Raw genomic sequence first — 113377 nt, 5'->3', positions numbered from 1 at the left:
CATATACACATATGTCATGGGCTTTGCTGCCAATAACATGATGCTGGCACTTAGTTGGGTGCCTCATTTTTCACAGCTGCAACCAGGGGCACTAAGCTGTCCATGTTTAGAGAAAGCAGCTCTTGCCTGAAGAGCAGCAGCTCTAACTCTGCACAAGCAAGGATGAAGCTGTACAAGCTGGGTGGAAGGGGGAAACGTGTGGACAACCTAGCAGTGGTAACCCTTCCCTGAGTGGTACAAAGAATTAGGCCCTTTGTCTCCTCCATTTAGTTTCAATAAGCTGCTAGAGTATAACTAAAGTCTTCCCCCTCGAGCTTGCTTGGAAACTTTCCTTCCTCCTAGCTGACCAATGCGCACACTGGAGTCTCTGCAGGTGCACTATCCCCCCCCCCCCCCCCGTCCCTCCACCATGCCTTAGGCTGCTGTGAGATCATCACCGCTGTGTCGTAGTGTGGTGCTTTTTTTGGGCACCCAGGGCTGAGAGTCACCTTGTCGCCGGCTGCCTTCAGCGGGAGGGAGTCGTGCCTGTGCCAGCTGGGTGTTAGCTTCTAGCACAAACCAGCCTGTCAGCCACTCAAGCACTCTTCTCCGGGCTCTGCCATCTGACAGTAGATGCACCCCTGCCAAGCATCTGCCTATGGTATCCATCCCCTGATCATCAGCTACTCCAGAAACGCCAGCTCCTCTGTTCCCAAAGGAACAGTGTACCCCAGTTGATAAGTTTCATCTTAGCCAACCACTCCTGTGTCTCACACAGCACATGAGCTTGATTGTAGTAAAACAAAAGGAAATGTATTTTTCAGATTCAAATAGAAACAAAGGCACATGATGGAAACAAATGGTCACGTACAAACCCAAATCCTAAACCACAAACTAGGGCCCACCCTTATAAATTATTATCTTTTGTAGCTAATAGATTCTAACGCAAAAGTTCAGTCTTTTGCAGCCTTGGCTGGTCCCAAGGAACTAGGCCATAGTCTTTTACATAACACCCCTGCCCATCCCTTGACAGCTGGCACTACTGGGCCTCCATGTCACAAGGAGTCCCTGCACTAGCTCCCAGGCAAAAGTTTTGACTCTCTGTATAAGGCACAATGCAAGACCCTCCTCTTCGATGCTTTTTCCAGTGTAACCAGAATGTTACCCTCCCCCATCTCTAGCAAGAAACCCTAGCCCAGCCAAGAACTGTCTGTTGACAGTATCCCACTCTAACCACTAGGTGGCGCTGCCTCCTAGAAAACCTGCTGGAGTGCAAGCTGGGATGAGCTCAGAACTGTCCTTGTTTCTCCCACCAGGAGACACTGGGGACAGTGGTTGGAGGAATGGAGTGTTCCAATCTAAGCCATCCTTTGGCAATAGGGATAATGTTCTGTTTCTCTAGCCTGGTGTCTCCTGTTCAGGGGAGTGCGGAAATGCTAAGCTTCTTCAGGGGTAGTCCCACCAGTAGGGGTCATGGCAGGACAGTGACTCAATTTTGTTTTGTCCATGAGCTATGCAATGGCCAAAAACTTTGTCCCAGGACCCACCAGATCCTCCAATCCTTTCTGCTCTGTGAGCCTGGTTTGCCAGCCATTTTGTGGAGGGGAGTAATTGGTAGGGGGTGGCTGCAGTGTCTAGCTTCTGCTCTCGACGCTCAGGCCTTGGAGCTCAAAGTCAGCTCTTGTTTCCTGCTGTCCCAGTCTCTCCAAGGCACCGCAAACAGCTGACATGGATGAGCGGGGGTTGTGCTGGGAGATTGGTGTTGATTTGTGCGGGCGATGAAGGAGGGGTGTGTGCTGCGGTGAGGGGCTGCATGTGTGTTGGGGTTTGTGGTGTGGGTGGCAGTGTTAATGTGTGGGGTCGGTTTGTGTTGAGTTGTAGGTGTCGAAGCAACCTTTGAGAAGCTGTGGCCAAGTAACCCACCAACAGTGCAATCTCCCTCATTTCACTGACTCAATGCAACCTGTGAAACTGTTATTTGCAAATTAGCTGCAGAAGAAGGGTGGTGATTGGTTGAGTGACCTATGAAGTCACAATTGTCTAGGACCATTGCTGCAGATAGATACATGGCCTATTGTTTTATTATATGGACATTCTCTCTCCCTCTCTCTCTTCCTGACATAAATGAGCATGAGCTGTAGTTCTGAGTCAATGCCAAAGTTTACATGAGCCTTATCCAGTATCTCACTCCCTATTTGCATTTCATGCCATCACATCTGTTAGAAGAGGTCAAGATTCTACTGTCCGTTCTCCTTTCCCTCAGCTGGTGAATGCAGAGAATCACCACAAAGAGATCCACCCATTCGTAAGCCAGGGAGAGTGATCCTTCTGTCAGATGCGAGCTGAAGAATGAGGAGGGCTCATTTAGGTCCCAGCCCAATCCAGGCGATGGGTAATAGAAAGTGAGCATAGCACACAGTAGCTGGAATACCTGTGAGAGAGCTGAGCACTTCCTTCCATGCCTGAGAGACTTGTTCTGAGGGTGACAGTAAACCTGTCTGATGGGGGTTGGATAAATTGGGATCAATATGATCAGCCCAATCCCAGAGAGAAAATCACCTGTCCTAGGCAAAGTAGAGTTTCCTATCTCTAGGTGCACTGCCCATCAAGGGGAAGGTTAGCACCCAGGCTCCCATGGCAGAATTTGGACTAAGCAGAGTGGAACCTGTACCCAGAAATAGCCTCATTCATTGTAAGTCAATTTGATTGGCTGATGAGTGACCTCTTTGTATCAAGAAGCAGGAACACAGTGCCCTGATGCCTCTCAATGTGTGTGTGTCGGGACCAAAGATACAAAGTGCTGTATGATCTCTCGCAAAGCTGGGCGAGGTTTCTGCAGCATGTCCTCCTGTCTTTGCTGCTGCTCTTGCTCCCCGAACTATACAAGAGATCAGGAGAGTGCCAGTGATAGTTTGTCCTGATTGAGGAAGCTGAGTTTCTCAACTTGATTGACCTAGCATTAGACCGGCTGCTGTGTAAGGAGGCAAAAAACAATCCTGTAGACATGATCAAAATTGGCACTTGGATGAGATGATTATGCCAATCACAGATCTTAGAAAAAGGTCAAATAGAACTTATCCTACTGGCAGAAGCAAAATCCATAGTTTAATTGCCACATTGAAGTGAAACAGCTTTGAATCCCTCTAGCAGGCCTCTAATGTTGGTGTATGAGTGTCCATCTGAAATGGTCCAGTCTGTCCATTCTCAGCATGTTCAAGAAAAGGAAGTTTGGTGCAGGCCCCTGGCATTAGAACCTTAGAACCTCACTCTGGTCCTTACCTGCCACACAGGTTCAACTGTGTCATACTTCCTATCTATTAAAACAGGCCTCCTGGGAGCTACTACCAGATGAGTTCATGAAGCTGCACACTCTCTCAGCTTTTAATTCAGACAAGTTGTCCTTAAGTGTCAGAGCCTTCATTCCCAAAATAAATGGAAGAAATATTTTTCTGTCAGGCATCAGAATCTAGTTTGTAGGAGCACTGACTATGTCAAGGCAGAGAAGGCACATCTCCTGTATTAAGATCTACCAAGTGGCCATCGATAGCTATTCACCAAATTCTACATACTGCTCATCAGTTGTTGTCCAATACCATTTTTTTTTTGGCAGAAGTCTTTTCTGTGCCTCAGTGGCCATGCCTCCATGGTGGGTAGATAAATAACTTACCCCACTGTGGCTGTCCCCTGCAATAAAGCTACCAGCACCCAGCCTGCAAACAGAAAGTGATCATTTCTAGGCCCAGTACATCCCTGCTTGCCTTCAGCCAGGAAAAAACAAAGGCCCAAACTGACAGATGGTGGCACGGCGCTTCCCAGTACTTCAGTGACCAGCACTAACTCAGACTAAAGCAGAGGAGATGTTTGTTTGTCCCTTCAAGGCATTATTTTTCCATAGCATTTGCCAAATCTGAGCAATTTTATGTGCAATGTGAGAGGAAAATTCAGTATGAAGAACTGTCTCTAAAAGAGGGGAGGCATCCTCCCCTCCCCCCACAATGCAGCTTGTTAGTGCACTGACTTCTTCACTCTCCGAAGGTTCAGCATTAAGACTGGTCCTTTGCCCTGTTGGGACTGGTGCACCCCAAGCTAAAGTTTGCTTCCCATTGCAGGGGGGTAGTATCCATCCCTCCAACTTCCACTCCCAGCCTGGACACCAGAGCCAAAGTGCGCTCTGCCTAAGGAGTGGAGTTTACAAGTACCCAACACAGTCCTATGGTTGTCATGGCAACCATTAAATAGACCAATCCAGAAGATTACTGTACATGGGCCCTGAAGGCTCCATGCATGAGCAGCATTGGCAACTCACATGCCACTCTAGTGAGAGAGCTGATCAGCCCCGGTAGGGTCGTGGTGTTGGGTCTGGGCAACCCTCTTTTTACTGGTGAGATTCCAGGTGGGAGACATCTGGACACTCAGAGGGGGTAGCTTTGCAGCGGTAGCCCATACATTCAAGGATAAATGAAAAAAACATAACTGCCAGCCAATTATTTTAAACCTACTTATTGACTTGCAGAGTCCCATGGAACAGCATTTTCTGCGCTCCCCACTCAATGATTTCCTCAGACCCAATTACTGAGAAAGAGGTACAGTGATGGAGGTGGGGGGCTAGAGATACTCTGCTCTGGGAACTCTGGTTGTTAGCAATACAAAGGTCCAGTGCAACTGAATGCAATTCCCTAGATTACACCTGGGGAGTGGTGGCAATTAAAGTAGCTTTTGGTTCAAACTCCCAGCCATAAACTTAATGACTCCTAGATTCTGTAGAATGATGTAAAACCCTGCTCATCTTTAATGGTATTCCTTTCTCCACATGGCGGCTGTCTGTAATATAGTGTGCTTTGCCCTTAGGCTAGAGCCGCCCATGTCTGTATAGCCAAAGATGACATTAAAAGAGCATTAAGGCTGCAGCATCAAGCATTCAAAAGTTAGAAAATGCCAGACCAGGACTGGCCTTAGGGGTGGGTGATGTGGGCAACCGCCCAGGGTGTCATGGTCAGGGGGGCACCGTAGCCCATGCAATGTCCTGCCTCGATAGAAGGGGTGGGTGGATGCCATTTTCCCTATGGCCGGCTCTGTGCCAGAATTAAAGTTGGCTGAGCAACCTATTGCAGCCCCATTCTGTGTATGCATGATGATACAATCTCTAATGACAGGATCATATACTCTGTTCCGACCACAGGACCCCTGCCTCGTTCAGTGCATAGGATGGGCTGTGCACCGGGAGCAGCTATTAAATATTTTGACTTATCCCCATTGCTCAGTGTGTGACCCTAGACTTATTTATTGCATGCTGATTAAACCCTGCTCTGAAGACATAACTGTTAATTTCCTCACAGGCTTTTCTGTGGTGCTCAGCCCTGTGGTATCTGAGTGCTTTGCAACCCTACAGAATTTATCTTCAAAATGCCCCTGTAAAGTGAGAGTTGGTATTATCCCCTAGGTAGAGGTGGGCAGTTGAGGCACAAGGGCCCAGATCTTCAAAGGTAGTTAGGCACCGAACGCCCATTGATTTCAACAGGCACCTAAATACCTTTGAGGATCTGGGCCAAAGAGATTAAGATCAAAAGTATCCATCAACTTTGGGTGCCCAAGTTGAGACCCTTGGGACCTGATTTTTTCAAAGCACTTATGACGTGATAGATCATTATTATTATTATTTTATTAGTCAGGGCAGTGCCTAATGACCAGCCAAAAAGGGGGCCTGTTGTGTTAGGCACTGTACAAACACACAGTAGTAGACAGCCTCTGCCCCAAAGAAATTAGAAATGAAATACACCAGACAGACACCAGGTAGGGGAAGAGGTAGAACACAAGCAAATGGACCAACGTGATGGCAGCAAATGCCATGTTAGTGCCACGATTTGGGGGTGGGGTGGACTTAGGAGGGGATCAGCTAAGTGGAAAGAAAAGAGAAGAGGGTGAGAGAGACACAGAACTTCCTACAGTTTTGATTGGAATGTCCAAACGTGAGAGAGGTCCCTGCTTTGGCTGCTTCTGTTCCTACTATGAGCTACGTTCAAAGCCCAGCGCACATTGACTTCAGTTGCACTTGCAAGTGCTCAACACTTGTGCAAATCAGACCCCAGAGTCTCAAGGTAGGCGCCCAGAAAATGAGGCGCACAGTTAGTGAGCACCTGTGAAAAGTTTGGTTTGCGATTTGCCCAGCATCACAGAGGCAGGGATAGAATCCAGTTCCCCAGCACAGCATTCAACTGCCTTAACCATGTGACCATCCTCTCTTGCTGAAGTCCCCTGCCTCATTCACTACCGTCCTTCCAATTGCTGTAACAAATAGGGTAAGGGTCCTACAGACAACAGTCTCCTTGACTATACATCCCTGATTCACCCTCAGAGCAGGTCCAACCTGTGCTCTGAGTGAGGCAGGGGTCCTGTGGAAAATACAGCATGTGCCTGTGGTTAGATGTTCTGCTGTGTGTGTGTGTGTTCTTCCTGTGTGCTGTCCCAGCTCTGCGCAGACAGCTGACACAGCAGACCTCAAGTGAATCGCCCAATGACCACAAGATCCGTTAAGGTACAAAGACACCCAGCCAGGTTTATTGTCGACGAAGCACGGTACTAGTATCCCACAGACTGTAGCGGATCACTAATACATGTATGTCTGTAACAATGGATGCAGCTCAGTCAGTGGCGGGACTTTCCACTGTCCCCTAAGCTGGCCAAAGACACGCCCTCTGAGACTCCATTTTATACAGCAGTACAAACAAGTTATGTACTGCTCCTCTGACATAGTTAGCTGATACCCTCTGACATAGTCGGTTACCACCCATCACCTTGTACATCTCTATCCATCACACTGTCATCCTGACCTTATCTTTAGGAGGGGGTCAGTGTATTCCTGTTATCTTTGGGGAATGTGTTTGTACCATTCTTGGTATGGGGTGTTCTGGTACCACTCTTCTGGAATGTGTTTGCATGTGTGTTTTGTGCCTTGCACATCTTAGGAATGTGTGTTTCTGCAATATCAGCCCTGTTCTTGCCAGATTCTGTGAGCAAGGCCTGCTTCTTGCTCACAACTTAATTTTGCTTTATAGCAACAAAGTTTTGATGGCTACTTTAGCCCATGCCTCAAGCCTCATACCAGGCCTGTGATACAAGGACTTATGTTCTTTGAGTGGTTTCCTGTGGGTGCTCCACTTCAGGTGGTGGTGCATCCCGGTGCCATTGGAGATTTTTGCTAGCAGTGTCTGGTCAGAAGGCCCGTGCACAGGAGCTGTCTCACTGCGCTGCCAGCACCTCTTCTGGCAGGTGCACACCCCAACCCGCTCAGTTCCTTCTCAATCCTCCTTGACAACCAGCATATTTACCTCAGCGAAAGCACTGAAAAAAGTAAAACACAGATTTTTTCAGTGGAATCCCCTTATATATGGCATGTATTTCTCAAATATTTATAGGCGACCGCTTATCTGGATTGGTATGAATTGATGTAATTGTTGATATAAATCAACATTTTATTTTCTTATTCATATCCAGTGTTTAGTTTGAATTATGTATTGCTGCTGGCACTTGAGAGCTTATTTCCTGAGTAGAATACATTTTTATTTCCCAGGCTGACAATCACAGCATTCTACTCGTCAAAGTCACTCTTGTCGGCCATGTTATCATTGTGAGTGATGGGTCCCGCAGGTTTTTTTGCACCTATCTTGCAGTTCTGACACTTACACAAGTCTGGGCAGGAAAGCCCAGCAGCAAGACAGGAACCTCTCCCTGTTTGACATTTCACATTCTTGCAGACACAATGAACTGCCTGCAGCTAGGGTGACCAGATAGCAAGTGTGGAAAAATTGGGACAGGGGGTTGGGGGTAATAGGAGCCCATATTAAAAAAAAGCCCCAAATATTGGCATTGTCCCTATAAAATCAGGACATCGGGTCACCCTACCTGCAACATACTGTCTGGAGCTGGACTTCTCATCACCCAGCTGATGGCAAGCTCCTTGTTTTCTAAATGCCATCCATGCTCAACAAAGGAAGGAGCATTTGTCCTGTTAACAAGAGAGTGTCTCATTGTAGCAGCCTAATAATTTGCCCACTTGCTGTGTTGGTGTAGAGCAGCACATAGTGGTGGCATGCTCCGTTCATTCAGCAAAGATGATACTGGGCAGAACACCTTGTATGCATCAGGCATCACTGATATCCTGTGATGGAGCTTGGCCATACAGATGGACACACATTTCTCAAGGACAAGGAATGATGAGTGTTGAAGTGTGAAGTTTTTCCCAGGGTCTGTGAGAGCATCAAGGAGCTCTTCACCCTCAGAAGCCACAGCAAATGCCCCTCTCTTTCCCTACCCATAGAAGGCACTTGCAGAATCGCAGCCTGTGAATGTGTGGAGTTCAGTCAAGGAGATACAGACTCACGGGCCTTGAGCAGTAGTGACTTTCTCCAAATCAATAATGCAGCTTTGGTTCCCAATGTCAGTGAAGAAATTCGAATTGACTGGCAATGAATGCTGATGCCTATGACTGCAGCATCTGTAGCTGGACTCAAAATGATTAGTCATGCCTGCCATCACTTCAGTCTCCTTATAACAGCGCTCTCATGTTGTGACAAGATCCAGCGATAAACTGCTGAATGGTTTTGTGTCCATCCAATCAAGCCACCTTTTTGTGTTTGAATCTTTATTACAGGTTTGTTCGATTGCCTGGTCACATGCGATTCAAGAGAATCCATGTCCACTTTGATGTAGGACTGTCCACTGTCCTCGAGCACTGTGTTCTGTGTAACATTCTAGATGTATGATGGGCAGTTTTTCCAGTTCCAGTCAATAAAACATAAGAACATAAGGATTGGCCATACTGGGTCAGACCAAAGGTCCATCGAGCCCAGCCCAGTGTCCTGTCTTCCAACAGTGACCAATGCCAGGTGCTTCAGAGGGAATAAACAGAACAGGTAATCATCAAGTGATCCATCCTCTGTCACCCATTTCCCAGCTTCTGGCAAACAGAGGCTAGGGATACCATCCCTGCCCATTCTGGCTAATAGCCATTTATGGACCTATCCTCCATGAATTTATCTAGTTCTTTTTTGAACCCTGTTATAATCTTGGCCTTCACAACATCCTCTGGCAAAGAGTTCCACAGGTTGACTGTGCGTTGTGTGAAGAAATATTTCCTTTTGTTTGTTTTAAACCTGCTGCCTATTAATTTCATTTGGTGACCCCTTGTTCTTGTGTTATGAGAAGGAGTAAATAACATTTCCTTATTTACTTTCTCCACACAAGTCACGATTTTATAGACCTCTATCATATCCCCTAGTCATCTCTTTTCCAAGCTGAAAAGTCCCAGTCTTATTAATCTCTCCTCATACGGAAGCTGTTCCATACCCCTAATAATTTTTGTTGCCCTTTTCGGAACCTTTTTCAATTCCAATATACCTTTTCTGAGATGGGATGACCACATCTGCACACAGTATTCAAGATGTGGGCATACCATGGATTTATATAGAGGCAATATGATATTTTCTGTCTTATTAGCTAACCCTTTCTTAATGATTCCCAACATTCTGTTCGCTTTTTTGACTGCCACTGCACATTGAGTGGATGTTTTCAGAGAACTATCCACAATGACTCCAGGATCATCTTCTTGAGTGGTAACAGCTAATTTAGATACCTGGCATAGTTCGCCTGATCATAAGAGACAAACCAGGGCATCATGAAGAAGATAGCTGAAAGGTGCAATTCCCAGTCAGACTCATGGGTTGCTCTCACAAAAAGGAGCAAGATTTGCACTATGTTGATGTAAGAACTCCAGATGTCAAATGTTGGGTTCTCTTTGCACTTCCTCTGGACAAAGTCTTCCTATTTCATGACCACGTTGAGGAATTCATCAGCTCTACGCAGAACATCAAACAAGTCAACAAGGAATGCTCACTTTATTTTTTTGATAACCTTTACTCATCTGCTTTGCCCAGTGATAATGATTTAAAGAAAGTCTGTAATTCCCGATGCTGCATGCTTTCATACAGAAGTTTGTGTGCTTTTGTAAAGTGATTATAATGGTGATCATTCAGAACACCATTGACTGATCCTTGGGTGACAATGTCTGACTCTATCAAGATGTCAGAAAGTCCTGCATCCGCAAATCTTTTGCCAAGGTCATCTAAAAATGACATGAAGTAATGGAATTTGCCAAGCTGTATTATCAAACATCTTGTGTACTCATTGTCTTTCCATTGGATTTGTTGTGCTTTAGCATATATTGCTTGGTCAAAGATCAAGACTACATGTTTAATTTCAAGCTGATCAGCTATATCAATACTTTGTTTTAGAATAGTGTAGAAAGGCATTGCCTACAGAGATGTCTACTCAGTGACGGGAAGGTAATGGATAGCTGACATCTCGAGCATACAATCACAATGAAGAGCAATATGAAAACCTGTCCAGCCAGGAAGTGTACGAGCCAGCATTCATAAAAATGTATGCCAGTCTAGTTCTCAGTCCTGGTTCCAAATTTGATATGCACCTGTCACCTCTAATGGAACACGTGCAGCACAACTCAGGTTTTTTGTACCTTGCCTCGTGTTCTGATGGTGCTGCTCTGTCGCACAACTAGGGAGACCTTTAAGAGAACACACTCCTTTTGGCAATGGGGCTCTGCCTGATGTTGGTGTTGATTCAGAGATGTGGCTCTGCAGCATTATCCCATTTGTATGGTGGGTGGTCCCATGCCTGGATAGGGTTTCTTCTCCAAAATCAATATTATCCCAGTATAGAACTGTTGGAGCCTTCTTTGCAAAGCCTGCTGGAACCTCATCAGAACTTTTTAACAAGCTGTAGCTGAGTCAGGCTTGTGTCATGGCTAATCACTGTATTCCAACATGCACAATGTCCCAGTTGGTTTAGTATGGAGACCACCTGAGATGAGCCTGTCAAGTGTCTAATTGTCAATCCAAGGCAAAGGGATTTTGGGGTCTGTTTTTGACCTTGGATGCAAGGTAAACAATGTCTTGGAAAAATGATAGGTGTTTAAGGTCCACATCATCTGAAAGATCACATAGTCAGCCAGACTTGGTGCCTCTGATGCTCCAGTAATCCAGACCATCAAAATGTAAAGTTCAGCAAGCACGGCAGACTTTGCAGCATCAACAGTTAAATCAATTTGATGTTGGTGACCAGAGACAGCTCATTCCAGGACTGTCCTTCAATGTGCTCTTATGATCAGTGCGGCATTATACAGAGTTCTCAGTGTCTTCACACCAGGAACTGATGTGCGTACTGTTGATCTATAAGATGGTAGGTCAGCTTGTGAATTCATTCTCTTCACTCAGAGTTGACTCTGTATCTCTTCCTAACTCTGATGGCTGCTTATTATAGGGTCCCTGGGCTGGAAGCCAGTATTGAGGGTGGCCCTGGGTTCCCCTACCAGCCACTGGGAAGTGGCAAAGGCTTTGGAGATGCCAGCCAACCAGCTGGTCTGGAAGGACTTTGAATTTGCCAGAAGGGGAGGACATTAGTGACCTGGTTGGAGGGCCAAACCATGAAGAGGAGACTCCAGATCCGAGAGTGAGCAGGACCGCAGAGCAAGACAGGACAGGGGAAGACACCACTGGAGTCCAAGCCTGGCGGAGCCAATTCCCAAGATGGCCAGCAGGAGGTGCTGGTAGCAGTGAGTGTACCCTGTGACTTTGTCATAATTGGTTGATAGCCAGGTAACTTTGGATACTGTGACAGAAAACTTCAGGGTTTCTTGGAGAGAGCTTTTAACACAATATCTCTCAGGTTATTGCCTACATCAAATAGCATAGACTACGTAGTGTCCCACTTTGCAGGAACAGAATGACTCAATAATAGACCTCACCATACAGCTTAGGAAATACCAGAAGAAGGTTACTAAATTTTGAGTACTTGACTTTGCAACCTTAATGTTCTTTTAACATCGCTTATATGCCACTCCCTAGGTTTTTAGAAAAGTAACCTGAAAAAAATGTCAAGTGGCATCATATTGACACCCACACGATTCATCAGCTTGGCTGGAACCTTTAGATCCACAGCACAGAGATCTACCTCTTGAGGTGATGGAGTAGTTTATAGTATTAGTAGGTTGCCATGCTCCATGGACCAGCCACTGGAGGGGGATCAGACACTTTGCTGGTGGGTGTCACATATTTGTTGGCAGCAGAGGAATGGTGAGATTCAGGGATTGCATTCCAGGTTCCAGAGGAGAGTATGCTCTGGTGATCAGACCCTTCTGCCTCTGTTCCTTCTAGCTTGACCTTGTCCCAGTCCCATCTCTTCCCCCAACCTCACTGGCTCCTCATTCCTCTACCACAGCCTGTAGTGACCTTCTCCCGGTCTTCTACTCCGCTAAACTGACCTGCTGCAAGGCCTCGATTACTGCTCCATCAAAACATTCCTGTTATTTATTCCCTTATGTGATCTGTGTTCTCAGCTCAGCCCCTGGGTTGCTCATCTGTGAAGGCAATTATGGCTCTAGTCTGGTAAGTCCTGGGCTCCCACAAATAGAGATTCCATCTTGGAGGTCTAAACTCTCCTAACTGTGTAAGCTGAGTTTCTTTGTCCCTAACAGAGGAGGCTATGAAGGACTCCTAGCTAGAGACAAGTAGGGCTAGCTGCTGGTCCTATTAATCCCAAGAGGAAGGCACCACAGGCAGTGACTCCACTCTTATAGAAATTGCAGAATTAGCTCTTTTCAGCCACTGATATTGACTAACTGAAGCCTCTTGAGTCCGCTCTTACTGCACCTTAATTGGTTTTAAGAGCTCCTCTGGAGCAAACTCCCAGACTAAACATGACCTGAGGCAAAGCTAAGCAATCTCCATATAAGATTACAGGGCAGAATTTCTCATAACCACAGGTGGTGCAAGAAGCTCAAAGTGACTCAGAATATTTGACAGAACAGTCAAGAGTATCTAAGAAACTATGCAAGTCAGCTGGCTCAGGTGATACAAGTATTAATGAAGTTAGCTAAGTTTTCTAACCCTGCCTTTTTGGCTTTAAACTCACGCACAACAAAGATCAGCGCAATCCTGACAGTCGTCATCCCATGTGTGTCATTTCAATCCTTAAAAAAAAATAGAACTTGAAGTGATAGCTGAGCCTCTATTGTAAGGAGCATAGATCTACTTCCAAATCATGCCAGAAAATTTTGAGAACAAAACTGATGCCCTGTGCATGGTAGATGTGACACACTCAGTGCAAGGTAACTGGATGAAATTCTAGGGCCTGTGTTATGCAGGATGTCAGATTATATGATCTAATTGTCTCTTATGGCCTTGAAATCTAGGAAAGTGGATTTAAAATTTACAGTTGTTACTCTGTAATATGCCTTACTAAAATCTAAGTGTTGCATGTGTTGAAGACTGGCTGAAGAACCCAAGGCCAGGTAACTATCAATCATCATGCATCGTGGTGAGGCGAGGACTGTTGCAATGTTGTTAAGGCCTGTATTGTTTAACATCTAAATTACCTGGGAGAGGGATTAAATTTGTTAATGAAATTTGCAGGTGAAAACAAGTTGGTAAGAAGTTGCATGTACCAATGAGAACAGAACCACAAATGGATGGATTGGCATAGTGTATTTTTAAAGGTGAGTTTCATTTTGTTTCCCTGACCCATCTTCAGGGGCTGCATGGGGAAGAGGGAGAATTCTAAAGAGATATTCAATAGGAGGGAGAAACTTGGAAAGCAGTAAAGTTCAAAGGGACCTGGGGGTGAGAGTGTAGAGCAAGTTAGACATGACTCTGATGTGACAGACAGCAGAAAAAACAATGCAGGCACAGTCCCTGTGGGCAGCGCCTGGCACAATGTCTTCTGTTCCATGAACCATGTAACCAGAAAGATGGTGACAAACTGCAGGGATGAAACTGAAGTGATCAGGAGTTGGAGGATTTTAGAGGATGGATTAAAAAGGGCTATAAGTGTGACCAGCTTGGCTAAGGGGCCAGTCTGGAAGTATCTAAGGCATCTAAGGCCTGGTCTACACTACCGGGGGGGGGGGTCGAACTAAGGTACGCGACTTCAGCTACGCCAATAGCGTAGCTGAAGTTGAACTACCTTAGTTCGAATTTCCTACCTGTCCAGACGCCGCGGGATCGAACTCCGCAGCTCCCCCGTCGACTCCGCCACCGCCGTTCGCGGTGGTGGAGTTCCGGAGTCAACGGGAGCATGTTCGGACTCTGAGAAGTCGAACTCTCCGCATCGACCCGGCGGGTAAGTATGGACCTACCCCAAGTATCAAGGAACAGAGCTGGTTCAAACAATGCTGTCAGACCTGCAGCTGCTGGCTTCCTGGGGCCCCACCAATGCTAGTGGCATGTATTGTTCTATTGCCATGGGGTGAGTACCAGCTGCTTCAAGTTATCTCAGAGGTCTATAGGGAAAGTCACTTTAGTAATCAGGACATCTCTCCCTTTGTCACAACCCTGGCTGCGGCACATTGTTTTCCCCACACACACAACCCCTGTTTTACAGGATACCTGCTTTTAGCATTCCCTCTCTCTAGTGCGCCCTGCTTCCCCGGTTCTGGACACATCTTTAATCTCTCCACACTGTGATTCTTCAGAATCAAACACCCTGGGTCCCCCTCCCTGCAGTCTGCCTGTGATAGGAGTTTGAAGCAGGTGGAGGGAGAAGGACACGCTGAATCTTGGGCCCTTCAGATGTGGACTCTGATCACATGACTGCCAAGGCCTAGACGTTTGAACCAAGCATGGCCAGGAGAGGGACAAATTTAGGGAAGAACAGGGGAGAATAATTCAGATTAATGGGGTGAAACAAGAGAGAAACAATTTACAGATTTTGAGGAAAAATTTCTTAGCACCGAGTTCTGAGGCTGCAGAACAGTCTCCCAAAAGAAGGGGTAAAAGCCACAAGCAATGGAGCTTCCAAAACCAGAGAGGACAAGACACTGAAAAAGTGCCTTGTAGGGAACAATCCTAGAGTGGGTGACCTTGGTTTTTGCATCTCCGCCTTCTTTTGGAAATGGGAGGACATGACCCTGACCAGCAGTCAGGTAGAACAGGAAGAGTTGCATTCCCTCCCATGCTTTCTAAGCATGTTTCAGACTGAATATAACACATTTCAGAAAAACAAACACAAACAAACTCAGAACTCGTAGGTAAGGCCCCAGGGGAAGAAAATCTAAGGGAAAAAAGGAGTTCCGGAGAGCAGACAGTGTCTCAGAGACAATATTAAAGGCACAACTGCAAACTATCCTGATGTGAAGGAAACATAGGAAGAAAAGTCATAGGCCAATATGGCTCCATCAGGAGCCCTTTAATGACCTGAAAATCATAAAGGAGTCCTACAAAAAGTGGAGACATGGACAAATTGCAAAGGAGGAGAACAAAAGAATAGCACAAGCATGTAGGGACAAAATCAGAAAGGCTAAGGCACAAAGGAGTTACACCTAGCAAAGGACATAAAAGGCAATAAGAAGAGGGTCTTTAAATACATTAAGAGAAAGACAAAAGAAAGTGTAGGTCCACTACTTAATGGGGAAGGAGAGTTAATAATGGATGACTCCAAGAAGGCTGAGGTGTTTCATGCCTATTTTACTTCAGTCTTCACTAAAAAGGTGGCCACGTAACAGTTAATATTAACAACAAGGGGAAAGGAAAACAGGCAAAAACAGGACAAGAACAGGTTAAAGAATATTTAGATGTATTCAAGTTGGCAGGGCCTGGTGAAATTCATCCTAAAGTACTTAAGGAACTAGCTGAAGCAATCTTGGAACAGTAAGCAATTATCTTCAAGGACTTGCAAAGGGTGGGTGAGGTCACAGAGAACTGGAAAATGGCAAACATAGTACCTGTCTTTAAAAGTGGGAATAAAGAGGACCCGCAGAATTATAGACTAGTCAGCCTAACTTTGATACCAGGAAAGATACTAAAACAAATTATGAAACAATCAATGTGTTAAGTGCCTGGAGGGTGATAAGGTTTTAAGGAATAGCCAGCATGGATTTGTCAATAACGAATCGTGCTAAATCAATCTAATTTCCTTCTTTGACAAGGATACTGGTTTGGTAAAAAGGAGGGAAGAGGTAGATGTGATATGTCTTGATTTTAGTAAGGCTTTGACATGGTTGCACATGACATTCTCATAAGCAAACTAGGAAAATGTTGTGTATTTGGTTGTCATGGTTTTTGATTCCTATGGTAACTGAGTTAGATTATTAGGGGATAGCTCAGCCAGCTTCAGCCGGCTGGGTGAGTTCTCTGAGTCTGTAAATAAAATGGTGGTTTTGTTAGCTGTCTGCTGTCTGGCCTCAAGTGATTTCTTCCTAAACCGGCTGCCCCCAAGGATATAACAAGTGGCAACGATGGATGGGATCCTGGTGCTGCTCCAGTAACAGAAGGAAGTAGAAGTCAAGGTACAAAACAAACAAATAAAAATACTGCTTGTTTGCACTGACTGTGAAAGTGAAACTAAAATCATGGCTACTCTGACCAGGCCACTGGAACCTTTTGATGAGAATATAGAGCAGTGGCATGTGTATACTGAGCGTTTTGAGCTTTTTGGTACTGCAAATGACATTACAGAAACAAAGAAGGTGCCAGTATTCTTAAGTGTTGTAGGGGCTAAAACCTACTCCCTGCTACGCAGCTTATTACACCCTGTTAAGCCTGAGACTAAATCTTACAGTGACATTGTGGAAATCCTGGGGTCCCATTTCTCCCCTAAACCACTGGTAATTGCTGAAAGATATAGGTTCCACAAAAGAGACCAAAAGGAAGATGAAACAGTTGTACAATTTGTAGCCATTTAAAAAAAGCTAGCAGAACACTGTGAATTTAAAGAGATGTTAAATGATGCCCTGCGTGACAGGTTAGTGTGTGGCCTGTACAGTGAAGCTATATGGAAGCGCCTACTGACAGAGGCTCAGTTTACCTTACAGAAGGCTGTTGATATTGCTGTCTCCATGGAACTGGCTACAAGGGAGGTGCAATACATCAGTGCATCCCCTAGGGTGAAAAAAGTGTCACAAGAACTGACCCATAAAACGGTGCAGAGTCAAGAATGTTACCGCTGTGGTAAGCCAGGTCACCAGGCATCGGAATGCTGGTGTAAGGACCTGGTGTGTCGACACTGTGGCAAAAAGGGACACATTGAGTGTGCCTGTAAACAAAAGAAAAGGAGGCCTGTGGTCTTGCCGACAAAAAGAGGAACCTTGCATACCCTAGAGCAGACCCAGGATGATCAAGGTGGCACCTCAGCGCAAGAGAAAGTGCCACTGCATGTTTTGTCTTTGGCAGTGGGCTCACATGAATACTGGGTAACCCCGTTATTGGATGGCAAACGTATACGCATGGAACTGGACACCGGTGCAGCCGTCTCACTGATCTCCGAGACTATGTATAAAGAAAAGCTACAGCATCTTCCGCTTAAGGCAACAAAAACTGTTCTGAAGACGTATACGGGAGAAGCTGTGCCTATGCTGGGCACTATTGATGTTAAGGTGGAGCTCAATGGACAGGTGGCTAAATTGCCACTGTTTGTGGTGAGAGGTAACTACCCAGCCTTAATGGGTAGGTCTTGGCTTGGGAAGATTCAACTGAACTGGGCAGAAGTGCACCGGATGATTAAAGAAGAAACCAGTCTAACCCCTATACTAAGGAAACATGCTGCTGTTTTTGGAGATGATTTGGGAAGTATGAAGGGAATCACTGTGACATTGAACATTAAACCTGACAGTCCACCAAAATATCTGAAAGCCCGAACTGTGCCATATGCCATCAGGCCAAAAGTTGAAGCAGACCTGGAGCGCCTGGTCACCAATGGAGTCCTAATACCAGTTACCCATAGCTCATGGGCCACTCCTATCATTCCAATAGTGAAGAAAGATGGCTCTCTCCGGATTTGCGGTGATTTTAAAGTCACTGTCAACCCAGTGTTGTGTGCAGAGCAATACCCGCTTCCCCGCATCGATGACCTCTTCGCAGGCCTGGCTGGGGGACAAAAGTTCAGTAAGATTGATCTGAGTCAAGCATATTTACAGATGCACGTCGATGAAAAATCCCAAGAGCTGTTGACTATTGTGACTCATAAGGGGCTTTATCGATACTGCCGCCTACCCTTCAGAATAACATCTGCTCCCGCCCTGTTCCAGAGGGCCAGATCTTGTGTGGCTTGTCAGGAGTTCAGTGCTATCTGGATGATATCCTGGTCACTGGAAGAAATGAAGAGGATCACTTAAAGAATTTAGAGGCTACCCTACAAAGACTGGAAGAGTATGGCCTACGAGTTCGCAAAGACAAGTGTGAATTCTTCAAGCCCTCTGTTGAATATTTGGGACACATCATTGATTCTGCAGGTCTTCATAAGGCCCCTGCAAAAGTTAAAGCTATTGTGGAGGCTCCCCCACCTCGAAATGTAAGCCAGCTGCGCTCGTTTCTAGGACTACTGAACTACTATGGAAAGTTCATCTCACAGTTAGCCACACTGCTAAAACCACTTCATGAGCTCCTTGGGCAGAACAAGGCCTGGAAGTGGACTGAAGCCTGTGATGTTGCATTTAACAAAGCTAAGGATGCATTGCTAAATTCTGAAGTTTTAACGCACTTTGATCCATCCTTACTCCTACAATTGGCCTGCGATGCCTCCCCTTATGGAGTGGGAGCAGTCGTGTCACACATTATGCCTTCGGGAGAAGAGAAACCTATTGCTTTTGCTTCACGCACTCTAAGCAAAGCAGAAACTAACTATGCCCAAATCGAACGTGAGGCATTAGGAATTGTTTTTTGGAATTCGGAAGTTTCATCAGTACCTGTTTGGGCGAAAGTTTACTCTTCTCACAGACCATCGACCTCTGACGTCAATTTTTGGACCCTACCCAGGCATCCCCAGCCTTTCTAATGTTGGGACGACAGCTGCGCACTTGCTTTGATCTGCTGAAACCTTCTGAACCCAGACAAACTGTGCAACATCAGCAGCAATATCAAGTCATCAGACGGGCACCCAGAGCAAAAGACCGAACCTTTAGCCCGGGACAGCCAGTTTTGGCTCGGAATTATACTTCCAGAGCTAAATGGGTCCCGGCCACAGTCATCACTCAAACAGGACCTGTTTCCTACACAGTCCGGACTGCAGAGAATCTTACCTGGCGGCGACATATAGATCAGCTGTTGCCAGGTCATGCCAGTCCTCAGGACACATCTGCAATTGAGGGGTCTGACTTCACCTCTTCTGGTGAGACACCGAATCACGAATCACCTATTCCTGACTGTCCTCCTCCATTACTGCCGGCGGCTGAGATGCCCCTTTGCCCAGCACGAGCTGATACCACCTCCTCACCCGTTCGTGCTGCAGACCCTGAGCCCATGGTACTTTCGGGTGCAACAACACCAGAAATTCGCCATAATCCACCTAGAGACAGAAGGCCTCCTCATCGGCTGGATCTTTAGCCAGGGCGAACCCATGGTTATGGGGCAAAATAATCCCCAGGGTTTAGCCGGGAATGGAGGCAGTCTACCCTCCTTCTCTAGTCTAGTGTGTGTTTTATTTAGGGGATGTTCTTATTAGGGGGGGAGGAATATGTTGTGTATTTGGTTGTCATGGTTTTTGGTTCCTATGGTAACTGAGTTAGATTATTAGGGGATAGCTCAGCCAGCTTCAGCCGGCTGGGTGAGTTCTCTGAGTCTGTAAATAAAATGGTGGTTTTGTTAGCTGTCTGCTGTCTGGCCTCAAGTGATTTCTTCCTAAACCAGCTGCCCCCAAGGATATAACAGAAAATGCTGTCTTGATGAAATTACTATAAGGTGGTTAAACAACTGGTTTGAAGACCATAGTCAAAGAACAGTTATCAATGGTTTGCTGTCAAACTGGAAGGGTGTATCTAGTGGGACTCCACTGGGATCAGTGCTGGGTCTGATATTATTCAATTTTTTTTAATGACTTGGATAATGGAGTGGACAGTAAGTTTATAAAATTTGCAGATGACATCAAGCTGGGAGGGGTTGTAAGCATGTTGGAGGACAGAATTAGAAGTAAAAATGATCTTGACAAATTGGAGAATTGGTCTGAATTCAGCAAGATGGAATTCAATACAGACAAGTGCAAAGTGCTTCACTTAGGAAGGAAAAAATCAAACGTACAATTACAAAATGGGGAATAACTGGCTAGGTGGTTGTACTTCTGAAAAGGATCTTGTGGTTATAGTAGATCACAAACTAAATATGAGTGAACAGTGTGATATAGTTGAGGGAAAAGGCTAATATTCTGGTGCATATTAACAAGAGTGTTGTATGTAAGATAAGGGAGGTAATTGTCCCACTCTATTTGCACAAGTGAGGCCCCAGCTGGAGTACCGTGTCCAACACTTTAGGAAAGACATGGACAAATTTGAGAGTCCCAAGGAAAGCAACAAAAATGATCAAAGGTTTAGAAAACCTGCTCTATGAGGAAAGGTTAAAAAAAACTGGGCATGTTTAGTCATAAATAAAGGAGACTGAGGGGGGACCTGATACGTCTTCCAATATGTTAAGACTATTATAAAGAAGACTGATCAATTGTTCTCCATGTCCACTGAATGTTGGACAAGAAGTAACGGGCTTAATTTGCAGCAACGGGGAGTCAGGTTAGATATTAGGGAAAACTTTCTAACTTTAAGAGTAGTTAAACTCTGGAACAGGCTTCCAAGGGAGTGGGGAATCCCCATCATTGGAGGTTTCTAAGAACAAGTGAGACAAACACCTGCCAGAGATGGTCTAGGTTTACTGGGTCTTGCCTTAGTGGTCCCTTCCAGCCCTCCATTTCTAGGAGTGTTTCTTCATCTCAGTGAAATTTGTGCTGCTCAGTGCAATATAAACACCTCATGCACAAACTTTTTTAATGAAGGAGTGCATTTATTTTCCCGGTCTAAATAACCTGGATGTTCTTGCATCCATGTGTGGGATGTTTTGCAGTTACAGACCACTCAGGGGTTCTGTCACTGCCTGCCCTGTAACCTTGGGATGCCTTACCATGCTGCTGTGGTTCAGATCTCTGACACCAGTAGCCAGCCAGCCCACAAGCACAAGGTCTCGGCCTGGCTTCCACCAGCCTAGTCACTTCTTGAATGGTGACACCAACAGGCCTTCCAGTCTCAAGTCTCCCCAAATCCATCCTTCCCAAGTTACTAGCTATCAGGCACATGGGCTTTTCTCCTCTGGTTTGTTACCCCCCAAGGAGTGAAACCAGCCCCCCAGATACCAGCTCACTTTGGCCCCCACACTCCACCCAGTTTGCAGAACAGAGACCTGCGTGGGGCAGAAATAAACAAAAGGTGTATTTGTAAAGGAGAGCAAACACAGACAAGTTACACAGTCAGTAAACACACAGATGCAACCTCAGGCTTTACATTGCCATAGTCAATAACATCCCTTTTCTAATACAAGCTACCTATTGCCTTTGAACAGCATGCCAGCATACCTCATAGCTATAGGGAAGATGCAGAGTTTCAAGGACAGCTTCCTGCCTAGAGGCTGTCCCTCAGTTACTGGATGAAAACACAAAACTCGTCTTTAAAAGGCTCTCTGTCTCTGTCTCCTTCTCGCCCCCCGCCCCCCAGTGCATGGTGAGTCATATTTATTCAGAATGTGGAAAAACCCCTCTTGACTCAAGAGCCAGGATGTCTCAATGTCTTTCCGTTGTCTCTAATGGTCCATTCTTGTCTCTTCCTGGGCTGGACAAGGGATCATTATTTGGTGACAAGTTAGGTTTGTCTTTTTTCCCAGTTTGTTTTTACCACAGGAATATTAAGTCTTGTCTTGCTTGTATGCTACTGGCAGACTTATTGGCTGTCTTGAAGTTAATGTGAACTCAGCCCTTAATTGAAGGGACTGGGAGTGTTAAATCTTTAACATCTTTTCTTCCAGATTTCTATCAGGGGTGTGAAACAAGGCTGGTTTAAACAGCAAGCAAGCAAGTCAAATGAGAGGGAAAGTGACTTCAGACAGACATCTGAATGTTAGCCCCCCAACTGTCCCAATTTCTAAAGAAGCTAAGCAGTTAGGGGATGCAAGGCAAAGTTTTTTCATGGCTCAGGACTGGCTAGGAGTAAATGATCAGTTTGCATGATGGAAAGGCTAACTGGGGTGCATCAAGGTTGTGTACAAGGTTTAATATTTAATATAGTTAATGATCTGGAAAGGCAGCCAAGTAGTGAGATAGCAAAATTTGCACATCACTCAAATTCCAGTCCCCTCTTGTCTTGGCTAATGTAAATAACTAGTCTAAACAAGCTGGGTGAATGGGCAACTCAGCGGCAAAGGAAGTTCAGTGTTGATAAATGCAAAGTAATACACACTAGAGGGAAATACACACTAGTTAGGGAGGAGGGATAGCTCAGTGGTTTGAGCATTGGCCTGCTAAACCCAGGGTTGTGAGTTCAATCCTTGAGGGGGCCACTTAGAGATCTGGGACAAAAATTGGTCCTGCTAGTGAAGGCAGGGGGCTGGACTTGATGACCTTTCAAGGTCCCTTCCAGCTCTAGGAGATTGGTATATCTCCAATTATATATATATATATATATATATATATATATAAAAAGCTGAACTACTCAGACACCTTACAGGGTTCTAAATTAGTTGCATCAATGCAGGAGGGGAACATGAGCATCATTGATCCGAGGGCTTCATTGAGCTGTCTACAATTTGCAGGTGCAGTTAAAAGTCAATTCATCTTAGGCTGCATAAGGAAGGGCAAGGCATATATTGAGTGTGTACCACCTTTGTGTAAGTCAGCGTTGTGGCCTCATCTGCAACACTGGCCACCCCATCTCAAAAAGGGCATTATGGAACTAGTGGGAGTTAGAGAAGGGGGACAAGAATGATCAAGGGCCTGGAAATATTAGCTGAGGTGACTGAAAGGATTGGGACTGTTTACCTTGGAAAGAAGATGAGTAGGAGGGGAGCAAGAATGAGTGGCAATAACAGAGACTGCAGGTCTTGAACCCCGCTTCACAGGGTTCTTAAGAGCTAGGCATGCCTGACCTGCCCACCAGTGACCTACTAATAGCTGCTAAAACAGGGGTCGGCAACCTTTCAGAAGTGCTGTGCCAAGTCTTCATTTATTCACTCTAATTTAAAGTTTTGTGTGCCAGTAATACAGTTTAATGTTTTTAGAAGTTCTCTTTCTATAAGTCTATAATATATAACTAAACTATTGTTATATGTAAAGTAAATAAGGTTTTTAAACTGTTTAAGAAGCTTCATTTAAAATTAAATTAAAATGCAGAGCCCCCCCGGACCAGTGGCCAGGACCTTGGCAGTATGAGTGCCACTGAAAATCAGCTCGAGTGCCGCAGGTTGCCTGCCCCTGTGCTAGAATAACAGCTGAACTCTAACAGAGGACTCTAGTCCTGGGATCTGATTGATGGAACCCTGGGTGTCCTGATTGGTCCACAGCCTCTATTTAGCCTAAGCACAGGACCAGGAAGTTGTCCATGCACTTGGGTTCTTCCTGCTCAGGATTGTGTCCTCTGCAATACCTGCACCTATTACTGATCTCCTACTAACCTGACCCTTCCTGACATCTGACTATCAATCTGTCCTCTGGCCTGTCTCAGACTCTGACCTCTTGGTATCTGACCTAGCTTGACTTCTGCTCTGCCCACTAGGTCAGAATGCCCACATCCCAGCCATAACAGGTAGAGAATGTAGATCATGAACTTCTGTTCTTACCCTCTCAAAATATGGAGACAGTCAATGAAGTTGGGTGACAAATTCATAAAACTGAAAAGGAAACACTTTTGTACAACACCATTGTGACCAAAAGCACCCCTGTATTTGTACCCTACACATTAGTGTAATAATCTTTGTGCAAAATATGCCTTGTGAGGTATCACTTAAACACTAACACACTGGTCATTGATATTCTTGTATAATGTAGGTACGAAATGTGTATTAAGAGTTATGACCATAACCTGAAATTATGACTACCATGTGCTTACCAGACAAGTCTGGGGAGGGGATTTTACAAAGACAAATGACAAGCTGATGCCTCTAGCCAGGTCTAATCAAAGATGATGGGCAATCACTTGTGAAGTCGCCTTGCTTTGGCAACAAAAGGGAACAGGAACAGATTGATCTGCATTTTAGCAAATACCAGCATGGAACCTCTTTCACCGCAAGACTCTGTGTCTCCGTCCTCACAGCTGGAAGGAACTTTGTCTAGAAGTAACCCTCAGGAAAACACATTTCCCAGGGTAACTGGACTATAAAAATGAGGGGCAAAACCACCCTAAGCCATAGGCGGCAGGTTTGTATAATTTTTGGTGGTGCCCCAAATGGTGGTGCCCCCCCGCTCCCGCCCTGTAAGCCGATATAAAATGAAGCTACGATGCGTCGGCACCACAAGATTACAAGGGTCAGTTAAAAGTGGAAAGTCAGAAGCAGCATTTGCCTGCTTCAGTATATGGTATTATATTTTGTTGCACCTGTTGTGACAAAGTGGGAATGTTCTTAATGTTTTCTCTGAATACTGTGTGGGTGCCTCAGTTTCCCCTGCAAGGTGCCAACTGAAGGTGTTGGGGACAAAGAGATCAGGTGGCCTCCTTGTCCAGAAGAGACACAAAGGCCAGAGGAGGGAGTGTCAGTTTGGAGCTGGCTGGGGAAATGGGGAGAGGCCCAGAACTTGGGTCTGGGCTCCCCACCCCCCAAGATGGACCTGACTGAGGGGTCCTGTTTTCTGTACCTACAAGCTCTGTTTTAGACTGTGATCCTGTCATCTAATAAACCTTCTGTTTTACCGGCTGGCTGAGAGTCACATCTGACTTCAGCATTGGGGTGCAGGGACCTCTGGTTGCCCCAGGACCTGCCTGGGCAGACTCGCTGCGGAAAGCGCACGGTGTGGAAGGGCATGCTAAATGCTCTGAGGTCAGACCCAGGAAGGTGTAAGCTTCTTGCCCTAGAGACAGTCTGCTCAGAGAGAGGAGGCTCCCCCAGAGTCCTGACTGGCTTTGAATGGAGTAGTTCCAAAGCATCCCAGCATCCCCTTCCACACCATGCACTTCCCGGAAGTCTGCACAGACACTGACACTCCCTCCTCTGGCCTTTGTCTCTTTTCCAGGCATTAGGAGGCCACATGATCTCTTTGTTCTCCAACACCTTTAGTTGGCACCTTGCAGGAGCGCGGCCCAGGTCATCAGTTGCCCGGAGACAGGGTTTCGGCCATTCTCTGTGCAGATGGCATCACACTGGCCCTCTAGGGCTCTACAACAATCACACCCCCTTATCCCACCATCTAGATCCTTGAGAAATGCATTGGAGAAACTGAGGCACCCACATAGTATTCAGAGAAAACATTAAGAACATTCCCACTTCGTAACACCTGTATACGACTAGTTATATACTTTAAAGGGTGTAAAATAATCAAGTATTGTGCTAAACACAATGATACTCCAAACTGACCACCAAATTTAAGTTGCACGTTTTTCCCCTCAGGTGAGGGCTCTGGGGTGGGGCTGGGGATGAGGGGTTCACAGTGTAGGAGGGTGCTCAGGGTTGGGGTGCTGGTGGCGCAGGCTCTGGGGTGGGGCAGGACTGGGGATAAGGAACTTGGGGTGCAGACAGGCTGACCCAGGGCTAGGGCCAGAGAGGACTCCCGGCCCCCCTCACTGGCAGCAGCAAGCTCCAGGGGAGGGACCCCTCCTCCCCACCCCCGTCAGCACACTCACTCTGCACCACAGTCACTGCACATGCTCCTAGGGCCTCTCTCAGGTCCAGAAAGCCCACTAGAAAAGTACTATTAGTCCCATTTTACAGATGGAGCACTGAGACACAGATTTGCCCTAGGGCACACAGCAAGTCTGCAGCAGAGCAGGGAATTGAACTCATAACACATGTCCCAAGTGCCATACTAGACCCAGGGCCAGCTCCAGCTTTTTTGCTGCCCCAAGCAGCGAAGGAAAGAAAAGAAAAAGCTGCAATTGGCGGCACTTCGGCGGCAGCTCTACCACGCCGCTTCATTCTTCGGCAGCAATTCGGCAGCCGGTCCTTCCCTCCGAGAAGGACCAAGGGACCTGCCACCAAATTGCCGTCGAAGACCCAGACATGCTGCCCCAAACAGCTGCTTCGTGCACTGGTGCCTGGTGCCAGCCCTGGCTAGACCCTAACCATGGGGCCATCTTTCCTCTCATGTATCTGCCTGTAGGTTTTTGTATCCTCTCTAAACATCATTCGTGTGTGTGGTGGGGTTTTTTTGTTTTGGGTTGTTGGTGGGGGTTTTTATGCATCCCCTCCAAATTGTAATGTTATTTACAATTACCGCATAGTCTTGCCAGGGCAATAGAAGCTAATGACCTAAATTCACTAGTTGAAAAATCCTAACAAATCTGTGATCTTCATATCAGAATGTTTATATTTACATATATATGGTACCTCTAGGCAGGGGTGAGCTGGAGCCGGTTTGCACCGGTTCGCGCGAACCCGTTGTTAAATTTAGAAGCGGTTTTAGAACCGCTTGTTAACTAGCTTCCCTGCGAGGGAAGCTTTGATGGGCTCTGCCTGGGAAGCCTGTAATTCCTCCTCCCGGCCGCCAGGGGGGCGCTGCGCTGTGCTGCAGGAGCCATGTGAGCTGCCTCCTGGCCCTGTTGCTGCTGCTGCTCTTTGGACCTCTGGCCCTGGGGCTCCTGCTGCTGCTGCCTGGTGAGTCCCCGGCTGCTTCCTGCTGCGTCCTGCTGCTCCCAGCCCCCCCGCCCCGGTGACTATCTGCGCCCCTCCCCTCCCCCCAGCCAGCCCCAGCCACCCCCCTGCCCCCAGCCACCCACAGCCACCCCCTGCCCCCAGCCAGCCCCCTGCCCCGCCCCCAGCCAGCCCCTGCCACCCCCTGCCCCCAGCCACCCCCTGCCCCACCCCCTGCCCATAGCCGCCCACAGCCAGCCCCTGCCCACAGCCACCTGCAGCCAGCCCCTGCCCGCAGCCAGCCCCTGCCCGCAGCCGCCCTCTGCCCCACCCCCTGCCCACAGCCACCCGCAGCCAGCCCCTGCCCGCAGCCAGCCCCTGCCCACAGCCGCCCTCTGCCCGCAGCCAGCCCTTGCCACAGACACCCTCTGCCCGCAGCCAGCCTCTGCCTGCAGCCCCTGCCACAGCCACCCCCTGCCTGCAGCCAGCCTCTGCCCACAGCCGCCCGCAGCCACCCCCTGCCCACAGCCACCCGCAGTCCGCCCGTCTGCATCACCTGCCCACAGCCAGCCCGTGTCACTCCCTGCCTCCAGCTAGCCCTGCCCCACGCCCCTATCTGCAGCCAGCCCCACATCCACTGGTGCCCTGCAGTTCCCAGGGCAGTAACCCTGCACACCTGCTTTAATGAGGGGGGGGGGGCAGGGAGCAGCTGGGACCCACACATGTGCACACCCTAGAGTGACCAGACAGCAAGTGTGAAAAATCGGGACGGGGGTGAGGGGTAATAGGAGCCTATATAAGAAAAAGACCCAAAAATTGAGACTGTCCCTGATCACCACCCACACATGTGAAACGGAGCTCATTTCTAGTTCAGCCCCATCTTTTTAAAAAAGAACTTTAGGTAGGGTTAAAATACATCTGTATTTTCCTGGACATGTCAGGCTTTTCGGTTCTTAATCACCTCCTGGGAAAATATGGACGTATGGTAACCCTATTGGTACAAAAAATACATGCTATCGCACATCCCTTAAATCAGAACTTTTTATAGGGAACCCGTTGTTAAATCAGAACTTTTTATAGGGAACCCGTTGTTAAGATTTTGGCAGCTCATCACTGCCTCTAGGAAGCCTAACCCTCAGGTAGTGGGGGAAGCCCAACCACTAGGCAGGAGGAGTGGGGAAGTGGGTTCTCTGTTAGTCCTGAGCTGCTATGAAATGTGGCATTCATTGCTCAGCTCATGAGTACAGACAGTACTTGGCTCGTGCCGTGGTCAGGTTAATAGTACTCTTGTTCGACCCTATTCAATTTTTTTTTAAAATTTTTATTGTTGAATGGCTAAAACTAATCAAATTGCCAGAGTGAGGCACTAGACACTGGGACACACGAGTCTTGTTTGAGATCCAATTGCCCTCTATAGTGTGCTAACGAAATTATCTGATGGTACAAAGTTGAGAGGCACCATCAATACAGAAGAGGAGTGGACTATTCTACAGGAGGATGACCATGAGAACAGTAGTAATAAAAATGGGATGAAATTTAATAGTACAAAGTGCAAGGTCATGCACTCATGGACTAAGAACAAGGGGGCCTTATTGGGTGGAAATGACAGAGGAGAAGACCTTGGGGGTATTAGTTGATCACACAATAACAATAAGTCACCAATGTGATGCAGCTGTAACTAAGACACAAAACAAAGAGGCAAGCAAATGCAACCATAGGATGTATCAGGTGAGGTATTTCCAGTAGAGATACAGAAGTATTAATGCCATTGTACAAGGCACTGGTAAGACCTCATCTGGAACGCTGTGCACAGGTCTGGTCACCCATGTTCAAGAGAGATTAATTCAAACTGGACCAGGTGCAGAGAACGGATACTAGGATGATCAGGGGAATTTAGGGCCTATCTTATGAGAGCAGACTCAAAGAGCTTGGCTTGTTTAGCCTAGCAAAAGGAAGGCTGAGAGGGGATATGATTTCTCTCTATAAATACATTAGGGGGTAAACACCAGGACAATGTTGGCACAAGAACAAATGGGTAGAAATGGGCCATTAATAAATTTCATTATAGAAATTAGAAGAAGGTTTCTAACTATCAGAGGGGTGAAGACTGGAACAGCTTTCCAATAGGAGTCGTGGGGGCGAGAAACCTAACTGGTTTTAACATGGAATTTGATACCTTTATGAATGGGATTGTATGTTGTGGTTGTCTGTTTCTCAGTGACCCAATAGGTCCCTTCCAGTCCCAAATTCCTGTATGATAGGGTTTGACTTTGTGAAAAGGGAAGACTTGTGTTCCTAAGAGCACAGCTGTAGTGCATTCACAATGTGAGCATAACAACTTTGTCGGTGTTTGGACAGAAACTCTTCTTGTTAGAGCAGGAGGGAACCATTGTCATCTGTCAGTCTTTTACATTGGTTGGAACTAAGGGGGTAATTAAGCGAGTAACTAAGGGGGCTAATTTTGATAGCCTTTTTTGAAAAAAATCTGCCTTGCACTGTGAAGGATGATATTGTGATGTGCAGGGGGAAACCTCAAGCAAAGGAATCAATATCCTAAAGGAATCTGAATATTATAACATGCCAAAGACAGACATAACTAGTTCAGACACATATTGTGACTCTTTCAGAAGTGGGGTATAGCTTTTGAGAGGTTTATGATCGCAAATGAAAGATCTTAGAATAATAGACTATCAGGGTTGGAAGGGACCTCAGGAGGTCATCTAGTCCAGGGGTCCCCAACCCCCGGTCCGCGGCCCGGTACCGGTCCGCGGCCTCTTAGAAACCGGGCCGCGAACCGACCCAGTGCAGCTTCCGCAGGAGCCGGTGGACCTCCCGCAGGCGTGCCTGCGGAAGCTCCAGCTGAGCCCCGGGAGCAGCGGACCTCCCGCAGGCACGACTGCGGAGGGAGCGCTCGTCCCGCGGCTCAGCTGGACCTCCCGCAGGCACGCCTGCGGAGGGTCCGGCAAACGAAACCGGTCCCTGGACCTAAAAAGGTTGGGGACCCCTGATCTAGTCCAACCCCCTGCTCAAAGCAGGACCAATCCCCAACTAAATCATCCCAGCCAGGGCTTTGTCAAGCCAGACCTTAAAAACCTCTAAGGAAGGAGATTCCATCACCTCCCTAGGTAACCCATTCCAGTGCTTCACCACCCTCCTAGTGAAAAAGTTTTTCTTAATAACCAACCTAAACCTCCCTCACTGCAACTTGAGACCATTACTCCTTGTTCTGTCATCTGCTACCACTGAGAACAGTCTAGATCCATCCTCTTTGGAACCCCCTTTCAAGTAGTTGAAAGCAGCTGTCAAATCCCCCCTCATTCTTCTCTTCTGCAGACTAAATAATCCCAGTTCCCTCAGCCTCTCCTCATAAGTCATGTGCTCCAGCCCCCTAATCATTTTTGTTGCCCTCTGCTGGACTCTTTCTAATTTTTCCACATCCTTCTTGTAATGTGGGGCCCAAAACTGGACACAGTACTCCAGATGAGGCCTCACCAATGTCGAATAGAGGGGAATGATCACGTCCCTCGATCTGCTGACAATGCTCCTACTTTTACAGCTCAAAATGCCATTAGCCTTCTTGGCAACAAGGGCACACTGTTGACTCATATATCCAGCTTCTCATCCACTGTAACCCCTAGGTCCATTTCTGCAGCACTGCTGCCTAGCTACTCGGTTCCTAGTCTGTAGCAGTGCATGGGATTCTTCCATCCTAAATGCAGGACTCTGCACTTGTTCTTGTTGAACCTCATCAGATTTCTTTTGGCCCAATCCTCTAATTTATCTAGGTCCCTCTGTATCCTATCCCTACCTTCCAGCATATCTACCACTCCTTCCAGTTAAGTGTTATCTGCAAACTTGCTGAGGGTGCAGTCAGTGATGAGCTGCCAAAATCTTAACAACGGGTTCCCTATAAAAAGTTCTGATTTAACAACGGGTTCCCTATAAAAAGTTCTGATTTAAGGGATGTGTGACAGCATGTATTTTTTGTACCAATAGGGTTACCATACGTCCATGTTTTCCCAGGAGGTGATTAAGAACCGAAAAGCCTGACATGTCCAGGAAAATACAGATGTATTTTAACCCTACCTAAAGTTCTTTTTTAAAAAGATGGGGCTGAACTAGAAATGAGCTCCGTTTCACATGTGTGGGTGGTGATCAGGGACAGTCTCAATTTTTGGGTCTTTTTCTTATATAGGCTCCTATTACCCCTCACCCCCGTCCCGATTTTTCACACTTGCTGTCTGGTCACTCTAGGGTGTGCACATGTGTGGGTCCCAGCTGCTCCCTCCCCCCCCCCCATTAAAGCAGGTGTGCAGGGTTACTGCCCTGGGAACTGCAGGGCACCAGTGGATGTGGGGCTGGCTGCAGATAGGGGCATGGGGCAGGGCTAGCTGGAGGCAGGGAGTGACACGGGCTGGCTGTGGGCAGGTGATGCAGACGGGCGGGCTGCGGGTGGCTGTGGGCAGGGGGTGGCTGCGGGCGGCTGTGGGCAGAGGCTGGCTGCAGGCAGGGGGTGGCTGTGGCAGGGGCTGCAGGCAGAGGCTGGCTGCGGGCAGAGGGTGTCTGTGGCAAGGGCTGGCTGCGGGCAGAGGGTGGCTGTGGGCAGGGGCTGGCTGCGGGTGGCTGTGGGCAGGGGCTGGCTGTGGGCAGGGGCTGGCTGCGGGCAGAGGGCGGCTGTGGGCAGGGGCTGGCTGCAGGCAGAGGGTGGCTGTGGCAAGGGCTGGCTGCGGGCAGAGGGCGGCTGTGGGCAGGGGCTGGCTGCGGGTGGCTGTGGGCAGGGGCTGGCTGCGGGCAGAGGGTGGCTGTGGCAAGGGCTGGCTGCGGGCAGAGGGCGGCTGTGGGCAGGGGCTGGCTGTGGGTGGCTGTGGGCAGGGGCTGGCTGTGGGCAGGGGCTGGCTGCGGGCAGAGGGCGGTTGTGGGCAGGGGCTGGCTGCAGGCAGAGGGTGGCTGTGGCAAGGGCTGGCTGCGGGCAGAGGGCAGCTGTGGGCTGGGGCTGGCTGCGGGCAGAGGGCGGCTGTGGGCAGGGGCTGGCTGTGGGCAGGGGCTGGCTGCGGGCAGAGGGCGGCTGTGGGCAGGGGCTGGCTGCAAGCAGAGGGTGGCTGTGGCAAGGGCTGGCTGCGGCCAGAGGGCGGCTGTGGGCTGGGGCTGGCTGCGGGCAGAGGGCGGCTGTGGGCAGGGGCTGGCTGCGGCAAGGGCTGGCTGCGGGCAGAGGGTGGCTGTGGGCAGGGGCTGGCTGGGGGCAGGGGCTGGCTGCGGCAAGGGCTGGCTGCGGGCAGAGGGTGGCTGTGGGCAGGGGCTGGCTGTGGGCAGGGGCTGGCTGCGGGCAGAGGGCGGTTGTGGGCAGGGGCTGGCTGCAGGCAGAGGGTGGCTGTGGCAAGGGCTGGCTGCGGGCAGAGGGCGGCTGTGGGCAGGGGCTGGCTGTGGGCAGGGGCTGGCTGCGGGCAGAGGGCGGCTGTGGGCAGGGGCTGGCTGCAAGCAGAGGGTGGCTGTGGGCAGGGGCTGGCTGCAAGCAGAGGGTGGCTGTGGCAAGGGCTGGCTGCGGCCAGAGGGCGGCTGTGGGCTGGGGCTGGCTGCAGGCAGAGGGCGGCTGTGGGCAGGGGCTGGCTGCGGCAAGGGCTGGCTGCGGGCAGAGGGTGGCTGTGGGCAGGGGCTGGCTGGGGGCAGGGGCTGGCTGCGGCAAGGGCTGGCTGCGGCCAGAGGGCGGCTGTGGGCTGGGGCTGGCTGCGGGCAGAGGGCGGCTGTGGGCAGGGGCTGGCTGCGGCAAGGGCTGGCTGCGGGCAGAGGGTGGCTGTGGGCAGGGGCTGGCTGGGGGCAGGGGCTGGCTGCGGCAAGGGCTGGCTGCGGGCAGAGGGTGGCTGTGGGCAGGGGCTGGCTGCGGGTGGCTGTGGGCAGGGGCTGGCTGGGGGCAGGGGCTGGCTGCGGGCAGAGGGCGGCTGTGGGCAGGGGCTGGCTGTGGGCAGGGGCTGGCTGCGGGCAGAGGGCGGTTGTGGGCAGGGGCTGGCTGCAGGCAGAGGGTGGCTGTGGCAAGGGCTGGCTGCGGGCAGAGGGCAGCTGTGGGCTGGGGCTGGCTGCGGGCAGAGGGCGGCTGTGGGCAGGGGCTGGCTGTGGGCAGGGGCTGCTGCGGGCAGAGGGCGGCTGTGGGCAGGGGCTGGCTGCGGCAAGGGCTGGCTGCGGGCAGAGGGTGGCTGTGGGCAGGGGCTGGCTGGGGGCAGGGGCTGGCTGCGGCAAGGGCTGGCTGCGGCCAGAGGGCGGCTGTGGGCTGGGGCTGGCTGCGGGCAGAGGGCGGCTGTGGGCAGGGGCTGGCTGCGGCAAGGGCTGGCTGCGGGCAGAGGGTGGCTGTGGGCAGGGGCTGGCTGGGGGCAGGGGCTGGCTGCAGCAAGGGCTGGCTGCGGGCAGAGGGTGGCTGTGGGCAGGGGCTGGCTGCGGGTGGCTGTGGGCAGGGGCTGGCTGTGGGCAGGGGCTGGCTGCGGGCAGAGGGCGGCTGTGGGCAGGGGCTGGCTGTGGGCAGGGGCTGGCTGTGGGCGGCTATGGGCAGGGGGTGGGGCAGGGGGTGGCTGTGGGCGGGGCAGGGGGCTGGCTGGGGGTAGGGGGTGGCTGTGGGTGGCTGGGGGCAGGGGGGTGGCTGGGGCTGGCTGGGGGGAGGGAAGGCGGGGGAGGGGTGCAGATAATCACCGGGGGGGGGGGGGGCTGGGAGCAGCAGGAAGCAGCCGGGGACTCACCAGGCAGCAGCAGCAGGAGCCCCAGGGCCAGAGGTCCAAAGAGCAGCAGCAGCAACAGGGCCAGGAGGCAGCTCACATGGCTCCTGCAGCACAGCGCAGCGCCCCCCGGCGGCCGGGAGGAGGAATTACAGGCTTCCCAGGCAGAGCCCATCAAAGCTTCCCTTGCAGGGAAGCTAGTTAACAAGCGGTTCTAAAACCGCTTCTAAATTTAACAACGGGTTCGCGCGAACCGGTGCGAACCGGCTCCAGCTCACCCCTGGGTGCAGTCCACGCTATCCTCCAGATCATTAATGAAGATATTGAACAAAACCAGCCCCAGGACCGACCCTTGGGGCACTCTGCTTGATACTGGCTGCCAACTAGACATGGAGCCATTGATGACTACCCATTGAGCCCGATGATCTAGCCAGCTTTCTATCCACCTTATAGTCCATTCATCCAGCCCATACTTCTTTAACTTGCTGGCAAGAATACTGTGGGAGACCCTTGACTTTAGCAAAGCTTTTTATATGAATAACATGTCCACTCCTTTCCCTTCATCCAGAGGGCCAGTTATCTCGTCATAGAAAGCAATTAGGTTAGTCAGGCATGGCATGCCTTTGGTGAATCCATGCTGACTGTTCCTGATCACTTTCCTCTCCTCTAAGTGCTTCAAAATTGAATCCTTGAGGACCTGTTCCTTGATTTTTTTCCAGGGACTGAGGTGACGCTGACTGGCCTGTAGTTCCCCAGATCCTCGTCCTTCCCTTTTTTAAAGATGGGCACTACATTAGCCTTTTTCCAGTCATCTAGGACGTCCCCTGATTGCCATGAGTTTTCAAAGGTAATGGCCAATGGCTCTGCAATCACATCCGCCAACTCCTTTAGCACCCTCGGATGCAGTGCATCTGGCCCCATGGACTTGTGCTCGTCCAGCTTTTCTAAATAGTTCTGAATCACTTCTTTCTCCACAGAGAGCTGGTCACCTCCTCCCCATACTGTGCTATCCAGTGCAGCAGTCTGGGAGCTGACCTTGTTTGTGAAGACAGAGGCAAAAAAAGCATTGAGTACATTAGTTTTTTCCACATCCTCTGTCACTAGGTTGCCTCCCCCATTCAGTAAGGGGGCCCACACTTTTCTTGACCACCTTCTTGTTGCTAACATACCTGAAGAAACCCTTCTTGTTACTCTTAACATCTCTTGCTAGCTGCAACTCCAAGTGTGATTTGGCCTTCCTGATTTCACTCCTGCATGCCTGAGCAATATTTTTATACTTCTCCCTGGTCATTTGTCCAGTCTTCCACTTCTTGTAAGCTTCTTTTTGTGTTTAAGATCAGCAAGGATTTCACTGTTAAGCCAAGCTGGTCGCCTGCCATATTTACTATTCTTTCTACTCATTGGGATGGCTTGTTCCTGCAACCTCAATAAGGATTCTTTAAAATACAACCAGCTGTCCTGGACTCCTTTCCCCCTCATGTTATTCTCCCAGGGGATATTGCCCATCAGTTCCCTGAGGGAGCCAAAGTCTGCTTTTCTGAAGTCCAGGGTCTGTATTCTGCTGCTCTCCTTTCTTCCTTGTGTCAGGATCCTGAACTCGACCATCTCATGGTCACTGCCTCCCAGGTTCCTATCCACTTTTGCTTCCCCTACTAATTATTTCCTGTTTGCGAGCAGCAGGCAAGAAGAGCTCTGCCCCTAGTTGGTTCCCCTAGCATTTGCACCAGGAAATTGTGCCCTACACTTTCCAAAAACTTCCTGGATTGTCTATGCACTGCTATATTGCTCTCCCAGTAGATATCGGGGTGATTGAAGTTCCCCATGAGAACCAGGGTCTGTGATCTAGTAACTTCTGTTAGTTGACTAAAGAGAGCCTCGTCCACCCCATCCCCCTGGTCTGGTGGTCTATAGCAGACTCCCACCACAACATCACCCTTGTTGCTCACACTTCTGAACTTAATCCAGAGAGACTCAGGTTTTTCTATAGTTTCATACTGGAGCTCTGAGCAGTCATACTGCTCTCTTACATACAATGCAACTCCCCCACCTTTTCTGCCCTGCCTGTCCTTCTTGAACAGTTTATATCCATCTATGACAGTACTCCAGTCATGTGAGTTATCCCATGAAGTCTCTGTTATTCCAGTCACATCATAATTCCTTTTACTGTGCCAGGACTTCCAGTTCTCCTGGCTTGTTTCCCAGGCTTCTTGCATTTGTGTATAGGCACTTAAGATAAATTGCTGATCATCCTGCTTTCTCAGTATGAGGCAGGAGTCCTCCCTTCTTGCACTCTCCTGCTCATGCTTCCTCCTGGTGTCCCACTTACCTCAGGGCTTTGGTCTCCTTCCCCCGGTGAACCTAGTTTAAAGCCCTTCTCACTAGGTTAGCCAGCCTGCTTGCGAAGATGCTCTTCCCTCTCTTCATTAGGTGGAGCCCGTCTCTGCCTAACAATCCTTCTTGGAACACCATCCCATGGTCAAAGAATCCAAAGCCTTCTCTCCGACACCACCTGCATAGCCATTCGTTGACTTCCACAATTTGACCTATACCTGGGCCTTTTCCTTCCACAGGAATCATAGAATCATAGAATTTAAGATCAGAAGGGACCATTATGATCATCTAGTCTGACCTCCTGCAAGATGCAGGCCACATAAGCCGATCCACCCACTCCTGAACTAATTCTCTCCCTTGACTCTGCTGTTGAATGCTCCAAATCATGATTTAAAGACTTCAAGTAGCAGATAATCCACCAGCAAGCGACCCCTGCCCCATGCTTCGGAGGAAGGCGAAAAACCTCCAGGGCCACTGCCAATCTACCCTGGAGGAAAATTCCTTCCCGACCCCAAATATGGCGATCAGCTGAACCCCGAGCATGTGGGCAAGACTCTCCAGCCAGACCCTCTGGAAAAGGCTAACAATATCCCAACATTGACCCTTTGTACTAATTACCAGTGTGGCACGTTATTGACCTATTGACTAAACCCGTTATCCTATCATACCATCCCCTCCATAAACTTATCCAGCTTAATCTTAAAGTCATGAAGGTCCTTCGCCCCCACTGTTTCCCTTGGTAGGCTGTTCCAGAATTGCACTCCTCTGATGGTTAGAAACCTTTGTCTAATTTCAAGCCTAAATTTCCTGACTGACAATTTATATCCGTTTGTCCTCGTGTCCACATTAGCACTGAGTTGAAATAATTCCTCTCCTTCCCTGGTATTTATCCCTCTGATATATTTAAAGAGTGCAATCATATCTCCTCTTATCCTTCTTTTGGTTAAGGAAAACAAACCGAGCTCCTCAAGTCTCCTTTCATACAACAGGCTTTCCATTCCTCTGATCATAGAATCATAGAATCTCAGGGTCGGAAGGGACCTCAGGAGGTCATCTAGTCCAACCCCCTGCTCAAAGCAGGACCAAACCCAACTAAATCATCCCAGCCAGGGCTTTGTCAAGCCTGACCTTAAAAACCTCTAAGGAAGGAGATTCCACCACCTCCCTAGGTAACCCATTCCAGTTCTTCACCACCCTACTAGTGAAAAAGTTTTTCCTAATATCCAACCTAAACCTCCCCCTCTGCAACTTGAGACCATTACTCCTTGTTCTGTCATCTTCTACCACTGAGAACAGTCTAGATCCATCCTCTTTGGAACCCCCTTTCAGGTAGTTGAAAGCAGCTATCAAATCCCCCCTCATTCTTCTCTTCTGCAGGCTAAACAATCCCAGTTCCCTCAGCCTCTCCTCATAAGTCATGTGTTCCAGCCCCCTAATCATTTTTGTTGCCCTCCGCTGGACTCTCTCCAATTTATCCACATCCTTCTTGTAGTGTGGGGCCCAAAACTGGACACAGTACTCCAGATGAGGCCTCACCAGTGCTGAATAGAGAGGAATGATCACATCCCTCGATCTGCTGGAAATGCCCCTACTTAATACAACCTAAAATGCCATTAGCCTTCTTGGCAACAAGGGCACACTGTTGACTCATATTCAGCTTTTCGTCCACCGTAACCCCTAGGTCTTTTTCTGCAGAACTGTTGCCCAGCCATTCGGTCCCTAGTCTGTAGCAGTGCATGGGATTCTTCCGTCCTAAGTGCAGGACTCTGCACTTGTCCTTGAGACAAGGATCATTCTAGGAAGGATGGACAAGAACACCACTTGCTCCTCAAACTCCTTTATCCTTCTTCCCAGAGCCACGTAGTCTGCAGTGATCTGCTCAAGGTCATTCTTGGCAGTATCATTGGTGCCCACGTGGAGAAGCAGGAAGGGGAAGCGATATGAGGGCTTGATGAGTCTCTGCAGTCGCTCCATCACATCATGAATCCTAGCTCCTGGCAAGCAGCACACTTCTCGGTTTTCCCGATCAGGACATCAGATAGATGACTCAGTCCCCCTTAGGAGGGAGTCCCCGACCACCACCACCTGCCTCCTTCTTCTCTTGGGAGTGGTGGTCATGGAACCCCCATTCCTAAGACAGTGCATCTCATGCCTTCCAATTGGTGGAGTTTCCTTCTACTCCCTTCCCACAGATGCATCATATAGTCCACTCTCCACATTAGTACCCCTAGAGAGAACATGAAAATGGCTGCTCACCTGTATCTGCATTGCTGGTACATGGATGCTTCTTTTTCTTCTCGAGGTCACATGCTGCCAATTCTCTTCACCGTCCTTCTGTCCCCGCTGCGCAGCCTGCTCTGATTCTTCAGAATGTTGTGCCTGCAGAAGCATATCCTGATGTCTGTCCAGGAAAGCTTCATTTTCTCTTATGCAACTTAGAGTTGATACTTGTTTCTCCAGACCTTGAACCTTTTCCAATATGGAGACCAGTTTGCACTTTGTACAGACAAAGTCGCATCGGTCCTGTGGAAGAAAGAAAAACATGGCACATCCTGTGCAGGTCACAACAGCTGATTGCTCACCCTCCATATTACCTTCCTTCTAAGGTGTTAGTTTCATTGGCATTTCCCTGTCTACTGAGTAGAAAAAGATTTTTTTTTCCAGATTCTGCAAGTATTTCTCTTGTTTGGGCACTACTGTCCAGTTTTATGCTTTAGGATAGGTAGGGAGAAGAGGTTAGTCTGCATTAGATAAAACTAATTAACATTCTTCCAATGCTCTTGTGTTCATAGAATTGTTGCCTCATGAATGATACTGATCTGGCTGTAATGAGGGAGTCTAGAGACTTTTCTGGTTTCTGTGACCAGTTTGTATTTCCTGGGGCAGGGTTTCAGGTGCTTTGCTTCAAATGAGGCTATTCTCCTTCCCCTCCTCCAGCTCGGGATAGTTCACCTTTTTTTTTTATTGCAACACATTAATTATACAGCCCTCCATTACTGCCTTCTCTAATCCAAGAGAAATATTTGGCTTTACGTGGGCTTCTAATTATTCTTCTTTTTGCATGTAGCAATGGGGATAGTCTTCTCAACAGGTTTTCAGATTTGCATATGTTACCCATGTCAGCGAGGATTTTCTCATCTAGAGCAGAAATACAGGGGTGTGGTATGATTGGATGGCTAAGAGATACAATTGACTCCTGTCACCTGGCCCCCCAAAAGCAACTGATTCTGGTGTCTAGTTGGTCAACGTTGCCATGAAAGGCCATTTCCTCATCTTGTGTAAAATGCTTGTTCTGTGCTTGTCTCTTGATAGAGTTGCATTTACAGTGGAGACTTACTACCCGCCTTCCTTAAGAAGTCTTTGGACACTCGCAATTCCCCCCCTCCTCTTTCTGTCAAGGGCATGTTTTTCCTATTGATGGTATTTCACATTAAGAGCTCTTGAGTCCTGCTCAATATTATCCCTCTATCATCTTCTTGGTCAGCCATGAGGCTGGATACCATCCAGATGTCTTTCCGCAAGACACTTAGCTGGTCTGTCTTCTATCATCCTAACAACATGCCCTGCCCACTGAAATCATTGGGATTTCAGAACATTTAATATACTTGGTTCTCCATAGACCTCCCGCAGTTCCCTGTTAGGTCTTTTCCACACATCATTCTCCCCTACTGGGCCAAAAATTCATCTCAGTACTTTATTTTCAAAGATATTAAGCTCTTTCCAAGTTCTTAGTAAGGTCTCGCATCCATATAAAACAATCTGCCTTATAAGGCAGATTGTTTTATCTGAAGCTTGGTCTGTCTCAGTAGTTGTTTTGGAGCTGAAAATTATTTACAGAAAGAGGTAACGGACCTTCATTTTGTCCCTCACCAAATTGTTGTTGGTGACTAATGCTCCTAGGTATTTAAACTGTCTGACTTGTTGATACATGTGGTCATCAACTACTAGGTAAGATTATTCATGATCATCTGGTCAATTCACCACCATATGTTTGGTTTTGTCTTCTTTAATTATTAGTCCTGTTTTTCTTGCCACATTCTTCAAGTCACCAGTTATCCTTTGAAACATATCTTCTATCTTTCCTGTGATAGCAAGATCATTGGCAGATCCAAAGACTTGGTGTAGGCCATTTAAATTCATCCCATCATAAGGATTTTGCAGTGATTGTTCCACTTTATCCATAACCACATTAAAGAGTACCGGGGATAAAACCTTCCTTAGAACAGTATTGATGTCAAACAGGGCAGAGATGTCACTCCCTACTTATTCTTTACTAGAGTGATACTTAAAGTCCTGATATAGTATTCCCAAATACTTTCTTATAAATTAAGATTCAAAGTGTGCTTCAATGGAGTCCTGCTAACATCCTCACAAAAAATAATTTACAGACCTTCTGTATCTGTTAGTCACCTAAACATTAGGAAGTTTGGAATGGAACAGTTCAGGTATTTTGCGTATTCTCCAACTGCTTTACACTTTCATTCACTGTAATCCTCACCATGCTACACTGCTTATTCCACCTTAACTGAAAATTTTAAAAGTAATAAAGGTACATAAAACACTAGTGATAAAAATGCAGCTTTTTCTTCAAGGAATGCATTTCTTTTATGCTATAAACATTAACACAAACACTACAGAATTATTCAATACGTGAAGAGTACATGCAGCATTTCCTCCGCAATATAATTAATAATGCAAATCTAAAAGTTTTGCATACACTTCCTGTTGCCTGATCTTTAGATTATGTATTAATTATATTGATTACTTATGAATCCCAGTTATCACTTTGAGGGTTGACAGGTTCTTGTCCCAAGATCAGGCTCAGTATTTAAATTATTATGTAGTTGGGAACCCCAAGGTGCACAGTTGCAACACTCACACTATAGGAACTCTTTTATATTTACAAATATAATTTATTAATACATTTAGTCCTGTCACAAACACCCCAACTCAGTCAGGTAGATAGAGATACTATGGAATGTACATCTGCACATCCATATACTCACACCATCCCTTGTAGAATAACCTGAAATGTTAGCCATCATCTTCCTCCTCACCATCACCTTCCTCATCATTACCAGTGACCATCATTCTGGCACCTCCCAAGGGCTACATCTCTCTCTCTCCTACTGCCTCTAGGCTGAGATACCAGTTTTATAATATGTTACGCTGATGCTGCTATGTTTGATGCATATTCGGTAGGGGATTTTTCCCCTTTTCCTTTTTTGTATTTCCTCACCTTACTAATGTTGGAGTGTCTTTTTCCTATAGGTTACCATATCAATGATCTTAACTTCTTACCATATACATCCATTCATTACCATGGCCCTTTTGTGGTTAGGTATCACATTTGTTATTTCTGTCCTAACTGGTTATTTCGGTTCTTTCCAAGTTATGGTGTACCTGTTAAGTTCAGACCCTTTTAAACTTAGGAAAGCCCCTATGCCAACCTGCTTTAACGCATCCTCTGTGTTAAAGGTCACAGCCATATATGGACCTTATGCTTTTGCTCATCACCGTCTATCTAGGTGAAAGGTCCCAGACATATGTATGCTAACTTTGCCTTAGCTCAACATACAGGATGTGGCCTGCAGGTCCCTTGTGTTACAGCCAAAATATATTCTAATAGAAACCTATTATAATAAAACAAATCAAACCCATAAGAAAAGGTATATAGGCAAGCAAGCAGGCTAGCCTTAGATGTATCTCATGTACTTGTTATGTACATCAGTTTGTTGCCAGGACACTTCTGTGGTTGACTCACGTACCTGTGGTCAGAACTTCCCTTTAAACTCTATTTTCAGCTCCCCAAATATTTGTGGTTTTCTGTTGGGCCATTTATCTGTTCAAATTTCATAGGCCTCAAGCCTTATGTTAACTTGCTGAAGCTAATGTCATACAGGATATAGGCCTGCAGGTTTCTTGCATAACTGCTGAATATAATGCGAAGCAGAATATAATGCAAAGCAGTGAATATAACAAAGGCAAACTAGCCCACTGGGAGCTGGAACACAATCAGTACATTTCAGAATACCCCACGTCTCGTTCCAAGTCTGCTCAGCATAGTGGGAGTAGAAGATTGATTTTTATGAACTACAGAACATATTTAACTTCACAGACCTTGAATTTTTCCAGTCAATTAGGCATCTAATAAGCACACAAGATCACAGGCATACCTCTAACAACATATTGATACTAAAGAACAAGACAGGTGAGAAAGTTAAGCCCTGTCTCTGCCTTGCAGGCTAGCAAGAGGTCCCTTGAAGCATTCCCCTATGATATCCAACCCCTGACATGGGCTACTCACAGAAATCCTAGCTCCTCTGCTCCCAAAGAACCTTGTACCCCAGTTTACCAGCATTCCCTTAAATCACCACTCCTGTATAACACACAGCACCAGTGAGCACATACAGTAAAACAAGACAAGGTTTATTTCCAAGGAATAGAGATTCCATTAGAAATAAGAGTGTGATGGAATCAAATGGTTACAATACAAAACAAAACCATGAAATGCAATCTAGGACCAACGCTTATTAACAGTGACCTTTCCTAGCTAAGAAAGTAGGTCGCCGCCCCCCCCCCACACACACACTTCCCCTGCCACCTCCAAAGTTCAGTCTCTTGAAGAGTGGGCTGGCTTTGTGGGAACCAAGATCCAATCTGTCATGATAGCTCCCCCAGATATCTCCGCAGTGAATGGATGCAGAGTCTCTCTCTCTCTCCCTCTCTCTCCATCCTGTGATATACTGAATCAGACCTGGTCTACCTGAGAAAATTAGGTTGGTTTAACGACATTGGTTGGGGGGTGAAAAATCCACACCCCTAAGTGTTGTTAAGCCAACCTAAGTCCCTGTGTAAACAACACTAGGTTGATGGAAGAATTCTTCTGTCTGCTTAGCTACTGCCTGTCGGAGAGGTCAGTCATTTACGCGGACAGGAGAATCCCTCCCATCAACATAGTTAGTGCCTACAATGAAGCACTACAGTTTGAATGGGCCATCACTGAGACATATGATTCCCTGGCAACTCATTTTCATTCCAAGACCACGAGAGCATAGTTTTCAATGCCACTGGGGCACCGGGCATTGGCCACTGTCGGAAGACAGGATACTGGGCTAGATGTAGTGAGTTTGTCAGGTCTGAGACAGTAGTTGCTTATAAAGAATAGTGAACCCTTTGTCTGTTGGCACCAATTGGCCTCAGCGTCATAATGCTGATGGGTAAAGTGCTCGTGCGGAAGCATGTCATGGCAGTGCAGGAAATGTGTTGGATCCCATGACTGCTCATTGCCAGACTTCCTAACTTTTTATTAAAACATGTACACTTTAAAAACTCTTAAAAGTAATATTTGTAAAAAGCTGAAATCCATCGAAATACACTTTAAAAACTTTAACATAGTTTAAATGAGCACCAGAAACATAAGCAAAGATGGTATATAAAATCTGCAGGATAGAAGCTGCTCTGCAACAGGCCTTGGAAGACTATGTGGGGCGGGGGGAGGGGAACCTTCCTGCACGCAGACCTGAATGTTATGTTCCCATCATACACTCAAGGAATATAGATTAAAAACACAAAATACAATAGTTGGAAGGTTGCACTATGATGCTACTTTATTTCTTAGAATTCAGAAAAATACACAAGAACCCAAACACAGAGAGAGGCAAAGCAGGCTGCTCCCTAAGGCTGGGGAAGACAACTCATGCTACCTTCCTTTAGGCTGGCTTTCTTCAGATTGACTGTATGATCTCATACTTCCCTGCAGAGCCCCCCTAGTCTGCAAGCAGGGCCAGGAAACACCTGAGCATTAAAGCAACAACTTACCATTTTGATATAGCTTTCCATACACCACACTGAGCAAAACTATAGGAAATGTATATGTGGTAATTACCTCTAGGTGAGGCATGGAGGGAGTGGAAGTAATAGATGGTGGAATGGAATGAATGGGCGAGGCTTTTATCCACGTTAAGCTCTTACGCCTTTCAAAGATTTCTACATAAGGAGAAAAGAATGAGGATAAGACGCTCCATCTTCCTGTTCTCCTCTAGGCCTCCTCTGGATTCACCCTTCCTCATGCTATGCTTTCCCTGCCTCTCCCTGTCCATCTTTGTCCTCTTGCACCTTTGACCCCAGCCTCCTTCCACACACTGCCCCATCTGATCTCTGAATGTTTTAAAATAGGAGTTTGTAACTTTGAAAAACGGAATGCTTTAAAGTGGATCCAGGCTAGGAGGAGATGTGTGGTGGTGGACACTGGGGAGAGAGCAGGGCAGCATTAACCAAGTAGCAGTCTGGGTTTTAAACCTTTTATTTTTCAGAGGTTACAGTGTAAATTGTTTGGATTTTTAAAAACCAGGGCAGGGATCAGTGTTGTAGACTCCACACTCCTCCTCCATCTCCCCCCCTCCTTCAGTACATGGATGGGGAGTCAAACACTTGTTCCCCCTTCGGACCTAGTGGATGATTTGGGGCCCTGGGGGTTGTCCCAGTTGGGAAGAGACATTGATGATGAAGTCTGGTACATTTTGATGCAACCATCTTTATTTACAAAGTAGGTACAAAGATCTGTTTCTCCCCAAACTCCAGAGGAACCATACAAGAGACGGTGTTCTTGTTCACAGTGCCATTAGCTTTCTCATCCAGCACCCCCAAAAGGCTCTCAGGCTTTTTCCAGGCTCTGCTCCCAGCCACCTCAGTATCTCCACACTTGGTTCTTCTACATATACACATAGAAAGACAAAAACAATACACAGGGCGTTCTCTGCCCACACAGCTCAAATTTCTGAGTGGCCTCCGGTGTGCACACCCTTCCCCCCAGATATCTTGGAGACCACTATTGTTTCTTTCATTTAACTTGAATGAAGGGCAGCTGCTACATTCATCTGTTTAAAAGGGCTTTGAGCCAATTATAACATGCTTTTAAAGCTGCTCAGTAATGGTTTAAACTAGGAAAGTAACGTGTGGCAGTTCCCCTGAACAGGAATGTTGTACATCGATTGGATGACTGGTGTAAATATCTCTGCTGCTATGTTGGAGTGAAAGGCACACAACTTCTCCCAGGAACAAAGACCATGTTGGAGTTCCAGATTCTGAGCTAGCAGGCAGGACAGGCAAAGATGGCTTGATGCCACCTCTATGCCTCCCAAATATTGGGCTAGTCTGGGTTCCAGCATGGTCCTTAGCCTAAGTTAGATCAACTCCAAGGTCTGCTCAAATGTTTGGCAACTTCCCACAGCTGCTTTACAATACCAGGAGCACAGAGCACTCGAGCCACCCCAGGGTCCCCCTCACCTGCAGGGACTGGGCTGCTGCAGGATCCGCCCACCGCCTGCCAAGCCTGGGAGCTGTAGGGTCCCCCTGCTGTGGCTGGGCAGCTGCTGCAGGGTCCCCGCAGCAGGGTGGAGGCTGGGAACTGTGTGTGGGGGGGGGCAGCTGGGAGCTCCAGCCCTGGGGCAGAAAATGTCACGGAGGCCTCTGGAAGTCACTGATTCTATGACCTCCATGACATACCGGTAATCGTAGCCTTACTTATAAGTCAGCAAAGATAAAGTCCGTCTCGCCAATGAATAGCCCAAGAGAAACTTCCGTGTTTGTTTGCATACACCCAATGAGCACAGCACAAGCAACTACTGGTCACATAGCCCCTCTCCCACCCCGTTATCATTCTCGTTAAACCAGATGCAGGAATGGATTTGACATGTAAACTAACCAAAACTGTTTTTGTGATTGTTCCCATTCGCTAAGCACAAGGCTTGAGTCTGATCAGTCAGCACTTCTGGTACTTGCTTCCTGCATGGGTCTGAGAAGGGGGGTCCCAGGGTGGCGTGGGTTGGTGACCCTTCATCTCACACTTGCTGTGGCTTTATATTGAGCCATGTCAGTAGGCAGCTCTTTTTAAATGGCTCTAGGGCCACTTTTCATGAGGACTAATGCTACTGACTCACACTATACAGGTACAGCTTGAGCTCCCTGGGGCATCCATACTCTGCCCCATACAGGTGGCCTCCTGTTGTTCCCTTGTCTAACTCTGTACCTACAATAAGACGAAAGTTCCCCTTAGCTATTGCGGCAGGGGTTCTACCCGCCCTGTCCCCAGAAAGAATCACGCTGGGGTTAGTGATATGTGCTTACTTGGGTTTGAAGAGTAGCATCTCTGGAATGACTGCGGTTGGGATGTCTCGGCTGTACAGGGAAGTGGAGTACTGATGACATGCAAAGGGGGTTTATGGGAAACCTATGCATTTGGGATCTCTCTGTGCAGAAACTTCCCCTTATTTGCTTCGTGGTCCTCTTCAGCAGAATGTGTAGAATCCAAAAAGCATTTAACATGTGACTTACACAGACAAGTGCCCCAGACGACTGATGCTGTATTTGGAGTGTAGATGAGATCTTTAAATGACGGAAGAGCAGTTCCAGAAATCCATGCCATACAACAGCAGTGGAGTTGTGAAAATCCCATCATCTAAGTGCTCTGTATCTGTCTGCACTCTTAGATCCCTCGTGTGCCCACGACTGAAAGCAAAGTTCTCCTGAATCCAAGCACCCTCCCTATTCAGCCCTTTGCAAGATCCCTGGTACATAATTTGCCTGGTCAGACACTGTAGCCTACTGGAATAAATATTGTCCTTAGCAGTTGTTTTTACTTCTGCTTTGGCTCTGCTGTGATACCTTGGACAAATCACTTGTACCTCAGCTTTTCCATCTAACATGGTGTGACAGGGTAGCCCCACTCCGCACTAGCCCCAGCAGCATCAGACCAGTAGTTCTGACAGCGGAAGTCCCGCCCTGGCCGTACTGGGCATGCTCCAAGTGCTCTGGGAGTATAAAAGGAGGGAACTCATCTCAGTCTGGGAGGGTGGCTGCAGGGGAAGGACCTAACTGGGAAGTGCCTGCGGAGGACCAGCTCCCACCCTTGAAGTTGCCGGGAACTGAAGCTTCTCCTGGCTGGCACGAAGCCCTACTATGGGAGGAGCCCGAGGAGGCAATGGACCCAGAGACCCATGGAGAATCTAGGGACTTGTGGGAGACCCCAATTCTCAAGCCAGTAGGAAGCAACCGGGGGCAGGGGGTGATGGACCCAGTAAGCCTCAGCGTATTTCAGTAGGACTCTCCCTGCTGAGCCAGTGGCAAGGTCCTACGTCACTGTTAGGGCCGTGGGCCGGGGCCTGGTGAAGTGGGAGAGACTCTGGCCATTAGGCCTTGCTGCCCTGCAACCAGGGGTGATTCTATGGATTCTGGCAACTAGACTGTGCTGCCCTGCAACCAGGGGCGATCCTTTAGACTGTGGCCATTAGGTTGTACTGCCCTGCAACCAGGGTTGTAAACCCTCACACATGGGATAATAAAAAACTGAGATTTTTTTTAAGGGTTCTTTTGCTTTCTGGCTTCTGAGCTTTCAGGGTTCACATTTTCAAGGTTTCCTCCATAACCACAAGGGTTAGAAACTTTAGTCTTAGAGTGGTAGCTCTGTTAGTCTGTATCCGCAAAAAGAATAGGAGTACTTGTGGCACCTTAGAGAGTAACAAATTTATTGTAGCATAAGCTTTCATGGGCTACAGCCCCACTTCATCCGATGCATGTGGTGGAAAATACAGAAGGAAGATATCTATATATACACACACACAGGGAACTTGAAACAATGGGTGTTACCATACACATTATAAAGGAGAGTGGTCAGTTAAGGTGAGCTGTTGTCAGCAGGAGAGAAAAAGAACTCTTTGTAGTGGTAATGAAAATGGCCCATTTCCAGCACTTGACAAGGAGATGTAAGGAACTGGGGGATAAGCATGGGGAAATAGTTTTACTTTGTGTAATGGCCCATCCACTCCCAGTCTTTATTCAAACCTAATTTAATGGTGTCCAATTTGCAAATTAATTCCAATTCAGCAGTCTCTTGTTGGAGTCTGTATTTGAAGCTTTTTTTGTTGTAATATTGCAACTTTTAGGTCTGTAATCGAGTGGCCAGGGAGGTTGAAGTGTTTTCCAACTGGTTTTTGAATGTTATAATTCTTGACATCTGATTTGTGTCCATTTATTCTTTTACATAGAGAGTGTCCGGTTTGGCCAATGTACATGGCAGAGGGGCATTGCTGGCACATGATGGCATATATCACATTGGCAGATGTGCAGGTGAACCAGCCTCTGATAGTGTGGCTGATGTGATTAGGTCCTAAGTACTCCTAAACTTTAGTCTGGCATTTAAAACTGAGATTCTTACTTCATAGGGCTCCACAAGCTGAGGCTTTGAGAAAGACACCAAATAATGTGAGCTGGCAACACGGTAATAAGGTTCAGCTTAAGCCTTCTCTCCAGGCTTGGCTACTCTTCAGGACTGCTCAGCCCACACACTAGCACCTCACTCAGCAGCCATGCTCAGTTCCCTTGTGGCAAGGTGAGGTAACAACTTGCCTCAGGGAATCAATTTAACTTTCCTTCTTCAGCAAGATCATACCTTAACAGGGTGGGATGTTTGAAGGAAACACTTCCAACCTCTTGGGCGTTGCCCCTGCTCTGTGCATCATCCTATATAGCAGTGGTCCCCAACCTTTTTGGCACCAGGGTCCGGGTTCGTAGAAAAAAAAATTTCCACGGACCTGTGGGATGGTTTTGGGACGATTCAAGCGCATTACATTTATTTTTGTACTTTTATTTCTATTATTATTGTAATATATAATGAAATTATACAACTGACCATAATGCAGAATTAGTGGGAGCCCTGAGCTTGTTTTCCTGCAACTAGACGGTCCCATCTGGGGGTGATGGGAGACAGTGACACCCGAAGTGTGTTGCTTATGTCCAGTCTACTCCGTAATCTCGTTTTGGTTGCTGTCACTGCAGAAAACCCTGCTTCACAAAGATAGGATGTTGAAAATGTTTATCAGGGGATAGGTAGGGGGTGGGGTCCTGGGGGAAAGCTGGGGGGGTCTCAGGAGGGGGCAGTTGAGGACAAGGAGAAGGGAGGCTTAGATAGGGGCTGGGGTCCCAAGGGGCAGTTGGAGCAGGAGTCTTGGGACGGAGCAATTGGGGGACAAGGAGCAGCGGCATTTAGATAGGGGGTGGGATCCTGGGGGGCAGTTAGGGGCAGGAGTCCCAGGAGCGGGGTATCAGGGGACAAGGACCAGCGGTGTTAGATAGGGGGTGGGAGTCCTGGGGGGCAGTTGGGGCAGAGGTCTGGGGAGGGGGTAAACAGCGGCCGCAGGCCGGGATTCAAACGGCTCTGGGCTACCCGCAGCCATGGGGAGCTCTGAGCCCTTTAAATCCCAGCCGCGGCTGGGAATCTCTGCGGGCAACCCAGAGCCCTCTGACTCCGGACTGCAGCTGAGATTTAAAGGGCTCTGGGCTCCCCGCCGCTGCGGGCAACCCAGAGCCATTTGGTTCCCGGCCGCGGCTGAGATTCAAAGGGCTCCCCGTGGCTGCGGGCAGCCCAGAGCTCTTTGCTTCCTGGCCGCAGCCGGGATTCAAAGGGCTCTGGGCTGCCAGCAAGAGCTCCATGTGCGCTCGGTTCGCGGCCCAGTTCCTAACAGGCCAGGGACCGGGACCGGTCCGCGGCCCGGGGGTTGGGGACCCCTGCTATATAGGATACCTGGCTGCTGCCCTCCACTGGAAAGGGAGCAGAATGCAGAGTAATCTGAGACAAAAGGTGCTAACTTAGTGTAAAGTATTATAGCAATGTGGAAGCTCTTCCATAGATAAAGTTGAGAGTCACTAAGGATATGTCTACACTTATAGAGTTTTTGCACTGTAAGTTTCACCCGTGATAGGGAACTGTAACGGGCCGGTGTGGCTCCCCTCCTCCCCTGGGAAGGTTGAGTCCCGGACACCGGAAGGGGCGGGGCTACAGAGCAGTGAGCCCGCCCCTCAGAGGATCAGGCGGCGACCCGGAAGCATAAAAGCTGGCCATCAGCGCTCAGTTGGACCCCAGCCACCGTCGGGAGCAGACCTGCCTGAAAGGGCTCGGGGCTGGGAAGCCGCTGGAGCCCAGAGCAGTTGCCCAGACTGGCCAGAGCTTCCCCTCGCTCGCTACTGGGAGGACCCGCCGGAGCTTCCCCGCGCAACATACGAGGAGGAGCCGCCAGAGACTTCCCCGCTCCCTTGTTGTTACCCCGAGGAACCCCCGGAGCAGATTTGGTGGGAATTCCCTGAGGAACTGCCGGATCTACCCCCCAGCCTGGGCCGCGAGGAGCCCATGGTGTTGGACTTCCCGGGAGCAGACGCCATGGACCAGGTAGGCCCTGAGGGGGAATTTGGAAGTGGCCGGGGGCAGCTGACCTCAGTCAGGCTGCTGATCAAACAATGCCCATGTCAGTGTGTTGCGGTCAGGATCCCCACTGCGGTAATAGCCGCTGCCTAGGGCCCCGGGCCGGGACACAGTGGAGTGGGTGGGCCTGCGTCCCCCCCCTGCCACCCCACTTACGCGTGGCAGTTTTCCCCCTCACCCCAGTGCTCGGCCCCTGCACATATGGGCCTGAGCCCTAATTGTTGTTGCCCCACCCTAATCCAGGGCCTGGGCTGCCCTAAACTGTCTGTTGCTCAGCCCCGGCCACAAAGGGCCTGAGGCGCCCCCCCCCCCGAACTGTCTGTTGCTCAGCCCCGGCCACAAAGGGCCTGAGGCGCCCCCCCCCCCCCGAACTGTCTGTTGCTCAGCCCCGGCCACAAAGGGCCTGAGGCGCCCCCCCCCCCCCCCGAACTGTCTGTTGCTCCGCCCCGGCCACAAAGGGCCTGTGGGCCCCCCCCCCCGAACTGTCTGTTGCTCCGCCCCGGCCACAACGGGCCTGAGGCCCCCCCCCCCCCCGAACTGTCTGCTGTTCAGCCCCGGCCACGAAGGGCCTGAGCCCCCCTCCTGAACTGTCTGCTGCTCAGCCCATGCCACAAAGGGCCTGAGCTCCCTGAACTGTCTGCTGCTCAGCCCATGCCACAAAGGGCCTGAGCTCCCTGAACTGTCTGTTGCTCAGCCCCGGCCACAAAGGGCCTGTGCGGCCCCCCCCCCCCCGCACTGTCTTGTGGTCCGCCCCGGCCACAAAGGGCCTGAGCCGCCCCCCCCCCCCCCAAACTGTCTACGGCTCAGCCCCGGCCACAAAGAGCCTGAGACCCCCCCCCCCCCCGAACTGTCTGCTGCTCAGCCCCGGCCACGAAGGGCCTGAGCCGCCCCCCCCCCCCCCGAACTGTCTACGGCTCAGCCCCGGCCACAAAGAGCCTGAGACCCCCCCCCCCCGAACTGTCTACGGCTCAGCCCCGGCCACAAAGAGCCTGAGACCCCCCCCCCCCCGAACTGTCTGCTGCTCAGCCCCGGCCACGAAGAGCCTGAGACCCCCCCCCCGAACTGTCTGCTGCTCAGCCCCGGCCACAAAGCGCCTGAGCGCCCCCCCCCCCGAACTGTCTGCTGCTCAGCCCCGGCCACAAAGGGCCTGAGCCCCCCCCCCCCCGAACTGTCTGCTGCTCAGCCCCGGCCACAAAGGGCCTGTGCCGCCCCCCCCCCCCCCCCCGAACTGTCTGCTGCTCAGCCCCGGCCACAAAGGGCCTGAGCCGCCCCCCCCCCCCCCGAACTGTCTGCTGCTCAGCCCCGGCCACAAAGAGCCTGAGCGCCCCCCCCCCCGAACTGTCTGCTGCTCAGCCCCGGCCACAAAGGGCCTGAGCCCCCCCCCCCCCGAACTGTCTGCTGCTCAGCCCCGGCCACAAAGGGCCTGAGCCGCCCCCCCCCCCCCCCCCCGAACTGTCTGCTGCTCAGCCCCGGCCACGAAGGGCCTGAGCCCCCCCCCCCCGAACTGTCTGCTGCTCAGCCCCGGCCACAAAGAGCCTGAGCGCCCCCCCCCCCCGAACTGTCTGCTGCTCAGCCCCGGCCACAAAGAGCCTGAGCGCCCCCCCCCCCCCGAACTGTCTGCTGCTCAGCCCCGGCCACAAAGAGCCTGAGCCCCCCCCCCCCCCCGAACTGTCTGCTGCTCCGCCCCGGCCACGAAGGGCCTGTGCCGCCCCCCCCCCCCCCCCGAACTGTCTGCTGCTCAGCCCCGGCCACAAAGAGCCTGAGCCCCCCCCCCGAACTGTCTGCTGCTCAGCCCCGGCCACAAAGAGCCTGAGCCCCCCCCCCCCCCCCCCGAACTGTCTGCTGCTCAGCCCCGGCCACGAAGGGCCACACACCCCCCCCCCCCAACTGTCTGCTGCTCAGCCCCGGCCACTAAGGGCCTGAGACCCCCCCCCCAACTGTCTGCTGCTCAGCCCCGGCCACGAAGGGCCTGAGACCCCCCCCCCCCCAACTGTCTGCTGCTCAGCCCCGGCCACGAAGGGCCTGAGCGACCCCCCCCCCCCACCCGGAACGGTCTGCTGCTCAGCCCCGGCCACAAAGGGCCTGAGACCCCCCCCCCCCCCGAACTGTCTGCTGCTCAGCCCCGGCCACAAAGAGCCTGAGTCCCCCCGCCGAACTGTCTGCTGCTCAGCCCCAGCCACAAAGGGCCTGAGCCGCCCCCCGCCAAACTGTCTGCTGCTCAGCCCCGGCCACCAAGGGCCTGAGCCCCCCACCCCGAACTGTCTGCTGCTCAGCCCCGGCCACCAAGGGCCTGAGCCCCCCACCCCGAACTGTCTGCTGCTCAGCCCCGGCCACCAAGGGCCTGAGCCCCCCACCCCGAACTGTCTGCTGCTCAGCCCCGGCCACCAAGGGCCTGAGCCCCCCACCCCGAACTGTCTGCTGCTCAGCCCCGGCCACAAAGGGCCTGAGCCCTCCCCCACCCCAAATTGTCTGCTGCTCAGCCCCAGCCACGAAGGGCCTGAGCCCCTGTAGCAGGGTGGACCCTGCTCCTGCTGTGAGGGGTTTAAAAGTGGCCTGGCAGGGCTTGAGAGCAGTGGCTCTAAAAGCTGGGCTGATTGAGGGAGTGGCTGCAGCTAGGGCCACGCCCCAAACTGAACAGGGCCTTATAAGAGGGCCAGGGAAGCCAGAAGCCCAGACAGTCTGTCTTTGGCCATAGAGAGAGATGGGCCTAGCTGCTGGGAAGTAGAGACCAAGTACCTGAGTGAAGCAGGGCTGGGGACAGGCTAAGGAGCTGGGGAGCTCTGGCCTGGAAAGCCCCAGGCTGCGGCCTAGCAGTGGGCCAATAGGTACTGTGGGTTGCAGAGGGTGGCCCAGGGGTAGGACAAAGCAGCAGGTCCAAACCCTCCTTGCCAGGGATGAGTTGGCTGAGACTGCAGTCTGCCCCAGAGTGTGGGGCTAGACAATGACTGGCAGTAGCCAAAAACTGAGGCAAGGTAGGGATAGAGGGTGGGGGTTCCCTGAGAGAGAAAGGGAGACCCAGAGGAAAAGGGGTTGCTGCTAGGGGGCAGCGCCCCATGGAAAAGGGCACCGGGTCCAGGGAGGGACACGGGGGGCCTAAGAACAGGTGGATCACCAGCCTGCAGAGGGTGCTCCACCGCTGGACTGAGCTAATTTGCAGCGCAACCAGTAGGAGGCGCCGCAGGGGTGAGTCGACCCGTTTACAGCCCCCCCCCCGCGAACTGTCTGCTGCTCAGCCCCGGCCACGAAGGGCCTGAGCGCCCCCCCCCCCCCCCGCCGCGAACTGTCTGCTGCTCAGCCCCGGCCACAAAGGGCCTGAGCCCGCCCCCCCCCCCCCCCGCGAACTGTCTGCTGCTCAGCCCCGGCCACGAAGGGCCTGAGCGCCCCCCCCCCCCCCCCCCGCGAACTGTCTGCTGCTCAGCCCTGGCCACGAAGGGCCTGAGCGGGCGGCCCCCCCCCCCCCCCGCGAAATGTCTGCTGCTCCGCCCCGGCCACGAAGGGCCTGAGCGCCCCCCCCCCCCCCGCGAACTGTCTGCTGCTCAGCCCCGGCCACGAAGGGCCTGAGCGTCCCCCCTCCCCCCCCCCCCGCGAACTGTCTGCTGCTCAGCCCCGGCCACGAAGGGCCTGAGCGCCCCCCCCCCCCCCCCGCGAACTGTCTGCTGCTCAGCCCCGGCCACGAAGGGCCTGCGCGCCCCCCCCCCCCCGCGAACTGTCTGCTGCTCAGCCCCGGCCACGAAGGGCCTGAGCGCCCCCCCCCCCGCGAACTGTTTGCTGCTCAGCCCCGGCCACGAAGGGCCTGAGCTCCCTGAACTGTTTGCTGCTCAGCCCCTGCCACAAGGGTCCTGAGCCCTAACTGAACTGTATTATTGCTCAGCCTTGCAGCAGAAGGCCTGAGCCCTAATTGACTCTGATAGGGTTACTCAGTGTTAAAGGAGCCGGGCAGAACCCTCGTAGGAACGACGGGCCGGTGTGGCTCCCCTCCTCCCCGTGGAGGGTTGAGCCCCGGACGCCCACGTTTATAGGAACCGTTAAAAGTAACGCACTGGTTTGTGTACTCACTCAATTCTTCAGGCATCAGAGAGTGTTTACACTACCAGCACTTCCATCGCCAATGAGAGCAGCACCGTAAGGCAGCTATCCCACAGTGCAGCTCTCTCGATAGTTCTTGTGGGAAGGGGGGCGTGAGCGGAAGGCATTCTGGGTCCCTGCTCAAGGCTGCCCGGGGGGGGGGCGCGCAAGTGGGGCAATTTGCCCTGGGCCCCACAGGGGCCTGGCGAGCCACTCCGGGTTTTCGGCGGCACTTCGGGGGGGGCCCTTCACTTGCTCCGGGTCTTCGGCGGCGGGTCCTTCAGTGCAGCAGAAGACTTGGAGCGAGTGAAGGACCCGCCTCTGAAGTGCTGCCTGAAGCCTCAGAGCGCCACCTGGTGAGTACAAGCACCACATGTGGCAGGGGGGAAGCCACGGTCGGCAGCACTGAGGCTGTTCTACTGCCGCCGCTTCATTCTTCGGCGGCGGGTCCTTCCCTCCGAGAGGGACCCGCCGCTGAATTGCTGCCAAAGACCCGGCCCTGCCCCAGGCCCCCTGAATCCTCTGGGCGGCCCTGTCCCTGCTTCATGTCTCAGGAGCCCCCATCCTTGTTTCTTCGTGGCATTTTTTAAAAAACCTCCTGCTGTCTGGCTGCTTTTCCCACCATATCTACAAACAGGGCCGGCTCCAGGTTTTCTGCCGCCCCAAGCGACAGAGAGGGAGAAGGCTTCGGCGCTTTGGCAGCAGCACAATCATGCCGCTTCATTCTTTGGCGACACTTTGGCGGCAGGTCCTTCACTCCCTCTCTTCCTCTTCGGTGGCACTTCAGCGGCAGCTCAAAGAGGACGAGAGGGACTGAGGAACCTGCTGCCAAATTCCTGCCGAAGAGCAGGACGTGCTGCCCCAGTAGCGGACAAAGTGCGGCCCCTTTTTATTGGCCGCTCCAAGCACCTGCTTCCTTAGCTGGTGCCTGGAGCTGGCCCTGTCTAGAAACAAAGGGAAAGGGAGCTTCAAACTTCCTGGGGCTTACAGGGGGAGGGGCGGACATCTCTGCATCAGAGCAGCAGAAATGCTGGCCAGAGTGGTTGCTTTTGGAACTGTGGGATATCCTCCAGAGACCAAAAGGTTTTTACGCTGCTAGAATGTGTCTTCACTTTCACAGCAGCGCAAAAAGGACAACGGTAAGAGCTATATGCCTCTCATGAAGGTGGTTTTCTTTTTGCTGTGAAACTTTTGAGGTTCACCGCAAAAAGTCATTAACAAGTGTAGCTGCTCCTGCAGTTTTAGCACAAAAAGGGAACTTTTTGCACTTTAAATGGTAAGTGTAGGCATTATACTGTTTAAAAGACAACTATTCCAAGTGCTCTAAAATCAATCTGTGCCTCGGATTGTCTTGAACTTTGCTGTGGCTCATGGGGGTATAGGAGAGGGTTACTGGTCCAAATTTGGGATCCTTTGAGCAAGGGGTTCCTGACATAAAGCCCTGCCCTAAAAATTAACAGCTGACAAAAATTACCTGCTTCTATAATTTTTTGCACTCGTGGGATTATCATTAGAGGACAATGCATACTTAATCTTGAGCAGTTAAGATATCTCAGCTGTAGCATGGTGCCCACTGCCACTTTGGAGAGTAATAATGACAAAGTTATTTAGGATTAAGTTTAGAACTCTAGGTCAGCATCAGCTAAACTGATGCTGCAAACAATGAAATGCACATGTGCAGCAAGACTAGCCCTCTGTTGAAGCTAGAAGTCTTATCATGGAAGCCATGTGGCTCAGAGTGATGTTTTGTGGTCATTAAACCCGAGCCACACCTATACACCAAGTCTGAGCCCTACCCCATGGCAGTTTTCAGAGAAAGGTTAGTTAGTGGCGCACACAGGGCCGGTGCAACCATTTAGGCGACCTAGGCGGTCGCCTAGGGCCAGTGATGAGCTGCCAAAATCTTAACAACGGGTTCCCTATAAAAAGTTCTGATTTAAGGGATGTGCGACAGCATGTATTTTTTGTACCAATAGGGTTACCATACGTCCATATTTTCCCAGGAGGTGATTAAGAACCGAAAAGCCTGACATGTCCAGGAAAATACAGATGTATTTTAACCCTACCTAAAGTTCTTTTTTAAAAAGATGGGGCTGAACTAGAAATGAGCTCCGTTTCACATGTGTGGGTGGTGATCAGGGACAGTCTCAATTTTTGAGTCTTTTTCTTATATAGGCTCCTATTACCCCTCACCCCCGTCCCGATTTTTCACACTTGCTGTCTGGTCACTCTAGGGTGTGCACATGTGTGGGTCCCAGCTGCTCCCTGCCCCCCCCTCATTAAAGCAGGTGTGCAGGGTTACTGCCCTGGGAACTGCAGGGCACCAGTGGATGTGGGGCTGGCTGCAGATAGGGGCGAGGGGCAGGGCTAGCTGGAGGCAGGGAGTGACACGGGATGGCTGTGGGCAGGTGATGCAGACGGGCGGGCAGGGGGCTGGCTGCGGGCAGGGGCTGGCTGCGGGTGGCTGCGGGCAGAGGGTGGCTGCGGCAAGGGCTGGCTGCGGGTGGCTGTGGGCCGGGGCTGGCTAAGGGCCGGGGTGGAGCAGGGGGTGGCTGGGGGCAGGGGGTGGCAGGGGCTGGCTGGGGGCGGGGCAGGGGGCTGGCTGGGGGGGAGGGAAGGCGGGGGAGGGGTGCAGATACTCACCCGGGGGGGGGGGGGCTGGGAGCAGCAGGATGCAGCAGGAAGCAGCCGGGGACTCATCAGGCAGCAGCAGCAGGAGCCCCAGGGCCAGAGGTCCAAAGAGCAGCAGCAGCAACAGGGCCAGGAGGCAGCTCACATGGCTCCAGCAGCACAGCGCTGCGCTCCCCGGCGGCCGGGAGGAGGAATTACAGGCTTCCCAGGCAGAGCCCATCAAAGCTTCCCTCGCAGGGAAGCTAGTTAACAAGCGGTTCTAAAACCGCTTCTAAATTTAACAACGGGTTCGCGCGAACCGGTGCGAACCGGCTCCAGCTCACCCCTGCCTAGGGCACTGGCATTTGGGGGGTGCCATTTTCTTCGGCAGCGGCCAGATCTTCGTCCGCCCCGGTCACAGCCAGCATTTAGGCAGAGGGAGCTGGGGCAGGGGAGTGTAGGGAAGGCCGCCTGCAGCAAGTGGGCAGGGGGGGCGGCACGCAGGGGAACTCCCCGCCCCAGCTCACCCCTGCCCTGCCTCCTCCCCGAGCACGCCGTGGCCGCTTCCCTTCTCCTACCTCCCAGGCTTGCAGTGCCAATCAGCTTAGGTGCTGCAAGCCTGGGAGGCGGGAGAAGGGAAGCAGCCACGGCGTGCTTGGGGAGGAGGCGTGGCGGGGTGAGCTGGGGTGGGGTACTGCCGCAAGGGGGGCGCCTCAGGGCAGAGTGGGGGAGCTGCCGCGGGGAGGGGGGCACCTCAGGGCGGGTGCGTGGGGGGTGGGGCGCAAGGTGGAAGTTTCGCCTAGGGCGCGAAACATCCTTGCACCGGCCCTGGGCGCACGTTCCTTGGTCTGTGCTCAAAACACTACACAATCATTTAGGAGTGTGATTAATACCATGTATAACTGAAAGTGCAGAAAGCATTTCAGAAGATAAAATGTAACTACCTGAGCTGCAATTTGAGCAGCACGGAAGGATTCACACCTGTTTTTATGTGAAGTCTTGGTTCAATTCTGTCTCAGATGTGTTTGTGTTAGTATAATGGAGACCCCAATCTCCATGTTGATTTGGGAAAGATGAAAAGTAAAACTTAAGTGTAGAGCTAGTACATGGAGGTGAGGGGGTTGAAACTTCTGTCTCAAGGATACTTAGGCCTGGTCTAAATGAGGAAATTAGCTCAGCATAACTATATTGCTCCAGGGTGTGAAAAATCCACATCCCTAAGTGATGCAGTAAAACCAACCTAGCCTCTGGTGTAGACAAAGCTAGTTTGACGGGAGAATTCTTGGGGAGGTGGAGTATCCTGCCCACGGGATAATCTCTCCCATTGGTTTAGGTAGCATCTTCTCTGAATCGGGACAGCTGCATCACTTCAGCATTTTAAGTGTAGACAAGCTCTAAGTGTCTTATCCCTGACAAAATCATTCTTCTTCCCAGAAATGAGCATGGAAGCTGGAAAGTCATCTCCTGAATAATTCCTGAAGTGTTTCAGATCATCCACTTGCCAAACACAGTACACATACTGTGGGGGACAGGAAAGGGCATCTGGAAGAAGAGAGGTTGTAGCTGTTTTTTCTTACCGGGCAGACTTTCTGTTGCTGGGGCCATGCCCAAGGGCTATGCCTGTTCATATCACAGCAAAGGTGCAAGATATTTAGCATAACCCTGCTGGGTTCAAAGAATGTCTGGACATGAACAAATCTCTAACATAAGACTGGGAATTGGTAAACTTTGGTTTAGGTTATAATTTTATTATAAGTTTCCATATTTAGTGGGATGTCTTGCAAACAGAGTAAAACCAAAGGATACTTCCTCAAATATCCCCACTGCTGCTCCTTCTCTGTGACTAGCTGGAGTAAGAAGCAAACTCTCAACCCTCCTGCGACCTGTTAACTCCCTGCTTTAGCACCCCTATGGTTGGAGCTATTGCAGGGGTTCTCACCCTACCCCTACTGCCCCATAAACCATCTGCACTTGTGCGCATTCCAGCTCTCCTCTGACTGAGATGTGTCAAGGTCAAGCTCCTTTTGGGGTAACAAAAGGTTTAACTAATGTCCAAAGTCCCAACAAACCAGCCCATTCCCAGTCCCCTTTCTGGTGTTACCTACAGTCTCCTCCACAGCTCTGATAGCAAGCCCTGGCCCCTCAGACTGAGTCTTCATGAGGTGTCTGTTCTGCTGATTCTGGCTCGGGATCCTTTGCAGGATCCTCTTTGCCTTTCATAAGGCCCCAGTGTCCATTGACGTTATCACCGGACCCCTCTGAACCCTGCCTCCTTGGACTGAGAATCAGCTTATTAATTGCTCTACAGATGCAACTTGGATAATGTTTTCACCCCTCAGCCACGAGGTCTTTAAGCCCTCTCTAGCTTGTGGTGGAGTTTCATCCTGCCACACCTCCTAAATTACCAGTAGCAGTGAGGCAGTCTGGAGAGGTCTCAAATGGCAGCAGCAGAACCATAGGCCACAAGGTGGCAAAAAACCCCACTAAAATCTCTCTTCCAGTGTCACCATCTCCTTCTCAAAGCCACCATCAACTGACATGGCCGGGGGCTCCCTCGCTCAGTTGACAGTTACTAAACCAGGGAGCCAGTTACTGGAATCTGGAGCCTGCTCTGAGCATGGCTACTCTAGCGAACTGGCCACGGGTCTGCAACGTCCTTTCCCCCACAGCTCGGCAGAGGAACGGTGTTGCAATACCACCAGAGAGGTTAGTCCGCCGTTAATTGGGTGTTACACTTTTTGTGGCTTTGTGTTTTTTCTCCCCTTTCTATTTCTGTCTTCTAAGCCTCCCATAGGTGGTTTAACCACTGTAAACATGGTTATGGGAGGGAAAGAAGTGATTATATCTGGTTACTGTATTGTCCTAAAATACTTTCTTGTTGAAAATATTTACAGATTTAATATAGGGGGAAATAAGGCCAGCATGTGTGGCCCAGTGGCTTTTTGTCCTTGAAAAGTAGGTCTGAGGGGAGAGGGCAGGAGAAAGGAGGAAATAAGGGTGAAATAGAGGATAAAATGGTGATAACTGGGAATCAAAAGAGGAGAATAGGAGATTAATGCGTGGTCTACACAGTTGGATGGGTTAACTAAGGTGTGATTTTTATTACATTGCTGCAATTTTCTGTAGACAGCCCGGTTTACATGGATTACATTGCTTTTGCTTGCCCTTGTAAATTTATTGGGGCAAGGTTAGCAATCTAATCAGGGTTAAGCCAATATAAGTGTCACCTTTTTTAGCTGAACCAGTGCAAGCTTGTGTGTAGACAAGCCCAAGGAGTGGTGAAGGGGATAGGTGCAAAGAGGCCAGAAAGAGGTAGAATACTTCACTTACACCTCCTGTGTTAATTGCTTTTCCTGCTACACACCTATCTTCTGGCTCCTCTGTATATTAATTGCACCAATTTATATGCAAGGAACCAAATTCTGAGGTCATGAGTTTCCCAAAATCCAGGTATGCTTTTAATTTAACTACAATGACTTTAATCAGATCAGAATAATTAAGAAAAAAAGTAACAAGTCTGAGATTTTTCTAATATGCCTATGGGGTGTTAGCAAGGCTTAAATTCAGCTGGAAGTGTCCGGAGCAAAGCTCTGGTAAATATTTTTAAATCCACAGGGCTGATGCCCTGAGCCCCAGCACCTCCTGAAGGGGGCTCTGGAAAATACTCTGAGAATTTAGAGTTAGACACCCAACTCAAATTAATTTGAAGTGGGAGTTGGGTGTCTAACACCCTTAGACACATTAGAAAATGCAGGTCAAAATAATTGTAGCGAGCACCATAAGAGTCCCCTGTTTATAAGCTACCTCCAGCCTCACTTCCTCTTTCCAGGCTTTAAAGGTGCAGTCACTACAGTTCTTAAAGCTCCACATATCACAAGGTGTAAAGCGGTGTGAGTTGTACATTGGTCAGTGAGCGAGAGTCTAAGGAAGCAAGAATCTGCCTTTGTAACTTACCTCTGAGTGGGCTGGAAAATGTACATTATCCTTGGACTCGTCTCTAAATTTCCCCCATGATGGGGGAAGGTCAGGTGATCACCAGAGATCAGATCTCAAGGCTTAATGCAAAGGACCATATTGTAAATAATTGCTCAATAACTGGGGATTAATCTGCTCTGTGATATTTAGAGCTCTGAGGAGACCAGTCCATGAGTGAATGGGAGGGGAGATGATCATTGAGCAATGTTGATCAGTAATTCTGAGAACTCCAGAAGACAAGCATTACTCAACTCATGTTGAAGGAAGATATCTCGACTGTCACGCTCTAGTGGAATGTCTGCAGATACTGTTTATGACTGAGGAGGAATTGAGTTGCTATTGCTAGTGACTAACCTGAGTTGGCAAAAAGGAAGGATGGGAGTGGACAATCCTCTCTCATGACAAATAATAATGGAAATGTCTCTGGACTAGATCTTGTGGGGTGATGCAGTGGGAAACTTTAGGAAGAGTTCTATCCGAATTCTATAGTACTAACCCAAACTGTATTTTTCCAAGGTTTGAAAAGCATTCCCAAAGCACGTGCTCAAATGCCTTCATGTGGAGGGCAAGGAGAAGGCCTCCTGTTTTGATCTTATTGACATTTTGTATAATATCAAATGATCTCTTTATATGGACATGTCTGAAATAATTTCTGGCTGGTCCATATGAGTTCCTTTTGGCAGTGTTCTGCATAAATATTAAAACCAAAAAGGACCATTGTGATCATAGTGTTTTGAGACAGTGGATTTACTGAGGTTCTTGCCAAGTTCTGTTTTCTAAACTGGTCAGTGATATTGGATCAAAACAGTTAAAACTCTTTTGACCTTTCTCCCTTCAGGGTGATAGTTGTTTTCTGACAGGTGCTTGGAATAGCTCCCACCACTGGAGTCTTACAGAAACTTGTTTCTTGAATTCTGTTTAAACTCATCCAGTCAAGGGGATTTTCCATTGGGGATGCCATCTGTCACTTCTCTCCCCTTTTCAAACATGCTGGCACCACTGCTCTTTGGTTCAGGGTAGAATTTGGAAGTTCAGGGTGCCCAGGGAATCCTGTCTAGTTACATTTGGGCCTTGATTTTAACTAAGGCACCAATCCTGCCACCGCTCGCTATTGGGTGAAATCAGTTGAACAACTCGCAGAAGGAAGCACTGCCCCTGGTACTAAGTGTTCGCAGGAGTGGACTCTAAGTTAAAATTGAATCCAGTTGGGACTGGATATCTAGCAAATCACATGTTCTAGCCAATTTTCCTAGCATAAATATTTGCTGCAGATCATGAAACTTATAAAACACAGCTGTTTAACAATCTTTCGTTTTCTTGCTTTTGACGTGACCTCTTAGGTAGCCGTTAGAAGTATTCATTTCTAAGTGAAACCCACCATAGTATGAGGATCATTTAAATAACTGAAATTACTGAGCATCTCAAATGTTACAGATTGTCCATTCAGGAAGCATGTAGAAACCTCAATTAGTTAGCAGTTCCCTTTGGTGCACCAACTGGTACAAACTAGGGGCATGATCTATTACAGGGGTCGGCAACCTTTCAGAAGTGCTGTGCCGAGTCTTCATTTATTCACTCTAATTTAAGGGTTTGCGTGCCGGTAATACATTTTAACGTTTTTAGAAGGTCTCTTTCTATAAGTCTATAATATATAATAAACTATTGTTGTATATAAAGTAAATAAGGTTTTTAAAATGTTTAAGAAGCTTCATTTAAAATCAAATGAAGAGCGCCCCCAGACCGGCAGCCAGGACCCGGGCAGTGTGAGTGCCACTGAATATCAGCTCGCATGCTGCCTTTGGCACGTGTGCCATAGGTTGCCTACCCCTGATCTATTACATGATCTATGCATACCTGCTCCCTCACTGCAATATGGTGACCGCTGACACAGCAAATGAATCCTTCCCTTGTAGTAGATAACTCCACTGCATGCCTGTTTGATCTAACCTAAACTAAATGGCCTAAATGATTAAATTAAATGGAATATCAGATGTGATAGACCCAGGCCCATTGGGTACAGCAGAGTAGTCCTATTGGGCACTGCGAAGTGGGTGGGGCAGACGCCCGCCTACAGCAGAGTAGTCAAAGACAGATATACTGGCCACTGGATAAGCAGTTTTCTGTTCCCTGACTGACCAGAGCAGGGGCTGATCAGGTTAGGCTAATGAGAACACCTGACTCCAATTAACCTGCAAAGAGTCAGGTGAGGCTGTTAAGCTAATGTGAACACCTGACTCTAATTAAGGCCCCTCTGAGACTGTAAAAAGGCTCACTCCAGTCAGGCTGGTGGGAGGAAAGGGAGCCAGAGGAGAGGAAGTGCAGCTGAAGGGCTGGGTAATGAAGACACCGGAAAGGGAGCCCTAAGGTAAGGGTGACGAAGGCATTAAGAGAGAAGTGGGAAAGCTGTGGGGAAGTGGCCCAGGGAACTATAGCAGCTCTGGTGGTGAAAGATCAGCTGTCAACAGCTGCTGCTACTAGGGTCCCTGGGCCAGAACCCAGACTAGAGGGCAGGCCTCTGAGTTCCCCCCCAACCTGCCACTACAGAAACACCTTCTGGGAGGGGAAGACAGGCACCTGTCAGGACAGGAGGCTAAACTGTTCTTGAATAAGCCCCTAGGGACAATAGAGACTGTGGGAAGTTCTCTCACCAACCTCCTTGCTGGGTTATGATGAAAAGGGCTCAGTAGACTGTAACCCTGGCCCTAGAGAGAGAAGGGCTACGTGGAGAGTCACAGCGAGCCTCTGATATCAGAGGGGTAGCCGCAAGGGTGAGCTGGAGCCGGTTCGCACCGGTTCGCGCGAACCCGTTGTTAAATTTAGAAGCGGTTTTAGAACCGCTTGTTAACTAGCTTCCCTGCGAGGGAAGCTTTGATGGGCTCTGCCTGGGAAGCCTGTAATTCCTCCTCCCGGCCGCCGGGGGGCGCTGCGCTGTGCTGCGGGAGCCATGTGAGCTGCCTCCTGGCCCTGTTGCTGCTGCTGCTGCTCTTTGGACCTCTGGCCCTGGGGCTCCTGCTGCTGCTGCCTGGTGAGTCCCCGGCTGCTTCCTGCTGCTCCCAGCCCCCCCCCCCTCGGGTGAGTATCTGCGCCCCTCCCCCGCCTTCCCTCCCCCCAGCCACCCCCCTGCCCCGCCCCCAGCCACCCACAGCCCCCTGCCCCGCCCCCAGCCACCCACAGCCCCCTGCCCCGCCCCCTGCCCGCAGCCGCCCCCTGCCCGCAGCCGCCCCCTGCCCGCAGCCGCCCCCTGCCCGCAGCCGCCCGCAGCCCGCCCATCTGCATCACCTGCCCACAGCCAGCCCGTGTCACTCCCTGCCTCCAGCTAGCCCTGCCCCACGCCCCTATCTGCAGCCAGCCCCACATCCACTGGTGCCCTGCAGTTCCCAGGGCAGTAACCCTGCACACCTGCTTTAATGAGGGGGGGGGCAGGGAGCAGCTGGGACCCACACATGTGCACACCCTAGAGTGACCAGACAGCAAGTGTGAAAAATCGGGACGGGGGTGAGGGGTAATAGGAGCCTATATAAGAAAAAGACCCAAAAATTGAGACTGTCCCTGATCACCACCCACACATGTGAAACGGAGCTCATTTCTAGTTCAGCCCCATCTTTTTAAAAAAGAACTTTAGGTAGGGTTAAAATACATCTGTATTTTCCTGGACATGTCAGGCTTTTCGGTTCTTAATCACCTCCTGGGAAAATATGGACGTATGGTAACCCTATTGGTACAAAAAATACATGCTGTCGCACATCCCTTAAATCAGAACTTTTTATAGGGAACCCGTTGTTAAATCAGAACTTTTTATAGGGAACCCGTTGTTAAGATTTTGGCAGCTCATCACTGGGTAGCCGTGTCAGTCTGGATCTGTAAAAGTGGCAAAGAGTCCTGTGGCACCTTATAGACTAACAGACATATTGGAGCATGCATCCGATGAAGTGGGTATTCACCCACGAAAGCTCATGCTCCAATACGTTTGTTAGTCTATACGGTGCTACAGGACTCTCTGCTGCTTTTAGTGAGCCTCTGAGGTCAATACCGGATTTATAATGGCGCCGGGCCCACAGTCAAAAGGGGCCCTGGCGCACTCTTCTCCGCGCTCACCCCTGCTCTCTCCTGTGGGGTCAGAGCTTGACGCTGCGGGCTGCTGCAGCTCTGTGGCAGCCTCTGCTGGCAGCCTGGCTCCTGCTCCGCCCCTTTCCGCAGCGTGCTACGTCCTATCCCCCCCTCTCCGCCCGCCAATCAGCTGGATCAGCCTTGCCGGCAGGAGCAGGCAACCGCAGCACATCACTCTGGAGAGGAGGAGGAGAAGAGGCGGGTGTGAGGTGTTGGGGAAGGGGCTGGAATTGGGGCATACTCCCTCCAGCCCCCTGTGTGAGCAGCCCCCTGCCCTCTCTAACTCCTGCACCACCCCCTGCCCTGACTCCTGCACCCCCTACACACACCCTTAGCCCCCTGCCCTGATAGCTAGCAGCGATCTTCCATGATACCAGCCATGCTTTACCCCTCCCACCACCGTGTGGCTGATATCATGGAAGATTGCTGCTAGCCATCCTCCCCCCCACCACCGCGTGGGAAGATCCCAGCTAGCCAAACGCAAAAAAGCACAGCGCCAATCACCCCCCCTCCCCCGCTCCCCCTGCTTGGCTAAATGCAGGGAAGGATTTCTTTTAAGCCACAGGCAAACCGCCCAACCATCTCTGTCCCCTTACTTAAATTCCCGTATTTCAACCAGGTTACCATGAACGATATCACTCTCTTGATGATAACACAGCGAGATAAAGAATGGATGTTGCTTGAATGCCAGCAAACACCGGGACCATACGCAGCTAGGCTTTGTCATGCAATGATACCAGATTTGCTACATGCATGGCGTGGTCAAGTGTCCTACCATGGAGGACGGAATAAGGCTGCCCTGCCCAGAAACCTTCTGCAAAGGCTTTTGGAGTACCTTCAGGAGAGCTTCATGGAGATGTCCCTGGAGGATTTCCGCTCCATCCCCAGACATGTTAACAGACTTTTCCAGTAACTGTACTGGCCGCGAATGCATCCCAAGTCCTCAGGGCAAATTAATCATTAAAAAACACTTGCTTTTAAACCATGTTTTATATTTACAAAGGTACACTCACCAGAGGTCCCTTCTATGGCTTTATTGTCTGGGATAGTGGCTTGGGAGGGCTGGGAGGGTACTTCTGTCTGGCTGAGGAAAAGCTCCTGGCTGTTGGGGAGAACGGAGTGCTGTGTGCTCTCTGCAAGCTCATCTTCATCTTCCTCCTTCCTTAATCTTCCCCATCCGCAGAATCCTCAGGCAAGGCTAAGATTACCCCCACCTCGGAATCCACGGACAGGGGTGGGGTAGTGGTGGCGGACCTCCCTAGAATTGCATGCAGCTCAGCGTAGAAGCAGCATGTTTGCGGCCCGGCCCCGGACCTTCCGTTTGCTTCTTTGGTTTTCTGGTAGGCTTGTCTGAGCTCCTTAACTTTCACACAGCACTGTACTGAGTCCCTGCTGTGGCCTCTCTCCATCCTGGCCTTGGAAATTTTTTCAAATGTTTTTTCATTTCATCTTTTGGAACGGAGTTCTGTTAGCACAGAATCTTCTCCCCATACAGCGATCAGATCCAGTACCTCCCGTGCAGTCCATGCTGGAGCTCTTTTTTGATTCTCAGACTGCATAGTTACCTGTGCTGATGAGCTCTGCGTGGTCACCTGTGCCGATCAGCTCTCCACGCTGGGCAAACAGGAAATGAAATTCAAAAGTTCACGGGGCTTTTCCTGTCTACCTGGCCAGTGCATCCGACTCCAGATTGCTGTCCAGAGCGGTCACAATGGTACACTGTGGGATAGCTTCCGGAGGCCAATACCGTCAAATTGCAGCCACACTAACCCTATTCCGAAATGGCAATACCGATTTGAGCGCTACTCCCCTCGTCGGGGAGGAGTACAGATATCGATATTAAGAGCCCTTTATGTCAATATAAAGGGCTTTGTTGTGTGGACGGGTGCAGGGTTAATTCGGTTTAATGCTGCTAAATTCAGTATAAACCCGTAGTATAGACCAGGCCTTATGTGCTAACCTTAGAACCTAACCCCTGCGTAAGTTGTGACTCCACTGTATTCATTTTTGAAAATTTATAACAAGTGATGCTCGAGGGGGAGGGCGCAAGATGGAAGTTTTGCCTAGGGTGCAAAATATCCTTGCACCGGCCCTGGATACTGTGTCAGCTGACCTTCCCCCCCCCCCCCGCCCCACACAGTCTCCAACCTACCTGGGCAGTACAGCAGACATGGCCCTGCCCACTAGCTCCTCTCCACTCCTTAGCCCACCCACCACTCTCTCTTCCCTCCCCCCGGCTCCCAAGGCTTAGCCCTCTTACTTTTAAAAATGATTGCTTGCCCCTCTCCCCCCCTCAGGCTTTTCTGCCAGCCCTGTTGCCAGATATCCAGTTTTAGACTGGAAACTCCAATAGAAAACGGGACCTGAGTGTCCGGTTAGCAGTGCTGACTGGGAACTAAATGTCCAGTTATAGGAGTAACCACATTAGCCTCTGCTCCTCCCACTCCCAACACCCACCCCAGAGGGCTGGAAAAGAACCTGTCCTGCTGCTGTGGGAGGAGGGGCAGCTCAGTGCAGCGAGAGACAAAGAGAATGGGCTAGAACCAGGTAGGTACCTGCTCCATGTAGGCAGGGGTGGGGGGGATCCTGTTTACCCCCTCCCCTGCCCTGCGGTGCTTGCAGTTTACCCCTGACCCCTCCCTAGCTCCTGCCCCACTGTGCTTTTACCCCCGGCCTCTTTTACAATTATTCCCCAGGAGGGCCCACAAATATGTTTGGCGCCGGGCCCACAAAGTTAATCTGGCCCTGTCTGAGGTTAGCATAAACCGCCTGGAAGCACGGGACCCACAGGGACAAGGTCGGAGCTCTGCCACACAGAGTACTTGGCAAGTATTCAAAAATATGAATAATCTGCCCCCCAGCTGCTCAGACCTCCTCCCAAAAGCTACTGATTACTTTCCCTGTTCAGGACAATTGTTTTTAAGATTCTTGTTAAGATTATGTACCTATAGGTGGACTTCTGCAGTCAGAGAGATCTTCAACTTTTTAATGAGTGAATGCTTTCTGCTTCTGCCTTTGTATAACTTTTATATATTTAAATCTTATTATTCAAAGGCTGTTGATATAAATCTTTTAGTCTCAGTGAGTCTTGGTAGCAATTTTCCAATAGTTCCTGTAGTGTCTAGTACTGAAGTGTTTTTAAGTGCTTGTCTGAAACCCCTTTTTGTTATAGGTATGAAAAACCTGTTCAGGCTTTCCTCCATATCACAATATCCAGGGCCGGCTCCAGACCCCAGCGTGCCAAGCACGCGCTTGGGGCGGCGTCCCACGGGAGGGCGGCAGGCGACTCCGGCGGACCTCCCGCAGGCACGCCTGCGGAAGGTCCGCTGGTCCCGTGGCGCCGGTGGACTTCCCGCAGACATGCCTGCAGAGGGGCCGCTGGTCCCGTGGCTCCGGTGGAGCATCCACAGGCATGCCTGCGAGAGGTCCACCGGCACCGCAGGACCGACAACTGGCAGAGCGCCCCCCGTGTCGTGCCGCCCTGCTTGGGGCGGCGGAAATCCTAGAGCCGCCCCTGACAATATCATTTTAGGCCCAAACTTTCCCATGTTGCAGTCTTCTAGAGGTTGGGTAGGTTGTCTACTGCTTCACTCGAGCCAGCTATTACTGGGGTAGCCAGCCTATACAGGGAAAAGGCTGCCAGTGCTGGTCAAGACTCAATCTATAGGTAAACTACAAAGAGGAACTACTATTTATTAATAAACCATATGCATTTGTAAATATATGTACTCCAAACAGAAACCACAGGAGATGCTTTTGCTGACCTAACACTAGCAATTACTGAACACTTACTCTGTGATGTTCTGATATGGGATTACTGTCCTAATTAAACATTGGATAAATCCAGGTCCTATCCTACATGAAGCTCTACTGTCTAGCACATGTGTAGAGCTCTCCTAGGTACTTTGCTTCTGCATAAGGTGTCTTCATGTTCTGTTATTTTTATCATTTTTTCATTAGTCTCATACCAAAAATGCACAACTGGCAACACAATCTGATCAAAGACCAATTCTTGTTTCTCTTCCGATAGCGGCTGGGCTATGTCCACGTGATATTATATTATTGTAGTGCCTAGGAGCTTCCTTATTAACACAAGTATCAGAGGGGTAGCCGTGTTAGTCTGGATCTGTAAAAGCAACAAAGAGTCCTGTGGCACCTTATAGACTAACAGACGTTTTGGAGCATGAGCTTTCGAAATGGGTATTCACCCACGAAAGCTCATGCTCCAAAACGTCTGTTAGTCTATAAGGTGCCACAGGACTCTTTGTTGCTTATTAACACAGTTGATACTGATAAAATGAGAGAACACACTTTTTGGATGGCAGTAAACTTAGGCCAGGTAAGTTTTGTCAGCATAGCTGTCTGTCAGGTGTGTGAAAATACCGCACCCTCTAGTGACATTGCTATGCTGGCAAAGCCCTCAGGGATGGTCAACACTAAACTTAGGTCAGCTATGTAGTTACAGTGACCCAAGCCCCAGCGTAGATGCTGCTAGGTTGACAAAATAATTGTTCTGGCTACACAACTACTACCTCTTGTGGAGGTGGATTTACTCAGCAATGGCCAAACCCTTTCTGTCTCTGTAGGTGTTCCATTGTAGCCTTTCTAGTGGACACGTACCCTCAGTACAGAGGCAACTGTGCTGCAGGGTGTGTCTGTTGGCGTAACCAACATCACTGTGGTACTGTCCTGCCAGAAAAACTCCTCCTGTCAGCATATGCTGTGTCTACACCAAGGGACTCTTGGTCTAGCTATACCTGCAAAGGATTTGTACTGTAGCTGAGGCCTTCGTTTCTCTGTGGGGCAAGGACTGTCTCCTCATCTATGTTAGAAAGCACCTACTGCTGCAGGCACTTCCTCAATCTAATGACTATTCACCCCTGGCCTCTGTGGCAGTGCTGCGGCCATTATTACTATGAGTGACAGTGTCCTTGACATGTTCCTGGAGAACGCTGCTTGGACCCTCCGGCTCTGTGCTGATGGATCCAGCGAATGCAGTGGCTCCTAACCATACAGTTGGAGCCCCCCTTGTGACTGACTGACTGGACAGGCATCCCCTGCTGTAGCCCCTCATTGCCACATATCAGCACAGCTGCAGTCTATTTTTTTTTTCTTTCAGGCTTTCCCCTCTCTTTCCCTTTCTTCCCTCTCACTTTTTCTCTGAGAGAGAAGGTGGGGGAGGTAATATCTTCTATTGGACTAACTTCTGCTGGTGTGAGAGACAAGCTTACAAGCCACACAGAGCTCTTCTCCAGGTCTGGGAAATGTATTCAGAAACACAGCTAAATACAGGGCGGAACAGATTGTTTAGCAGAAGTAGTTAACACACATTCTAAGAGACCATTTGAGGTGAAATGGCCTGTTAACACTTCTGCAGTCATAGGACAAAAAGAGGGGTTAGTGGGCAGGGCTGGCTTTATGAAGGGCAGGGCCCAATTTGAATACCTGGCGCTGGTCCAGGGCTTCGGCACTTTGGCAGTGGGGGTTCCACTCCGGGCTTTCCGTGGCTGCCAAAATGCCTCCAAAGACCCCCGGAGTGGACCCTCCACCACCGAAATGCCGCCAAAGCCTTGGACCGCTGCCAGGTAAGTAAAATAATAAGGCATCTAAGGTGCAGGGGCCTACCATGATGTGTAGTGTCTAGCAAAGTTATGAACTAAAGCAATAGGCACCAACTCCGTGCGTGCTCCAGCCCTGGAGCACCCATGGGGGAAAGATGGTGGGTGGTGAGCACCCACCAGCAGCCCCCCATCAGCTCCTCCCCTGCCCCGCAGTGTTTGCTGCACACCAGCAGGCCCTGCTTCCCCCGTTCCCCCATGCCTCCTGCCCACTGTGATCAGCTGTTTTGCTGCATGTAGGGGGCATGGGGGAGGAGGGGGAGCATGGTGTGCTGGAAGAAGGGGTCGGAATGTGAGAGGAAAGAACGGGAGTGCAGACACGGATCCAAGAGTTAAACCCTCGAGCTTTTTTTGTCCCATGCAATTCTCATTCATTGAACTTAGTGGTCAGTGATGCAGCATCGGCTTCCAATGAGGCTGCTGAAATTTTTTTTTAATGTAATTCAAAGCATCTATGTATTTTTCTCTGTATCAACTCAACAGGGCCACCCAGAGGATTCAGGGGGCCTGGGGCAGGGCCGGGTCTTCGGCAGCAATTCAGCGGTGGGTCCCTCTCAGAGGGAAGGACCCGCCACCGAATTGCCGCCGAAGAATGAAGTGGCAGCAGTAGAACAGCCTCAGTGCTGGCGACCGCAACTTTCCCCCCACCCCCGCCCCACACTGCATGTGGTACTTGTACTCACCGGGCGGCGCTCCGAGGCTTCAGGCAGCACTTCAGGGGCGGGTCCTTCACTCGCTCAGGGCTTAGCTACACTTGCAAGTTGCAGCGCTGGTAGAGGCTTTCCAGCGCTGCAATTAGTAACCGTCCACACCTGCAAGGCACATCCAGCGCTGCAACTCCCTGGCTGCAGCGCTGGCTGTACACCTGGCCAGGTTGGGGTGTAGCGATTGCAGCGCTGGTGATCCAGCGCTGCTCATCAAGTGTGGACACACACCAGTGCTTTTATTGGCCTCCAGGGAATAAGGAGATATCCCAGAAAGCTTTTAACTAAATTACTTCCTTTGTTTTGTTATGCAGCCTCTCTTTGTTTTGTTGTGAACTCCGATCGGAGCTCCGTTGAACTGCTTATCTAAAAAACAAACACTGATCACAGCAAACAGGAGCTATCTGTACCTGGCTGTGAACGATCAAATGAGAGGCAGGGAGTGAATGTTTGCTTGACTGTTTGCAATTAAGACCAAGGGTTCGCGAACATTTTGTGATTTTTCAATCCAGGAAGCTAAACTGTTGGCTCCAAAAATCCACCCTCTCTCTCTTCCCCGCTCGCTGTCACAGTACACCACAGGGAGTGAGTGAAACAGCGGGGAGTCCGTGTTGGAGGCAGGCTGTTTGCAATTAAGAGTTAAGACTAAGGGCTCGTGAACATTTTGTGATTTTTCAATCCAGGAAACTAACACAGTGTTGGCTCCAAAAATCCACTCTCTCTCTCTCTCTTCCCCGCTCCCTGTCACAGTACACCACCCTCCACCCCCCTCTTTTGAAAAGCATGTTGTTGCCACTTGAATGCTGGGATAGCTGCCCATAATGCAGCACTCCCAACAGCACTGCAAATGTGGCCACACACCAGCGCTGGTAGCTGTGAGTGTGGCCACACACCAGCGCTGCTCCTACACAGCTGGATGACCAGCGCTGCAAACTACCAGCGCTGCAAACCGTAAGTGTAGCCAAGCCCTCTGAGTCTTCCGTTGCACTGAAGGGCCTGCCCCTGAAGTGCCGCCAAAAACTCAGAGCGGCTCGCGGGGCCCCTGCAGGGCCCGGGGCCTGGGGCAAATTGCTCCACTTGCCTCCCCCTGGGCAGCTCTGCTCATCAATGGCAAATTTTGAGGCACCATCTGCGAACACTCTCTCTGATACTGAAACCACTGAGTGTCACACAATGGGAAAGTCGAGTGGAGGTAATAAAGCCTATCAAACACCAAATTGGGAAGATAGATGATGCCATAGTTGCTATTATGGAGGACAATGCTATGACAGGAACTGTTCGTGGGAACAGTGGCAGAAGGAAATGGAATCACCAGAAACATACATAACTTCATTTGTGTGGCTTAGTGTTGTGGCATGACATACTGTTTGAAATAAATGTTGTAAGCAAGACTCCAGGTTGTTGACCTTGATATATCTGGAGCAATGGAACAACTGGACAAAGCAAAGTCATACCTACAGTCTTACTGGTCAGATGAGGGATTTGAAAATGTTCTGAAGAGTGCACCGAAGTTGGCAGAGGAACTTCATACTGAAGCTATTTTCCCACCCGTTCAAGAATACAAGTCACCAAAGAAGACATTTTGATTATGAGGCACGGGATAATCCCATAAGAGACCCCAAACAACAATTCAAAGTTGAATTCTTTAACCAGGTGCTAGATTGTGCAATACAGTCAGTTGAAGAATGTTTCATGCAGCTCAAGGAACACAGCAGTATATTTGGGATGTTATCTGAAATTCCAAAACTCCTCACTATACCTCAAGAAGACCTACAATAGCAATGCAGGGCACTAGAGACAGTGTTGACACATGATGACATGCGCGATATTGATGCAAGTGATTTACGTGATGAACTGAAAGCCCTTTCAAGATACATTTCAGCAGGATCAACTCCAAAGGCTGTTCTGGAATATATGTGCACAAATAAGATGACCACCCTCTTTCCAAATGCTTTTGTTGTTCTCCACATACTTCTAACACTTCCTGTAACAGTTGCCAGTGGAGAACACAGCTTCTCCAAGCTGAAGTTAATAAAAACACATCTACGCTCCACAATGACACAGGAGAGACTGGTTGGCCTTGCAACCATTTCAATAGAGCATGAGCTGGCCCAGACTGTGGACCTTCAGCAGGAAGCAGTTCAAATCTTTGCAACCAGGAAAGCACCACTTTGATTATTCAAACAGATAAAAATGCCAGTGTTTACTATGCAGACAAGAAAAGTTACATTTGCTGTTCAGGCATTTGACAGTTGTGTTACTTAAAATTTTTGAACAATGCATTTTAAGTTTTTAGTTCTCCTTTATTGGGGTAGGTAGCAGAGCAGTACCATGAGAGGAGTAGAACTGAGACCTTTCAAAGTTTTGGCCCAAGCGAGGGAGTTTGGGGGCGTCATTTGAGCTCCCTGCCTCAGATGTCAAAATGTTGTGGGCCGGCCCTGCTGGCACCCCTGGATTGGGAAACCCTGAATTAAAGGTGAAACTCAGGCCCCTACTGACCTGACATTGCATGGGAATTTACAATGTAAAATGGAGAAAACTGTTTGGAAATTGACAGTCAAGTTGTTTGTCCCTGACATGGGTATGCAGTGTTAGAGGGGGAGGAGGCTGCAGGAAACCTGTCCCATTCCGGGGTGCAATCCAGACCAACAAGGGGCTGTGTCACTGCCTGCCCTGCAACCTTACACTGCTTCTCTGTTGTAGTTCCCAACCTGCACTGCTCCCAAAGAGCCTGCAGGTTACACCCGGAGCGTTGGTGTACAGCTGCAGCCCTGGTTCAGCAACCTGTTAGTGACACACCAGCCACCCTCTGGCTTCCAGCCACCTGTTACTACCCACAGGGTGATTCAACATACCTCCAGCCCTCTCCTGGACAGTTCAGATATTAAAGATCTGTTGCCCCTGTTATAAAGGGTCGATATTCAAGTTTGCTACTTTAAGTGGAAGTTACTCAACAGTGCAGTTTAAACACAGCGTTGGCTTGGTTTCACTGAAAAAGAATAAAACCAGTTTTATTAAAAAAGGAAGATTGAATTTTAAGTGAATTCAAGTATCAGGTATGAAAGTCAGAAATGTTTTCTAGTAGCTAAACTTAACACGCTTGACTAGGTTCAAGGTTAAATCCTCACCCCATGTTCCCAGCAATGTGGCTGACCAAATTCTCAGGTCAGGATCTTCCCAAAAGTCAAAGAGCTGGTTCCTTTGTTTTGTTAGGTGAGAGAGATCCTTTGGGGTTTTCTGCCCCCTTTTTTTTATAGGCCAGTTAACCTTGAAGTGGATTCTTCTGAGGGTTACCCCTCAAAGCAAAGTTTATTCAAGCAGTAAAGGAGGTGACATTGGGTCTGGTGGTGAAGGAGGCTCCCTATGTTTGCTGGAATGCAAATTTGGTTTATCTCCTGCCCTCTACTGTCCCAGGGACCCTGCTTACTCCTTCTATGTAAACTGAGGTTAAAAACACATTTCTTCATTCAGGATACTTCTGCCTGGGCCAGGCTGTATGGGTTTGAACACATTAAGAATAGCATGCAGGAGACTTCATAACTGTACATCTAACGTTACATACACTTCACCATGATATTATTGGCCTGTGAGCTGTTAGTTTTCAGATGATTCCCCCACAAGCCATATTTTGTACAAAGATTATTACACTAGTGTGTAGGTGTGAACCACGAGAGTGCTTTCAGTCTCACCTTCCTCCCACTGGCATGGCCCCATGAGGGTCAGACAGTTGCAGTCCCTAAAATGGAAGCTGCACAGACTTTTTCCTCCCTTGTGGCATCCAGCACACCCAAGGCAACGGATAGGAGTGAGAGCAAGAGACATGATTCCATAGAAGGAGTATAGCAGCAGATGCACTTCCCCCTGCAAGCCACGATTTCTTAGGGGGGAAGGGAGGGGTGCAGCTCTGCATTGCCCCAAATAAGGGGGGAGAGGAGGTTGGCTATGGAACCTTACCTCTTAATTTCCATGCTAACAGATGCGTGGGGATTTCTTTAACTATGCTGTAATTAGGGGGTGTTTTAGTTTAAGGATTACGTATTTTCAACCTTACCACTATCTAAACAGTGTCTTGTTTGGGAACTGTCTTGTACAGTAAGATGTACATGTAAACACTGCTGATCATGGATGAATTCAGTATATGCATTTTATACATCGCTAGATGCACAGTTATTGGGCATTGAACACTTATACTTGAGTGAGTGTGTGGGTGGTGTTCAGTATTTAAATGAGAGACTGCATCTTCCTAGATACTGTACAGTGTCACTTTAGCCTGAGGCTGCGGTTGGCTTTGTTACAAATAACTCATTAGCTCCAGTTAGCCTTGGGGATGTTTTAAGATTCCATCTGCACCACATACTTTGTCATGTGTTGTAAAAAGTGCCTAAATACAGTATTGCCCTGACTAATACCATGAGGCTTTACTATGTCTGTGCTCCCATAAGCAGACAGGCTGGGAGGGGATCCTTGCATAATTGCTGCTGCTCTCCTATGAGATTCTCTCTGGGTTTTGCACTAACCATCCCACACACAGAGCCTGTGGAGGGCTTGAGGGTGGCCGGGAGGCAGTATTGAGACATAAGACCTTCATGCAGGTGACTATGGCCTCCACTGATACCCCTAACTTCAGTGACTAAACCCCTTACCATTTAAGGTGACCCACCCACTCCTACACCTTGGAGAAAAAATGCACTGTAAACTCAGGGCACAAACTTGCAGTGTTCCGTCGTCCGTCCCCCCACCCCTCGAAGTCTGGCCCATGGTGCTAATGAGATCAAACCATGTTAAGGAACTGAGACGTGTCCTGGAGCATGATTCCTTAACAGGCTTATAACTGTTTGTTCCTGTTCAGCACATGAGATCAAACCATACTATAACACAGGCTCTATCACATTTGCTAAAGTACAGTAGAATCTGTAGTCTAGGCAGGGCCTCATTCAAGCAGAGGCATAACTTAATTGTTGCTAGCTGGGTTCCAGCCCAGGTTTCCTGATGGGTGTGGACTGGCAACTCCTTGCTGGAGGACCATGCTGTGAAACTGTGACATGGATGACTTTTCATGTCCCTGTAGGATTGTGTCTAGCCCAGTCCTCAGGGATTGTTTTTCCCACAGCATAGACTGGTCAGACAAGAATGGCAGGACTCTGCTGGAAAGAACCATTTAAACACAACTGTAGCGATGCAGTCCTGCTTACAAGAGGTGTATATGCATTAGAAAATTGTATAGCCATTTTCCAGCAGTAATTCAGTTGCACTTGTGCTAGCAACAGTGCAAGCCCCAGTGCATACAATACTTGGCCATTAAAATCTGTTCTGTACCGGCTGTGAGGCAAGCTTGGTCAAACTTGGCTAGAAAGTTCAGCTTCCATCTGTTCCTCCATGTAGATGCAGTCCTGTGGAGCAATCCTATCCTTAAAATCAGGGTCAAAACCTTGATGTGGAAGGGCTGGATAGGGAGGGGAACTCTGACTGGGTTAAAAGTGACACAAAGTCCTGTGGCACCTTATAGACAGACATATTGGAGCATAAGCTTTCGTGGGTGAATACCCACTTCGTCAGATGCATGTGGTGGAAATTTCCAGAGGCAGGTATAAATATGCAGGCAAGAATCAGTCTAGAGTAACGAGGTTAGTTCAATCAGGGAGGACGAGGCCCTCTTCTAGCAGTTGAGGTGTGAACACCAAGGGAGGAGAAACTGCTTTTGTAGTTGGCTAGCCATTCACAGTCTTTGTCTAATCCTGAGCTGATGGTGTCAAATTTGCAGATGAACTGAAGTTCAGCAGTTTCTCTTTGGAGTCTGATCCTGAAGTTTTTTTGCTGCAGGATGGCTACCTTTAAATTTGCTATTGTGTGTCCAGGGAGGTTGAAGTGCTCTCCTACAGGTTTTTGTATATTGCCATTCCTAATATCTGACTTGTGTCCATTTATCCTTTTGCACAGGGATTGTCGAGTTTGGCCAATGTACATAGCAGAGGGGCATTGCTGGCACATTATGGCGTACATTACATTGGTGGACATGCAGATGAATGAACCGGTGATGATGTGGCTGATCTGGTTAGGTCCTGTGATGGTGTTGCTGGTATAAATATGTGGGCAGAGTTGGTGTCAAGGTTTGTTCAATGGATTGGTTCCTGAGTTAGAGTTACTATGGTGCAGTGTGTGGTTGCTGGTGAAGAATATACTTAAGGTTGGCGGGTTGTCTGTGGGCAAGGACTGACCTGCCTCCCAAGGCCTGTGAAAGCGAGGGATCATTGTCCAGGATGGGTTGTAGACCACTGATGATGCATTGGAGAGGTTTAAGCTGAGGACTGTAGGTGATGGCCAGTGGAGTTCTGTTGGTTTCTTTCTTGGGCTTGTCTTGCAACAGGAGGCTTCTGGGTACATGTCTGGCTCTGTTGATTTGTTTCCTTATTTCCTCATGCAGGTATCGTAGTTTTGAGAATGCTTGGTGAATATCTTGTAGGTGTTGGTCTCTGTCTGAGGGGTTGGAGCAAATACGGTTATACCGCAGCGCTTGGCTGTAGACAATAGATCATGTGGAGTGTCCGGGATGGAAGCTGGAGGCATGAAGATAGGCATAGCGGTCAGTGGGTTTTCAGTATAGTGTGGTGTTAATGTGACCATCACTTATTTGAACCGTGGTGTCTAGGAAGTGGACCTCCCGTGTAGATTGATCCAGGCTGAGGCTGATGGTGGGGTGGAAGCTGTTGAAATCGTGGTGGAATTCTTCCAGAGTCTCCTTCCCATGGGTCCAGATTATGAAGATGTAATCAATGTAGCATAGGTAGAGAAGGGGCATGAGTGGACAAGAGCTGAGGAAGCGTTTTTCCAGGTCAGCCATAAAAATGTTCGTATATTGTGGGGCCATGTGGGTGCCCATACCGGTGCCACTGGTCTGGAGGTATATATGGTCACCAAATTTGAAATAATTGTGCGTGAAGATAAAGTCACAGAGCTCAGCAACCAGTTGTGCTGTGGCATCATCAGGGATACTGTTCCTGACAGCTTGTATTCCATCTGTGTGTGGGATGTTTGTGTAGAAAGCGTCCACATCTATGGTAGCTAGGATGGTGTTTTCTGGAAGCTCACCAATGCATTGTAGTTTTCTCAGGAAATCAGTGGTGTCACGGAGATAGCTGGGAGTGCTGGAGGCATAGGGTCTGAGTAGAAAGTCCACATATTGGACAGTCCTTCAGTGAGAGTGCCAATTCCAGAAATGATGAGGCATCCAGGATTTCCAGGTTGCAGCTGGGTTTTTTAAACCATTTGTAGTCTTCAGCAACAATTTGGTTTGCCCTGCTCTGGGCATGGAAATATCTCCAGTTAAAGTATTCGCTTCTAACTGTATTTGGAGCAGATGCATTGAGAACGTCAGAACTTTATTTTAAGGGAAATTTCCTCGCTTTACTCAGCCATTGATGTCCTTTTGTGATTTTTTTTTTCTGGCTCAAAAAACTCTGCCAAAAATTGAGAATCTGAGAGTTGCTTAGAATAGAGATTTGGATACACAACTATCTTCAAGCTAGTAGAATACATTTGTATCTGATGTTTAAAAGGCAACTATTGATCTGAGACTACAGTTAATTCACCAAAATACACTCTTTCCAATATGCTGGTCCTGGTGTCGGTTAATGGTAATGGGCCTCATAAATGCTGATCTGTGTTGGAAATGGAACTCCTTTGGTGCTATATGAACTCATAAGTTTTGGGGGTGCCTCTATATCAAGCATTTCTGGCATGAGGTGGGTCAAAGGACCAATTAGTTATTGGATGCTAACTTGGAGCCCTCCCCCTTAAGTTTTGTTCTTGGATGTATTCCTGATACCTGTAGGGTGACCAGATGTCCTGATATTATAGGGACAGTCCTGATATTTGGGGCTTTTTTAAATATGGGCTCCTATTACCCCCCACTCCCTGTCCCGATTTTTCGTACTTGCTATCTGGTCACCCTAGATACCTGGTAACAATGTGGCATGGTTCCAATGTGCAGCTTTGATCACTACAAAATTAACCCTGCACAAATGGAAAAATTTATCTCCACCAAACCTTGCTGCATGGCCCAGTGATATTCCTGGCTTCGCAGCAAACGCAGGCAGACTTTGTCATGAGGGGAGTTCCATCCTGGCTTGACCCAGCTTCCGCTGATGGCCAATAAAGACCCAAACCTTCTAAAGTTTTTTAAATGAGGCAGAAAGTTTCCACAGTGGGAGTATATGCAGAGATGCTGATTCTAGCACATGGGGAAGAGGCATGTTCTGGCAGCTTTAAATAGTTATATTGTGAAACTGCAGAGATCCACAGATATCAGATACAGTGTGCAATGCTGAGATAGCTTCAGGACTTTCCTTTTTGGGGAACCACTATGCAGAGATCTTGGGGAGATAATCCTTCAGGCCGTTCAAAATCAATAAGTCAATCAGCTGTTCCTTCTCACTCCTAGCCCTCCTCCCTTCCCCCCAGCCTGGGGTAAATGAGTGGTCTGTCTTTGGAAAAATCTGAGATTGATTTGCCATTTTGTCTCTGTGTCCCCACACTGGCCCCCTCCCCATCAGCACACTGATAACATCCATTTGTCTGAAACCTTGGTTTCAGTTACAGCCTCAAAGAGAGTCCATCAGTGGTAACCTGGATATTCCTCTGCCATCATGGTTGTGATTTCCAGGGAGTGCTGTAAATCTTCCACTCTTTAGGGAGTTAAACGCTAGCTCGTTGAAATAAAGTTGTTATAAACCTTTGAGTGCTGGGGGAAAATGCCAGCTCAGGAGTTCTGGAGTCGGAGATGGACATCCTCAATGCAGCCTTACAGCAGGAACTGTACAGGCAGAAGCCGTGCAAGGTACCCACACCCCTGATCTGGAGAGACCCCCTCGAGGGCTAAGAGGAAAGTCTAGGCTCCAGGTCTCACTTTGCCCTTGGCTTGTCAGTTAAGGTTGCCACAAAGAGGGGGGACAGCTGTTGCCAGTTGTGATAGTGTTTGTGAGGGGGCACTTGTGCTCTAGACACTTGGCTGAGGCCCACCAGGAACACTTCACATGGCATGGCACTGCCCTGTCCCTCTTGGATAGTAACAATGGTAATTCTGTTCTGTTAGGCTAGATTTCAACTGAAGACCTAGATGTGAAATAAAGGGGGTGTTTAGATTTATGACAACCTAATTCGATGCTTCAGTGCACTTCCACGGATTTGCTAACTGCAGAGGGCATTGGATGGAGTTTCAGACATGGGAAGTTGACACTCCATCTGGAAAACACTGATAGTCTTGCCCACTCTCCTGTACATACACACGGTGTCTCCGCTACACAAGGGCATGGGATTTGTGGCAGGCTTTTGGTGGTGCCGCAGGGTCAAATTATTGTGGCTGATCTTTGGTAGCACTAGCTGTCTGAGGTGTCGAGGGCATGGGCACTCAAACTCTGCCAAAGCAGGATCCTCCTATTTAGCAATACAGGGAGGGCAGGGTATCTGACCCCCCCCCCCTTCATGTATTCACCACCGCAAGATTGAGAACCTATTGGTTAGGGGATGTTGAAAACATTGTATTTCACAGTGCTCCCAACCTGTAGCTCCAGAAGAAGCAGAGTGGCTCAGAATAAATCTGATTCCCTGAATGGGTGTGACGGGAAAAGCAGTGGAGCTGCCAGCATCCTCACCCTCTTGCTTTGGCCTAATAATAGGTGTGAGGGAGGCAGAGAGGCTGCCTCATCTAGTACTTGTACAGCCTGGTTGGACAAAAGAGAAATGCTGTTTTGTTATGTTGCATCTACGTCTTCCAGCCCTTGGGATTTCTTTGCGAGGGACGATGCTGAGGAAAAGGCAGTGGCCTGAGAGCCACTGGCCCACAGCTGCTGGAAGGTTTTATACACATTCTGGTGGTGTGTATTCAGCTATTTGTTTTTATCTGAATATTGTAACAAACACACTCCAAAACAGAGGTAATTTTCAGGCTGCTCTTAGACTGGATGGCCTACCTAAACCAGTAATCTCCTAAATCCCATGCACTCTGCCCCACTCACTGCTCCTGACACATCAACAATAATAATGTTGTATTAGTGACATGCACCTGCATGTAAACAAATCACACCCACGATGAGGGGACACTGTTCTTGTTGCTAAAATAAGGACAAGCACAACCACAGTGTCTATATTACTGAAGGGCCCTCAAGAGACCCCACAACCCTCCCCTAGACAGCTCACTGTCTTGTTTGGGAACAACCTGGTAACCTGCTAACCTCTTCTGTCCCTACAGGAACCGAGGGTTGATCTGGGATAGTGACCTCATGACATTCCTTCCTCCCTCTACCTCTGCCCTGGAGTTCTCCCCACTCTCCCTTTTCCATTTCATCTTTGTTTCATAGCAGTGGCCTCTATTTCAAAAGCAATGGCTCTCAAGAGAATCAAAACGCACCAATCAGCTCCTGAATACAGGATCACCCCTCTGCTAGCCTGAGCCCCGGAACTGATCCATGCAAAAAAAGCTTGGAGCTATAGGCTCCAGGTCTGGTCTCAGGAGCATCAGGCTGTGCTCCAGGTCTGCTTTTCTTCCAGGCTGCTACCAGCAGCTGCACAGAATTGCAGATCTGATGCTCATGTACTTATAGGCAACTGTCATAATACATTCCCTTCAAAGAGGCTATTATGACAATATCCTGGACAAACCTTATGGAATTAAGATAAACACTATTGAATTGAGTTCAATGCCTTTGGAGTCCATGGTATAAAAAATGCAATTGTTTGTATTATTGTGAGATTATATGTAATTTTGGGTATGCTAATGTAATTCCTCCCATTACATTACAAAGAGCTGTTAATTGTCCAATTAACAGCTCATTAAAGCCAACCCCTGGAGAAAGAATGAGGAGTACTTGTGGCACCTTGGAGACTAACAAATTTATTTGAGCATAAGCTTTCGTGGGCATAGAATGGAACACACAGACAGAAGATATTTATACATACAGAGAACATGAAAAGGTGAGAGTAGCCATACCAATTGAGGCCAATCAATTGAGATGAGCTATCATCAGCAGGAGAGCTATCATCTATGGGTCATCTCCATTATCACTTCAAAGGTTTTTTTCTCTCTCCTGCTGATGATAGCTCATCTCAATTGATTGGCCTCTTACAGTTGGTATGGCTACTCCCACTTTTTCATGTTCTCTGTATGTATAAATATCTTCTGTCTGTGTGTTCCATTCTATGCATCTGATGAAGTGGGTTTTAGCCTACAAAAGCTTATGCTCAAATAAATTTGTTAGTCTCCAAGGTGCCACAATTACTCCTGTTCTTTTTGCAGATACAGACTAACACGGCTGCTACTCTGAAACCCCTGGAGAGGTTTGCATATACTAGATCAAACTGAATTCTCCAGGGACCAACAGACAAAGGACTTGTGGTTAAATAGCCTTGTTTTAAACAGGCTTAGGGCCTTCTTCCTGAGCCAGCAAATGGACAGGACCCTGGAAGGACTTGGCCTGCTGTGGCCTCATAAGATTGGTGCTTTAACTTGAAACTACAAGGAAACCCCTGGAGGGTGGGTGTTGAAGCACTGCTCCTGCCAGAGCCTGTATTAGGGTTGGCGTGATCTCTGGTAAGCTTATTAGCATGCATACAGGTTCTTCTATTGCTTGTAATGTTTTCTCTTGTGTTTTTACCTTAAGAACATGGGCGTCAGGTATCGCAGGCTGGGGGAGGCTAAGCCTCCCCAAACAGCCCCATGTGGCCCTTCCCACACTCCACCCTGAGGTGGCCCCTCCTACTTGTTGCTTTCCCCCTTGGCCCCAGCCCAAGCAGGCTGCTCCTTTTCTGAGCAGGCTGGAGCTGGGGCTAGGCACCCAGCGTGCGGCTGGGACTTGGGGCTGCTCAGGAGGACTGGGGGTGCTGGGGCTGTGCTGCCCAGTGCTTGGGGGGGGAGAGGGCTGGGGGGCTGGAGGCACTGGGGCTGTGGGCAGCGCCAGCTGCTCTAGGGATGGGGGTGCTTGGGTGGAGCAGCCTGGGGCTGTGGCTGGGGTGGGGCGTGGGGAGGGGCTCGGGTCTCCGGCAGGAGAGGGGAGTGGAAGGGGCAAAGGGGTGGTGGGGCCTAGAGTAGAAGAGGTGGGGCCAAGGGCTAACCTCCCACAACGGACAGCTCACGCGCCGCCCATACTTAAGAATAAAATAGGCTTGCATAGGAAGTGCTGTGTGGTTACTATAACTATTGGCAGTTACACTGTGTACGTGTCTGAGGAGCGAGAGAGCAGGAAGACCTCGGTAGGCAGCCTGTCTCTGCTAGGAGTAACACAATGAAGGCAGCGAGCTGCTCAACCTGGAAGGACCGTGGTCAGAAGGGGAGAGAGAGACATCTTCATCCAAGAGAGGAGACGGCCATGGGAACCAGAAGCCAGAGTGTGGGTGCCTTTGCTGGACCACAATGGGGGATGACAGGTGCAGATGCCCTGAGCTGTGACAGAAGCTTTAGCCTAGCGCTGTCCTGACATTTGGAGAATGCTCTCTCCTCACATCTACCCTTCCACACCCTTGCTCCTGAGTGACTGAGTGTCCTGGTCAAACTCACTGTGATGCAGGGGGAAATATCAGTGATCTGTGGAGATTAATTTGGATTACTAGAGAGAGATTCACTGGGTTATGCTGAAACAAGACCTAAACCATTTTTAGTCAGGCCGAGCTACTTGCCTCAGTATCATGCAGCAGTGTGTTGCCCAGGTTAATTACAGGCTGGATTAAAGAATTTGCTCTATTACCTTTAAAATTGTTGTCTTTTGGTTTCATCATGGCCTTGTGCAATGGGGCATGGTAAACAGAAGCACAGAGAATGTATGTTATGTACTGTTTGTGATTTCATACACTTGTTACCTGCTTTTACTCTTGCTAAAGTAAATTGACTTACGGACAAATCCTGGCCTCTGTCACTCATCAGGGCCATTGAATTCCAACAGACTGCATGGCTAAGTAAGGTGAGCAGTCAGCAGCTTTTAAAAGCCCTCCCCAAGTAACCATTTTTGGGGCTCTTCTCTGAACCTGTACTCTCTGATATAGCTGCATGTGATGTGGTAACCAAATTGGACTGTGTCCAAGGTGAGGCTATACCGTGCATTTGTACAATGCTGCCATATCTTCCATATTCTCTCTCCCTCTCCTTTAATTCATCCTACTGCCACTCCTTATTGGGGCTTTTCTACCAAGCTAACTCCACGGGCTGATGTATCAGCAGTGATCAGAACATGACCTTACTGAGCATCTAGAACAATGGCAAGATTATCCAACTTCACTCAACTCTTAATATTTCACTAGTATAAAATAATTGCATAGCACTATAGATGTGCATAGTGCTCCAGGTTACAGATAAGGATGGATTCCTTGCCCTGAAGAGTATAGTTCAGTCAGCGGTTCTCTGCCTCCTGCACACTGAGACCCCATGTTGCAGCAATAAAAATATTCTGCCCACCCTCTCACCTAACCACTAAGAAAGCAAGTTGAGAATCTGTGTTCTAAGTGAAAACAAAAACATCTAAAGGAAGGTAATACAGGGAGGGACGGCAGAGGTGGAAGCCAAGGTAGAGGATATGAAAAAGCAATTAATGTTGTGTAAAGAGGGGTGATGGTGCAGAATACAACTGGTGTTTCCCTTCAGGAATCTAGTTTTTGAGTGTGGTAAGGTATTAATAGAGGTTTACTTAGTGGTAGCCAGTCACAGGAGTCGCTGAGGGCAGTGACCTCTAAGGAATGAGAGCTATGTGGTATGTTACTAATAAAAGTTTTGAGGAAGGAAAGGTTCTTATAAGAGAAAAGGAATAATTTCAGTCATGCTGTTGGCCAGGTGATGCTTGTAGCACAAGTTACACAAGTCTAACTGGCTGGTTTGGTGCAGAATATTCTGATCTTGGTCTCTGCCTATTGTATTCACAATCGCAATACAACCTTGTCAAGCATGCCTGGTAGATTACAGGAGTGCAGTGCACGCAGGGACACAGACTAGGAAGGCTCTAAAAAAGAAGGTTCCAAGGTTTCAGGCTACAATTTGAGAAATACAGCTCTTTAAAAGCTAACCTAGAGTCTTCCTGACCCAGCTGGAAACCCAGCGAGATGTAGTCTGAGAACCCCTGCATATCAACCAGTAGTATGTTTGTATGCACTTTTAAAGCACATACCACAAAAATAGTCTAGAGCAGTGGTTTTCAAACTTTTTTTCTGGTGACCCAGTTGAAGAAAATTGTTGATGCCTGCAACCCAACAGAGCTGAGAATGAGAGATTTGTGGGAGGGGCGCAAGGCTGGGGCAGAGGGTTGTGGGGCAGGGGTGAAGGCTCCAGGGTGGGACGGGAATGAGGGGTTCAGGGTGGGAGGGGACTCTGGGCTGGGGCAGGGGATTGGGGTGTGAGAGGGGGTCAGGGCTCTAGGCTGGGGGTGCAGGCTCTGGGGTGGGGCTGGAGATGAGGGGTTTGGGGTGCAGGAAGGGGCTCTGGGCTTAAATGGGGGGCTCAGGGCTGGTGCAGAGGTGCAGGCTTAACTCCGGCAGCTCCCAGTCAGTGGCACAGCCAGGATGCAGAGGCAGACTTCCTGCCTGTCCTTGCACTGCGCCCCAGAAGCAGCCAGCAGCAGGTCCAGCTCCTAGGTGAAAGTGCGCAAATGGCTCTGCACGGCTCTCGCCCACAGACACTGCCCCCCCCCCCAGCTCCCACTGGCCAGAAACCAGCCAATGGGAGTGCAGAGCCAGTGCTCATGGCAGGGTCAATGTGCAGAGCCCCCTCCTCCTGGCCCTCTCGCCTAGGAGCCGGACCTGCTGGTGGCCACTTCTGGGGCACAGCACAGTGTCGGAACAGGTAGGGACTAGCCTGCCTTAGCCGGGGCAGCACCGCCAACGGGACTTTTAACCTCCTGGTCAGCAGTGCTGACCAGAGCTGCAGCGACCCAGTGCCTTACATTCTGCAACCCAGTACTGGGTCGTGACCCACAGTTTGAAACCACTGGTCTAGATACTAGAATACTGAGCTAGCTTAGTCCCAATCTGTCTCTGCAACTCACTGACCTTTTGTATAATTGTTTCTACCCTCTTCTGCTTCTTGCGTTTGCTGTTGTATCTTTTTAGTGGAAAATGGTTCAGTGCTGTGAGCCTTATTTGTGTTGCACTAAGGGGAGGCCACTCTTCTGACAAGTGTGAAGACATGGTCCTTATGCTTGAGAGCTTACTCAAAATAGCAAACGTACAACGTATGGGGTTTAGGATGCAGAAAAGGTAAGATGACTGGTGATGTAGTGTGCACATCATGTTCCAAGAATCATGCTTATGGTCATTGTTTTCAAATATAGGAACTCTGCCGTACTGATTAGTCCAGAGGTCCATCTGGTCTCTGAGGGTGGCAAGGACCAAATGCTTCAGAGTATGGCACAAAACAGCCCATAGCAGACAACTGGTCTCTAAGTGCCTATAGGGTAAGTTTCTTCCTAATCCTCATCAATGTGCTATTTATATTGTTTGGATGATACATTGTTGGATCAACCAATGCAAATACTGGAATTAACAGGCCCTCTGAAAGGGAGTGCATGTTAATGAGACAGTGGGGATGTCTGGAGAAAGGGCAGCCTGGATCAGAGAGGGTATCAGGTACTGGGTGGGGGAGCTGTTGGCTATCTTCCAGGTGCTGGGGCTTCCGAAGATAAAGGACCTGTACTAGTGTAACTGAAGGGAAATAATCTTTACAGGGCCAAGGAGGACTCTGCCCCCTTTGATTTACACAGTAACTGCCAGCAGCAGGGTGGTTGCGGGCCAGCACCCTGGGGGAGGCCATAGATAAGTAGGCTGCGAGCTTCTTGCTGCCAGTGCCCTGTATGAGGTCCGGCTCTACGGGAAGCAAGGCTGAGTGTCTCAGAGGAGCGGCAGGGCCTGGCGCGGCGGCGGCGGCGGCAGCCTTTCCCCGGGGCGGAACGGGAGCCGCGTGTCCTGGTGCAGCCGCCTGTCAGTCATGAGGTGGGTGGGCGGGGCCACTCGCGCAGTCCGTCTTCGGGATTGGTTGTCGGCGGGGGCGGGGTCTGAGCTGAATCAATTGGTTGGGCTGGCGGCGGGAACGCGTCACCTGCAGCCTGGCTGCGGCTGGGGGTCCCAGCTCAGTGCTGCCGCCGGCGGCTCCTCCTCCAGCGCCGGCCCGGCACTGACCCGCCCGCCCGCTCCTGCAGGGCCCGGCCCCGAGCCGCCCGCGCCTCTCCAGCATGGAGCTGCTGGGCACCAACCTGTCCGCGCTGCCCCGCCCGCAGGAGTACGACTTCGAGCGGCACTTCGACGAGCTGCAGGCGATCCAGTGGATGCGGGAGAACTGGTGAGCGCTGCCGGGGCGGCGGGCTGGCTCCGCGGGGGCACCGTGCTGGGGTGGGGATGGCCGGGCTGGAGCCTGCGGTGCAGCACCGGGGACCCGTCTGCTGCACTGAGACAAGCGGCGCTAAAGCTAGCGAGTGGCCGGAGCGCTCAGTACAACCAGCTTGGCGCTGCTGAGCGAAAGGGATGCAAAGCAAACCCTAGAGCCAGCCTGGAGCTTCCCCGTGAAGCTGAGGGGGTAACTGCCAATGCCATTCTGCAGGGCCCGCCTCATGTAAGCAAGGCTGGCAGCTGGACGGGACCTTCACAGGCTCAGATTTTGAATAGTGAGGGTAATCCACCATTGGACCAATTTACCAAGGGTGTCCTGGTGGATTCTCTATCACTGGAGTGGGTCTTTTCTAAGAGATCTGCTCCTCTAGTTCAAATGGGAATTAATCGGGGAAGTCCTGTAAAAGGCTGGTTATGCAGGGGGTCAGACTAACACAGTGGTCCTTTCTGGCTTTATAATCTGTGACCCAACTCAGAAGAATGTGCACCTGTAGCTTCTGTTAATCTTGTGGGAAAGAAGAGCTAGATAGTAAAATAGGAAACAAAGCTATACTCTGAATGAAAGAGTGCGCATGTACAAAAGCTAAATCCACATAGCCTTCCAGAAGGAGATGCAACTTAGTTAATAGAGCAATTGCCTTAAAATAAAACTAGGTTCACTGCCCTGTTTACTTCAATATGAATTTAGGGTTAAAATTGCTGGTGAAAGTTTAATATTTATTAAACACCTTCATAAACCTATGCCTCTGAGGTCCTTTCGAGAGCCAAGAATTAAACTTCTTATGCTACTGGCTTGAATAGTGAAACCCATTGTACAAGATTAGTCAACAATTGCTAGATTTCATAAAGCATCATTCAATGTGCAGTTGTTTTCTGTGTCTCAAAGGAGATGTTAGAGAGCAGCATCTTTATACTCAATTCTTGTTTGAACTCTCTTTCCTCCCTTGACACAAACATACATTGTAAAAAGAATGTCTGCACTGCAATTTTTAGTCCTGAGTTAGCTGGCCCGGGTCAGCTGCCAGCCATGCTGTGGGGCTTTTATCCCTGTATAGACATACTCTAAGTAGCACCTTTTAGAGTAGCAATAATAGTGATGATGACTCAGCCATCTTACCTAGTGTACTGATATTGTTTAACCAAATCTGCATTCCTTGAGTGCAGTAAGATTTTAGGGTGAAGAGCTGCAGCTTGAAACTAAACAGTTACAATAAACTTTAAAGAGCCTGGAGGTAGAGTCCCTCTGTGTGTGACGTCCTGAGTTCTGTACGTAAGTCCTTGGCCTTGACCAGGTTTGTCCCCAAGTCCGGAACAGGAGGGGCTACTGTAGGTCAGAATTTAGGGGTGGTGTGGTAGAACTGTATTTGGAGAGAAGCTTTCAAGTACATAGATCATAGGGTTGGAAGGGACCTCAGGAGGTCATCTAGTCCAACCCCCTGCTCAAAGCAAGACCAATCCTCAAACAGATTTTTACCCCAGTTCCCTAAATGGCCTCTTCAGGGATTGAACTCACAACCCTGGGTTTAGCAGGCCAATGCTCACTGCATCATACTTGTACTTAGTTAATGTGATTGCTCTCTGGCTTTTTGAGTAGCCTCACTCAGGTGACACTGTAGGTAGAACATGTAAAACAATCACTGAGATCTTGCCTGTTATCTGAGGTGTTCTAAAAATTATGGCCTCAGATCTTCTCTAATAAAATGAATCTGGATCTGGGGGCTTTGCCTCAGACACAGGCTGGGTTCATTGGATGTTGCCAATGTTTAGTTTACAGAGCTACGTGGCCTGCAGGTTTGGAGGCAAGCGGTTGCGTGGCGTGGTTATGGTATGTTGGTATTTCAGAGGACCGGAACAATATATAGTAGACAGTTCTGGGAGATGAGGGCAGTGTGTGGGAGAAGGATGTCGCCTGCTTGGAGCAGCTACTGATTCCACACAGCACTGTTATACTTCCTGAAAGTGTCATGTTCCTAAGATTACAAAGTTGTCTGCATGCTAGGAAACTTCTACTGAAGTGATGTGGCAGAGGATAACCTGTATGTCTGACATGAAAACATGGTGCTATTTTTTTTTCTTGTGGTGAAGGTATGTCATGAAGTCGTTTTCGTCACTTTCCTAAGGGAAAATTACTGGTCTAATCTGTAGTTAAAACTCTGGTGCATCAATTGACAAGCACATCCAGCTTGAGGCTGAAAATAAAAACTGCTCTCCTGTCTCTTTCTTGCAGCTGCTGCTGAACAGCAGTGTCACCCCATGCCATGCCTCATGACAGGAAGAGCCTGTCTGCTGTTTGCTACTATGCCCCACGAGGCTATGTGCACAGCCAGAGGAGGAGTTACACCATGAAACAGGGAAATCCATTCACTTCTGCGCTTGGAATTTACAGGGAAACTTGAGTAGGACTAGGAGACCATGTTTCATTTGCACCTTCAGTTCAGGCACATGCAAATCCATGTACCCAGGATCTTGCCATGTGGGGTGACAGGTTGCAGCTGCATTTGATTTGTCCACACTTGGTATTTCTGGGCTGGCAGTCAATAGGCTTTTCCTAGCCTGCTAAGATTTGCACTGAGCACAAGATTTGCATTGAGCCACAAGATTTGTCAGGATTCTAAGCCCTCAAAGGCCTGAGGTGGTTTGTGTCCAGGGTTTTGGTTTGGGGTCCAGCTAATTTGACACCAGAACTTAAAACACCTGAATTGTAATGAACTTCATAAATATTTCTTCTGCATGCTGAGATTAGATGACATGCCCACAGCACACACCTCTTCACCTTTCAGAATCTCTCCCTGAGCATGGGGTAAAATCCGTAATGGCTTGCTATTTGGGGATGCTAATTCTAAAAGAATAGACTGCACCCTGTTTCCATTGGGACAGCTATTGTGTATTCCTGGTTCTTAGCATGGAAATATGATGGGTTGATGAGAGAGACAAGGTTTTTAGCTTACACGGGCTCTCCTTCAGCTCCTGAGCCAACACAGGGTTGGTAACTGTCTCTGGAGCAAACTTAACTTGTTTGTTCTTGGCTTAGTGCAGTTTGGAAGGATTTATGCCCTGATTGGGAGAGTATCTCCTCAAAATGCCAGAGCACTTGATTACTTTGTGGTGAACTGTTGTAAGCATTTGATGGAATGAATGGGCTGGTTGTCATGGGTGCAGTGACTGCATCATTAACACTTCACATTATGAAGCGTGATTTAGATTTGGAGCAGAATCCTTCGCTTGCTTAGTCCCATGGCAAATATGCTATGGGAGAGGATGAGAGATTTCATCCCAAAGCTAAGTTTATTAATGGAATAGATGGTAGAATTCAAAATGAAACCAAGCATTTTGAAATAAAAATTAAACAGTTATTCACAAAACAATCTTATGCAAAACTCACAACTCCTATTTCAGAGAGTATCTATTCATCCCTTATCTTAGGCCTGGTCTACACTACACGTTTAAACCGAATTTAGCAGCATTAAACCGATTTAACCCTGCACCCATCCACACAACGAGGCCCTTTATATCGATATAAAGGGCTCTTTAAACTGATTTCTGTACTCCTCCCCGACGAGAGGAGTAGCGCTGAAATCGGTATTGCCATGTCGGATTAGGGTTAGTGTGGCCACAAATCGACGGTATTGGCCTCCAGATGGTATCCCACAGTGCACCATTGTGACCGCTCTGGAAAGCAATCCGAACTCGGATGCACTGGCCAGGTAGACAGGAAAAGCCCCGTGAACCTTTGAATTTCATTTCCTGTTTGCCCGGCATGGAGCTCTGATCAGCACGGGTGGCGATGCAGTCCCAAATCCAAAAAAAGCTCCAGCATGGACCGTACGGGAGATACTGGATCTGATCGCTGTATGGGTGGACAAATCTGTTCTATCAGAGCTCCGTTACAGAAGACGAAATGACAAAGCATTTGAAAAAAATCTCTAGGCTATGATAGACAAAGGCCACAGCACAGTGCCGTGTGACAAGCGTAACGGAAAGCCAAAGAATCAAATGGACGGTCAGGGAGGGAGGGGGTACTGAGGACTCCAGCTATCCCACAGTCCCCGCAGCCTCCGAAAAGCATTTGCATTCTTGGCTGAGCTCCCAATCCAGGGAAAAAGGGCGCAAAATGATTGTCTGCCGTTGAGTGACGACATTTACCCAGAATCACCCGCGACACTGTTTTTGCATTGGGATCTCAACCCAGAATTCCAATGGGCGGGGGAGACTGCGGGAACTATGGGATAGCTACGGGATAGCTACCCACAGTGCAACGCTCCGGAAATCAACGCTAGCCTCGGTACATGGACGCACACCGCCGAATTAATGTGCTTAGTGTGGCCGCATGCACTCGACTTTATACAATCTGTTTTACAAAACCGGTTTATGTAAAATCGGAATAATCCCGTAGTGTAGATGTACCCTTAGAGTTTCTTACCAAAGTCCCTTAGAGCAGTGGTTTCAAACTGCAGGTCGCGACCCAGTGCTGGGTCGCAGAATGTAAGGCACTGGGTCGTGGTGGCTCTGGTCAGCACCAGGCCGTTTAAAAATCCCGTCAGCGGTGCTGCCCAGCTAAGGCAGGCTAGTCCCTACCTGTTCTGACACCGCGCTGCGCCCTGAAAGCAGTTAGCAGCAGGTCCAGCTCCTGGGCGAGGGGGGCCACAGGGCTCCGCACACTGACCCCAGTCTGAGCACTGGCTCCACACTCCCATTGGACGGCTCCCAATGGGAGCTGGGGGGCAGTGCCTGTGGACGGGGGGTGGAGCTTGCGGGCGAGAACTGCACAGAGCTGCTTGAGCACCTCTGCCTAGGAACTGGACCTGCTGCTGGCCGCTTCCAGGGCGCAGCATGGTCCACTGTGCCAAGACAGGCAGGAAACCTGCCTTAGCACCCCTGCTGTGCTACTGACCAGGAGCTGCTGCAGGTAAGCCTGTGCTCCATTGCCACGCCCCATTCACCTACCCCAGCCCTGAGCCCTCCCCAAACCCAGAGCCCGCTCCTGCACCCCAGAGCCTGCACCCCCAGCCTAGAGCCCTGACCTCCTCCCACATCCTGACCCCCTGCACCAGCCCACAGCCCTCACACACACCTTGAACCCCTCATTCCCGACTGCAGCCCTCATCTCCCACACACCAAACCCCTCTGCCCCAGCCCTGAGCCCCTCCCACACACCAAACCCCTCTACCCCAGCTCCGTTGAGTCACGGGCTTCAACAATTTTCTTCAACTGAGTTGCCAGTAAAAATCTGAAAACCACTGCCTTAGAGCCCTCCTTGTGGGGGATGGAGGAAAGGTTAATTCTGTTGCTGGACCTTGAACTCGCTGTTTGCTATTAAAGTTACTCTTGCCTTTAGCAGACCCAAGAGAGCAGGATGGAGAAGAATGGCTTTCTGTTGACATTCACAAGACAGTCACAGACAGCTCATGCATCTGTTGTGGCCAACCTGTGTAACACCTCTGAGCCCTAGCTTGCTTGCTTCCCCCATCTGGCAGGTTCTGGCAGGTGCCTCTTTCTTTGGTTTCTCTTGGGCAAGCTATGCTGCTTCATGCCATTGTGCTGATGCCATGCAGTACAGCTGATCTCCGCATGGGATGAGAAATAGTGGGGGATCCCATGAATCAAGTTGGGGTCCTCACTGGTTTGGCAATGATGGTCCAATGTCCTCACTGGCATGTTGACACCTGGACTGCTCCATACTTCCCCTGTGAACCTGGAGGATTCTGGAGCAGAGGCCTTCGGATATTTCTCAAGAAAACACCTCAGGAGCCCATGATCTTTCTCGTTCTCTAGAGTCTCAGTTTGGCCTGACTTCCCATACACCAAGTCTGTCTAACTTCTGGTTTCAAACTCCTCGTTTGCAAGTTGTAACCTCAGCAGAGTCCTTGGGTTGGAGCAGCAGCCCTCTTTTGTTAATACGTATTCAATCTCTTTTCTATACCTTCTCAATCACCTTTCTTTGTTACTGTGATTCTGTAAGCTTTCATCCACTTATCAATTACAGTTCAAATGGCAACTCGGCCTGCTATGTCCTACCAAGGCACCAATGCTACCCGTCAGGCCAAAGTTGAGGGCATTGGCAGTGGCTCCTTTAGAGTAGAGAGAGCATCTTTGCCTTGTGAAATTAACACACGCCCTCCTTCCTGAGCTGTCTAACAACCTGCGTTTGAGAAGTCATTTCCTCAAAATGAGGCAGTGGCTTGTAGGAGAGAAATCAATGTAGCTCCCTTCTGGTGATGGCTGTCTACCATATGGCATTGTTTTAACTGCTAAGCTACTGGTGGGCCAAGTGTGCTGTGCCACATACATTCCCTGGCGCACAAGATCAGCTTCACACTTCTACACTATCAGCACTGAGAGCTGGAATGGAGTCTGAATTCAGACTTATAAAATGAAAGTGCCTGAAGTATTCCTGTGAAGGAGGCCCCTTTCCTGGTGGCTGACTGTGTGTTGGGAATGGCTGATGGTTCTGCTCAGAACCAGGCAATGCTGCCAAACCAGGAAAGATGGTCTTGTGGTCAAAACACTGGATTAGGAATTAGGAGGCCAGCTCTGCCTCAGACTTGGTGTGACCAAGTACATTGCTTAATCTGACTCAGTTTCCCATCTCTTAAATGGAGCTAGTAGTACTTCCAGCCTGCCCTTGGTCACTCTTAGCCCTTGTCCCTGTGAGACATCTCCTCCGTATGTAGAGAGCCTAGTACAATGTGTCCCTGAGCTCACTTGGGTCTTCCCAAACACTTCAGTATTATAGTTATGTACGGTCACAGGGGGCTTCAGTTTCACCAGGCTGCTTAAAATACTGCTTGGTGACGGCTACTGTCGTGTTTAGTATGAGCAGCTTCATGTTGACTGTGACTCTGTGGCTGTAACTTGAGCTTCCTGAGGAACTGGAGCATCTTCCTTCTCTTTTGGCCCTGGCACAAGGGTCCTTCTGTTTAAGAGGAAACTTCTGTCCACTCTTACCCTCCACAGGTAAACCCCTTTCTGGGCATGTTGGGCCCAGTTCATCCTTCGTGGAACTCAGTTCCCATGGGACCGAATGCCCAGCTGGAATGGCCTGGGAGGCTGGGTTTGCGTGAGAGGCAGGAGAATTGCTGGCTGAATCTTGGGCCTTAGAGCCAGTGTGGACAATAGTTTTGTTTGAACTGCTTCTCAGACCTGTCTCGCTCCAGCAGGGTGGGGAGTGTGTGAAGTCTTCTAGCAAATGAGCACATCCCTTTGGGAGGGGATTATGTTGACTCATCAACCTACATGTCTGTGAGGTTACCAGATTGCCAGCTGCATACAAGAGTCCTCCTTGATATTGAAGACGAAGTTGTACACAAACCACCACCAGAGTGTTCCCCTGGGGCTGCTCAGGCTGATATGGGTCCAGTGTTCAACCCCATCTGCCTTCCATGTTGGCAGCACTTGGCAGAAGTTCAGTACATAGGTGGGAATGGAAAGGGGTGGGTGCAAAGGTCAGCATGCGTCATGCACAACTAGTCAATGCTGGGAGTAGCTGTTTACTTTAGGGGTGTCTTATCAAGGTGGAGGGTGGAGAGGGGTGTTTTCTTGACTGCTCCGTGGAAAATGGCTGAGATATGACCTTAGTCCCACTTGGATTTTCTTCACTGAGTCAGCTGGCCTCTAGGTACAACTGCACTGCAAAAGGAAAAAAAATCTGCAGCAGTAAGTCTGAGCCTGGTCAACTGACTCAGGCCCTGGGGCTCATACTGCAGGGCTAAACATAGCGGTGTAGATGTTCCTGCTAGGGCTTGATCCTGGCAAGGGGGTAGGTGACAGAGCCCAGCTCCAGCCTAAGGAGATGTCTGCCCTGTAGAATGACCCAGAGTCAGCTGACCCAAGCTCTAAAACTCACTGCTGCTGGATATTTTTGCAGTGTCCCTGTATCCTTTGACCCTCCCCTGTTAATGGGGGATTCTTAAGTTCCTTTCTTACTGGGGTGATAGGCCTCTTGAGGATGAGCTGGGCCAACCTGTCATTTTCCTTGCCTCCCCATTCTCCAGACGTGGCTAGAGCTGCCACCTACCTGCTCCCACCTCTACAGGACAGATGAAAAGTTGAGTAGTTTGCCTGAGAGAGTGGAGCAGTGAGATTTCCTGTTTGTTCTGTAACTTACTAAATTAGGAATCTTTCATATTTTTACATAGCAGGGGCCGTTGTGTAACGCACACCTTCCTCTTCCATTTGGCATCATGTGGCATGCCTCTGACAACTGCGATTGCTTAGGCGGAAAAGTAACATCGAAGTATTTAGTGTATTTTCTCGACACCTTCCAATGAAACTTGGCAGTTGCAGGAAAGGAGTGAGAGCCATGTGACCAGCTCACTTTTCACTAGCAAATGCCTAGTGGGCCCCGCATGACAATTTGGGAAATTTCCTGTTAAACCAGGATCCTGATTCCAATGAGTTTTATAGTGTTGAGGGGTGAGTCATGGCTGGACTGTGGGGAACAGTGCTCCTGAATTATAGGCTGGATCCCTGGCATCTTGGATACGAAGCTCATGAGAGCAGAAGGTCTTGTCGGAAAACCCTCGGGATGATAACGAAATGCAGCCATTCAGCCCCTTCTCTTCCACTCACAAGCTGTGAATCACAGAGCCGTTGGCAGCGCTGCAGATCAGTGAAATGTCAACTCCACCCCTGCGATGCCTGCGGCACCAGCTGTCAATGCCAGTGCTTGCAGGTACACACCCCTGTGCATGCTCAGCAGGAGGGAAGGGTTAATCCTGTTCTTGATCAGTACCAACAACCCGCTGCCGCCTCTTTAGCAAACACGGATGTCATGGAAACTTAACCCTGTCTGAGCTGGGTTCACTACTACTTCTTGGGATGCCTTGGCACTTCCTGGTGCTGGGATCCTTCCCTGCCTGAAGCCTGCCTTTGCAGTGATTTGGATACAGTTGGGGGGCAGGGGTGGTTTCATGATGCAGCGCTGCTCTAGTGTGGGCTGGGAGCTTCATTTTCTGCCATGCTGTTTGCTTTTAACTTCAGCATGTAGTGTTTGAAGGGAGGTGCTGGCTAGAGCAAAGCCTACTGCAGGCAAGTGGTGTTCACTAGCAGTACCTGCTGATCTAGGTCTCTCTCAGTGAAGTTCTATGGCCTGTTGTATGCAGGAGGTCAAGTCATAATGGTCCCTTCTAGCCTTAATCTATTAATCTTTTGTTTGGGCGAAGGCAGCATATCTCTGCCAATACACCACAATCCTGACCTGTAACATGTCCTGCTTTTCTCCCAGCCAGCCAGCTCTGCTCATGCATCTAAGGCTTTGGCTACACTTACACTTCAAAGCGCTGCTGTGGCAGCGCTGCTGTGGCAGCGCTGCTGCGGCAGCGCTTTGAAGTGCTAAGTGTAGTCAAAGCGCCAGCGCTGGGAGAGAGCTCTCCCAGCGCTGTCCGTACTCCACCTCCCTGTGGGGAATAATGGACAGCGCTGGGAGCGCGGCTCCCAGCGCTGGGGCTTTGACCACACTGGCGCTTTGCAGCGGGGGAGCTGTGGTGCTTATTCTCACCCGGCGGCGATCTGGGTCTTCGGCATTTCGGCGGCGGGGGACCCTTCAGTCGCTCCGCATCTTTGGCAGCACTGAGGGGCCCTGCCTGCTACTCCAGTCCAGGCATATGCTGCCCACCAGGCCACAGCCCGAGATCTTCAACCTCTTTGCTGTTAAGTGAAGTAGAGTTTAAGTTGGACTTATGTCTCTGGGGTTGAAAGGCTTGTGCGGTAGCCTGAATTTCAATTGATGTACAGATTCTCCTACGGCATAGTACCATACATACAGGTTCCTGACCAGGGAGTCCAGTCCTCGCTATAGTAAACTGTGGATCGCATTTCAAGCTATAATTCTACTGTTTCCATGGAGACTTGTTCTGAATGCCGCTCTCCGTCCATCAAACGTCTCTGTAAAACATCTGGCATTTTCAGTCCATGTAGACCAGGCATCCCTGTGACTGCAGTGTGAATTCGAACAATACCGGGGCAAAGTAGGGATTCCCTCACGGCAATGCCACTTTTGCCCAAGAATCTGGTAAGCTCATTGTTGTGGGTCCTGGAAGCTAACTAATGTAAAGAATGTTAGACTTTAGGCTGATTTGGCCTAGGATCAGAGAAAGGAATGTAGACCTCCCCCCTGCATGGCTGAAGAGGAATCAGGTTGCTTTGGTTCTTACTAGATGGGGATATGACTTACGGTGGCTGGAGTCAAGTCAGTGGGCTGTGCAGAGCGTGCACATTCTGGTGGTGGTTCTCAATTAAGCCAAATCAAACCCATCAGCTGCTGGGGCTGGGAGGAGGGGCAGCTTCTCAAGGCCAGGGAGAGAAGAGAAGAGGGGCTCTGAAGAGCAGCTGTGCTCTCTTCTTTATTCCCCCTAGCAAGAGGTGGGTATTTAATCCTAGGTCCTGAACTTGAGGATTTAAGAACAAAGTAGTATAGGCAGACTGGGTTGAGTGACTGCCTTGGGTTCTGTCCATCCAATCCACTCCATTCCCTGAAAGAGGGAAGATCTGCCCCCTTCAGAACTGGAAAGGGCAGCTGGTTGCTGAGACAACCCACTGTTACTCTGTTCCTTACAAGGGGCATTTCCGTCCAGCAGCAGAGAAATGGAGCGAATAGGATTTGATGGTGTCTTCGCTACAGAGAAGACACAGCTGAATGCCTGTCCAGGCTGCTGCTCCTACTGCAGAAGCCCCAGGCACGAGAGGCTTTGTAGGACTATTTGGAGGGGGGAAGATGGGGAGGGATCCCTTACAGTGTGGCTGGAATCTTAGATTTTTTGCGAGCTGAGCCTAACTAGATTAGGACTTTGGATGGGAGAGCTCCAAGGAACACAGCTGGTGCAGGAAGTGGTATTTGTGACCCACTAAGCTTTCCTCCTAACACAAACTCACAGCCTAAGATTCTGTGCTACTCTTTGATTGGTGGCATCAGGCAGGCAACAAAGGCCAGACTCCGGCTTGGGTTCTGTTCTGCCACCCTAGGTTCCACTTGCAGCTTTTCTTTGCTTCCTGTCCTGTTACGTTACTGTGTGCTAGTGGGGCTGTGTGAGATGGTATGGGGTTTGTAAAGGTCTCTAGGATGAAAGGCTTGTGAAACTCTAGTTACCCAGGGAGATAATTCTTTAGGTTTTTTTTTAAAGATAATTTAATTCTTCAAAAATGTATTCTGATGGCCAGTAGAGGGGACTGGGTTTTGTCCAGCCTGGTGAATTGTCAGGCCTTTTTTTTTTTTTTTTTTTTTTTTAAATAATCAGACTGCATTATATGGATGGAGTATCAAAAATGGGGTCCCAAATCGGGGAAGCTAAGGCCAGAACACATCACAGCACGACAGAATGTTGTTTTCAGCCAAGTCTGTTATGAGGGTCGGCCCCCAGCACTGCCTGTGTAGAACGCTGTCCCTTTCCTCCGTGTACTAAGAGCAAGAAACTGTGGCCTCCTCACAAATCACAGTGAAGGAGCTAGTCTGCAGATAAATAAAACTGCTTGTTCACTCAGCTTGAAATCCTTGCCAGTTGCGCCCTCACTTGCGATCTGAAGGGGCAGGGCAGCATTGTGGAAGTCTCCATAATGTGAGATCCCCTTTCTTTTCCTTCCGTCACCAAGGGTATTTCTACCAGCTCCACTTATGGCCAAAGCCTGCTCCTCCTGACTAAAGCTAGGGGAACAGCAGATACTTCCAGTATCCATGGAAATGCAGGGCTCCATTAGATTCCTCCTTGTCCGGGCTAGTGAAGCCCCCACCAGGAGCAAGGGGAGGTGCATGCTGTACCACATGCCAGTTGGTCTGAGAACTCTTCTTCCCCACTCGCAGGCGTAAATCTTTCTCGTTCGCCTTGGCTTACATGCTGCTGATCTTCGGAGGCCAGCATGTCATGAAGCAGCGGAGAGGGTATGACCTGCGCAAGCCACTGGTCCTTTGGTCGCTCAGCCTGGCCTTGTTCAGGTAAGAACGGCATCTCTTGCTGTATTCTGCTGCTGACGGTTACTGGGCATCCGTAGAGCCCCACCGGGCCAACTGACCCTGGAGAGAGACATGGAGGCATTTCCTTCTGGGATGCTAACCCAGAAGGGGCAACAGGTTTTTGATAAACTGCTGAACCACAGACCATTCCCCACTCCCAGCCTGGCCACGGGGCTTTAATTTTAGTCCTTATTTTAAAACCTTCCTCCTCTTTTTTTTCCCCCCCCCCACCCCATTTCCTAACCCTGTAGAAGTGATCCCAAAATGGGGGGGAAGGGTCCTGTGAAGTCTCCGCCCCCCCCCCGCCTTCCCCACCCTGAGCCCTCTGGTCTTGAGCCATCCCTGCAAGGCTTCTCTCTGCCTTCCCCACCAATAGCTGCAGTCTGTGGCAGGCAGGCAGCAGTGTCGAGGGTGGGAAGGCACTGTGCTCAGTTGTGGCCTTGGGCAAAACGGAGGGTGCTAACACTCAGCCAAGCTCAGCCTGAACTAGAGAGAGGAAGTATGGGGATCTGAGCTGCTGCCCCAAATGAGATGAGCCACGCTGGGGCTGACGGCTTCTGTTCTCTTCTGTATGGGTTCTTACAGTGCCCTCGTCACCACAGAATCTGAAACCGTTTGGATATATTGACTGCTGTCTTCATCTGAGAGCGTTGGCTCTCCTAGGTACCCTGGGCCCAGGTGCTGGAGCATCTTGAAGATAAGGACCGAGACCTTAAACTTGACTGCTCAATCCACTCCCTGAGCATTTCCCCTAGAGTTTGGGTGGGCAGAGTAGCAGGCCTATCCCTACTCCAGATGGCTGGCTGACCATGACCATGAGCAGAGGCAAAGATCGGCCTCTGCTGTGCAGGGCCCAGCTAGCCTGGACTTGAGGTGCAGGATCCTGAAGGGTGAACAGAGAAGTGCACGATCCCTGCCTTGCTCTTTGAGCTGAGACCCTCTGAATCCAGCGGAGAACATGAAAGGGATTGCTAGCTCCTCTCTGGCAATTGGCACAAGCTGGCTGAATGTGTCAGTATGTACAGGCTTCGCCATTCCTTGTGAGGTGCTCAGGGAAACTTTCCAGTGTGGAAAACTTGTTGCTTGTTTTTTGCAGTGGTGAGGATAAAAGCTGAATAGCAAAACAACAAGGATGAGATGGCTTATGTTAAACACAGATTTCTTTTGTGAACAGGGTATTATTTTTCAAGTTTCAGCAACACACACATCATAAAAGTGAGAGCAATCTTACATCTAAGGTCTCTGTGTAAAAAGATTCAGTTCTTTGTCTTTAAGCAATCTATAAACTGTCCATAAACATACTGTGCTGGCAACTCTGGCTTCCTGTAGGCAGGAGTGGCATGTTTGTAGACATTTTGGTGGTGCCCAGAACCAGCCCCTGCCCAAACTCCACCCCCCCAACTCTCTCTCTTCTCCCCCCCCCAACCTGCCCAAGGCTCTGGGAAGGAGTTTGGGTGAGGGAAGAGGTGTGAGGTGCAGGGCCTAGGCTGGGGCAGAAGATTGGGGTGCAGGCTCTGGGAGGGGATGCAGGCTCTGGGAGGGAGTTTGGGGATGGGAGCGGTGCAGAGGGATGGGGTGCAGGGGTGAGGGCTGTGGGGTGTGGCTGCAGATGAGGGGTTTGGAGTATGGGAGGGGCTCAGGGTGAGAGTAGAGGTGTGGGGGGACGAGGGCTCTGGCTGGGACTGGGGATAAGGTGTTTGGGGTACTGGAGGGGCTCAGGACTCGGGCAGAGGGTTGAGGGTGTGGCGGGGGTGTGTGAAAGCTCTGACTGGGGGTGTGGGCTCTGGGGTGAGGCAGGGCTGGGGATGAGTTTGGGGTGCAGGCAGGCTGCTCCAGGACAGGGGCCAGAGAGGAGGATTCCCTCCAGCCCTTTCCCTGCCAGCAACAGCAAGCTCTGGGGGAGGAGCGCCCCTTTCCTGCCCCCCCCCCCCAGCAGCACACTCACCCCCACCACTGTCACTGCATGTGCTCCTAGGGCCCCTCTCAGGTCCAGGAATCTCCCTTGCCTCCCCCGTGGTGGGTGCCGGGGGGTGCTGCGTGCTCCTCCTCCCCTGCTGTTGCCCTTGACTGTAGCCTCACTGTGGGTGAGGGATGGGGCTGCCTCCTTGCCCAGCATGGGGCAGGAGCAGTGACTGGGCGGGAGGGGGCTGTGCTGCTGGAGGGTCCTGCTGGAAAAGGGATGGGTTTGCGGGCGAAGGGCAGGCTGAGAGTCAGTCTGCCCTGGCAGTGAAGAAAGTGGGGCATTAGGACCCTGCGGCAGCAGTTGCTGCAGGGAAGCAGCATGGAGGAGACAAAGACAGACGCTCTGCTCTGGGGCCCAGAAAGGCGGGTGGGGGGCAGGAAGTCGGGGCCACGGGACACTTGGGGGCGGGGGGGGCGCAAGTGAGGCTGAGGGAGGGCGCCCCGGCCCCAGCCCCAAATTTTGGTGGAGCTGGGCCCCTGGCTCTGAATATTGCTGGTGCCTGGGCACCACGTGGGTATGGAACTCACCGCCTATGCCTGTGGGGACTCTGAGAGGAGTCTGCCGAGAATGACTCAACCACAGCTTTGCTTTGTAATTTAGAGCAGAGCCAAGCCAACATCCTTCAGTTTTCTCACCCTCCTCTCAGCACCTGTTTACTGCAGCTTCTGACTGGTTGGGCAGAGTGAGACCATCATCCTCACGAGGTTAATTGGTGTAAGATGCTGAAGCATGAGGGGGATGAAGCTGGCTGGGAGTGATGCTGGATTCTGACTGGCCTGCGTGGTCCACATAAGGGCAGAGGGGGTAGGGGAAGATGTGGGAAGCTAGAATGACACCTTGGTGTGCAGTGTCCTGGCACTGATAGTGCATGCACAACCATTGTGAAGCCATATCCCCGCTGTAATGACTGACAGCTTTGGGTAGCCAGCCCACAAGGGGTGCTTCTTGGCCTGCATGAGTGTCTTTCAAAGTACTTGAAGCCGAAGGTGGGGCAGGGAGCACATATTCTTCACTTCTCCTGTTGTCTTGGTTTCCCAGGAGCCATTGCCTGGCATCAGGTACACAGAAAGCCATGCGTTTGTATACAGTGGGTTGCTGTGATACAGTCCTCAGCTTCTTATCTCTTGTGTGGCATTTTATTGGTGGTGTCATTCTGACAAGGCAGTTCTGGGTGGAAAAACCACAACTGCTTACACCAGCTCAGACTGCTTTCAGCCTGATATTAGTCATCACACTAGTGGTTTTCAGAAGCTCTCCTACTCAGCCATGCAGTTATGGCGCCAGTGCTTTGTACATTGGCCTTTTCCTGAAAAACTCGCTACAAGCGGCTCCGCTCTCGGGAGGATTGCCATAGTTGGGGTGGGTGCTGCATGGAACTTTTTGGCTGAATAGTTTATTTGCTGAAAAATGCAGTTTGGGGGCAACTGAAACTATTTGCGAATTTGGATCAAATTCAGGAAATAGCACTGAATGAATAAAGAAACTTCTAAGTCAAAGTGGTTTGTTCTAACACTTTTGAAATGAAAGACTGACTTTTTGTTTCATTTTGAAATGTAAGTAGATTTGTTTCAAAACTTTTTAGATGGGTAAAAACACCCTAAATAAATGAGAATTTCCAGGTTGAACAAAATGTTTCATTTGACTGGAAATGATTTTTTTTTTTCCATTTTGCAAGCAAAAACAAAAATGTCAGTTTTGGTTCATTCTAAAACAATTTTTTTTTCGGTTTTACTTTTTGGTTCGGCCACTGAACCAAAAAATCCATTATTAGCTCAGCTCTAGTGAAGGCCTCCTCTAAACTTCAGTTTCTAAAATGGTGCTGAATGCAATTTAGTCTGCACTTGCAGCTAACCATGTTCAGGACTTGCTTAGCTGTCCCTGTCAACAACAACACAGAGCTTGTCTAAGTTACAGAAGAAGTGGGGAAAAACTACTATGTTTAAATACATTTGTCAATCTCTCGATTTCTTGCTGTGTGGAGAAGGAGAGGGGAACCATGGCTTAGCCTAGGAATCTACTGGGGGTAAAACATGGCTCCTTATTGTCTTGTCTGGTTAGTATCTCTAGCATATAGCAGACCTTGAAGTCCGTGCTAATCACTTTCCAGACCCAAACAAGTGTTGATTCCAGCCAGCAGTGCAGAGCCCATGTAGCTGTTAAGAAACGGATTTTTGAGATCCCAGCTGGGGTTTGCCCTGCAGCACAAGCTCTTAGATCACTTCTCAGTCTGTAAACTGAGCCAGCCATCTAGCGCTAGTGACATCTATTTCCAGTCAGAGCAGAACCACACATCACATAGCTCTCTGTGTCATGTGTGCATGGAGTTCTGCAGTAGTGTGTCTTATGGACGCTAGGAACAGGGTTAGGCAGCAAACCTTTAGAATGGCATTTGTGCATGTTGATTGTAGGGGCCGAGATGAGCGAGTTGAGTTAGTGGCTCTTTGCCTAATTCAGACTTTGCTTAAGATGTGCAGTGGTTTTTGTATCCTTTGCTTGTTTGAGGCTCGGGCCTGGCCTGATGTGCTGAAACTCCAGTTAAGAGGTGAGAAGAGACTGGAATATCAGAGCGTGTGGTAGCTCACTGTTGAGGTGCCCTGGAAGAACTTGGAGTAGGACTTGGGCAGGAGGTGCTGCAGGCTCAGGACTGAAATGTGCTGGCAGAGCTGCCTGGGGACTTGTGGATGGCTGCCCCCGTCTGAGTAGGGTCAAGTAGTTCTGCTAGTGAGCCAGGCAGGGTATTCGAATCTGTGCTTCCCAAGACCAGGAGGAGCAGTAACTAGAGTAAATACAGTATCAGTTGCCCTGCAGGGCAGGAGACTGATTACCTGGGCTTCCTACCCCTCCTGTGGAGGGGATGGAGTTGCCAGAGTTTCTGTGGGGGGAGAAGTCAGCCTTCCTTGTGTGATTTCGTCATGTCCCATGATGCTCATATGGCTCTCTTGCAGTATCATCGGCACCCTGAGGACGTGGGGGTACATGGGATTTGTCCTCTCCACCAGTGGATTTAAGCGATCTGTATGTGATCCAGGCTTCTATAATGGCCCTGTCAGCAAGTTCTGGGCATATATGTTTGTCCTAAGCAAAGTACCAGAATTGGGTGAGTGTAAAACCTCCTTTGCTTTATCTGATGTGGTTATAAATTCTTCCCTTGTTACTGGCAGACTCTCTAAAGGACTCCATCCTCCACAGGAGGAGCTGACTCAGCCAGCATAGGTTGTCTCCCTTGTTCTGACCCACTGCAGCTCAATGCAGACAGTGTAGCACCATCCTGTGACCTCCCAGGTAACCTCAGTCTAGCTCAGTCCCCCCAGCATGGTCACTTACACAGGAAGGAGGACTTTAGGATAAGACACAGGACTGGCAATTAGGATTCAAATCCAGGCCCTGCCACTAACTTTTTGCCCGGAGGGAGAAGGGGTGGGTAAACGTCAGTACCATGAGGTGTATGGTGTTACTTCTCTCAGTGCAGCGTTGTATGTTTGGCGGGGGGAGGGGCTGTCCTCTTGGAGCATGGAAATAATCTGGGCTGAATAAAAGTTCTGGTTGGGTCGAGTGAGGTGATGGATTTAGTGCAATGGTTTATCTCTTCACTGCAGCCTGAAAACACATCAGCTGCTTTGCCTTATCTGATCAGTGATGTCTGTCTCCCAAGGTGACACGGTGTTCATCATTCTCCGGAAGCAACGGCTCATCTTCCTGCACTGGTACCACCATGTCACGGTGCTGCTCTACACCTGGTACGCCTATAAGGACATGGTAGCCGGTGGCGGCTGGTTCATGACCATGAATTACAGTGTCCACGCCTTCATGTACTCCTACTACACAGTGCGGGCGGCAGGCTTGAGGGTGCCACGCCCGTTTGCCATGGTGATCACCTTTACCCAGATCCTGCAGATGGTGATGGGCACAGCAGTGAACATCATGGCGTACTCCTGGATGCAGGATGGCATCTGCTCCACCTCCTGGGAACAGATCTTCTGGTCATCCATAATGTATCTCAGCTACCTAGTGCTCTTCTGCCACTTCTTCCACGAGGCGTACCTTAAGGGGAGGGGCAAAACAAAAGGGGACTGAAACTGGGGGAGGGGTGCAGCTGGGAGTTGCTGGGACTCTTACTCCCTAGGCTGTTGGCGCTCCGGCACGTTACAGGCCTGGTGTGATGATTGGGGGGGGGGGGAGGGGGGAGGAGGAACTGCTTGCTACCAGAACTTCAGCTGTTGGACCTATGAAGAGGCATTGGTATCTGCCTCAGAGGGGGCTTCTCCCTGGGCGTTCCCGCCAAAGGCTGAGTGCTGTTTGCTCTGCCATCTTTGGAGGGATGGGGGAAGAGAACCGGAGAGGCTGTGAATGCCAGAGAGAGGGTTGGAAGCGTGTCAAGAACCCATTACTGAATTTCAGGTTCTCCCTTTTCTGTCCCGCCAACCTGTCTCTCCCCCACCCCCCAGGGTTGTGTTGTGCGTCTCTGGCACAGATCTAATCTTCCATTCGGTTCTTAAAGGCCAAACTTTCCTAAGGGTGAGGAGTGTCTGCTCCCTGGCATGAGCTTCACACACAAGGGATGATTGCGTGCCTGTTGCACAATGGCTGGCCATGCCGGTTCTGCAGGAGAGGGTTGAGAGCCCAAGATTGGGTGCTATTGCCAGCTAGAGGGAGACCCTTGAATTCAACAGCTCACTGGGGCAGGGGGTGGGGCAGGAGATGGCAATGGTGGCTGCATTGAATGGGAAAACACCCTAGTTTTCTCAAGTACCTAAATCTTTCTCCTGCAAGGAACTGGTGGGGGGAGGAGGGGAGGTGCTAGTAACAACTGGGAAGCCATGGTTGTCCTGATTGGCTTAGAGTCCAGAGGGCTTGAACTAAGGAGTTGAAAGCTCACAGGTACTGACCTTATATTAAAGGGTCTCCTGCTCCCCCAAGCTAGCTGGCTTGACTTGGTATTTCATTTTTCTCTTGGATGACAAGAATCTTCCTCTTTTCTGGGTTAGAACGGTGAACACCAACTGGGGAAGAGGGGAAAGGGACAGTCCCCAGCTGACCCAGTACATATCTAGACTGCCTAGCTAGGGCAGAATGAAGATCCTCCCGAACCTCCCAGGTGCTAATTGCAGGAGATGAAAAGCCCTGGGACCTGCTGCTAAAAGCCAGAGCTCTAAGTAACTAGTTCAAAAATTGATCTCACCCCAGTGATGGTCTCACTTAACTCCTCATGACACTCACTTTGGTATGAACATGTGTGCCTGGGCTGCTGGCCTAGATGTTTCCCCTCTGACATCCTGCCGTTTGTGATTACCTCGGCTTTTAATAGTGGATGGGCAAAGATGGTGTTTAAATCTGGCTTTGTGATCCTGGAGCCGAAATACTAATGCTCCTCATGAGACTGGAGGGGTTGTCCCCAAGCTGGACTTTGGAGTTAAAGTTCACTGGCTGCACTTTAAAAACCTGCTTTCCCCATTGTGAGTACAGGGAACTGCTCCGACTGGAGTACTGGTAGAGCTGCTAATCCCAGTAGGCCAATTTAAAGCTCCTGATGCTTTATTAATTGAGGTCTGTGTGCAGCACTGGGGCCTGGGTACCAGCCCCAGTTCTAACAGATTCCCTCTGTAGCCTTGGGCAAATCATTTCACCATGTTGTGCCTCAGTTTCCCCACCTGTAAAATGGGGGATGATCCTGACCTACCTCCCATGGAATTTGAGGCTTATTGTCTGTAAAGTGTTTTGAAGACTAACATTGTGCAAAGACTTGTCACTGTGTAATGCAGCCCCGCCCCCAGCTTTCATCGCAGGAATTGCCTCTTCTAGTCAAAGCACCTGTCTGTTTCAGGCAGCTGTGCTGCTGGAGGAGGCTGAAGCCGTGATCACGAACTCCCAGGGGACACCAAGCCCAAAGCTTCTTTATGTTGTAAATAGTTGGAGGCAAGAGTGTTTTTTCCTCCTAAAATCAAGATGGGTAAAACCTGTCCCTTCGTGGCATGCTGTGACTTGTGACTGAAGATAACCAGCATCCTCTTCCTTGAACAGGAAAATAAAGGGTAAGAGTCCCTGGAGAAACAGCAATGAGTGTTAATGAAGCCAGGAATCTTTGGAGTCCAGGTTCCCTTGCTAAGGCACTGACTCTGACAGCACTCTAGTAGCATGTTTAATCAGGCGTACGGATTCTCAGGGTTTAAGCTGCTCTTTCTACTTCAATTAAATCAATTTTACGCTTCCTCATTCCTCAGCTGTTCCGCTGCTGACTTCCACTGCACCTTGGCATATGACCTCTTTCAGATTCCCTGGTTGGATGGCAATTCTGCAAGAGAATTCACCCCTTACTGGAGGGTGCTGAGCAGCTCCCACTGTGGTGATCTCTGCATGGGGCAAGCCTGTTCCAGAAACCCTTCCCCTTGGGACTTGCATCTGAACACTGCAAAAGGGCTTTGGTGATGCTAACTTTAACAGCAATACATTGATTATAACTAACGAGCAGGGCCCAGCTTATTCTGCAGCATCAAAACTTGCTGCTGTCTTTCCAGAATTATGCAGCCAAATTGAAACTTTCATTTTTAAGTTTCTGGGTGTTAATTATGAAGAAAACATTTATCTGAACTGAATGTAGGGTGGTGCAGTACCGTCTGCCTCAGTCTACAGCCAGCCAAAGCAATAGCTCTGAGTTAACGCCTTATTTAGTGCGAATGGATGTACACTCTGAAATCTACGGACAGCAGTTTAAATGTCCATTGGTCAGCAGTGTGAAAGTTAATCTGGAAAAAAACTTCCCGCTAAACTACTTGTTCTGCAATCCCAAATTACCTTCCCTCCAGTTTCATCCTACCCAGTTTCCAAGTGTCAGTTTCCTCTTGACAATTGCCAAGTGGAGTCCTACATCATTCCGGAGCTCTGCAGCACAGGGCAAAGTGGGTGGCAGTGTAGAATTAAATAAGGAACACTATGCTGATTGTATTATTCATATTTATATTAAATAGTATCTGGTAAATTAACTGAGGTTGCCGCCCCATCATCCCTGCCCCAGAGTTCTGCAGAATCCATCTCTAGCTTGCTGCAGTGTTACATGGGACCTTGTAGAAGTGCTGAGTACCTATGACTCCCCTCAGCTTCAATGAGATTTGCAGGTATACCCATCCCCGAAGACCAGGGCAAACTGTAGAAAGGTTGGGAAGAAGCTGTCTGGGTGTCACTGGGTGTTTGTCCTGGTTGTTACAAGACTTGCAAAGCAGCCAACAGCAAAGAAATGTAAATGTCTCTGAACCAGATCTGCAAATCCACTCCAACTGTTTCTGTGATATGTGAATTTGCTTAATAAAGTGTGTGGTTTTTATCACTCTCCTTTGTCTCTGGCCTATGTTCTGAATTAGAGAAAAAAGCTAAGCATGACTTCCCCTTTACACCCCTGACTCCTCGTGAGGAAGAACTAGCCTGGATATGGGCTAGCTACTGAACAGAGGCAACTGCAGCTTCACTTGCTGGAGGATTCTCTGCACCTTAAAGTCTATAAACCATGATTTGAGGACTTCAGCAGCTCAGACATAGGTTAGGGGTTTATTACAGGAGTGGGTGGATGAGATTCTGTGGCCTGCAATGTGCAGGAGGTCAGATTAGATGATCATAATGGTCCCTTCTGGCCTTAAAGTCTGTGACTCTCTATGTGCTTATTTATATTTTTATCCAACAACTTTTTCACTGAACTCTTGTAAAGCATCTGGTCCTGCTTTTATACTTCGCACACTGTCTGTCTAAGGGTCATCTTACTCCGTAAAGTAGGTTTGAGGAGAAGCAGAAAATAATTTGGTAGTTGTGGAATAAACAAAAGACCGTTAAACCATAATTATTTCTTGCTCAGTTAAGCAACTAAGAGCTTGCTCAAACCTTGCGAAAGGCCACAAATCACTGAGCTGTAATGCACCCATTTGTCCCAAGAGTTGAGTCCTCTTCATCCTGCTCATCAAACTGATTTTTTTAATTTAAATGCCCTACTGTTTTTGCTTGCCTAGTTCCTCGCCCACCCCTGCAGCCAGGGAATCAGGCTCATGAAATCAACAAGAATTCAGTAAAGACAAATGCAAAGTACTGCACTTAAGGAGAAGAATCATCATATGTACAACTGCACAATGGGAAATAACTCATGTATTGCTCAGAAGGAGCTGGAGGTTACAGTGGATCAGAATTGAATGAGAGTCATCAATGTGATGCAGTTGTGAAAAAGGCTATATAATTCTGGGGTATATTTAACAGACGTGTTGTAAGACAGGCAAGGTAAGGGATAGCTCAGTGGTTTGAGCATTGGCCTGCTAAACCCAGGGTTGTGAGTTCAATCCTTGAGGGAGTTATTTAGGGAACTGGGGTAAAAATCTGGAGATTGGTCCTGCCTTGAGCAGGGGGTTGGATTAGAGAACCTCTTGAGGTCCCTTCCAACCCTGATATTCTATGATTATGAGCCAAATCAACTGGGAGAATGAATTTAAGCAGAAAACTGTGAATGATCTATGGAAATCATCTTAAGAACAGTAATAGATGCCCCAAAAGTCACAACTGAGGGAAAAGTCTGCATTTGGATAAATAAGTGAGCTGGTTTAGAAGGGAAGTGAAGGCAGACATTTAAAAAAAATGGAAGAAGAGGGGAAGTTGGTAGTAATGAAGATAAATCAGAAGTTAGGAATGGTAGAAAATTGGTAAGGGAAGCAAAGAGACACAAGGGGAAATCTATGGCCAGCAGAGTTAAGGACAATAAGGAATTTAAGTCTGTTAGGAAGAAAAGGAATCCTGACAATGATATTGGTTCATTACAAGATGGGAATGGTAGAATTTTAAATAATAATGCAGAAAAGGCAGAAGTGTTCAATACATATTTTTATTCTGTAGTGGGTGGGTGGCGACAAAAAACTTTCACCCGTATGAGACTTTTGTCTTTTCCCCTCACTTTATTGTTGAAAATGAGCCAGTGTAGACACTGCTGATTGTTTTGTCAACAGAACTGGCTTCTGCCAGTCTCCCACAATGCCTGCCCTGATTGCTCAGTGTTTTGATCGCTGCTGCCCTGCAGGCATGCACCCCTCCTCTTTTCAGAGCTCCAGGAAGTTTCTGTGTGCTGCTCCGTTTGGGGAACAAACAAAGGGCTTGGCTACACTGGAGAGTTGCAGCGCTGGTGGAGGCTTTACAGCACTGCAACTTAGTAACTGTCCACACCTGCAAGGCACATCCAGTGCTGCAACTCCCTGGCTGCAGCGCTGGCTGTACACCTGGTCTGCTTGGGGTATAACGAGTGCAGCACTGGTGATGCAGTGCTGCTCGTCAAGTGTGGCCACACACCAGCGCTGTTATTGGCCTCCAGGGTATTAGGAGATATCCCAGAATGCTTTTAACTAAATTACTCTTTGTTTTGTTATGATGCCTTTGTTTTGTTGTGAACTCAGGACTCCGGGAGCTGCTTATCTAAAAAACAAACACAGCTCTTGTTTGCTGTGATCAATCTGTAACTGACTGTGAACATCAATTGAGATAACGCACTACCTTGCTGTGAATGAGGCAGGCAGGGGGATGAGTGTTTGCTTGAGGAGAGAAACAGCAGGGGAGGGGGAGAAAGGGAGTCGGTTGGAGCAGCTGCTTATCTGGTCTGCAGGCTATTTGCAGTTAAGAGTAAATGAGGGGTCGAGGAAATTTTCAGATTTTGCAAGGCAGGGAGCTGACACACAGTGTCGGCTCCAAAAATCCACTCTCTCTCTCCCCCGCTCCCTGTCACACTCCACCTCATCCCCCTCTTTTGAAAAGCATGTTGCTGCCACTTGAACGCTGGGATAGCTGCCCATAATGCACCGCTCCCAACAGCGCTGCAAATGCTGCAAATGTGGCCACACTGCAGCGCTGGTAGCTGTGAGTGTGGCCACACACCAGCGCTTTCCCTACACAGCTGTACGAACACAGCTGTAACTCCCAGCGCTGCACATCTGCAAGTGTAGCCAAGCCCAAAGAGCAGCAGGCAGACTGCTGCTGCAGGGGGAGGGGAACAGACTGCTGTGCTGCTTTGCCATTCCTCAGTATGGAGAGCTCACAGAGCTACCCATGATGCTGCTCTTGGCAGCTGAGAGGGCTGTGGGAGAATTTGGAGAGAATCCCAAGATGTGCAGCGATCAGCTCTTCCTTCCCACAACACTGCACTGTGGGATACATACCCATGGCGCATTGCTCACCCGGTCGCTGATGGTGTCCCCAACGTGGACATGATGTGTCGACAAAGGAAGCAAGTGTGAACACCCTTTGGTGATGTTTTGTTGACTTTTGGGTGTCGACATAAGTTTTGTCAACAAAACTTGGTGGTGTAGACAAGCCCTAAGTCTTGGAGTACTGGGGAAGTTCCAAAAGACTGGAAGAAAGCTAATGTTATGCCAGTACTTTAAAATGCTAATCATAGATCTGTCTCCCTGACATTGATCCTGGGCAACATAATGGAGCAGCTGATACAGGACTTGATTTAATAAAGAATTAAAGGAAGGTAATGTATTTGATGCAAATCAACAGAGGCCTATGGAAAGTAGATCCCGTCAAACTAATTTGATATCATTTTTTTTTTTATGATTACGTGTTGGGTTGATAAAAGTAATTGAGTTGATGTAATATACTTAGATTTTCCCTAAGGTGTTTGACTTGGTACTGCATTTTGATTTAAAAAATTAGAACAATATACATTTAACATAGCCAATTTTTAATCCATTTAATGTATACTAACTGATAGCTCTCAAAATGTAATTGTAAATATGGAAACATCATTGAGCGGGTGTGTTTCCGGTGGGATCCTCCAGGATCAGTTCTTAGCCCTATGCTATTTTAACATTTTTATTTGTGACCTGGAAGAAAACATAAAATCATCGCTGATAAAGTTTGCAGATGATGCAAAAATTGGGGGACTGGTAAATAATGAAGAGGACGGGTCACTGATTCAGGGCAATTTGGATCATCCGGTGTCATAGATTCACAGGACTCTGCTCTGTACAGTCCCTGGGAGGAACTCCCTTCAGCATAACAGCCCTCTTCAGGATTTACACTCCCTTGGGGGTTAAGCCTTGGGCTCCACCGCCTTCTGGAACCGCACCTCTGAGGCTGCACACCTGACTCTCTATGAGCCCCCTTTGGGAGTCCACTCGCTCTGGACCCTCAGGGCCTCCACATCCAGAGGGAGCAATTCAACCCTGATCTCTAGACCGCAGTGCCTCTCAGTCAGTGTAAAAGAGAAGGGTTTACTGAACGTCTGAACACAGCATGGGAAGTGCTCAGGGCCCTCAGGCCTAGAAAATCAGCACAGTCCATCTGGGCCTGTCCAACATCGAGGTGAGTTCAGGTTGCTCTTTGTCCCCAGTCCAGAAACGACCTCCTTCTAGCCCACCACCCTATATCAACTTCCCAACACGCCTTCTGCCATCCTTTGTCTTCTTTCCTGGGCAAACAGATCACCCGGACCCTCTCTCTTCCATCCTTTTTTTTCCCACAGGCCAGAACCTGCTGCCTTCCTGCTAATCAGGGCCCTCTTCCTTAGGCCTTTGTCTTCCCACTGGCCAGAACCCACTGTCTTCCAGATCACCTAGGCCCTCTCTCCTCGGCCCTTTGTTCTCCCCCGGCTGAAACTGGCTGGCTCCCAAGGTGGTGTGGGTCTCCGGGTCATCAGTTGCTATGTTATGCAATTCCAGGCTGTTGTCCAGACTGCTAGGTGGCGGTCACACCTGGCCCTCTGCAACAACAACTACCCTCTTCCACCACCTCATTAAACACGCAGTACAAAGGGAAAACAGAGACACAGGCTGTACTCATGCAAACCATTAAGAAAATCCCCCACTTCATCACCCCTGGTAAATTGAGTCCAGGCATTGTGTATTTTAATACAGTTCAATGTAAATGTATACAGCTGGTGTGACGGCTTGGGTCACAGACATCCCTATGGGACTGCCACCTGTTGTGCTGAAACTACTTCTGAACCTGTTTTCCGTGGCAGCTTTGGACTTCAGTACCCTGTCTTGTTGGGCTAGACATGCTAGCCTGCTGCAAAGACAGACCCAGGTCTGAACCACGTACCCCACAAGCTGCAGGCTTAACTAAAAACAGCTTAAGAAGTGCTCCTGTCTCTAGCGCCCAGATACCCAGTTCTCAATGGGATCCAAACCCCAAATAAATCTGTTTATCTGTATAAAGCTTATACAGGGTAAACTCATAAATTGTTCACTCTCTAT

At 49.5% G+C, this 113377-nt stretch overlaps 1 protein-coding gene across 7 annotated transcripts; it reads left to right on the top strand.

The window, feature by feature from the left end:
- Nucleotides 1-30926: 30926 nt before the first annotated feature.
- On the top strand, nucleotides 30927-108489 carry ELOVL3 (ELOVL fatty acid elongase 3). Of its 7 annotated transcripts, XM_045025420.1 has the most exons (8): nucleotides 30927-30986; nucleotides 57948-58069; nucleotides 59015-59219; nucleotides 86214-86336; nucleotides 87078-87217; nucleotides 99056-99187; nucleotides 104114-104265; nucleotides 104821-108489. In XM_045025420.1, the coding sequence occupies exons 5-8, from the start codon at nucleotides 87111-87113 to the stop codon at nucleotides 105240-105242; spliced, it is 813 nt and encodes a 270-aa protein (XP_044881355.1). In that variant the 5' UTR covers nucleotides 30927-30986; nucleotides 57948-58069; nucleotides 59015-59219; nucleotides 86214-86336; nucleotides 87078-87110; the 3' UTR covers nucleotides 105243-108489. The 7 variants fall into 7 exon arrangements, with proteins under 7 accessions (XP_044881355.1, XP_044881353.1, XP_044881357.1 ...); XM_045025418.1 differs by lacking the exon at nucleotides 59015-59219; XM_045025419.1 differs by lacking the exons at nucleotides 30927-30986; nucleotides 59015-59219 and adding an exon at nucleotides 56153-56191.
- The last annotated feature ends 4888 nt before the right edge of the window (nucleotides 108490-113377 follow it).

The sequence above is a fragment of the Mauremys mutica genome, chromosome 7, assembly GCF_020497125.1.
Source record: "Mauremys mutica isolate MM-2020 ecotype Southern chromosome 7, ASM2049712v1, whole genome shotgun sequence".
NCBI lineage: Eukaryota > Metazoa > Chordata > Testudines > Geoemydidae > Mauremys > Mauremys mutica.
This window is presented reverse-complemented; position numbering and strand designations above follow the sequence as displayed.

Excerpts from the sequence above, each read along its gene's own strand:
- ELOVL3 (XM_045025418.1), top strand. The coding sequence starts at position 87,111 with ATGGAGCTGCTGGGCACCAACCTGTCCGCGCTGCCCCGCCCGCAGGAG. Across the intron at positions 87,218-99,055 it reads CAGTGGATGCGGGAGAACTG|GCGTAAATCTTTCTCGTTCG; the intron begins GTGAGCGCTGCC and ends CCCCACTCGCAG. Across the intron at positions 99,188-104,113 it reads CTCAGCCTGGCCTTGTTCAG|TATCATCGGCACCCTGAGGA; the intron begins GTAAGAACGGCA and ends GCTCTCTTGCAG.